General features: G+C 41.3%; 1 protein-coding gene and 1 long non-coding RNA gene across 2 annotated transcripts; both read left to right on the forward strand.

The window, feature by feature from the left end:
* The first annotated feature begins 42,863 nt into the window (after positions 1–42,863).
* Positions 42,864–78,110, forward strand: MYL3 (myosin light chain 3). The gene is made up of 7 exons (XM_042888127.1): positions 42,864–43,080; positions 65,491–65,518; positions 70,061–70,210; positions 71,363–71,536; positions 73,314–73,391; positions 74,765–74,800; positions 77,507–78,110. The coding sequence occupies exons 1-6, from the start codon at positions 42,955–42,957 to the stop codon at positions 74,791–74,793; spliced, it is 585 nt and encodes a 194-aa protein (XP_042744061.1). The 5' UTR covers positions 42,864–42,954; the 3' UTR covers positions 74,794–74,800; positions 77,507–78,110.
* Positions 78,111–94,644: 16,534 nt separating this feature from the next.
* LOC122189509 lies at positions 94,645–106,900 on the forward strand. The gene is made up of 2 exons (XR_006181840.1): positions 94,645–94,812; positions 105,509–106,900. It is a non-coding gene; the product is annotated as an uncharacterized LOC122189509 (long non-coding RNA).
* The last annotated feature ends 26,450 nt before the right edge of the window (positions 106,901–133,350 follow it).

The raw sequence follows: 133,350 nt of genomic DNA on the forward strand, positions 1-133,350 counted from the left end.
TTCCTTCCTTCCTTCCTTCCTTCCTTCCTTCCTTCCTTCCTTCCTTCTTTTTGCCTGCCTCTCTTTCTTTCACTCTTTCTTTCTCACATTCTCGCTTTCTCTCTCACTTTCTCTCTCTCTGTCTCTTTTTTCTTTCTCTGCTTCTCTCTTTCTCTCTTGCTCAATTTCTTCCATCTATTCTCTTTTATTTCCTTTTTGTACAGCCAAAAATTAATATTCTTGCTTGGTACCAAAAGATACCCCCAGCATGACTTTGACTTGAAACTCTCTAAATATGCAAGTGCAGTTTTTAATTTCCATTAAATAAATAAATTATAACAAGAAAGAGTGACCAAGGGTGTTCTAGGACATTTAATTTCATTATTCAGTTCTCTCCAATCAGGAAGTACATTCCCATCTGTTGGCCTCAAGTCCATTTTCCAATTGCATGTTTAATTGCTATTGGAGTGGTCTCCAGGGAGTCTAGATAAGATCAGGTGAAAATGTTAGGTTCTTTTTTTTTTTTTTTTCCAGAAATTTCCAAATCAAGGCTGTATTGCTTCCAGATTTGGCTCATGCCTGGAAGATAATGAATATTGTTAGCCATATAAGAATGACCTCAAGTGGCCCTTGTGCCTCATTCTGTAAATTTATACACGGGGGAGGAGATGGTCTGTGCACAGAAAGATTATGGACTGTGGAAAGATTATGGTGTGAACTCAGGGAAAACTACAGAAGGATGTTTTCCTCCTGCATCACTTCATAGAAGGCATTCCCAAGACCACCCAGAGGAACTGTGTCAGTGCTGGGTACCAGCTCCAAAGCTCCCAAGTTCTCCACCCTGTGTTTCTGTCTCATTTCCCCACTTAAGTCATTTGTGATTGGCTCACAACAGCGTACATGATTCTGGCAATAAGCAGCTTAGTTATGATTTGGAAGCAAAATATTTGGACAAAGGAGCTTCCAAGCAGAAAACTTTCCAGTGCAAAAACCCTTTTCATCCTTCTACGCCACTGCCCCAGTCAGGCTGGTTTGATGTCTCCCAGCTCCAGAGTACAGAAAGGTTGTGCTCCAGTCTTCCATTAGCCTTCTCAAGATGAGGCTCTCCTTAATTGGCCCTGGCTTCCGCTTCAAATTGGGTAACGTCTGGGCAATTAATATTAATGGAAAGAGGAGCTGCTTCTGTTTGTTTTATTTTAAAGTGGTTTCTGGAGGCCATCTCCCAGATAGCCTAGCTTAAAACCACAGTGTTCGAAACACAGACAGCCCAGGCAGCACTCACACCTGCTCAGCCATAGAGTTTTTCCAGATGCTGACTTCCCCATTGATGGCAATACCGTATTGCCTTTATTCCTGGACAGTCCTTACAGTTCTTTTTTAGTTGCCCAAACTGAAAGCTGTTACCAGACATAGCTACATCTGACTTTGCTGAAAAAGATCATCAGACATGTTTCCAGAGCTCTGGCTTGTGCTCTCTGGGATGGAGAGAGATTTTTGCAGGGACATTCCCAACTAAAAATATATGCTGTAAAATGAAATCCCTTCAGCCTAGCCGTAATCTCTGAAGATTTTACTTTCCTGGTTGCTGCTATTGCTGCTCGAGGGGCTCTTTCCCACCATTTATTTTATTTTATTTTACTTTATTTTATTTTATTTTATTTTGTTTCCTTTTGTTTTCATTTCGTTTCGTTTCGTTTCATTATTTCATTTCAAATTCATAGAATCACAGAATGGCCTGGGTTGAAAAGGACCGCAATGATCATCTAATTTCAACCCCCTTCTGTGTGCAGGATCACCAACCAGCAGACCAGGATGCCCAGAGCCACATCCAGCCTGGCCTTGAATGCCTGCAGGGATGAGGTTGTCGATGCAGCAGGCCCTTTTCAACCCAGGCCATTCTATGATTCTACACTGCACCCCGCTTCTCTTTGATTTCCAGCATACATATCTAAGATGAGATCTTCTGTCCTCAGGCAGTCCCCACAGGGCAGAGATGTTCCTATGGGTGAAACAACTTGCATTTCAGCAGCGTGGGATTTGGGCTGACTGCAAAACGCTCAGTGTCTCTGTCTATAAACCCCTCTCTGACTGGCCAAACAAACCAACAGAATGAAAGCACAGTGAAGAGAAGAAATTTGTCTAAGGCATTTGCTGAAAGCATCTGACATTATTCCCACACTTAGATAAAAGATGGGGTTTAGCTGCTCTCCAGAATAGAGGCATGGCTCAGTTAGGAACAGCACAGAGATTTGGGGTTGGGAGCCTTTCTCTTTTTCAATTATGCAGCACTCATTTATGTTGCAGCCGGAGCAGATGACATGCTTGTCTCTAATCTTTCCTCCTTGTTTCTCTCAACTGTGGCCCCTGACCCACAACATTCCCCCTGCCCCTGAGCTCTGTGGGGAGACAATGCAGTTTCTAGGAGTGTACTCCAGTTTGGGTAATTCAGGGCACCATCCTCTAACTTATTTATGGAAGGTGGAGGCTTAATTATTACATGAAATGATCCCTCTGGGTCATATCCATTAGCTATTTTTGACAAAAGAGGAAAATGGAAAAACTATATTAACTGAAGCTGGTTAGCTCAAATGACAATGAGGTTAAAGGACACAGGATCCAATCACTCAGTTACTTGCATCTGGTTAAAAAATGTCTTTGCATTGCTCACTTGTGGCACTGATGGAAAATGGGATTTTTGTCTGATTGATTAACAGGTCAAATACCTGAGGACACGCAAAAGCACAAATACCCACAAAGAAAGTTCTATTTCTCAATTAGTCGGGAAAAAAAATTAATCAGACTGTTAGGAAAGGAAAGTGAGGAAATATTTGACTATTTCACCCTGTTCAGAATTGAGAGTACTGGCAATGCCATTCAGTAGAGCTAAGAAGGCATCTTCAAATGTGTTCCAAGATCCTGATGTCTTTCGTGTCTTTGCATTCCCCAGTGATTTTCAAACAGAAAAAATACCAGAGCAAGTCTTGTGTCTTCACCATATTCTGCTTCTGATCACAGCCACCTACCTACTGGAACTCCTCTTGAATGAATTTGACATTTAAATTTCCATTATGGTTTCCTTCTGTGATAATTGTCTGTATTAGAAACACTCTACAAGTTCCTTTGAGCAACCTGGTCTAGAGGAAGGTGTCCCTGCCTATAACAGGGGCTTGGAACTGGATGATCTTAAAGGCCCCTTCCAACCCAAACCATTCCATAATTCTGTGATTCTATGACTCCTGCCTGGAGAAGGAAGTGTGAATATACAGTGAGCCCTTCAGACGTGATCTGAAAGATGGGAAGGTAAAACTAGGAAGGCTCAGACTGTGTGCTTGTGGTGTTGAGTTTTACTTTTTTAAATTCTTCCTCTTTTCTCTCTTCTTCCCCCCCTCCCTTGCCATCTGACTGTAGGCACTGCTGAAGGCAAAACATTGAGCTAGAGGCTTTGATCTTGCTCCACGATGCTGGTCATGCTGTTATGATCACCTCCTGCCAAGACCTAAGGCTACACCTCTAATCTAGTGCTCATCAAAGATCTTTCATGTGCTGTTCAGAAGGGGTTGTTCAGAAGGGGTGAATATTTTCTCACATACTTCACTCTGGTGTGAATTCTGGTTGCCTCTAAAACCAAGGGAGAGAATTAGGACTCACAAATCCTAATTTTCCCTTTGGTAGAAGCCACAAAAAGAGGAAGCACTGTCTGATTCTTCCACTCTGGTTCATCCTGGAAAATCCAGACAATAAAGCCTCTATGAAAGTGAGAGAATTTGAAAGAGGCACTAGAATGAAAGAAGTGCTTTTGGATTTTGAAATTTAAGTAGTCAGAAAATAACACAGTAGGCACCATGAGTACAGAGGAAAAGACATTGTCATGAGGACCTTGCATAACTTTTTCTCTCAGAGGGTGGTCAGGCACTGCAATGGCTGCCCAGGGTGGTGGTGGAGTCGCCGTCCCTGGCAGTGTTCAAGAGGCACCTGGATGAGGAGCTACGAGAGATGGTTTAGTAGCTTGTGGTACCGGGAATGGGAGGGTGGTTGGACTGGATGATCTTGCAGGTCGTTTCCAACCTTGTGATTCTATGATTCTATGATTCTACTCAGTCATTCGTTTCTTAATTTCATTTCAGTGGTTTCTGTTCAATACTTTCTACAAGAATTTGGGCAGCTTCTTGTCTGTTGATAGGCCGCATGCATGTCAGGTGGATTAAATGAATTTCCATGGTGGTAGAGAGCAAAACCATTAATTATCAGTATTAAGTATCAGACAACGTGCCATTTATATATAAGTCATAGAATCATTAAGATTGGACAAGACCACTAAGATCATCAAGTCCAACCCAACCCATCCCACCATCCCCACTGACCACGTTCCTCAGTGCCACATCTCCATGGCTCTGGAACACCTCCAAGGACGTTGACCCCACCACCTTCCTGGGCAGCCTGTGCCAATTATCACTCTTTTGGAGAAGGCAAAGAAACCACTTCCCACAAACACTTTTTCCTTTCTTTTCTGTCTGCAATTCCATGTTGATGCTTCTGCAAATTCTTCTGTGGGTCTTTTTGCCTGAGAACCTTGAGGATGGAAGAATTGTCAGATGCAAAACAAGGATTACACAAGCTGATGTGAGGAAAAAGCATCTGCTTGCTTAAAGCTGAGATATTGTAGAAAGAGAGGGTACCTTCAGCAAGAGGCAAGAAGAATATAAGGACAAAGTGATGGAGAGAGGAGGGGGAGGGAAATGGAAGAAAAAACGTATTCCTAGACAAGATAAAAATGTGTTTATGATGAAGCAGTTAAGAGCAATAAAGGAATCAGACGTATAATGAAAATAAATAAATGTTGTCTGGGAAAATCAAATGTGCCATTATTCTGTGAATGCTGTCAGCTCCTGGACAGACCACAGACAGACCTGGCCTTGCAGAGAGACGGATGCAGTGTGACAGCACCACGTCCCTGCCAGACAGTCACACAGGAGCACTCTGTGAATTCATGTTAGCAAAGGAATGTACTTGGAAAGAGGTCTGGCCACTCAACTCCATGCCGATCTATTTAAAAAGGCACTCAATGGCCTGGTTTTTCTTACCTTCGTTGTTCCTTGTGTTTTCTTTTCATGTCTGAGGTGTTTATTAGGTTTGAGGGCTGTACAAATGAAAACAGACAAACAGCCATCAGTTGGCAGCAGGGTTGTTTAGCCAAGCAGTCTATTTTGGAGATCCACCATTCTGTCATTCACCGCTGCCTGGAATACAGATGTGCAGGAGCTAAATTGCATGCTCCATATTTAACTTGTCCTCTCAGTCCTGGGGGTTGTTTGCACAGGTGAAACACTGAGGCTTTGGAGATCTGTTAGCAGAAGGGCTAACAGATATCATCCCTCCCTCTGACCACTGAGAAGGGCATCGGTAGGGCTGTGTATGAGGGGAGATGCTCTGTCTATTTCTGATTTCTGCTTCTAGAAAATGTGTTGGGGGTATTCTTGGGGCTTGTTCAGCCTGGAGAAAAGAAGGCTGCGGGGTGACCTCATTGCAGCCTTTCAATACCTAAAGGGAGACTACAGAAGGGAGGGGAATCAACTCTTTGAAAGGGTTGATATGTGTAGGACGAGGGGAAATGGATTTTAGTTGAGGGAGGGGAGATTTAGGTCAGACATCAGGGGGAAATTCTTTACCCAGAGAGTGGTGAGGTACTGGAACAGGCTGCCCAGAGAGGTTGTGGATGCCCCATCTTTGGAGGTGTTCAAGGCCAGGTTGGATGGGGCCCTGGGCAGCCTGTTTTAGCATTAAATGTGGAGGTTGGTGGCCCTGCATGTGGCAGAGGGCTTGGAGATTCATGATCCTTGAGGTCCCTTCCAACCCTGGCCATTCTGTGATTCTGTGATTCTGTGATTCTTAAGCCTTGTGGATCAGGGATAATATAGGGAAGCTGGTGATGGGGGTGGCCTGTTCTGGTCATACTGATCATGTATTGAGTTTGCTCAAGGAGTAGAGCTAAAGAAAATTCACAGAGTGAGATGGCATTGGGAATATCCATGCCTTTTTCTCCTTATTCCACTGTAATCTCTTAATCCTCTCAAGTTCCAGCTGATCTGCTCTGGTGAAAATTCTGTATTCAGAGGGTGGTGAGGCCCTTGCACTGCTGCTCAGAGTTGTGGATGCCCCATCCCTGGAGATGCCCAAAGCCTGGATGGCTCAAGAATATAGTATGCAATATTTAAGTTCAATATTTAGGTTGTGGATGCCTCTTTTCAAGGCCAGGCTGGATGAGGCCTTGTGCAACCTGATCTAGTGCTTGATCCAGCAGTTGGCAACACTGCCTGCAGCAGGGGAGCTGGAAATTGATGATCTTTGAGGTCCCTTACAATTCACACCATTCTATTATAAGAGCCCATTCTGTTATATTTCTGAGGGGTGCCACTTTCCACAACTACCTGCAGGGACACCTATGAGCCTCCTGGACATGCAACAGAGACTCCTGCTGCAGCAAGAGTCCCTGTTTGTGCACTCCTAAAAGTCCCTAGTTTGTGCAGAGCCACACCAAGAAATGTGATACTGGGACATTATTAGCTGAAAGTTTCTTCTCTTCTTGCTATTCTGTGCCACTTGTATGGAATATCTACACAAGCTCCACTTAAGAGGAGACCTCCAGTCTTTCTCTTCTCATTCAAGGAGTAATCACTCCTTTCTCACCACTGGGTGTCTGTTTGATGAGGGCTTTTTTGTTTTTACTGGAGTTAGTGAGAGCCCAATCAGACAACAGATGGAAGAGGGGAGAAATAGGAGACTGGCAGAGTCACAAGAAAGAGATCTTTCTCATGGCCCAGAACTCAGCTCAGTATGGCAGGAGATAAGAAAGCAACACAGATGCTCTAGGGCTTTACAAACCAATACTCCTTTGATGTACAAAAGATCAGAAAGGCAGCATGGGGGAAGTTCTGTAACATGCACTCAGCTCCAGGCTTGTCTTCACATCTCCTTGCCTCCTGAGGGACCATTCTTTGGTGTCACTTCTGCAGGGGCCTCTTGGTTGGGAGAAAGATCCAAGGAGCAGCTTGCTTGAAGGATATCAGACCTGAAGGCATGAATGGAGCTGACAGGGATGCAGAAGGGAAGAAGCAGAGAAGGGAACTCCAGTTTTCATTCCCATGTGCCTATTGGAGCAGAAACCATTTCTTGGTATGCTGGAGTGGGAAGCAAGCCCATAGTGGCTCATTCTTTCATTTTACACCTTTCTGATGACTTTAGTTAACTGCCTGATTCTTTCTTGCTTCCCTCAGCATTTCCTCAAGATGATTTCTAAAAAATTCTATGGATTTTTAAAGAGATGTGCCCAGAAGAGATGTGCTCTCTTCTCAAACCAGCTTAGACATAAATCTCTGATAATACAATAGATCTCATAAATAGTTGGCAAGGTACAAGAGCTCTAGCCATGGGCACTGCTCAGCACTTGTACCCAAGGGCAGAGCAATAAATATCTAAAATCTGGGGGATGTGAGCAGAGAGATGTGCTGAAATCTTGCGGATAGGCATAATGCATGCATATGCTCTGTGTGTCTGCATAGCTCTGGGGGATCTATATAAGAAATTCAAAAATTGGCTCATACAACATCTTCTTCATCCCTGAAGGAGCACAATTTCAGCTGGGGACACCTCTATTTGAAACCTGAGCCAGGCCAGGTAAAATACCTTTGAATTCACCTTTATGTGAGGTCGTTTTTAAGAGAGTCACCCTGCTGAGTGTAACCACAGGCTAAGGAGAAAGTTTACCCAGCCCAAAGAGGAGGGCTGGGCCCTTGCTGGCTGTGAAGAGCAGGTACTGTTCCACACTAATGCTATTTCTGGAAAGCCCTGTAAGCACCTTGGTTTGTGCTAAAATAGTGTGCAGGCCTTGAATTACATCATGTTGTGAAAAGAGTCGAGTGCTTTGGGGCCAGCCTTGAGAAAGGCTGGGGCAGGAGGCACACACAGCTCTTTTGATTCCCCAAAAATTAAATTAAGTGAGAAGATCCACAAGGATGAAAGTGGACAAATATGTGTGAATTGGTGCCTCTGCTCCAGGGGGAGGTCACCTGGATGAGAGGTTCTACAGTGTCAAAGTGGTGCAGGATAGCTGCTGGTGCCTCCTCGCACTGCATGGAGGAGTTAATGCTGCATGTCAGAGCTGTCCTGCTTCCCTTTGGACCAAGCTGGGTGATACCACCTAGAAATTAAAGCCTCATTTTTCTCTATCACTTTAGCTTACAGTCATACCTAGCATCAAGAAAGGATTAAAGCTAAAACCTTTACCCCAGATTCCATATCCCTCATCTTTGGATGAAAAATACCACTGTAGTATTCCAGATGCATTGATCTGGCCCACCTTGTCTCCTAGCACCATTTGGCAGTGCTTTGGATCATGGATTTGTGGCTCTCAAAGTCATCCACGGGACAAGGTCCATTCCCTCTCATGGTGCACTGGCTCAGTCTCTGCTGATATGAACTCTGAGGGGAATTTCCACATGAATAGCAGACAAAATTGAGGATGAGCTTCACAACAAGAAATATCAACTGCTCTTCTTTGAGTACTATGTATGTAAACAGCAATTTTATCTTCAGTCATTCTGTGAAAGTGACAAAAATAATCAAAATAATTTGATCAGCAAGGGAAATTGGTGTACCTATGCACCGTATGTCACTGCATATATAGAAATACACACCTGCCCTTCCTGGTGTGTTGAATGGTCCAGGATGCATCCATGGCATGTGTGATGCCAAAGGTAGGCTGAGGAGAATGTCACAGCTGCTCTCCTCAGGGTAAAATCCATCCTCAGTCTTTTTCAGTACTATTTTGCAGGATGCTTTTTAAAAATAAGTCTAAAAATCAGGCCAGCCTGTGGTGAGAAACTAATGCTCATTTTGCTTCAGAAGAAGAGGCGTTCAGTGGCTCTGCTGATATCTGGCTGGCATGTGGTGTCAATCAAAGAATCTCCCAGGCTTTACCCCAAGACACGACTCCTATTGTCCACAGTGCTGAGGGTTTTTCAGCTATTGCTCTATGGATCAGCCCTCCAGATACCTTCTCTCCCTCCCTCATCCTGTTCTCCCCTGCTCTCCATTAGCAAAGAAATTCAGCTGTTTTTGGGGGCTGTGCGAGGAAAGCAGGGGATGCCTTGATTAAAGATGCAACTTCAGTTGTTTAAGAATATATGGTGATGGGGCTGAAATAAAGGCTATTTTGGATAGCTTCACAGAGCCTTCATTCACTCTCTTTGACTGGACCACATAAAGGGCTACTGAGCAGATAAACTTCTAATGAATGTGAATTCCTCTCTTAATTAAATTACAGGAAATTTAAAAAGACGTGTTTCATGGACTGGGGAGAAAAACAGTGTTATTTGTCTCCTGAGAAGCAGTCAGGTTTTCAGTTTGTTTAGTTCTGGATGTCTCTCTCCTTCCTCCAGAGTGCGTAGGGGAAACACGCAGACAGCCATGCTTGCTTGGAGCTCAAGAGACAGGTCTGTTCTCTGAGGGACAGAAGCAATTCTCTCACCAGTGTGACATGTATATTCCCCCAATGACTGCATGTCAGGAAGGGCTACTGTATATTTGAATCCCTTTTGTATGGAAATCAGGGACCACCTCTACCAGAAAAACCTACAGTCTCAAAAGACAGCATTCATTTAAGGTCTCTACTGGAATTTTAGCTGTTTGCTGTAAAAACATTACTTAGCAAGGAAGGAGATGTGATCACTTCAAAGGCTTCGTGCTTCAGCAGAAGAGCATTCAAAGTTTGAAGGTGCTTCTCTGGATGCAGATGAGGCATCACCCTTCCCACTGTCACACAGCTGTCCTCTCCTATGCCCATAAGTGAAGTTGGCTGTTTTGAGGGATTGATCCCTCTCCAGGTTCAGCACACAAGATCTCTGGGAAGCAAGTAGGGACTCCTGGCAGAACCAGCTTGATCTCATCCAAAGTTTGCAGTGTATTGTGTCTTTCAGTACAGCTAATAGCTCTATTCTATGTGCTCTCACAGAATCATAGAATCCTTAGAGTTGGACTGGGAATGCATTCATGAAAGGGGGAACAGTAGGTGGGGGTATCAAAACCTCCTGAAGAATCAGTTTGTTTTGAAGCCTCCTGAGGTCAGGTTTGATCATCTCAAAGATACAACACTGTTTTTCTCTGCTAACTGAATGCCTTGATACTCAAAGTGAAATTGTCCTCTTCCAATGCCTGAGGTCAAGGACACACTTCATCTCTCCAGACCATGCCAGGATATTTGAACAGGGAGACAGAGCCATGGGCCACAGACAGGAGAGAGGATCTAATGTTGATATGACCATAAATAGGTCTCCATTATCTGATAGGAGATGCTTGCAAAAATCCCACTTCAAAGTGTCTGGTGCTCTGTCTAAAGAGACACATAAATATTTATCTGCAAGGAGGAAATCTTTTTAACTATGCTTCTTCCTTTTCCTTTGCTACTTACATAGGCTTTGATGGATATTTTTCAGACAGATATTCAATCATCGTTATTTTGGGAAGCATCCTCCCAACATGCATCAAATGACCCAGGAGGCCCAGCTGAAAGGAGGTCTCTTACATTGCCTGGACCACTTGTAGTAGAATCATAGAATCACAGAATCATTAAGGTTGGAAATGACCAGTGAATTCAACCCCAACCCATCTCACCATGCCCACTGACCATGTCCCTCAGTGCCACATTTCCACAGTTCTTGAACACCTCCAGGGAAAGTGACCCCACCACTTTCCTTTTCTCAAAGATGTTACTGAACGTAGCCTTAAGACTGCACCAGCAATGGGACCAGGTCTTCCTAAGACTGAGTTCATACTGCAAGCTGCTCAGCATACCAACCAAACTACCAGTGCAAGATGTCAGCCAAGGAGATCATTAAAAGTCCTGCTGCGACTACTCAGGATGATCCTTTTTCTTCTGGAAGTAGTTACCTTGCTACATGCTTTATCATTGAACACTCTGGATTCTCTTTCATTTCCCAGGAATGAAAAACATCTGGGATCCTTACATTTTTTTCACCTCCCCATAGGAACCTGCAACTAACACAGACTTGCAAGGTGGAAAAAATACCTGACTCCTAACTGCTCCAGTGCAAAGTTCAGCTTGATTGTAGGAATACTGACCAGAAATATCCTGCAATTGAGGATAAAACAGGAGAGTTTACAACTTATTTGAACCTCCAGTAGCTAAGTTCCATCTACCTTGATGTGTTCAGTGTTGGTTGTAAATGGTAACTGCAACCCTGAGCACATCATAAGCCACTCTGGCAGCAGTAACAATCCTATCAACTGTCTGGACAAGTCATTAGAGGGACATTAGTCCATGTGATTAAAAATTGAATGTCAGCTCTGCAATGCCACTGTGAAAGCCCTTGAAAGGTTTATTTCAAAGGAGGTTATGTGAACTCATTTTTCACTTAGGGGATATTATTATAATTTTATAAGATGGCATATATCTCACAATAACGTGCTGCAGTACTTGGTAAGTTGAGATGTAGACACATGAGCAAAACTCTGAGCAAAACTCTGCTTTTAAGTAATAATGAAGATAATAATTTTATGCTTTATATTTTTAAAGTATTTAATAGAGATGTGTGAATAATAAATGAACAAATGAAAGAACAATCACAGGCCAGAGGAAAACAAAAACCATTTGTTTGAAGGTCGTCTTGGTACAATACAAATGAAAACATGTTACACATTTTGAAGCTCTATGAACAGTTTCAATGCAACATGGGAGCTTTCAAACTTTTTCTTAATCCTTGAGGATTTTGGACTGAAAAGCTGAGGCTTCAGAAGGGAATCTGATGGACTTGTTTGAAACTGCGGCAGAAGTTCCTCAACACTAAGGCAATAAAGCCAAAATGGCCATGCCAACTAGCCATAGAGCACCCATAACGATGGCAAGGGATGGTAGGCAGGGATCTTATCTGTGTCTCGTAACCAGAGAAAGGTTTGATACAGCACAGTATATCAGTGTGGATGAAACTGCATTGGTTGTGCCTTCAGAAAAGAGAATCTGAAGGGAGCAGAAACCCACTGTCTGAAACTTTCTACCACTTTAGAGCCACACAAATAGAGACAAAAACTGGGAATGGTTTGGAGAGAGTGGCAAGGATTACCCAAACTAAGGAGGGAGGATTGTGTGAGTAAAGACATTTCCAAGCTTTTGGAATTCACTATCAGTACTGATGCATTAACTCATTCAAGATATCCTTGAAGAATCCCAAAGATGTAGCCAAGATAAATGGACACTTTGGACTTTGGACTCAGAACTCAATGTATGTGGATTGAAAGATGTTGCAAAGTACAACTTAGGCTTTCTCTGATTTTATGTAGCACATGCTGTTTTCTTAGGTAATCAGTGGACTGTGGGTTTGTTTTTCATGAGACAACTGTCTTCTGGTCAGCATTATTTGAATGCAGGGTCCTGCTAGATGACACCTTGCTGCTTTGGGGTGCAGCTTGTGGGATCATTCATTGCTCTGTGGGCCCTCCAGAGTAGGCATAAATGATGGAAAGAGCTGCAGGCTGATGTGTCATGTTCACAGAATGAGAACGCATCTGTGATGCTGCTCTCCAAACATGGAAGATGCTGGACTGCCTATAGAGGAGATGTGTGGTGCTGATCCTGGTGGCACAGAAGACAGTGGAGGGCAATGAAGGATCTGAGCTGCTCTTCTCATGGTCCCAGTAACTGGACTAGATGCAGATCCAAGCCCAGCTGCATGTTCACAATACTTCTTGTTTTCAAGAACACATTTGCTAAAGATTAGTGGCAAATATAGCTTCTGTGCAGCCCTGAAGGAAAGGAACAGAGGAAAGACTGAGGCCTGCGGGTCTTAAATAAAGGAAGGGGGAGAAAAATGTATTACAAATGGAAGAGGTTTTCTGCCTCCTCCTACCACTCCCTTGATGGGGGCAACCACAGATTACTTTGAAGTCCAGTCCTTGAGGCTCATTGCCACCATTTGTGCTCAGCCCTTCCAACAAAAGCACACTCTCTTGGTGGCAAGAGACTTGGCCCAGGAGCAGAATGCAGGCTTTTTGCATTAAGGAAAGTGCTGTGAATGATTTTGCCTTTATCACCACAAAAGGAACTGTAAATCCCTCAGAGTTATGGATTTTGGTCCTGCAACTTGATCCCCCAAAACCAGTCATTTAAGTTAGGATAAATCTTCTCATCATTATTATTACATGGTTTGTTGCTTTATTTTAAAAAAGAAAGAGGGAGAGAGAGGGAGAAATTGGCTCTAACATGACTCGAAAATAATATTTGCAGCCAGAGAGTTATTTTATGTATATTGCTTTGCCTAACTGTACTCCATAAGGATATGAAAGAACCAGAAGCCTCAAAACAGATTGCTCCACTAAGGCATGGAGTTTAGCCCACTTCTTGGCACTGATTAGAAAGTTAATATTTTCTCTTTCTTCTTTCCTGACTGAATTTGGTATAGCAGAAGGTCTAAATCCCAGCTGCAATTTAAGATCCAGGCTGGCAGGCATTTTACCCTACAAAATAATTCCCTGTACATTTTTGGTCCTGGCTGTTTCTAGCTCCTTTACACTCATTCATTTGATTCCCAACTCATTTTGCTCCACATTTGTAGAGTTTGAAAGTTTGTAGACTTGCTTCATCCCAGAAATCTAAGGTGCTGTTGCAGCTGTGCAGCCTGCTTTCACAGAGTACATGTTAGCTCATCAAGCTTGCAAAGAACACAAAACAGGGAATGTCTCATGTGCCAGAGGATCGTGCTGATGTCCCCAGGGACCTAGCATGTAGAAATGAGATGATGGGAAACTCTCAGAGTTCAACAAGGAGAATGGTAATATCTTGTTCCTCAGAAGAAACAACCCCAGGCACCAGGACGTGCTGGGGACTACCCAGATAGAAAGACAAAAAGGACTTGGGGATCCTGGTGGACACCAAATTGAATATTAGGCAGCAGTGCGCCCTTCCCATAAAGGAGGAGGATGCAAAGCATTAGTGTCTTGGTCAAGAGAAATGATCCAATCCCTCTGCTCAGCACTGGTGAGGCCACACCTGGAGTGCTGGGTCTATTTCTTGTTCCCCCAGCACAAGAGAGACCTGAACACACTGGAAAGAGTTTGGTAAAGAGCCACCAAGATGATGAAAGGACCAACTCTACTGGGAAAAGAGGGTGAGAAAGCTGGGGATGCTTCACATGAAGCAGAGGAAATTCAGGAGAATCCCACCCACCCATGTCCATAAATCCCTGCAGGTAGATGCAAGGGCATCTTTCCAGGCTCTGCTTAGTAGTATCTAGTTATTGGACAAGAGACACTGGGCACAAAACACAGAAGGTTCTCCATGCACACTGGGAAGCACTTCTGTGCTGTGCAGGTGCTGGAGAATTGGCAAAGAGAGGCTGTGGATGCCTCGTCCCTGCAGGTGTTCAAGCCCAGGTTGGATGGGGCCCTGGGCAGCCTGGTCTAGTATTAATTGTGGAGGTTGCTGACCCTGCCTGTGACAGGGGGGTTGAAGCTTGATGATCCTTGGAGTCCCTTCCAACCCAAGCCATTCTATGATTCTATGATCCAATGAAAGGGAACCAGAAAGGTTGCATTGTCTTTTCCTCGGAGAACTTCAAAAGCTGTACATTAACTGTACATTAACCTTGCCTTGCTGGCTCTGTTATAGTTGCCTGGATGAGGAAAGACAGCTAACTGAAATGTTAAAATGAGCCTACAGAATTTTAACATGACTGGATTAGGGAGGTTTATGCTGACAAGGTGAGGTCCTTACATAGAGCAAGGGGTACATTACATGTTTGGACTACCCTGCTCTCACACATCCTTACCCAAATAAGCAATACGACTCACTTAATAACTTGTCCGAAGTCTGTTGCACAGGTAAGAACTGAATCCAGATATTCTGGATCTTGAATTCCTGATGCCACATAGTCACACGTCCATAGCCTCAAGCAAAGCAAAGTGCAAGGATTTTCTGAATGACTGCCATTGGTTTATCTGCCTTTTTGGAGAAGCAGGAAGGATGAAGATCTGCATCAAACAGCTGGAGCTGCTCTTTCTGAACACTTGGACTGACCCAAAGCCAGAAATAACTAAAAGCAAAACTAATATCTTAATGTCCTCTCTTGGGTACTGGGAGGATCTCACTTAAAACAATGGCTCATGCTTTGCCAAAAATTAATAACGTTTTGAATTAACTTGTAGTGACCAAAATCTATCAGCAGATGATATGGGTATACAGTCAGCCTTTGATTATGCCACCATACCATGAATCAGAACCACAAAAGAAGACTTCATTTCCTAGAAGTACCATGTTGCAACCAGGCATGGATTTATGAATGAAATTAAGGAGGAATAAATTATTCCTTTTACCCTCTTCGGTCATCCAGCACAGTTCTTGCATCATGCCAGGGATGAGGAGATGACAGCCACAGCTGCATGGCCACAGGCACCTTGGCATCCACGATACTCATTAGGCACCGAGGTGCCTTTTTACTGGGAGCACTCTGCGAGGCTCTTCAGGTGGGTCCTACTTGGTTCTGTGGCTCCCTAATGCTGACCAATTTCAGCAAGGTCTTAGATTGCTGCAGCGCTGCAAGGATGGACAGGAGCCCAGCATTGCAGCTGAGTTATGGCATCCTTCAGGTATGGTTATAATGAACCCACTTCTGTGCTGTGACTGCAGTACTCATTTTCTGGACTGGTGATGGACAGGACATCAGAGCGTGAGTCTCTCTATACCCACTTGCACTGGTTCCTCATCACACATTCATCAGACCCACCCTAACACTCCTCGGAGCTAATAGTGAGGATCCTGCCCTCCACCAGAAATGTCAGCCACTTGCTTACCCAAATGCTTCCACCTTTTTGGAAAGGGTTTGCTTTATTCAATCCTATTTCCATTTTTTGAGGGGAAAGCAAGTCATGATTTTAGCTGGGAGAAAGAGCAAATGATGCCCAACGTGCTATAGCTTATCCTACTATCTAAAAGAGAAAATTAGAACCCATTAGGGTTTGAACCCCCATTAGGGTTTTAATTAGGGCCAACCACTAGGCACATCTTTGAAATGTCAGACAGTCAGGATGGGAATCTATTTCAGTAGCATCTCTCTATTCCCACAAAACAAACTTTTCCATAGATGTCATTATCTATCCATCCATCACTGTCACAGTAAACACAGCACACACATGCACACCCAGACATGTAGAATTCAGTACCCTTCAATCATTTTCAACTCGTTCAACATGTTCATTCTCATGTTCAATCATTTCCTACGTACACATTCACTAAATGGTGCTTTGCAGTAATGATATGTTTCTTCAAGAGAAGTCCTCTCTATTTATATTATTTACCTGGCAGTAAGCTCACTGCAATCATTGACAATGGAAAAAGTTATTGAGATGGATGTCTATACAGATGGTAAGAATACTCCCAAATCATTGTAGTGAATACTCGGTTCTTAAGACTCTTGGATGGGATGAAAACCCTCACACTCCAGGATATCTGCCAGCTGTAATAGATGAGGTCAAGAGGAGAGCAAAGGGAATAAGCTTTCTTCAGCTAGGTGGATGAAGAAAAATTAGGGGGGCAGGAAAAAGGGTTTCATCTTCACCTAAAATACAATATTTTGGCAATTTTCCTAGTTTAAGGGCATTTAGGAAAGGATGTCCTGGAAAGAATACTGGAAAATGTATGAGGTAAGTCTGAAGCAAAGCATTTCATTTAACACTCAAGATAGTTAACACTTCCCTTTATCATCACATTTCAGGAAGAAAAGGTCACACTACAGTTAACTATGAGCAAGTTTTACTTAAAATTTGGTCAGACAAGTGTATTTTTAACTTTCCTTAACATTTTAGTCTTTTCAATAGTTTAAAAAGCACTTTATCTTTTTTTTTTATCTTTTTTTTTTTTTTTCTTCATCTTCAATAGCCATTTGGATTTGAATAAATTTGGAAACCATTTTTATTCTTTTAAAAGCCTCTTCCTCAATAGAGGTGTTATTCTCATAGTATTTTCAGCCAAAATACATACTTCCTCCACTGACAAATTATCTCCTTACTGTTCAGCACAGCTTCAGGCGAGTTATTTCCAGAACAGCTGGCCATTACTAGAGAGAGTGCTGAAAAGTCATTGGAGATACACTAAACCCCTTGTTTTCTCATCTACAGACATTGTGTTTCTCTGCCTGAAAACTATAAGCACATTCAAATGTTTTCTTTGTTAGCAGAAACAACTTTGTGTATTCCAAGGGAACTTCCATTGATACATGTAGTTCTACTATCCAAACCATGTTGAACATTTATTATTCATTGTTCAGATTCATAATAGTGTTAATAGAATAAATATTTATTAAAAAGCCCCTGTTGTCTAGGACAGTAGTAAAGAAAGCAGAAAACAGCTTGAGTGAAAGACCACTCTCCATCACAAAAACTTGCCCTGATTGCAGTTAGATCCCATGTTCTCATCTCCTGGTGATGTGAAGAACATTATTACAACAGATTTACGTGGTAATTTGTAGTGAAAACAAAACTCTGGACTTCTTTATAAGCGACACTGGGGAAAAAAAAGACAAAATGAAGTGGAAAGTCTCTCTCTTGGAAATCTCTAACACGTTTCCTTCTCTGTTTAGAGATGGATTTACTGGGAATTGTAAGGAGCTGATGTCCCATCGTGGCCATAGGACAGAAAATGTACTGCCACCAGAAAAGCTGTTACCCACAGCTCCTTGCATGATGGGCAAAGGGCTGATGATCATGCTCAGGAACTCGTGTTCCTGACTGAGTCTGTCCACTACCCGTATCAGATTGATGCAGAGGCTGATGACCCTGAAAGGGCTGGAAAGTCCATCTGCTCAGCTGCCAAGGATGACTTTTATTCACACTTAGTAGCAGTGTTCTGAACCAAGAAGCACATAACTGAACATGAGACTGAGCATCACCATTCCAGAGGGAACATCCTCACGCATTGACCCACATCTGTCTTCAGGCTTGTTTACCTCTTTAGAATCACAGAATCAGTAAAATTTAGAAAGACCTCTCAGATCCCCCAGTTCAACCCCAACCCATCCCCACCATGCCCACTGACCACGTCCCTCAGTGCCACATCTCCACGATTCTGAAGCATCTCCAGGAACCGTGACTCTACCACTTCCCTGGACAACTTATATTTCTTTACAGTGACTTGTTTATGTTATAGGCCTGGTCCGATATTTCTTGGTGTTGGCAGAAAAGCTCTCAGTGATAGCAGTCAACTCAGGCTGTAGGATGCTTATGGAGGGCCCTGTATGTACTGTCTGTGCTAATCTTGCAGAGCAGTCAGCCCAACTGGGCTGCTGGAAATTGCCGAGTAGAAAGCAATGGTTTGCGCCTTTAAAGGAGCAAATCAGCCTTTTTAGACTTCAAACTGCCATAAACTTGTCTATGTCTTCTTTCTTTTGTCTAAAACTCTCTCTCTTGTGCTACGGTAAGAAAGGCCCAGTATTGCTCTCCATAGTGTTTGATGAACTCAGAGGGAACTGGATCTGTGCTCTCGTAACTGCTCTTGTTAGAGTCACCATGACAGGTTGGGAAAGGAGCCCAGAGCAGAGAGGTCCTTGCCAAGCAGGGCAGGACATCTCTTGGGCTGTGCTACACAGGAGCTCAAGTCTTTTCAGAAGCACTTGTTTATTTCCCCTTAGCTCTTTTGGCCTTTTGCTTTATTTTTATACTGTCTCCATCTGGTGTTGGTCTTTTCGCCTACATCAAGCTGCCAGGAGGAGGGCCTGTCTCCAAACCACATCCTTGCAGGCACAAGTGATGAGCTAAGGTGCAGGAACGCTAAAGGGATGGTAAATTTTGTGAAAGTCAAATGAATCACTCTGGGACCTGTGGGCTAAAGAAGAGGAAATAATTCTCTGTCCCAACTATAGTGATGTCTCCAGCTCTCCACCACTGCTCTAACTGCATCATCACCTCATCCTCTCCTTGCCCTCCATTATGGTGGATGCGACGTCCCTGGAGACATTCAGTCAGGCTGGATGAGGTTCTGAGCACCTGATGAAGCTGCAGGTGTTCCTGCTCATTGCAGGGGAGTTGGACCAGGTGGCCTTTAAGGGTCTCTTCCAACTCAAACTATTCTATGATTCTGCAGTTCTTTCTTTTTCAAGATACTTCACTGTTCCTCTGAATCGTCTAGCCTTGTCTTCCCACACATCACTCACATGCTGCCTTGGGACTGCTGCACAATGCTGGGCCTTTCTGCCCATCCCTCCCCTTCCCAATCCCTACACCTGGATCCAGCAGCTGAATAGTAGCTAAAGGACAGATGCTCAACAGACCAGTGTTAGGTAATCTGCTATTATGCAGCATAACTATCTTTCCTTCACAAAACCAAGTAAATTTGTATTAAACTACCAAGGGAAGCAAAATGTGTTTAGATGAAAACCACAGGCAAGGATAGACAGATGCACAAGGATGAATCCAGGCTTAAGTGACACCGAATACTTTCATTTACCCATCTTGATAGGTATGAAAGGTTGATAGGAAGAGAAGTAATGGCCTTACGTTGCACTAGGGGAGGTTCAGATATTAGGAAACATTTCTTCTCCAAATGAGTAGCGATGCATTGGCACAGGCTGTCCAAGGAGATGCTGGGATTACCATTCCTGGAGGTGTTTCAGAACCATGGAGATGTGGCATGAGGGATGTGGTCAAGGTGGTGGAGGTGGGTTGGAGTTGAACTTGGTGACTTTAGTGGTCTTTTCCAACCTTAACGGTTTTATGATCTAATAATGATGAAGACTCCAAATTTTTAAGGGTGGCCAATGTAAAGGCAAACGTGGGGTCACAGATGAGTTGTGTGCAAATGTCTGTTCCACTGATCTGTTCTGTACTGACTGACTCTGCCTCGGGGCAGGGAGCACAACCCTCTGCAGTCCCTACCCCATCTCCAAGCATGTGCTTGACTGCAGGAAGTGGAGAAACATCTGCCAAAATGCTCGAAGACATTGCTTTAAGCCAGATCACTGCTAAGAAGATTTGTCAGAAGTTATTTCTTGTGCAAATTCACTGAGAACAGCTGGAAAAGACATGTATATATACATGTATTAAAAAGAGGTAACTCAGGACAATATCCAGATCCAGTGCTCTTAGAGATGGGAACAAACTCAAATCTCAGTGGGGGCAGCCATGAAATACAGAGGTTATAACAGGGATATGGGTTTGGGCATGGGAAAGTGTCTAGAATTTATCCTGAGATCTTTACCAGCTCACATCCCTGATTTGTGAAATATTGCTTTGCACTTTAAGATTTGGTGAATCTTCTGAATTTTCCTTTTTTAATTTTTTGTGCATGTACAGATTATTTACATTTTTTGGCTCAGACACATTTGCCTTGAAACCACAAACATTCCACTCCTGTGGTATATGAGGTTGCAGGCCTTCAAATAGCCTTGGTTCACATCCCTCACTAGGTTCACCTATATTTGCATTCTGCTGATTGAGCCTTCATCTAAAATGCCACGTTTTCAGGGTTTTCCCACCAATATGGAGTAAGAAGCTTTTTTTTTCTTTTTTTTTTTTTCCCTGCTTTTTAATGAAGCACGATATTTTAAGTAGTCACAGGAATCCAGAAGCTGGAACTATTGGGGAAAAAAAGAGGCAGACTTGCAATAATAAATTGGCAGTTATAGAAAAGCAGGCCTGTGGTTTGCTATTTATACTTGCGTCTGATCTGTTTGGCTCTTGTCTGAACTAGATCATTGAGGGGATTGCTGCTTTATTTGTAATGCACCAAACATATCTTTGGTATGAAAATTATCATCGTACAGATGTGTTCCTTGGGTTGCATCCTGCGCACACATACCTCACAGTAAATCAAAAACAGCTTCAAGAAACGAAGCAGATTTACATGGAAGCAAAATTAGAGTCTATCTTCGTGCCCACTGTATATATTTCTATCAGACTCTGAGATTTGTTTGACTTCCTTTGATTGAACGCTGAGCTAATGTTGATATTAGCAGCCAGTGCAGGTGAAGCACTGCCAGAGCTGCTGTCAGCTTGCATTTAACCAAAGCTGATGGATTGTTCTTGGGATGGGATTCAGCTCAGGTAATTTCTGCATTTGAGTTATTCAAACCCAGACTCAGCAGAGGATCTGCACTCTGTGCAGTGATATGAAGCAAGGAACAGAAGTTTCCAGTTTAATTTTTCTTCTCCCCTTTATTCTCCTGTCATTTCTTTTGATGAACTGCAAAGTTTGATTGGGCTCTCAGAATTTTAGTGCTTTACTTTGAATGAGAACATGATCACAGTGAGAAAAAATAAATAAAAACAGAAATGCAAGGAATTCTATGTGCCCATTACTCCAGAATTAAGAGCTTTTTGTGCAGAAGAGTAACAGCAAATCTCACTCAATTCTGATGGTGGAAGCCATACCTTCACCACTAAGATCTGGGGAGTTTTTGCCTGTTTTCTTATTTCATTTTATTTTTTTTTCAGTCAAATGACTATCTGAAGAGCTCAATTTCTAAGATTAGGCAGAATACTACGTGACATAAAACAGAGATATTTATATTCTGAAGTGATCCTATGAAATGTCTTTTTATTCCAGAAATTGTGGGCATTTTCATGAGATGCTTCACAAGCTCTCACAATTACTTCCTCTTTTTGAGAAAGAAGTGGCCTTCCAATACTTGAAGAGACCATATAAATAGGAGGGAGAACGGCTGTTTATTAGGGTGGACAGTGATAGGATAAGGGGAATGGTCTTAAACTGAGACAGGGGAGGTTTAGGTTGGATATTAGGAGGAAGTTTTTCACTCAGAGGGTGGTGAGGCACTGGCACAGGTTGCCCAAGGAGGCTGTGGATGCTCCATCCCTGCAGGCATTCAAGGCCAGGCTGGATGTGGCTCTGGGCAGCCTGGGCTGCTGGTTGGTGACCTGCACACAGCAGGGGGTTGGAACTGGATGAGCACTGTGCTCCTTTGCAACCCAGGCCATTCCGTGATTCTATGATTCTAAGATAGAATGGAGAGCAAACTTTGGAAACTCCTCCCCCCCTTTATTTTTTTTCTTCTTAAGCAGTCCTAGAAATAAACAAACACTACATTTATTTTCAGAACTTTCTGCAGAATTCTCCTTGGTTTTCCCATAAATTCTGAAATACTTCATGAAATTAGACATTAGCACTACACTGTTTTGCTGTTCGAGATGCAGCAAAAAAAAAAAGCCAAGGACAGCTGCTTCTTAATACTCAGCAAAACTTCTTTTCTTAATCAAAGCACATTTTTGTGTTCGAATGGGGCTATATAACACTCTTCCTATTTGTGGGAAACTTCAAACGCTTGTTTCAACTTGAAACAAAGAATATATTTGTTAAAGCAAATTTCCCATAAAATGAAAATGTTGACTTTTGACCAGCTGGACTTGAAATAGTGAATGCTTATCTCCATGCATGGAGCTGCACATGTCAAGGGATCTACTGACTTCTCCAGCAGTTTAGCAGTGGTACTATGTTGTACCAGTATGATAATCTGTATCTCTTCAGGATGTACTTACACACTGATTTTTCTGCATTATGAGCCATGTATTTTCTTCAACATTGATCTTATTCCTAGAAGCTGTATGAGGCAGAAGAGAAAAAGCAGGGAGTACAGAACAGTTCAATAAAATCACTATTTTTGTAATAATGATACAAACATCGATCACTATTACTGCATAATGATCTGTCAGAGTGTCTCATTCACAATGCTATGGCAAGCCAGTTCAGCTGTTGTGTGGATCCTAACACTCTGGTGAGTAAATATATTTCACTTCCTTTAAGAAGACATCAGTGAACTGATTGACCAAAGAGAACGTAATCAACCTCTGACATAGCAAAAATAATATTGTTTCAATCTGACCATTCAGAACAATCTTATTAAAAAGATGAGTGAAATGTGGCAGGGGAAACTAGCATAACAGGAGAGGACTTTTAATCAGTCACTAGACAGCGTAATCCCAGGTATATTTTTTACTTTACAGCTGTTGAGACATATGGGATAGGATTTATCTTCTCTATACTTAGCAACCTAAGTGCTAGACAACTGGAATCTCAGCTATCTGAGGGATTAACTTAGACAAATTTTGCGTAATAGGCTTTTGATAGGCAAATTTTCCCAATAATACAGAGGGATCTGAAGGTTCAGAACTCTGTTTAGAATAAGTGAGTGAAGGAGTTGGACAGTATGGCATAAAGTTTCTTAGTGCTGGATTCAAGCCATTTAGATCTAGAAAATGAGTTTGCTTCATCAGTTTGGAAGATAAATCATAGAATCATAGAATGGGTTGGGTTGGAAGAGATTTTAAGGATAACCTAATTCCAGCCCCCCTGCCATGGGCTGGCTGTCCCCACTGGGTCAGGTTGCCCAGAGCCCCATTCAACCTGGCCTTGAGCACCTCCAGGGGTGGAACATCCAGGACTTTTCTGAACATCAGTTCCAGTTCCTCACCACTCTCTGAGTAAAGATTTTCTTCCTAATGTCTAACCTAATTCTCCCTTCCTTTAGTTTAAAGCCATTCCCCCTTGTCCAATCACTATTAGATTGCACAAGAAGTCAGTCTCCCTCCTGTTTAAGCACTAATATTGTTACCCACGTTCAGTCCCAGACAAGCAATCAAAACGTGTCAACCTATTCTCACATCTAATCACCTGCCAGACAAATAAATAAAGAGACAAAACCTCTGCACAACAGCAGCAAAGAAATACATTGACCAAAACGGTGGTTTTATTATTGTATATTTTTTCCTTAGAGGTTGAATGATTACAGTTAAGCAAAAACACTTGGACAAAGTTTGTCAGAGTGGGTCAGCTTCAACCAGCAATTTCACTGGCATAGAATCATAGAACCATAGAATTATTAAGGTTGGAAAAGACCTTTAAGACTCCCAACTCCAATGCCAACCCACCCCCACCATGTCCAATGACCATGTCCATCCGTACCACATTTCCACAGTTCTGGAGCACCTCCCTGGCAGCCTGTACCAGTGTATTACCGTTCTTCCTGAGAAGAAATTGTTCCTAACATCCAACTTGAACCTCCCCTGGTGCAACTTAAAGCTATTACTTCTCATCCTAATGAAATCTAATCAAGCTGCAATGTGTATGTTGTTGCTGACAATAAATTTGCAAGGCTCTATTGGTCTTTGAAATTTTATGCTTTTAATGTATTGCTGGACCAACATTGGAATGAGAAAAGAGAACCTCTGAACCTCCACCCTCCCGTGTAAAGTGCTCAGCATCGGAGATTCAGGTGTTATATTTGTGTCACCATATGCAAGCAACTGGTATCTCTTGGAGCTGGAAGAATCTCTAGAGCAGCAGTAGGACAGGCTTAGCAATCTCACTTGAAATGCTGCTCTAAGAGAGTACATCTGAAATACTGAGGGGCTTTACTGTCTGGGTCCTGCTTTAGTCAGTATGAATTAGGAACTCCATTAGGTTTAAGGGTGAAGGTCATAATGATTTTAAAAATGTTTAGGCTGAAGACAGCTTCAGTCCTGCAATGCTTTGAGAACTTTGGATTATCATATGGAAAAGTGATCACTGAATAAATCTCTCTTGCTTTCTCCCTGCTCTCATGGGAACACCAATTTTTATTCCAGTATTATGGACGGTCTTTCATGGTGCTTACGTAAAAGTAATAGTTTTAATTAAGATAGCTGTTATCTCTATTTCTGATAAGAAAAATAGATCCGCTGCTCATTAGTTTTTCTACATTTACAGGAAACACAGATAAAGGAAATTCTTCACCAACCCCTTGTGAACTTTGGATAGACTTAATTACATGTAGAAGAATCCTCTTTCTCTCATTAGCTCACAGTTTATTCAACTTGCAAACTGACATGAACATTCATAGCTTCAGCAATATGTTTTACCAACCTAGTTTTCATAACTTTTGACCTCTGTTCCCTTCCTCATCCTTCTGCTCCTTGCCACAGACTTCTTTTTGGGTTTATTTCAATGAGCAGCTACCCCCTCTGATCCTAATAACCCTAACCATGGACATTTGAGAAAGCAGGTGGCTGAGGGACCCCGAGAAAGAGAAGATGGGTTCAAAGTGAAAGCAGTGTCAGGTTCCAACTCCTTTGAAGACTTATTTTCTTAATTCTTTTCATGAGGGAAATTGCTCTAGGTTTGTTGTTTTCCACAAGCCTTCATCTTAGTGAACGCCCATCAACTTCTCCCATTGACCTGAGGCTCCACTAGGCTATGCTTCTTGAAATAACAAACTGGATTAAGCAGTGGCTAATCCCTAGAGATCCAGCAGCTTTGTGAACTGCAGTAGGAACAGAAGCACCACCACATTATCTACACAGTGGGTCAGCTATTCAGCAGCTGAAGAAGAAGGACACAATGTCAACATCCCCTTGTAAACAGTTCATTATGTTCTTTACATCTCAGCATTTACTTTTCCCACTGGCTTCTCTCAGACTAGCTAATTACTTTTATGCAGTCTAAGTATGCAGTCAAGAGGTTATAGTTGCCATCAGCTGTGCTTTCTAAGCCTTTGCAGCTGACATGCTGTGTTTAGATTCAGGCCTACTCACCCACATCCTTGGTGATACACTGGAACAGGTTGCCCAAGGAGGCTGTGGATGCCCCATCCCTGGCGGCATTCAAGGCCAGGCTGGATGTGGCTCTGGGCAGCCTGGGCTGCTGGTTGGTGACCCTGCACACAGCAGGGGGTTGGAACTGGATGATCATTGTGCTCCTTTACAACCCAGGCCATTCCATGATTCTATGATGACTTTGCATCACCTGTGTCAGGGAGGCAAAAGGAAGAGGAAGAAGCCCAGAAAAAAGACCAGTGGGGACACGGGATGGCTCCAATAGGGAGGGGAAAGTCATGAAAACTTAACTCTGGAGCTGCAGGAACTGAATTCAGCCTGGATTTGTCAATTAGAAGAAGGGAAGGAACGGGGTCTAAGAATTCTCTAACTAAAATTAGGAGAAGGACAGATGTAAGTTTCTATGTAAGAAATAACACACTTCTGGTCTTTTGCTCTTGTGCATGTATTCTACCACTCTGAATCTAACTCAGCCTCATGTTATATCAAAGCATCAGAACTGCCCTGTCTCTAAGCAAAAATCCTGAGCAGCAACCTGATACTTCCTCACACTTTCACATTCTCCCTGTTGTCCACCTAAAAGTTTATGGACTTACCTGTCCTTCTCTTTGCACTTTCTTGTGTTACTGCCAAGGTACTTTGCAGCACAAACATTCAAGCCCTTCTTCCTGAAGCAAACATATGCTGTTTGTTCCTCTTTCCCTCCTTGCAATATATTTGTTCAAGTTTTTCCAGAATGAATAATATTTTTCCTCAGATGTTCATTTTAGTGAAGTTCTCAACATATGCACATCATTGCATCCTAACTTCAGATGTAATTTCTCCCTACTTTGTTATGACACTGTGATACAACACAACTTCTGAGGGACGTGCAGTCTATTCAAAAATCCAAATCCAGCAATTTCTCCACAAAAGCCCATTAGTGTTCACTCTGTCTGCTTATTGCAACTTGCCTGAAATGAAGAACTGAGTTTTACATTCTAAAAGAAGAAATGGAAACACATCAAAGACTTCAAGATCGTAATAAAAACAAAGTGGTGAAGTAAAAAGTCAGTAGTGCCCGAATACAAGGTAGAATAAAACTACAGAATCATTAAGGTTGGAAAAATGCTCTCAGATCCCCAAGTCTAACCCTATCCCATCCCCAGCATGTCCACTGACATGTCCCCCAGTACCACAGGGCTCGACAGCACCTCCAGGGATGGAGACCCATCACCTCCCCAGGCAGCCTGTGCCACTGCATCACCACTCTTTTGGAGAAGAAATGTTTCCTAATACCCAACCTGAACCTCCCCTGGCACAACTTCAGGCCAATCTATTTAAAGTAACATACAGTCTTCTCAGGCACAACTGAGGCTGCTTGCAGCAGAAATAATGCACCTCGTAAAAGCTAAATGTCATTCAAATAAACACTTGCAAGATTACAGTAGCATCCATTGGAGGCTCATTTCCAAAAACTTCTAAAGAAAATGCTGAGGAACAAAAGAGCAAGAAACGTACTTGAAAAATGCTGCAATAAAAGTTGTTAAAGTTTATTTTTCGATTTTATTTTAATGGGGTAATGGTTGAAGATATTACACAGGTGAAACTGCACCAGCTAATTGCGTTTGCATCTTACCACGTCATTTTTTATCCTCTAGGATTTCCTTTCATTGGATTCTGGGGAACTTATGCTATGCTAAGTACTTCCTTGGTATAAAAAAAAAAGGAATCCTGAGGGAGCGTGTTTTGTAAACAGGCTTTGCCTGTAGGAACAAAGTGAGCAGATGAGCTCAATGATTTTCTGCGTGCAATAGACTTAGCACCTCTAGCATTCTTCCATGTGCAAATATGTGTGTTTCTGGGTGTTTGGGACTACTTAAGATGACAAGAACAATCTGAATGGATGACTTTTTTTTAAGTGAAACACACTACACAATAATAGCCCAGGGACATTTCATATGCAGCTGTTAACAGCAGAAAGCGGAACAAATGGATGCGATACTCCTGAACAGTTTGCAGGGGGGAAGGAACAGAGTTTCCATATCCCCTGGATTTTCTGGTCTGTAAGAGCATTTCCCACATGTTAGAGCATACTGAAGGTATCAGTAGTTGCTAAACTCCCTCCTTAGTTAACCTTAAAATAGGTACTTCTAGAAACAGCTTCACCCCACAACAGAAGACCAGTCACAGAAGGCCAGTCACCAAACCAGTTCTGGGCATTGATTATAGAGTCATAGATAATCCCAAATTGGAAGGGACCCATAAGATCATCAGTTCCATCATTTACTGCTCTAAGATACCTGCTTATACAGGGCAACTAAGTCACTTTTGCAAGGAATTCTTCTGCACACATTATTTTCTATTACACTTCCTAGACAGAAATACCTCTCTCCATCATCTACTGACCTTATCCACTTTCCAGTTATGAAAAACATAACTGTTATTTTCCTGATTGCAGGGGGTAGGATTCATGTAATTCCCAAATCAAGCATTTAGTCTATATGCAGGTCATCTAAGGTGCTTAGTAAGGCAGAATGCTCTCACCTGGATTAGACTCCTGAGTCAACACATTTGCTGATGCTAACTGTTTACATGGGTCCAAAATGGAAACAATTTAATGTCTGAAAACAAACTAAACAAAGTAGAAAATATTAAAATTTCATTATAAGGCATCCACTCTAGATCAGGAATCTCCTGAGTCTGAAATTTCTGGAATGTATTTTGAGGATGTAAACTTGTCTTTTAGACAACACTCCATCATGCTAAAGTCTTTTCTCTTTTGTAGACCCAACCCATTGTTCCTATATTGTTTCTATTACTTTCTCATATACTGAGGAGAACAACACATCTCATTTGAAATCTTTTCTCTTCTACAGATCAGACTCACCTTGGTTTCTAAGTTCCTATTTCTCCTTTATTTTTCCAACCACTGTTAGATGAGATAAATCTTAACCCATTCGCTTAGGTAGCTGAAGATAGTGGCTGTAGATCTCACCTTTCATGTCTCAGATCCAGATATAAGTAGCCTGTTTCATGCTTTTTCTCATAGAAAGAACTGATTGTGTTTTCTAAAGCATATGTGGTCTTCCTTTGAGTGGTAATGGGGTCCTCATGCTCAGCACACTTGCTCCATGTGATGCTCTTGGAGACTCTCCTCCAGGGATACACAGAAGGGCTCCTTTGTTCTTTGGACTGTTCAGACCACTGCTTCAATGCACCATTTTCCACACAGCTCCTATCCTGGTGGACAGGAAATGTTTTGCCATACTGACACAAGATGATCTCCATGGCATTTTATTAATCTGTGATGGCTCTTTTACCTCTGAAGCAAAGGTGAGAACACAGTAGAGAAAAAAGTTTTCCAGGGGGTGATGCTCAGGGTTGAATAACAATGAGAAATTTTATGTATTTCTTGCAGGAGATAGAGATGGCTTCCAGAAGGTCTTCATGCTTTTTTTTCCTGATTTTATCCCAGGAGAGCTAAAATACATGGTATCTCCCAGACTGCCTTCTTAACCACCAACCCTCAGAGCCATGGGTTTCTACTCATAGGAATTAATTTCTGCCCATAATTTGACAGAATGTAGAAAATTTATTTATTTATTTATTTGTTTGTTTGTTTTTAATCAGAAATATTGATTTCTTTATATGAAGCACTAAGGTCCCTCCTAGGCTCAAGATGAAGATGCCTCATCCACTGGTCATCCAGCAGAGGCAACAAGCCTGCCATGCTCAGGCTCCCTGCAGTATGTAGCTGTCACACTGCAATACAGCCGTCTTTGTTCATTCTGAGCAAATTTCTTTCAGTTACCCAACAGAATCTCCTATATAAGTGGGATGGTGGGACATGCTGTTAAATGTTTATTACAGAAAATTTGAGGGAAACCACATGGGCTTGCTAGACAAGACTTACAAAAACAAGTTGCGAGAAATACTTCATAGCATCTCCCCCAGCACCCAAACACAGACTTCCTTTTTGTTTATGAAACATTTGCACAAACTGATGGGCAGAATATGTCTCCCTGTCTACATGACAAATATCCATTTCTAGCTCTGCTCATATCCACCAGATGAAGAATTTTCCTGTTACCAGAGCAGATGAAAAATTAGCATTCAACACGCAGCAGAGATCGGCACTGCATGGAGCTCATTTGAAGCAGAAAGCAAAGAAAAACACTATGCTGCAAGTACAAATTCAAGTGTAAAATACAAGTATTTTATTTTACTTCTTTCTCCACCTACTTTGGGAACAGTTGCTTTTATTGGTTTATTGTTATTATTAGTATTTTTGTATTGTTTCAATACTGTATCAATGGAAGCATTTTTTTCATATGGCCTGGTGCTATTCAACCTTGAGGTAGCTGACAGTTCCCAAGAAGGATGGAGAGAATCTTCAGTGTAAAAATGACACAGTGACAAAAGGGTTAAAAGACACTTGCATCTTCTCAGCATCCAATTCCGTTAGGCCAAATAGTCAGAAGGATATACTGCAACAAGGATGGATTCGTTTAGGCATCTGTACAAAAATGAACAAAATTCACCAAAACTGTGTAATGGCTTAGGAGACCTTCTATGCATTACCTGGGAAGACAGAGAATTTCCTATCCTTGCAGATTTTTGGCTCACCTCTGCTGGAAATGACAGACTGAGACCTTTCTTGGCAGAGGAGATGTGAATGAGATATTTTCCCAAGATTTCAACCAACTCCACAATTGCAGAGCAAGGGTTAGTTTTGCAAATACTTTGTTAATTCTGCATTTGCTTTTCTTGGCGTAGGCAAGAAAATAAAGCCTTGTTAGGATGAAGATTTATAAATAAGATTAGGATCAGGCCTAATGGAGCAAAAGGGCACTCTAGTAGCTTTGCTGTTTGACAGGTCCCATGCAACTTTCTTCCATATGTCAAGTAATGGCAACAAAGAGTTTCCTGTTGGAAAAACACTCTCAGGAAGTGCTGCTTGAAATAAACCTAAACAGAATAAATTGATTTTGTCATTCTTTGGGGGAAGGATCTTATAAACACTTTCTAATCACAGGCGATCACTTTCACTTCTCTGTACACATGTGCAGCAATCTGCCTTTTACCTGATGTTAACCACCTCCTGTCCCTCTCTGTCTACTGTCTGCAGGTTCTTCAATGGAGTTAGCTGCCTTCACAGTTTGCTAAAGGATCAGTTCATTTATGGGTGTTACCTTGACCACATGCCTACCCGTCTTTATGCTCAAGCAGATTAAACAGGGTCCACCTGCCTGCATTCTGATCACCGTGAGTGACAGGGTTGAGTGGGCACAGTGGTGACAGATTGATGGCTGGACTAGGTGATCTTAGAGGTCATTTCCAACCTTAATGATTCTGTGATTCTATGATTTTGCTTGAGGTAAATAATGAATGTCAACATTATCCTGTATGCTAGTGGGCTGTAGATTGAGATAGACAGCTGAAAGCAGTAATATTTTTGTTCAAATGAACAAGGTCTGGACAAGATTGCCCAGTGAGAGCTGGTTTGTCCCCAGGACATAAGGGCTATCTGGTGTCCCTTCTCTCTATCAGTGGTGAACCCTCGCTGGCCATTTATGTAATGAAATATCAGCTGCATGCACAAAAAATTGTTCAGTATAGGAAGGACTGTGAGGAAATGTGATCTGACATGAGACTGCAGCCATTAGAGTATGGAAATATCTCAAATCCTTTTCAGAAAGACAGAGCTGTGGGACTTAAATGAAACAGCTGTTTACTTTCTGAGTTTGGCATTAAACACGTATAAAAATTTCTTTGACTTCAGCAGATTCTGGTTTGGCTCATCTCAGAAACCACCAGTAAAACCACTTCAAGTTAGAGCTGGAAGAAATCTTGAGGCTGCATGACATCCATCACCATACCTCAGCACAGAATGGGGCTGGCTCTAAGACGATCTTCCAGGACGATTTACTAGTGAAGGGGGTGGCAGAGCATTTCTCCTTCTACCATTTTTCCGGCTCATGAGCCTTGTCATGTTTTCATAACCTGCATAATTGTAGCAACCCTGGTCAAGAAGGCTGTTCAAGACAAAGTCATCTCCCATCTGTATGAAAGCTTCCTCTGAACTGCCATCAACTTACCTCATGCATAGCAGATACTATTCACCAACACACTGGATTTGATGATCTGCATCATGACCAAGGTGGTCAACAAATGGAAGAACTTGGAAGAGCCTTGAGACACATTACAAGTATGGTTCACTACCCCATGTGTAATTCCTATCAAGCATGCTGGAGGTCACCTTGAATATGGAACCCATCTAGATTTAACATGAGCCTGAGCTTCAGGATCAGATGACGGACAATCAATCCCACTGCATCCAAAACACTGCCTCTCAGCAGAGAAATATGCCTGGAATGCACTGTCATTGTATTACAGAGGGATGGGATTTTGCTGCAGGGCATACAATTAACCCCTCAAAGATTTTGGCTGATTGATAGATCATGCCATAGAACTTTACTCGGATTTCTTTTGGTGTGGCTGCATTGAGACAATTGTAAATAAAGCCAGCTGGCTCTAACTATATTTAGTGATATTTATTTGGGTTTTGTTCCTTCTTTTTTTTTTTCTTCTTCTGTTTAATCCATATGGCTGTAAATAATTTCTAATCTTGCAGGAATAAGCAACTGCTGATGCTTCTCAGTTAATAAGAACAAGAACAGAATGAAAAGGGTGGCAAACCTAAATGAAGGGCACAGTATACCAATGAACTGGCTGTATACACGATAGAGCTGTTAAGATTCATTTGTTGTAGGGCTGTGATTGGAAACCTAAGCAGCTAATTGTCTTGCCTATGTGAGAGAGTGGAATTAACACTGATTCCTAGAGGGAATCCCAGTGTCCTGGCAGATCCTGAACCACCATCCAGTCCCAAAACAGGAACAATTATGTGTATGCTCTTCCTGACAACCATTTATTTAAACTCATCCTAAAGCTTTCCAGCAGACAAGAGTTTTCCATAACACTGATTCCAGCATACTGGACATCTTGACACAGATTTTCTCTGAACATTTAAGCAGAAATATTGACTGTCCTGCAGTTTAAGTGGTTGTCACGGGCATTGAGTGTTTTTTTGTATGCGCTCAAGTATTTTTTGACGTGCTTAAAGGTTGTCAGGTTTTTGCATTGTCTTCCCCTATTTCACCCTTCTTTAGCCAAAACAACACCAGCTCATTCATTCTGTTCTCATTGCTCATATTTCCTGGATTTATGCTTTGTGACAGCTTGTAGAGAAATCTCCTCTTCCTTTCTGCAAACAAACAACAGACTTACTTCTGCATCTCTGTTGGTTTGCCTATAGGATTTGATAGGCTTGTCTACAAGATTTGATAGGCTGCCATGTGGGTGAGATGGATGTGCTGCACAGCACGTGGCCCTCCTCACTTCACAAAAAGAGAAGCTCTCCCTTTACCAACCAGTAATCATCAGATGATGATTTACACAGCTGGAAGCCCCTTCCCTTCCTCTCTCCCTTTAAATCAACTTCTGAGCTAGTGTAGCAACAGGTCAGGTGGTCCTATGGTTCCTGTTACTCTAGGGCCTGAGCAGCACCCATCACTTCATCTAACACATTGCAAGTGGTATCCAGGGACCGATGTTTTGTGAAACCACGTGCTTTGCAGCTGATGAACCAGAGGGAAAATCTGGTAGACTCTGTTTTGTGAGAATGGGTAGAACAATACTGTCGTCAGATTGCACTTAATCTTTCCCTCTTGGCAGACCAGATGTGAACGAGGGCGACGTGCTGCTTTATTTCAGCCTGTGCAGTGCTGTTGTGAATATGACCATTCTCTCTGCAGTTGTCATTCAGCATAACACAAGTGGGAAAAAAAAAACAAACTCAATGAGACTTGGAAAACTCACCTGGCAGGCATTCTATCTGACTAGTTTATCCTTCCCACAAGTTTTTCTCTGTTTTTTTTTTTTTTTTTCTATGCTATCTGTTGTGTACAGGGAAACACTCCCAGCTCTTATCCCATAAGCTGGAGTCAAGACCTGCTGGAGTTTTTAATCTTAGCATACACATTTCTTTGGAATCTTTGAAAGGGATACCCAACCTATCTTCAACTGCTGTCATGTGTTATCCACTGATTATCAAAAAGGTTGTTTACAACAGCAGAAGGCATTGTCTGCCTTTGTGCTGGATGTAGGATTTCCCATGGACAAAACATGTTGGCCATGACTCATTAGATGCTTTTGTAATAGAGACATGTCCTGTGGGTATCACAGAACAGAGAGGAACATACCCCACTGTCCTCTTGGAGGAGTTCAAGTTCACCTTCTCCCTATGACACCTTTCGTCCTTCTTCTGTACAACATCATCTCTGGAGGAATTCTCAGAACAAAAAATGGGCAGTATCAAGCTGATATCTATTTTATGTTTTTCATTTATTTATATCTTTTTTTTTTTTTTTTTTTTTTTCCAGAGATCTGGGATGTTCTCTGTGGAAGTGGGCTTGTATGTTTTCATTTTCAGATTTTGTTTTCCGCGTCACTAGAAACATTTTGAATATGCTGTGTTGTAGGGGGAAGGTTTGACAAGGCACTAGACACCCTTGGTATAGCTTTAAACAGAAAGTTAAAGGATTAAAAAATTTGAGACCACAACAACATTTTTGTTTCATAGGCAAAGTCAGATGGACAAGATTGGCAGACGTTTGGTAGGTTAACATACTCAAGTCACTTTGAACAAGTGTATGAGGGTTATGGGGAAAGGAGAAAAGAGTCTTGTGCATGTACTCCCCATGCAGAAGGGTATTCATTAATAGACCTTTTCCATGACCAACAGAGTCAAAGGAAAGATCTTCAGCCTAAACACTTCAGAGAATAGTGATATGTACTGGTCTACCCAAAAATACATATAAAGTAGAACTGACTCATGATACAGAGCTTTCTAGATCCCCAAATCTCTGACTCTCCTGTCTCATATGGTATTCAGTGACTTTTACCTTTCTATCAGCTGGTCAACCATAGAGCTCATGCAGTCTTTAGTCATTAGATGTTTGTACAGATAGTATTCCAGCTTCTTCAGTCTGTAGGTGGGGAATCTGTTAATTCAATTTGAAAAAAAAAAAAAAAAAAAAAGGAAGGAAGTGGAAGAGTACATGAAAAAAGGGAAAAAGAGTAATTTTTGAAAACCAATACAAATTCAATTAGATGTCAGTACCCATGCATGGTAGAAACCTGTATTAAAAATGTCTCAAGCTCCTTATGAAATGTGCCAACAAAGAAGTAATAAACAAGGGGATCAGAGGACAGCTAAGGCAGAGAAAGAAATGTTGCTAGAAATATACTTGAAGGCAAATCCTGGGTATGAATGCTGGAAGGTTACCATGGGATCATATTCCCTGTTCACAGGCTGAACTGCGCCTATATATCACAATGATTTAATTCCACAGTTCACACATAGTTCAGCTCTTTTCACACCTTCCGTGGCTTCTTCAGGCAAGCGAGGAGAGTTCTCAGGATTTTGAGAGCACAGAGCATAGCCAGCCCTTGAGTCCTTCATCCCAGGGCATTCCGGGCATTCCTCCTCCAGACCTCACTATGTGGCCATTGTTCCCAAGCTGTTGGTACAGATTGGGTTACAGCCCTTCATGGTGGGGGTTGAGTTTCACAGTCAGGCCAGAAATTCCAGGGCATGAAATAGAAAGCAGAGTATTTTGGGAAGTAGCATTAATGTTACACGTGTGACATCACAAGAAAAAAACTCCCTGTTCCCTTTGGGTACCCCATCTACTTTGTAAAACAAATGACAAGAAAAAAGAGTATTACCAGCAATGAAATTGCTTACTTTTAACACGTTACTGCACCAGAGAAAGAGTATGTCCCCATCACAGAGGATCTGTGCTATCTGCAGCAACTGCAAGCAGTTCCCAGGATGTAGGTTGAAGCATGGAAACTTCTTAAGAAATATATTTATGTTCTAGTTCTGGCTCAGATGTTTGACCATGGCCAAATCATCTATCTCTCCACTAAAATAAATGCATGGAATAACATTCCTTCTTTCTCTCCAATGTTGTGCTGGTATATTCTGAACTTTTATATTTTTATTTATATATTTTATATAATACTTCTACATACTTTCAGTATTGGTATATTGGTAACTGGAAGTCTGGGACTGTGGTTTTTGCTGGGACCATGAGACCTGTGACTCAAATGAAAAATCATAGACTATGTGACTCAAATTATAACCAAAAGTGATTATACGGTGTAAAATATTTTAATCATCGCTGCAAAAGTTTCCTTTTTTTGGTAATGGCCCAGAATTTAAGTTACTCTTGTAATAAAAAAAGAAATAGGAGAGTGAGTGGCAAGGCCTGATCATGAGTTTTTATGGTTCATTTGAAGTTGACAGTTCTCATCTCTAAGCAGAGTTTGGCCTATGGGAAATAGAATGAGAAAAGCTGAGTACATCTATTTTTGGTGCTGTACAGAAAGTTTCAGCAGAGGCTTGGCTTGCTGAAGGCTCTTTCCTGTGATGTGGGATTTCCATCTTCATCTCATCACATGAAGAGATAACAAAACTTAGAGCTTCTCAATGGCGTACTTAATTGCTATGGTTATGTATGTCCAGGATCCAGGATCCTTTGATGGAGTCTGTGTTTGGGTATTGATAATGACTGAAAGAAAAGAGAAAACTCTGTGCAAAATTAATGTGTATCGTTGGTGCAGTCACTATGAGAGCACTGGAACAGAGCTGTGGGGATCCAATGTGGGGATCTAATCAAAAGTAATAATAGTGTGTATTTAGAGGGAGGGAGAAGGGAGGGAAAGGTCACTTGTAGACACAGTGTGGAAGCAAGCTTGGCTTTCATAATAATGTACTATCATTTGTGTCCTCCTACAAGCAAACTGTTAATTTCAGGCCATGATGAGTTGTTTTTCTTTTTTTTATTTCTTTTTTTTTTAATGAGCTTGAATGAGGCTTAATTACTTCAGGTGGATAACAGTGGCCAGCTATCAGAAATGACCTGCCACGGTGGTTCTTCTGCTGTAGGACAACGGTGCAGAGAGGAGTGAGATGTTACAGATGAAGGGTGAATGATTATCTTCCATATGCAGTATGAGCTCAGAGAAGTCTCCTGAGATGTCCTTTCCTCAGAAGTTGTGGTTAAACTGGATAAATCCCTATGCTTCTTCTCTATCCAAAACAAGACTCGTTGGGGTCATTTCCCTAATACAGATCTAGGTCCTATGAATGCATTTCAGGCTTCTAGAAGCCTCAGCTTAATGGGCTCTGGGGTGGTTTTTCAGTCAGTCAAGGAAGAAATCCACCTTTGCCCATCCCTTGCCTTGCAGCTGTTGCTGGTAGTGGTTTAGGAACAACTTGAAACACTTGGCTTTGAAATTTACAGCAGCCACACTGCAGTACAAGTGGGGACAGTAAAGGCAGTAAAAATAGTTGCAGTGCCACATGAGCTGCTGATCTCATCCAGAGAGGGTGAAGGATCAGAAAGGAAGAGAGCAAAATGCCACAGCTCCACTGAATTCAGTTGTGCATATCTGATTCTCCTCATAACAGGTTTTGTAAAGTTGAAAACCCAAAGTGATGATGAAACGGTTGTGGTGGGTGGAATTTCTGGATAACTCAATTTCCATTTACCTCTTCTGCCCTCAGCATCCACTCTAGGATCTGCAAGGTCGCCCTGAAAAGAAGAATTTACTAAGTAACCAGTGATCAGAGCAGGGATGGAAACCTGCTGTCAACCTGTCAGTCTCTGAGGCTAATTATTTTACTTTGTCCCAGAGAAGATCATCAGTTGAATTGCTCATAGCCCATAAGTATCCCGAGTTCTCAAAATACTGATGGGCAGTCCCTGAGACAAAGGCAGGAAAGCCTGTGATGGATGGAAGCTGGTGCAAGCGTTTTCCTTTCAGATTACTTTTTAAGGACTGCATTATTATTGGTTTTTCTTTACCAGAAGAAAACTGAAAATAGCAATATCCCTGCGAATGAAATGGAATGGATAGTAAGAGTATGGAAATGTGGAATTTCCTCAGTTTAAACATCTGAAAGCTAAGCTTCCCTTCTGAACTGGTGTGACTTCCTTTGTTGATATACATAGAGATAGGTAAGTCATGAAGGATGTTCACACTACTTGTTTTAAAGAACAAAAGTTGGAAAGAATCAGCATCTGGAAGTATTTCTTCATTCTGAGGAAGAAAAGGTGCTCATCCAAAAGCTAGGGATGTATTTGGTGCTAAAATTAAATGACATCACTGTGCCCTAATGTTTCTAACAGAAACTCGGTGATCTTCTGAAGAAAAGATAACTATTGCTTAAAAAAAGCAATAGTAAAAAAGCTTAAAAAAGTGATCATGAAGCATGAAAAATAGCTGCTAATTTGACAGCTAACTTTTTTTTCCATTCATCAAACAACTGAAGGATGATGCTGATTTTTTGCAGCCTGTTACAGGCTTTGAATTATGCTTTTGCTGAAGGTATAATGCACGCAGCACTTCTGTTCTGTTCCAAGCCCTATGGTACTCAGATTGTCTCAAGATACCCTACATACCATTTTTCCACCAAATCCCACAGCTCTTCAGGAAGAAAAGCACATTCCCATTGAATCTGTTATCAGTGTTTCTCAGTATCTTCAGCATTACATAGATAGTGCTTTAGGTACTGTTTCTCTCCTCTCCTCTCCTCTCCTCTCCTCTCCTCTCCTCTCCTCTCCTCTCCTCTCCCTTTTTTATTATTTTTTTAAAAATGAACAGCAAACATGTGTTCTCCTGATCCTAAGAGTCAGAAAGTAAATGATGGTTACTGCCAGACAATCTACTATTCTGGTCCATATCCACAGCTGGTATAAATCAGCATAGTTTCCTTGAAGTCAGTGGAACTCACTGATTTATAGCAGCTGAAGAGTAGGTCCAAAGGCAGGCATCTGCTTGTCTCTCAAGCTGATGTTCCTATTGGGAACAACAGTAATATAGGTCAGATGATTCACCCAACAAGAAGTGAGAACAGCAGCAGTTATCTCAGGAAACAGTCTAATTTTACCTTAATTTCCACCCTTTTCCACCTTTGCCTGCATCAGCTTCCCATTGCATACACATCCTTTCATTGTCCCCTACATCCTTCTCTCTCCATACAGACCCACCCACTCTGCAGCATCTTCTTGTCTTGTTTTAACCACTCAGGTCTTAAGGCACAAGTGCAAAAACTGTCCTGCTCTATAATCAACCCAAAAAAACCCTATGTTTAAAATATCACTGCCATTTGAAATGATCTGACTTACTGTTTATAACTTGTTTGTATTAGAGCACAGATGTTGAGTAGCATATGAGGAGATGTGGTTTAGAGCTTTCTTTCTTTGTCCAACAGCTGACAACACATTTTCTGGGCCGGGGACTGAAGAAACAGAAAAAAAACATCTTTTTGGTTGCAAATATCCTCAAAACACGTATCGTTGGTTCTCTGGGGAAGGCACTCAAGCTGTGGCCATCATACATGTCTAAGGACAGCATTTTTTATTGGGAAAAGTTGCACAATCACTTTTGGTTGGAGAGAGAACATCCTTGACGTGCTCTCACTCAAAGAAGTCTGGAGGGTTTCCATCAATAGTTGTTTTTCAAGAGAGAATTTAAGGTTAAACTCAAAGATTTATTTTATTTTTATTTTGAATTGGGGGAAAAAAAAAAAAAAAAGCCTATATGAAGTTGAAGGGAAGTTGAGAAACCAAATGCCTGAGAGCTGATACTGTTTGGCCCTAAATAGTCCAGTTCTAACAGTCCACAAGAATATTTCATGAAAATTTAGGTTTTCTCAGGTTTTCTCTGAGAATTTTTCGCTGGAAGAAGAGATTCACATCATCTGTACAATGTCTTCCATTTGGTTTGAGGAGGAGTGTGGCAAATTGCTGTAAGTGTAGCAAGACCAGACAGATGGACTTATCAAGGACGAGAGAATCATAAGGTGATGTGGCAGCTTTCCCAAATTTAAATTATCCATATTTTAGCCAAAACATTTCATTTTCAATTATATATATATTTTTTTTTTCTTGTTCTAAATTTCTTTTCTTATTCTGTGGGAAATTTCCTGATGAGCTCTGTTCTCTTTGAAGATGATCCCAGTCCATCTCTCAAGAGCAACTTATCATATCCCAACGATCAAGAGACTTTTACAAATTCACAGCTAGCCCAGCCTCTCCTGTTGGACTCCAGGACAACTCTGAAACTGCTTTCTGGCACTGAGATCTGCCACTAACATCTGTTGTGAGCATGACTGAAAAACTGAAAAGCACACTCCCCTCTCTTCAAATCCTATTAATAGGAAAAAGAATTTTTGGCCAAGGATTTTTTTTTTTTTTAATTATATATATTTTTTTGCAGCTGCTAGGACTCTAGGGATCTTCATGGAAGAGATGGATGGGGAATTTAAGGCAAGATTAGTTGCTCTGATTTACAGAAGGATTTGCAGGGCATTGGAGTATATTTAATCTGCACAATTGATCCAAGACCTCCACCCAGCACTGGTTAGCCAAGCCTGTAGGTACTTAAAACTCATAAAATCTCCATGCTTTGCCTTAGCATTGTAGATGTCAACAAATATTTGCATACGTATGCGTAGAAAGCACATAGATGAGGGTGTTGCCTTCCATTTATGCTGCATTGTCATGACAAAGGAAAGGGAGGTCTTAGGGTGAGAGAAATACCCTGATCTGTAAGGGCACTCAGGTCATTGATAGGCCTGTTTGCAAAACAAAAGCCTGGACAGCAAAAAACCGTGGGTTCAGAAGAGGAACAGACAGGTCGGACAAAGACTACAAATCCAAACTACTTAACTGGGATTTCTGAGCCTTGCCAGAAGCCTCCCCTCCAAAAAAAACCAGACTGTTTATAGTAAGGGGCAATGTGCTGCGGCTGTTTTGACGTTAACAGAAGTGAAAAGGCTGCTTTTTTCTTTGCTTTTTTTTGCTTTTTTTTTTAATGAGAAATGCTGAGACAGCTATATCATGAATATATTTTCATAGAATCGCCAAGGTTGGAAAAGGCCATCCAGTCATCCAGTCCTACCTTCCACTTATCACCAATATTTCTTCACTAAACCACGGAAAAATCATTTTATCACGAATATAAACCAAACATATTCAGGTAATTCCTACAGCACTGTACAATTCCTTAATTTTACAAGATTCGGCTGAGGAGTCACCGACTCTGGTGATGCTTTCAGATGATTTTCTGGGTCTTTTTTACCATTATTATGACAAAATCCTAAGCTGTACCCCTGCAGGCTTGAATTATATATATATATTCCTGTGTCTGTGCTGCCTGCTGCAATGTCAAGAAAGAAATCTGTAGTGAGGGAGCATGGTGAAGCTCCTTCCTGGTGCTTCTTCCAGAGAAAAGCATGTACTGTCCTCCAGATATTATTCAATTCAATGCAGAAAAATAAGTAGAAAAGCCTTTCACAGGGCATGAAAACAACCCAGCATTTCATTTATGACTTTGCAGAAACATCTGCATCTTATAAAGTTTGCAGGGATCTCTTAGTCTGATCAATGGGGTACCTGGATATTTTCTGCACTTAATTCTTATTGTCTGTCTCATGGGCAGAACAGGAGCAGAATGTGAATGAGAAATATAAACTTAAAGGCAAACCCCTGCAATGTGAAGGAGATGTCAGAAGGTGGAGTTCAGCACAGGTAGGGATTTTCTTATCTAGTTTGGGTGTCTGCAGTGAAAATGTCTCTATGTGAGCTGGGTGGCTCTGCTTCACCCGTGGTTCTTCCATGGTCAACAGAGTCAGCAGGGAAGATGAACCACTCAGCTGGCTGAATGGATTGAGCATAGGTTGATAAATTGCAGTCAGACACTTCTTTCTCAGGTGATCATGCAAAAATACATTGGGACTGTTGGGCTCCATCAGAGAGGGGATGTGGCTGTGGTGAATTGAAATGAAGTGGCAGAACCAGCTCTCTGTACATCTTCTCATGGAAACAAATCCCTTCTCTACTAGCACCTCTAGGTAGGGATTGGCCTCTTCTCCCAGGTAATAACAGTGGATGAGAGAAGTAATGGCATTAAGTTGTGCCTGGGGAGGTTCTGAGGGTCGTGGTCAGTGGGGATGATGTGGGGGGGAAGGAGTTGGGGTTGGCATGGTGATCTTACAGCTCTTTTCCAACTTTAATGATTCTGTGATTCTATGTACCAGGACCTGGGGGCAGCTTGGCAGGATGAAGCCCAAGCAGATCCATACATAGAAATGAGGAGTGCCTAATACAGGCACTGGGGTTTCAAGCTCTCTGCGCTGCCAGAATAGACCTCCAAAGGGTCTGAATGGTAGATTATCAAGATGGCACAGCAACTCGGTAAAAGAGATCTATAATTCAACAGATATTTGTTTGAAACACCAGCATAGATCCCCATTTCAAACAGATTTGCAATTTGGAACGTAGCAATCATATTCTGTGGCTAAGAAATAAAAGTCTATGCAATGGGGAAATGACTGTGAAATGAATTATATAAGCATGAACTCTTGATTTAGAAAAATAATGTAAGTAAATACAAATCTGAAAATTGTTAATTCTGTTTGGCTTCGAAGGGGTTATTTAAACCAAAGTAAGGCTGAGATTAGAAAAAGCTTTGAATAGATACGCTTATCTTAGTTATTTTAATGGGAATTTGGCATTCAAGTCTTTAAAATGGTCTGGAAAATCTCAGCCAGGAGGCTGTACTTACAGACACCCAGTGCTATCCCAGAGCATGTGTGCATGTGTGTGTATGTATTCCTGCTTGGTAGATGCACTCTGCTGTGAGCAATGCTCACTCTTTTCTCCTTCTCAGGAGCTTTATGTGATCTGGGATATGAATTCTTCCCTGCACCAGCTGTTATGATGGTGGTTGACCTCCCATACCACTCCATCCTCATATCTAAATATAAGCCAGTGCTTGCTATTCAATGGGCCGTGTCACAACAAAGGCCAGGGGTGCCATCCAGCCTGAAAGAGAGACAGTCTGCAGCAGGTGAGCTGGGAAGAAGAGCCTTGGGAGGGTAAAACCCATCGTTGGGACCTGGGCTGTAACCCAACCTCCTCAGTGCATATACACATATATATGCAGTCCCCGACTAAAAAATGCTTGAGCCAGTGCCAGCTAGCCCTAAAACCCCCAATCTATTCTTCCATTTAAGTGCTAATTCATAACAATGCCGTATCGGATGGCTTTAAAATAGCCAGGCAAGTGTCTTGTCCTTTTATAGCAGTGGCCCCATTGTAAGCTCTGGCATGTGACAGGTCTGAGAGTGACACATTGTGACTTCAAGAGATTGGACAGGGATAAAGACCTGTGTGCACTGGTGACTTTTCCTGCAGCAGCCACCCCTCGCCTGTCTGTCTCTTTCTCTCCTTTCCAAAAGCAGCCCACCAGCAAGGCACCATGCCTCCAAAGAAGCCTGAACCTAAGAAGGCACCTGAACCCAAGAAGGAGGAACCCAAACCAGCACCTAAACCAGCAGAACCAGAGCCCAAAAAAGAAGTTGAATTTAACCCAGCTTCTATCAAAGTATGTATCTTTTAACACGGTAGGGGGAGGAAGCCACAAGGGCTGGTGGGACTTGGGTTGGTGGTGGTTCTGGTGCTGACATGGTATTTGGTAATTTGGGCAAAAAGCAGAAAAGATGATTGCCATAGATGGAGTCGATGCAAATTCATTAAGGAATCTGCTAAATAGAGAAGCTAAAAGCCAAATCTTGTTTGATCTAACAAGGTCCAGACCTGTTTGACCCTTTTAATAACCAAGGTAGCAAATTTAGCTGCTTCGAAGTTTCACTGGCCTTAATGGGCATAAAAGCTCCTCCGTAGGGAATATTATAGGAAGATGCCAAGAAGGATAGACAGTACTCAGGACTTGGCACTGATTAGTCAGTGACCAAGGCCACTTGGAGTGGGCTTAGATCATCCAGTGGACTCATTGCTGTCCTCCTGCAATGCACCATAGTAGACATCACCAGCGTGGAAATTCCTTAGAGTGAGCCAGCAGCAGTTCCTGCAGTTTTCCTGAAAAGCCCAACTGGATGATAAAGAAACACTGTGTTTGTGTGTGTGTGTATTTTGGAAGGCAGAGAGAAACTCCATCAAAAAGAAAAGGTTTTCCTGAATGATCTGCTATTTTGGCAGTCCGTCCCAATGATGCCTAACAGAACACGAGCCTGCTCCTCCTCTCTCTCCTTAGAGCAATCTCTGCTGATCTCAGTTGGGATTGCTGAAGTCTTGCTCATGTGTGCTGAGACAAAATTAATGACATTTTGAAGTAGGTTTTGAAAGAGAATTTGTGCCACTGGTCTTGCCCATGTAAATCAGTCTCTCAGCTGCCTGAAACCTGCCATCATCATTGTCCTTGCAGTAAACCACCCCTTTGATGGGGAACTACCAACATTTAGGAAATGCTACAGGTTATGAAGCTGTGAAGTAGGGAATTCCAGTATGATAAGGCTGGAGATCTGTTTTCTATTCAGATGCTTTTAACCATGATAATGGTCTGTTCAGCAGGTAAGTCAGTGTCACTATTTTTGTAGAAGAAATTTCCCTCAAAGTGTGATGGGGAATAAAGGAAAAAAAAAAAAGAAACACATTCCTTCAGAAATAATCATGAAATGAAGTGTCAAATACTGACATCTTAATACATAGAAGTGAAATAAGCAAAGAAAATTCTGAAAATAACTAGTTCTCCTTTGTTCCTTCCACATCATACACATTCACAGGGAATATCAGAAATCTCTGCACCGATCTTTGGGAATGGCTTTCCTATACGCTTTGCACAGTAAATACCACACAGTACATAGACTCTGCAAGGCATGGAAAGATTTTCTTTTGTAAAGCATTGTCCTTTAAGTTCCTTTAAGTCTCCTTTAAGGAGAAAAGAGAAGCTCTGCAGCACCTCACAGGTTTCCTTGTTGTGCCAGGTGATGACTGCATATCAGTGAGAAATATGTTGTTTATTAGTTTAAAACAACCAAAGAAATTCCTGTTTCCTGCAAGAAACTGGATAACTAACATCATAGAATCATAGAATAGCCTGGGTTGAAAAGGACCACAATGCTTATCCAGTTTCAACCCCCTGCTGTGTGCAGGTCACCAACCAGCAGCCCAGGCTGCCCAGAGCCACATCCAGCCTGGCCTTGAATGCCTGCAGGGATGGGGCATCCACAGCCTCCTTGGGCAACCTGTGCCAGTGCCTCACCACCCTCTGGGTGAAAAACTTCCTCCTAATATCCAACCTAAACCTCCCCTGTCTCAGTTTAAGACCATTCCCCCTTATCCTATCACTATCCATCCTTGTAAACAGCAGTTCCCCCTCCTGTTTATGAGGGAGACCAATAGCATGGGAGGCATGGTGATTGTTTGTATTTATGGTGAGCCAGGAGAGACAAAACAAGAGTAGATAATGACAAAGAAAAGAAATCACAAAGCCCCACTGCCATCCATAGACCAGCTCAGGGCTGAGGTGAGGGATGAATATCTCTGGGACCCTACTGTGTGTCTCTTCACTGATGAGGACCCCACATAAGATCTCATGGGTGGCTCATGAGCTGTGGGCTGCTGTAACTGCACTGTGTCCTATAGCTGGGAGTCCTAACCAATGATTTTCTGCCTTAAATCTTAACAACCTTCCAACCTGTCAGTTTAAATATGGGTGAAAAAAAACATACAAACAAAAAACCCCACAACCTATATCAAGAAAAATTCTCACTGCAAGGAATTCAGTTTTGGGCAGTGTTAGAGTCACAGCAGCAGTGCTGTGAGCAGGGCTTTGCTGTGACCTTGGGAAAACAGTACATGGAGGTATTCATATACCTCTGTTGCTGCCTCTGTACTTGACATTCCTGCAATGTAAAGGGAGGGGGGAGAAAACTGCAGTAACTTCTTTTAGAGGGCATTCATACCTTCAGTTGGGATACCATGACATTATGGTAATATTCAGCTGGGATACTGTGACACTGTGGTATGAAGGGCACCTAAGTCCAGTATAAAGTTGAGCTGCAGTAATAATAATAATAAAAAAAATAGCATCACTCAAAGAAACAGACATGCATCTTTGTAGTCAGAATGACTGAAAAGTCATCAAACACATTTTCAGCCAAGCAGGATTTGAAATCGATTCATGTCTGCATTTTTGTGAAACTACTCATCCTATACACTTACCCATCCAGATTATTATTTCTCCCTTCAGTGCAATTTGAAGTTATGAACTCTTCTAATGGTTTTTAAAGTACTAAAAAACATGTACTGAGTTTCTAAAAAACGAGTAAACCCCCTGATAATATCTCTTCATTTTTTTGCGGAGCGTATCCCATTATCTACTATACATGAACTAAGGAAAGCACTGACAGACAAACTATTTGGGTCTAGGGTAGTTTGTTTCCCAATACTCATAGCAATGGGAGATGATGTTCTCTAGAGATATTTTCCTGGGAATTTTTCAATTAAGTGTTTATAATCAAAAATATTTGTGTTAAAACTGAAGCCGTTCGCACGCAAGGGCTGGGTCTGGCAAATATACTGCTTCCTGTTCCATAAACCTAACTCTGGTGGAGCTCAGGCCATCTGGTGTAGATCAGAATACCTCCCTAGATCATTGTACAGCATTTGAAAAAATGTTTTAACGAGTTCTGAAATTCTCCATACGTCCCAGTTCTGCGTTTCAGGATGAAGATGGTTTCTTCTTTTTTTATGCTTCATGCATAAGATAATCTATAGCTGAAAGAACCAGACTTGTATCAAAACACAGTACTGAAAATGATCAAAATGTGTGCTTTAATTGGAACATCTCGAATTATCAATATCCATTACTCAATTTATTGTACAGTTGTATTTCTGGAATTTGATTTCACAGAGTGAAAAGTGTCAAAGCTGCAATGTTTCTGTGGAAGAATCTCATTCCTTTTTCTTTTCTGTTACAATACACGGCCATGATAACGGTCCACCAACATGATTCTGCAATCCACAATCACATCGAGGGGAGATTTAGGTTGGATGTCAGGAGGAAATTCTTTACAGAGAGAGTGGTGAGGTGCTGGAACAGCTGCCCAGAGAGGCTGTGGATGCCCCATCCCTGGAGGTGTTCAGGGCCAGGTTGGATGGGGCCCTGGGCAGCCTGGTCTGGTATTAAATGGGGAGGTTGGTGGCCCTGCATGTGGCAGGTGGGGTTGGAGCTTCATGATCCTTGAGGTCCCTTCCAAGTCTGGCCATTCTGTGATTCTGTGAAGTTTTCCTGCCATTTTTCTTACTGCTTCTTGGTCAAGAGCGGGGCCTGAACTGGGATCATCCTAACTGTGAGTTACATCCTTTTAAGTATGCAGAAATATTCCAGAGCTTTATTTTGAAGACTTTAACTTCTATACTTAAATGGCCCTATAAGATCAGACCCCAATGTTAAATTTTGTGAAGTAGACTGTGTGCAATTTAATGTTGCTAGAAACTCAGAGAAAAAAGGTTTTATTTGTTCAGTTGGTTGGATGGTTGGTGTGGGCTTTTTGTACTTTTTTCTTTCATCTATCATTTCATCCTGAAAAATGATGACTAAAGTCACTGGCACAGAAAAGGGGAATGACCATTAGAAAGTGGATTGTTGACCCTAAACAGATCATTGACAACCAGCAGAGAAAAGTTCTCTGGAGAGTTGTTCTTTGATGCCTATATTGGGATGGATTGAATCAGCTCATGGAGATGGCAATCCATGAAGGAGGGCATGAGGCAGGTATTTAGGTGCCAACATTTCAGCTGCTAAAATTAGCAGAGGTTGATGTGTACCCAATGTCCTGGGTACAAAAAGGTCACGCAGAGACAGCTGTGGGGACCTGGAAGGGACACGGCTTGCCATATGCAATTATCCCTAATAATCACATTTTCCTATGCTAGTACTTGATGTGCTTATCGTAGCAGCATGCACTGATATTGGTGCCTGGGGAAAAAACAGAACTTATTTTGGTGGAGCACTGTGATCTTGAGGCCCTGTGAAACCTGTTCTCCTTGAGAAGCCCTGAAGGCTTCAGAACATCTGCAGGGACACTCAAAAATAAAAGCTTCTTTTTCTGCATGAAGAGATGAAAGGGCTTCCTACAGGGGAAAAAAGCAGACACATCCCGCTTCAGCAATAAGCTGAGGTGAGATTGTGAGAGAACAGTTGTCTGAGGAATTTGTTTTGGGCTGAAGTAACTACACTGACTGTATTTCAGTAGCTTGTATGTGGGAGCTTGAATGTGGGAGAAATTTATGACTTAACAGTGGACGTAAGTGTGAGAAGTGCTTTGAGATGAGAGAAATTTAAAAAGCAGAAGCTACTTGTGTTTTATTACTGTGCATGAGGAAGAAAAAAAAAGACTTAAAAATGTTATTATTAAATAAATTCAGTTCATGGGGGGTAAAGGATGTCTGAGAGTAATTATGAGTGATGGCAAGTATTTTACCTGGATGTGTGATGGAAACAGCGTGAGATCTCAGGGGTGCACATTTATTTTGGCGTTTGGGTCTCAGCAGAGGGTGTTTGTAGCTGGTGGCAGGAGTGCAGGGTCCTTTGCAACACAGATGCTTGGAAAGCATGATGCAACAAGGCTTGCATAGGAAAGAGATGACTTTTTCTGTCTCATTTGTTGGGACAGATATGATTCAAATCTCAGCATGGTGATGTGACACAAAGCTGTCCCCACCATGTCCACCGACCACATCCCTCAGTGCCCCATCTCCACAGCTCCTGATCACCTCCTTGCATGGTGAACCCACCACTTCTCAGGGCAGCCTTTGTCACTGCATGAACACTCTTTCAGAGCAGAAATTTTTCCTAATATTCAACACGTGTGGGATGATTTCTTCTTGTCTCTAAGCAAATGATGCCCCCCAAGACATAGTGAAGGCATCCAGTTATTAAGAACATGTCTAATTCAGAAGAAAGTCTGTCTGGTTACCCCTTGCATTGTATCTGCAACACATCCAGCTTGAAATAATAAATAACGCTGTGTTTAGGTAAGATGATGGAGATGTAGGTCTTTGCCCACTTTACAACCTTCCAGGGTGTTAGAAGGCCTCAGTGAGAATTTGGACGAGTCTTCCTGGAGAACAAAGTGGGAGCTTTTTACACATATATGCTGGAGCTTCCAATATCAGACTTCCAGTCAGCTGTACTTGGCCACCACATAGATTCAACCATCCAACACCCTCTCATCTTTCTCTCTCTCCAACCTATGTTTCCCCTTGGTTTCACTCCTCACAGGTGTTACATGTTCCTATTGTCATCACCACTGTTGTTATTGGCCCACAGTGCATGTCAGTAGAAACACTTTTAGAAAGCAATTTCCCTCCTGTGCTCACATGTTTGGAAGTTTCTGAAGTGGGCAGTCACCTGCCAGGCTAAACTTAGTCCATGCTGGGCCTCTTCCACTCCCAGAGGTTTCTTCCTGTGCTTGAAAGCACAGGGAAATTTGAGCAGCAAGTCTTGAAGAGGCCCCAGGCAAAAACGACTGACAGTTTAGTAAAGACAAAAGACCCTATTGCAAACTCATGGAAGTCAGAGAGAATTTTTTACTTTTGAGTTATTATGGGATTTGCTTGTGGCTCGCCACTCTTGCTGTGAGCTGTTTCTCCTACAAGGTGTGACAACTTCAGTTAGTTTATCATGATTTATTTTTAATTTAGTGTGTTGCAAATGCCTCTCAGTGCTCAAAAAATTGCATTGGTATGGCACAGTATCTTCAGATGCAGATTATTGAACTCCTCTAACTCCAGAGGAAGATTTTAGATGGATGAACGAATGGACGGACGGACGGACGGACGGACGGATGGATGGATGGATGGGAAGAGAGGGAGGGAGGGAAGAAAGAAAAAGAAAGAAAAAGGAAGGAAGGAAGGAAGGAAGGAAGGAAGGAAGGAAGGAAGGAAGGAAGGAAGGAAGGAAGGAAGGAAGGGGGGAAGGGGAAGGGGAAGGGGAAGGGGAAATTCACTTGCTGCGTCTCACAGGTTAGATATAGAGACTCAGCAAGTATCTTCAGGCTCCAGGTAAAGATAAACAAGTACTTTCAAAAGTTCATTCATTTCACCCTAAGATGGGAGTCTTAGGTAGATTAAATAAGGTGGTGGTAGAGAATAGAGCCCGTTGAATTGCAGGGACACTTAAGCCATGGTCTGGTTGCAGCTGAAGAGCCCTACTGGCTTCTTTTCATGCTCCAGCTTACAATAACTGCAAACATTTAGTACTCACCAATAGAGCACTGCCAGAGCTGAGCTGTACCTGGATGCAAGCCAGTAAAGCTGTGTGGTGTGTATAACACTGTATGGCTCAAAAGATATGAGTTTCTACTAGTTTGGGGATTTTTCCATGATACAGGCATTGGCTGCTGAATGTTAGTACCCATGGCACTAGTCTAGAAGAAATGTTGGGCCTACTCCAAATTCTTGTCTCTGGACTGCCTGTGAAAGAGAACAGATCCTCAGGATCACAAATTTGAACTATTTTTATCATGTCTGAAAGAAAATCCCACATCCTTCCCATTCACCATCCCCATGAAACTGTGGGGAGTCAAACCTCAGTGGTCAACGGTCCTTCTTAGGGAAGATCTGAGCTGAGGATTGCAGCTTACGTTGGGCAGCAGTTCCTTCAGTCGGGAGCTGGAAGGGGATCATCCTCCTGGAGTGGTTCCTCTCCAAATTTGGGATGTCTGAGGTCCATGGCAGAGCACTTCCCTTAATAAATGGTGCCTTCTCCCACTCTGTCCTGATCCTGCTGTGTAGAGGGAAGCTCAAAGGTGTGATCTTGCACATTGCACACATGATCATATGCAAGGAAATAAAGCTTAAACAAAGGATGCTGTCAGGGCTGTCAGCACAGTATTTGTCCCTTTTCCTGAACTTCACCTGTGAGGCTCTGTTGGTTGCAGCTACCAAAGGTTTTTTCTCAAGAATTGGTGGCAAAGGTGCCCTGCTTTGGTGTTGGATATTAGAGATATTTTTTTTTTAAATCTTTTTTTTTTTCTTTCCAGAAAGAGTGCTTTGGCATAAGCTGCCAGGGACATGGTGGAGTCACCATCCCTGGAGGTGTTCAAGGAATGTGGAGATGTGGCACTGAGGGATGTGGTCAGTGGGAATGGTGGGGTTGGCTTGGGGTTGGACTTGGTGACCTGAGAGGGCTTTTCCAACCTGAACGATTCTATGATTCTACAAAATCTACTTATAATGTTCATATTTATAATGTTCCATTAGCAAATTGCTTAAGCACTCCTGGATGGATCCAAGGGGTAAGCATAGCTAGAATGTCATGCTGCCATAGCACACTTCTAAAGACAGCTCTGCTCTCTTATTCTCTTTATTTATCACAGTCGGTGTCACTATGAAAGCATGGGACATGCTCAGCCAGGCTGGCTGCTGTGAGGCAGTTTTTAATAGCAGAGAGAGCACCTTTCTCCCTCCTGTCCTTCCCTTTGGAGCAGCTGGTCTGGGTTGACGTGAATTTGGCAGCTTGTTCTGCAGAAGTGCATCAGTGTCTGAAAGGGTAAAGGGTATTTCAAGGTTAGGAAACAATTTATGGCCCTGACCTGGTGAAATGTGACATTGGATGCGGGGTGTGGGATGATTCCAGTTGCTGGGACTGGGAACACATTTCCAAAGGGGAAATGTAGGCGAGGATGCAGGACTGTGCAATGGTATACAGTGGGAAGACAAAGATAAGGGAATTGGATCAGGTGGAGAAAGAGACAACAAATGCTGAGGGATAGTGGTTTTGAGGAGAGAGACTTGGTTGACCTTCTTGTTTATTCTGGAGACCATGGCTGACCCATGTGATGGGTTAAGGGTTGGGTGATGGGTTGATGGTAGGACCAGATGATCTTAGTGGTCTTAAATGACCACGTAAATGACCTTAATGATTCTATGATTCTATGACTATGGTTTGTTCATCCAGTATCTGCTTTTGCCTTGACTCCTGTGTAATGAAACAGAGGATGATTATCACATCACATCACATCACAAGTTAGTCTCTTTTGATTGATCAGACTGCAAAAAGGAGACGTTCCCCACCAGCTGCTAGCACAATGCTGTCTCAAGCTAGAATGGGGTAGAAATAGAAAGATGTTGAGCAAACGTGCACTCAAACACAGCAAAAGGGATTCTTTGTAGTATATTCCACTCATTCTCAGGGCCAAAACCGAACAGCTTTGGAAATTGAAAGTGCTTTCCAGATGAATTTTCTGGGCCAGCAAAAGTCTGGCTATCTCTGTGTATCTGTCTTGTTCTCAGAGCTGGGCGATGTTTCTCATAAAAATGCTTCTCTAGGAGATTTGGCAAGTGCAGCTTGGTGGCACCGGAGTGTTTTGCAAGCACACAGAGATTTTTGCAAAGGGTTTTCAAAAAATATGAAAAGGATAATGAAAATTACCAGCTTCAGCTTCTGAAACAGCTTCTGATTTTGGAGAGTTCTCTCATTCTTCTATACAAAAAAAATACTCAGAGATCTTCAGTGATTGAAATTACTACAGTTTGGGCAAAAGGGAACATTTTGACCAATTTGGGATAATCTTTCTCTTCCATTTCCAACTAAAACTGTCATCAAGTAAAACACAAAACCCAAACCTGTTTTCGTTCATCATGAAAAAGACTTTTTCCTCCAAAAATCAGGAAATTGCTCAGTGGCACTCTAAAATATATAGTAGCATGATTTTCTGGTTGGTTTCCTCTTCCAAGTCTTTGTTGTGCAGCTGCCAAGCAATAACCTTTCTGCAGTGTCTGATGCCTGTGGCACAGGGATGTGCAAAGCCCAACATGTAAACAGCTCAGCCTGGGCTGAGGGATGTCTAGATGAAAACGTGTTAAACTTCATAAGTTTTTTTTTTTCTTCTTCTTTTTTCAATATTTGAAATAACTCAGTGTTGTGGCAAGGCTGAATCTTCAGGTGGAGCAGCAAAATGTGCAGCCTCTGTATGGACTGCAAATGAATTTTCTGCACGTGGCTTTGGTGGGTCGCTCATGGGATGGAGATGGTCTTTGTAGTGAGTCTGAAATTTAAAGTCAAATTTAAATAAGCACGCATAGAGATTGTTTTCCCCACCTCACTCTGCATTTCCCCCTGTGCCCCTGCATGCTTCACATCATTTATTTGTCTGCCCTCATCTCTCTGCACTATTTTTTCCCACTCTGCTTTTCACATCTGTGCAAGGCATGCAAATGGCCCTCGGAGTTGTGCAAAGTGGAACACTGGTTGGAAAGGATTCAAACTGACCTCAACAGGTCTGTTGGGATGCAGCTATTATTTTTCTGGTTCGTTTTCTCTTTGCAGTCATTATCTCAGACCATCTAGGACACGAGGCTTATTGATTTCTGCTTTGCCACCGAATGAACTTTGCAGTTTCTTGAAAAGATGGGTTGAGAAAATAATAAATCAGCCCTTTTTTGGACAGTTTCTGGGTTTTTCAAGTGTCTCTGTAGCAGGTCCTGACCTAGAAAGCCCTCACGGCAATATATCCTGCTGCAGAAATTTATCATCTGAGATCTCAGCCAGTTTGCTTGCCTGCTTCTCCAGCACGTGGTGTAGGTGAGGTCCCTATAGGCTTGTTTGCATGTCTATAGCTGTGCAGATCTCGTGCTACAGGTGCGTTGGCCTATGTTGGGAACAGAGTAATGGCCACCCGACCCCACAGCCCGACTGTTTTCCCTCCTGACCGTGCCTCCCAGCCTTCTGCTCTGTGCTCCTTTTCCTCTCCAGTCTGCCCCTGGATGTGTTATTAACAGCACAGTCTGGATAAGGAGCAGCTCTGTAATAAGATCTGCATTTCTCGCATAGCTGCTAAACCTCAATCAATATGGTTTTAATCGCCATTTGTGTAACGTGCAATAACTATTAAATTTAAATTAAATGCACAGCTCAGAGCATGCAGAAGGCCCTGGCCAAAGTGCTAACTTTTCCCAAGTTGCTGGAAAGCTGGACTGTAGAGAGAAATTATTTCTTTCTCTCATAAACTAGTTAAATCCTGACTTGGAGAAGGGAGGAGAGTGGCTCCTAATAGAAACAGAAGCTTCGGGTTAGGAATTTTTGCAAAGATGTTAGCATTTGGAAAGTCGTGTCCGGGTGGACTTTGCCCTGGTGCTGAGAGGATGGAAAACATCATTAGTGTATGTTCCCTGCTGGGAGTAGTGCCATACATGTCATGAGCTGGGCTGGGGACATGACTAAGTGCTGGGGTGACAATTTGCTGCTTTGCTCTTGGTCACACACCCCATTCCTTCCCAGGGGCACGTGGTGACCACACAGTTCCCACAGTGTCACCAAGTGTCACCATGCTGACTGAGGGCAATGCATCTCCAGAGGTGCCTACAGATGAGCCTCAGCCACACACGCTGTGATGTGGGTGGCTAAAGTGCAGCTTTCCAAATAAAAGAGCCCTTTGGCTTTGCTGTGTAGGTCGCAGAGGTGACCTTGGGAGCAGTCACTTTGAGTGAAGAGCTTGCATTCTCCAGCAACAACATGCAGATAGTGATAATTATAGCTCCAAGCTGGACTTCTGTGAAGGATTTGAAGGTGTTAGAAGAGTGAAGCTGATATAAATACCTATAAGCTACTACAAAGCACTTCCCCATGGCAGTAGAATGAGGCAGAGCGAATCTCAGAGGAGGTTCCAGTTTGCTATTCAGAAATATTTCTTCTCAGAAACAGTGGTAATGCATTGGTACAGGCTGTCCTGGGAGGTGCTGGGGTCACCATTCCTGGAGGTGTTTCAGAGCCATGGAGATGTGGCACTGAGGGATGTTGTTAGAGGTCATGGTGGTGTGGGCTGGGGTTGGACGTGGTGACCTTAGTGATCTTTTCCAACCTTGACGATTCTGTGATTCTATGATACACCGATTCTCAGGCAGGGGTATGTTGGTTGGGTACCTGATCTGGACTGGACCAAAGTGAGGGGAACCAGTTAACTCTGCACCAAAATCAGAAGAATGAGAAATGCTGCTCCTCCATGCATAGGGCTTCAGCTGGAGAGACCTGCCAACACACTGCACACACACTGGCAGATTGTGTCCCAAAGCATTCCAGCCCCTCCTGAAGCTGTAGTGGTTCTGAATGGCTTCAAACTACAGAGCTTTCTGGTGTTAGACTCGCAGTGAGCTCCTCCACATCCTTCCTCTTTCCTTCCCCAGCCCATGGATTAACTTGTTTGCTTAGACTAAGTTGTAAGGTTTCCAAGTGGCAAAAGGATTGGTTAAAGCTCAGGTATTAATAAAAACAGGAATAACAAAGCAATTTCAAAGCATATTTCCTAACAATATTTCATTATAAATCTATACGTATAAAATTATCATATGCTGGCAGTGTAAAGAAGTGGAAAGAAATATGGGAAAGAAAATGGATATAATATTAGTAGAGGGGTGATGCCAATATAATCTCTAAATTTTATTTTTTTTTTCCAAGAAAATTTCCTTCTTGAATTTAATTTCACATCTCACTATATGCATTCATCTTATATGGCATTGTTCCTTCCCCCATCCAATCTGCAGTCTGAATCCTAAAAAAGCAGACCCGGAGAAGAGAGACTCAACTAAATTTGAACTGAAAGCATCATGCTGTGCTGAGGGTGTGCGGTCAGTTTCCAGCCCAGCTCCCTTTGATGAGATAGCTGCTTCCCAGAACCCCTGCCATAGCTGGGAATGGGGCTTTATTGCCACTAATAACAGGGTTTGGGAGAGCGTTAGTGGCTTTTGCTTGTGAGTGCTGTTCCCATTTATGGGTTGATTCCCAGTGGGGTCAATCAGCATAGTCCCCTCCAGCAAGACATACCCTCCACACTGATTTCAATAGTTGGGTTCTACTTTGTGAAAGATTTCTGTTGGCTTCCACCAGCTGCGAGCTTGAGCATGGTTCTTTTTAAGCACAACTGAAACAGAACTCAGCAAGGGAGATCCTCACCTCTGGATTTAAAAGAATCAGTGCAGATTTATGGTGGTCCCTTAGAAATTATCAACTCTCACTTCTAGTTTGTCTGGCTGCCTTTGGAGTTAATGTGTGTGTACGGTTGTGAAAGTGAATTGTACATTCTCTCTCTCTGTAATATAATATAGTTATATATGCATACACACATACTATGCATATATAGTCTATATGTTTATATATACATAGAAATATACATGGAACGTGTGCGTTGACATAGGAGAGATTAGTGTGTGTAGATGCCCCTGTGTATATTCACATGGACAGACAAATGAACAAGCACATATATGCAAACATTGGTGTGGAAGAGCCAGTCTTTACACCCACGTATGCTCCTGTGCAATTCTTTATCAGAAGGCTTACACACATGCTATACCCACATGAGATGCTTGGTTGGCCAATTTGGTGGCCACTGCCCCTTCCCCAGATCTGAACTCTGAGACCCACTTCAACTTTGTGAAAGCAGCTCTGCTGCAGCAAACCAAAGCGTGCATCCAAAGCCCAGAATAGAAACGGCAGCAATCCATCGATTGCGTTTTCTGGGAAGTGACAGAACATCTCCACTGCTGGGCAGACACGGCTGAAAGATCAGCGAGAAGTCCGCTCCTGCAAACAGCCTTAGAAAAACAAACCAGTTAACGAACCACCCACCCTTAACAAAACAACAGCGGGGAGCACGGAGATTAAAAAAAGGCTCAAAGAGAACCCAGCTATGGTTAAGAGCAGCCTGACTATAACCACTGAATACTTGGAAGAAAAAAAAAAGAGAGAAAAAATGTCAGTAGGGAAAAGAGCTTTCCACAACCTGTGGCTGCTGTTGACTTATAGGTACACCAACATGGGGCAAAAAAAACGTTCTTTCTCTTTGATGTAAGGATTGCAAAAATAAACTGCCCCAAGCTCACCCCCCTCTATCTGGAGATGGACTGTCATCACGTGCCGTGCTGCTTGGTGACAGCTCTTTACAAACACTGCCTCTTGCTTCAGCCTGCTTCCAACGTCATTGCGTACGGAGGACAGCAGGCAGGGGTTGACTTTAATGAGTCTGAAAGGGCATTTGGGAGTGATGTACGCAGATCTCATGAGTTTTGAGTGAAACTTGATGCAAAGCCTCAAGAAAACAGTCATAGTTCAAAGCACTTGCTAATTGTGATCAAGTTTTGGACCTTGACGCTGTTGCAAGTGGACCAAGAAATAAGGAAAACAAAATTCTTAAAGCATCAGCTCCAATCGTGGTTGTCAGAAAGTTCACATTTTACTTCTTTCTGCATAGACTAATAAGCCTCTAAATCAAGTAAAGAAACCTAGCAGACTGTAGTGAATTGAAAGGATAACGACTTATGGTGAGAGGGAGAGGGAAAAGATTTGTCCTTCTTCCTTTTCTTCTTTCAATCAGGATTTGATGGAAGGGCAGGATTCAGTATTTCCATCCTCTTGACCAGCCCCCAGCTGGAGCTTGGCTTTTGGGTCTTGATCTCACTGGCAGTGTTGGAGACAGGCAGGAACACCCAGTACAGCTGTGGTTGCACTGCAAGATCATAATACTATTATTATTATTATTATTATTACTTCAGCTCACAATGAATAACATCCTCCCTAGGAAAATAATTGCAAAAAGAAAAGAAAAAGAAAACCAGCCTCCCTCCACTCCAAGCCTGAAGCCAAGTGGATCGAAATGATGGATTAGATTGTGTTCATTGATTTGCTAAAGGAAAGTTTGGGCCCATTTGAATGTGGGTCTGACTTACAATGTGGTTGCTTTGGGAGCATTATGTGCACCACTCCTGTCAGATTTGAGAAACAAAAGCCGAGCTCTCTCCATTGCCAGCGTGTTATCACAGTGACCCTCTGGCAGAGGTGGCTTAGCCCTGTTCTTAGTTGTCTCTGGACAGTTGCAAGGTGAAGGGTTGTTTTTGGATTTGAATGGACTCCAGCTGTTGTTTGGCTTTACAGGAGCTGCAACTGCATGGAGATGGAGTGCATTTCTAGGGGCTGGAGTTTGGTGCCATCCCAACCCTGGAAAGGTTTGGGGGTGGTGATGACTACATTGCCAACGATGGGGAAAAAAATAAACACCTTGATGTCCAGCGATGTTTGCATCGTGTGTTGCCCTATGCTCTGGAGCATTTGTGTGGGTGGTTTCAGGCTACATCTGGGGAAACCATAACATTTTCTACTCAAGAAACAAAAGGTTTTCTGAGTGCACCATCAGGCTGCAAAATCTTGTCAGACTATATCTCAGAGGAAGAAAAACATGGCAGATGGTTGTGGTGGACACTGCTGTTGGTGAAGGTACTTTGCTCAAAGAATTTTGTTTCCAGGGGTACCTTGCTGAGTAAGAGCAAGAGTTTCAGCTACCACATCCAAAACTGACTCCGGTGCATCCAGGCGTTGCCTTAGGTGCCTTTCTGCTACATCTTGCCTGAGACCCATCAAGCTCATGTCAGTGAGGCCAAGTGAATGCCTCACATGGTCTCATTCACCATAAGCATGACTGGCATGTCAATCAGCAGCCCAGAGGGTTACACAACCGTGTCATCTGAGAAGAAAATTAGTCCAGAAAAGAGTAGTTGTTTTCAGGCTTGGTGGGGGAATTAAAATATAAGAAGAAAACAGCTTGGATTTTCAGGAGGAGGTTTCAGGGACACAAGAAAACCACAAAAATTCTTATTTGGCAACCTGAAATGGGTTTGTTCAGTTTGAAAGGAATTGCTTTGGTAGAGTTTAGAGTAATCTAGTGTGGAGGAGTGAGATTCTTTAAGTCAATTTTGCATGAAATATGCCACTTCAATATCAAAATTCTTGAATTAAAAAAGAATAAGAAAACACCTGCCAGCATTTACAAGAGAAGAATATTTGATTTGAAAATGAAAATCAAAGAGCAAGGCTTTAAGTTGAAATAGTAAAAGCGACAATAATGGCAATGATAATAATACTGATTTTTTTCTTACTAAAGGTATTTACAAAATTAAATACAGAAGCTTTTCACTCTTCCTGGACTTTTTGCCAGCACATCATATCCACCAAATGTATAATCTGCTGACTGCTTCTCTCTGCCCTATTTGAGGCCTTTCATCTTACGATGATATGACTGCAAGGGGCACAAATGCCATGCTGACTCTCACTTCAATGTGGAATGGTAGACTCCATCAGTCTCCATGCATGTTGGGTTGGGAGATGAGCTTTTCTCTCACTGCCAGAAGGTTTGAAGGTCTGAAGCTCCAGGAAATGTTTCAGTGATGTCCACATTCTTGGGGATCTTCTCTTCCCCATCAGACGCCCAACTCATGGGCTGCTGTCTCAACCCAAGAGCAGACAGTACAGGCGATGTCTCATCCTTACACCCAAGGCTCCCCTCCAGGATTTAACAGAGTGTATTTTTGAGGTTTTATAATTTCTTCCACAGTTATAAACATCTGAACAAACATCTGCTGTTGAGGCTGGTGAAGGGGGGCTGCAGAGAAGGAGGGAAGCCAGCCATCAGTAAATTGTTGGAGAATCTAAAACTATCAAGCTACAGGCAGAACAGTCAGTTTACAAAATATTTTATATTTCTGGTGATGCTTTTGCCAGAAGTTGTCTCCATTCTTCAGAACAGCTGTTTCACTCTCTTGACAAAGCTCTGGAATTTCTCCTTGTGCTCTGGAAAACTGTGGCAAAGCATTCCCCATTTGAAAAAAGAGAGCTATTGATTTATAGGCTACTGCCAGAATTGGAAAAGAACAGTGATTGAAAAATGCACTGCTACTTTGCCACATTTGGACTCACTGATCTTTATGGGTCTCTTCCAATTTGGGACATTCTTCTCTTCCTCTCCTCTCCTCTCCTCTCCTCTCCTCTCCTCTCCTCTCCTCTCCTCTCCTCTCCTCCCTTCCCCTCCCTTCCTGCTCTGCTTTTTTTTCCTCACAGAGAAACCTCATGGGTTCCCCAAATCCACTTCTCAGTATGGCTGCAAAACTCATCACTTACCTTGAAACCATAAAGTCTGCTGAAGGTATAATGGCAGAAGTGGTGACATATTGTTATTCAACTCTTAGGAGATCCAGATAAACAAAACATTCAAGGTGACCATTTTCCATTAGGTAAGGGTTTGTGCTGGAAACAAAATGTTTTTGTTTTTCTTTATGTGGCAGCATCTTCTCCATGATCTTGTCTAAGGTTTTTCCCCATTTTTCTGATATAAAGCATATACTATATTTTTCTTTTTTTTTTTTTTCTTTTTAAAGAAAACTTACTGAGTTACAAATAATTGTCTGTTTCTATCTTTCATTATCAGTAAAAGGTCAACAATTCTGTTTTCAGACTCTGAAACAATATGTTTTCTGCCATTAAAGCAAACAAACAGAAAAAAGCCCCACAGATCTAAATGGCCAAACTGAAAGCCAACCAACTCTCATTTCCAGTCAATTTGAACTCAGCTCATGTTCTAGTCTAGTGTCCATACTGTACAGTTCCTCCTGACTCATCCTTAGCACAACCCTGGGAACTAAATGTAGATGTACCATAAGAATTTCAGAAGCCAGAGATGATGAGAACTCAGGAATGACTACAAATAGTCAAGGAATGAGACTTGACTGTGTGCCAAGGTTTGCCCATGGGCAGTGGAGGAGTTTGTGTACAGCCTAATTGCTCTACGCAGAAAGGGACAGGAGAAAGGACAATGGAGATGATGACTATTATTAGATTTTAAAAGGACTTAGTGGAAAAAAGAAAACATGTTTGTGAAATACAAATGCAATCTCAACGCAGTTACACTGATCTTTATGGCATTTTGGGCTCCTTTCCATCTGCTGCATGTCTGCTTCCTAAATTGTCCCCTAAGAGCAAAATAGAAAAGATCCTTTTCCTTCTCTAGAACTAGTTCTGTCACAGCTAAGTGAAAAACCTTGCTGTTTGTATTAGTATTCTTCAGAGAATACTATGAAACAAAAAGAAAATGATATTATTTTTTTTCTGGAGGGGCTCCTTTCTTGCGTTGTCTAAATACTTCTCCCCATATAACCTCCTGGATGCTGGTTAGTGACAGTTTTATTAATAGGACTTCTTTCAGGCTTAGCTATGACTGACTCAGCATGTGTAGAATTACGGGTTTGATTGAGATACTGTGGGTTCACAACTAAAGTGCCTGAGATAAGAAGCTGTGAATGACGTTCAAAGCACAAAAGGATGCGTATGTCTTTCCTGGTCTCTCTGGGACAAAAATAGCTTAATGCCATCCTTACGCAGAGAGGACAGTCACATTCGGACCACAGTTTGTGCCATGGGTAACCAGGTAATTAAGACAAGATTGCTAAAACTTCATGGAAGCTGGCATTACATTTGGTGGGAAAAGGATTTAATTAAGATGCCTGGTATCTACAAGGAATATACAGCACAGTCCACATATCGGGGCAGGGGACAAGAGGAAAGTGATTAGCAGTCAGCAGCTCTGTCTCATACGAATTTGTACCAAGTAACAGCACCGTAAGCCTTGGTGTTGTGGGTCCTTGGCATTCATAGGAATGTCCTTGAGTTGAAACCACATTGGCCAACAGAAAAAAAAAATGCCAGGGTAAACTTAAATCTTCTGAAGTGTCAGCATTTTGAAAGCAAACAAACAAATAAAACCCCAAGGGAAATTATACGAGTTAACCCAAGGAACTGGAGAATGTAAAGCCTATCTGGGAAAGCAAAGTCACATTAAGCCTGTAAGCGTACGCTCTGCAGCTTTGGGTGATGAAGGATGCTCTGCTGACTGAGTTCAACAAAATGTGGAGTGATGCTGTTGGGAAGCTGGGTAATTGCCTGTGCATCGGGGTGTGTCTGGGCATCAGAATTGCTGCTGGGGGCTTTCATTCCCTTGGAAGCCTAATGCAGTAGATCTGGAGAAGTATGGGTATGGAGCCACTGTATGTAGGTGCAAGCACTGGGACTCCTTTGTCTGCTGCTTGCCTGACCTCATTTTTACAGCCAGTCCTCTGGAACCCTTCAGCCTAGAGTCCTGCTGTCATCATGGATAGCTGCACCTTTCCTCTTACTACATGGAGATGGTGTTGGTCTTGAGTGTTCCATACCACTCTGAGAGAGAGAGGAGGGAAAACAAAACCCCAACCATCTTCAATCTAAATATAGCCTAAATTTGTTCCATTCATTTTCAGTGATACCTTGTGGTTGGGTAAATGATGGCTTGCCTTTCCCTTCAACTCCATGGTGGCATGTGCTGAGAGAGGAGAAAATAGCAGTAGACACCACCCACACATCTCTGAAGCTTTCCTGAGAGGAAGCCATGCCTGGGTGGTAGGTCTGGTCAAACTGTCTGCCACAGCCTTGTCAGCTGTCATGCACAGCCATCCAGCTCTGGGTAGTGTTTTTATAGGGCCGTGATTAGAGGTGATGCGTGCTCAGCCTTTCAGCCCAGTCCTTCCCTTTGATCTGGCCGTGGGAATTTGCAGTCATCCTTTTTTTGTTCTGGCACAGTTTCTCCTGGCCCACAGTCTGCCAGGAGGGCCAGCTCAGGCTTTCTGGGTGGGATTCACCAGATCAAGAAAAGGCATCTACATCTATCTGTGTGAGTCAGCCAGGCTCTTTATATCATCATTGTAAAATTGATTGATCCACTCCATGGAAATCAGTGCAAAATTAATCTCTTCTTCAAGCACAGAACTAAACAAAGTCAAATCACACCCTAGAAGTGTCCCTTCCACTCTACTGGTTACATGGAATGAGAGATGGTTGACTACATCTGGCTGCCTACATCTACGTGTAGCTGAGATTAATTCTTTCCCAAGAACAATCCATCAAAGTGATTTAAGTAAGAGTTGCAAGCAGCTCTGGCCTTATTTCACCACAGTTGCTGTTGATGCCTAAATAAACTCAATAGACAATTAGTTTCAGTCAAATTCACAAAGCTTTATATATTTAGACAGACTGAGTGTAAGGCTGTCTGCTGACAATGCACCTGTATACATGCGTTCCCCGATGGATATTTACCTGTAATTTAGATGAAATATGCAAATTTGGGATAGAACCTAATCCAGATGATTATAATCTTCATGACAAAGATATGTTTGGATCTGTCTCTGTTAGAAAGGAAAGAACATTGCTATTCTTGTGTTGGTTCCTTAACTTATGTTCTCTACATACTTCCTGCCAGACAGTCTCCTGGCTGCCACTTAGGCAACTATTTTATTAATTGGACTTTGTTCAAGATAAACTATGACCGAGAATCACAAACAAAGTGATAATCCCCCAAATGAACTGATTTAGATAAGGGCTGAGGAGGGTGGACACAAAAACAGTGGCCTGGTTTTCAGCAGCTGCAGGATTAGTTGTGATTCTTCTTTTCCAAGTCCATCAGATGTTTTCTTGTTTCTCCTTCTGCTAAGCCAGAAGATGCTCAGAAATAGTATGGTAGGAAGAAAAAGACAGGGCACTGGTAGGATGCATATGTAGGGGAAGGATTCATCCATAGGATTAGGGCTGATTAAATGAGGTACCTAAATAAAATATGGTCTTTTGATGTTTTCTACCAAGAGAGATTAAACCAGTAATTCCCTCTGCACCAAATACAGTGCTTTCAAGAATGGCCAACTTCAGCTATTTCAGCATATCCTGCAAGAGGGATCTCATCATTCTCTCAAGAACTTCTCAGCAACCAATGATGGATAATTAGAGCTTCCTGCAAGGAGTTCTCTGTCTTTGCAGTGTTAATAGCTGCAAATGATGCGCATGGATAGAGTGCATTTGGGGCTGTCTGCAGCTGCCCCATAGGCACTCATGGTGAGCTACAAATGCTGGAGCTCCTTGTGCAGCTGAGGGTATCTGGAGGCAGAAAACCAGCTGGGAGGTGTCCATGGAGCCCTGAGTGGAAGGAAGAAGATACTGGTGCTGTCATGCCATGTCACGTGTTCTGGCTGCAGGTTTAGGGACTCAGTATGGCTCCAACCCTCAAGAGCATGAAAATCTCAACTAGGTGGTAAGGGTTGTGTCATGCTGCATTTCACTTTGAAGGAATTATGGAGTTTGTGTGGAAGGCATTAACTATGTCTTATCTCCACTCAGCTGCTTTGCTGCCAAAGAATACAATATAATCTTAAGCAATGAGAGATGATCAGCTTTATAAGGAAAGTTTGACCCAAAATATGCAGGGTTGTGCTCATGCTGGGGAGAGAAGAGAGAAAAGAGAAGGTGCATATGTATGTTTGTGTTGTATGTATGTATGTCTGTTAGGTCTGTATCAACATGTATATTTACATGCAAATTTATGCTCAACAAAAGAGGGCTTCTCTTTATTTATGTGTTCACTGACAATTTATGTGTTCTGACTGACAATCTTCCTGCTTTACAGGAATGTCCCCATGAGCAAATATGCCATTTATTATTATTATTATTATTATTATTATTATTATTATTATGCTGTATTAGTATTCCTTGAGAGGCAGGTGTAGCTGCCTCCCTCACTGAAGGTAGAGAACAAAACTATTTAATGGGGTGAAAACTATTTGCTCTTGGTGTATCTTGGGACATCAGCCTCCCTGCTTATCTGACAAATGCTTTTGAAAGGAGCTAAAGACTACACCAGAGGAGACTGTAAAATGAAGTTAAGCTTACACCCACAAGCAAGGAACTGGATAAAGGAGGTACTCACAAGGACTGGATATATTCTGTGGGCAAATCTCCCCATCCTTACTCTTAGGGTGCTAATGTCTGGATCTTCTTAAACAAACAAATAAAACAAAATGAAAAAGAAATAAATAATAAGCATTTTCCAGCCCTCTTGGTATGCAGTTTCCTGCAAGTATATGTGGTAAGCTGTGTTGTGTCTCGTCTGTCAGCAGCATACTGGTTATAGCAATGGATTACTAATCCAGCACGCTTTGAATCTGTGGGTTTGTATCCCATTTTCAATGTAGACCATCATGCTTTCTCTCAAAACAAGCCCAATAGAAGCCTGTGAGGCAGTCTGCAATCTGGTGTGCAGTCACGTTGCTGATCTATGCCTATTCATTCAGAAGCTTGGATGTCACATTCTCACACTGTGTTTTCTTCTTCTGTGTTCAAGATCAACATCATCCCAGAGGCTTCACAGAATGGAATCCAGAGTGGCAAAAAGGGCATTGTCATGTAAAAGCAGAGAGCAGAATAACCCCAGAAGTTAGGGAGTGGTGAGAAATAGAAGGTGATGCATAAGAGGCATAAGAACAAGGTCCTGAGAGATGTCCATACAGTCCAGCAGTGGTTTTCAGAGGATGCTTTAGGAAAAGATATAAAAACAGGTCAAAACACCCTTAAACTCTCTCCTAAACCTCTGAGGCTTCCTGAGTTAAGTATTTCTGTGTATCTGGTAAACCTCAATGGCTCTCACCTCCACGAAGTGGTCCAGTGACTCTTTACACACACATAGATTGTGAGCTTCCACAGTATCTCAGATTTTCATGATTAAACTGCAAGAGCAAAGAATCATAGAATGGCCTGGGTTGAAAAGGACCACAATGCTCATCTGGTTCCAACCCCCTGCTATGTGCAGGGTCACCAACCAGCAGACAAGGCTGCCCAGAGCCACATCCAGCCTGGCCTTGAATGCCTGCAGGGATGGGGCATCCACATCCTCCTTGGGCAACCTTTCTTTGCTTTGCTCTGAGCCCATTTAGTGCCAGTCTCACTTGATCCCACTAGCTCTGAAACTATGGATAGTATATCCCTAACAGCCTATAGATGAAACCCTTTTAGCACAGAGGTGTGGGATTGTCCACAGTGCTGCCATAATCATCTGGAGGGCGTCAGTGGTAGGGGAGAACTTGGGATACACAAAAGACACTACAGGAGGAACACAGGAGCAGCAGAAGAACAAAGGGCATTTGCAGCCTATTGGTGCTAAAGGTGGGACTGACTGATAATGGACAATGGAGGATGTAAGAAGAAACATCTACAGTCTGTATGAAATTTATTGGATGTTTGGGTCAGTTGACTTTCATGGACCTCAAAGGCACCTGTGGCATGGTTTTCTTGTTTTAATCTGGCTGTTCTCATCTCTTTCAGGTTGAATTCACCCCTGATCAGATTGAAGGTGAGGAAGATGTGTTTCTTTTCTGTGCACAGTAAATACCATCACTGGGAGGCAAGTGCTAGGGTAAAAACAAGTGTGGGTATTGGAGTTCCCTTGAGAGAACCTTGTGTTCATGGTTCTACTTCTGCCTCATCCCTCCTCCAAATCCTCCATTGAGTTTGTCAAGGGAAAAGGGGGAAAGTCATGCACCATGCAGATTAGGCATATATTTGGTCAAAGAAAACATCATTTCCTCTGCCTATGAAGCAAAAACAAAGAACCACTGCTCCAAACCACAGTTCAAAAATATGAAAACCCACCAATAAAAAATCAATCCTTTCAAGAGAAAATCTCCCGACCCCACTTTTGAGAGCTTTTCCCTGTATTTAATCAGAATTTAATTTATTACAGTTTTGTGACATCTCTCCAGAAACCATCAAATAATGACAGCAATGATGGTTTTTTCTTTCAAAGGAAAACATCAGCATTAGTTTTGGAACCTTTTGTCCCAGCCTAAGAAAATGATACTGAAACCTCACGTACAAAGTCTTGGGAACAGTATCTCCTGCAGCTGTCCACTGTTTCCTCAACTAATATCTGCTTTGTACTTAAAGGATAATTGATAGATGGAACTGAACATCTGGCAGAGCTTTGCTTTGGTCTCTAAGCCTTTGGAAGATCTTGATGGAGCCTAAGAAAAATTTATAAAATGAATTAATAAATGCAGATGAAAAAATCATGGGCCATACAGCTGGAGTGATTCAGAGAGATATAGAAGGAAGGATTTTCTGAACTGGTACCAAATGCCATAATGCCTCAGAAATCAAGGCTTTGCTACAAACTTCCAGAATTACGTTCAGATTTTTCAAGCTGCCCTTCACAGCTCTAGTTTCTGTATTCTAAAAGCAGGTCAAAAACAACTTGTGAATGGAGGAAACTGTCAGTTTCTAGGAAAGTGCCCCTTTTCTAGTCCCAAAGCTATGGGAGGTTCACTGAAGAGGCCTAGTTCTGGACTACAAATCTTAAAGCTATTCCAGAAACACAAGACAGCTGAATCACTCATCAGTTAATGCCTTGTGGATTGGATAGTACCCCAATAGTTTATATGCATTGTTTCTGTGTTCCTAAAGAGAATAAGCTCTGGAGACCCTATCAGAGAATGGGAGAAGCACTGTTTAAAAATAAACATAAAAATTGTGTGCTTATCTGACTACCAGCCTGTTGCAATGGCAATTAAAAAGCAAATCTGGAGCAACACCATGGCTGCCATAAAAGGTACCAGGTCTGGAACAGATGTAGACCATATCTAGAAAGCGAATTTTCTCTCTTTACTGCAGCCTCTGCTGCCTTCTGGTCTATGTGTGCACTCTGTGCAAAGCTGGGGATCTGGGACTTGTGAAATAGGATATCTTTGAAGCATCAAAGGAAAAGCCATGGGGCAGGAAGCAGATAACAGTCTCTGTGAGAAAAGCTATGAGAGCTGTATGTAAGGCACAGCATGATAATGGAAAGTCATCTGTGGTTCTGTGGTTCTGTGATTCTGTGGATGTTTTACTGTATACCAGCATCAGGAAAAACAATAAATGCACCTATCATTAATCTCACATCTGGTTCACCAGTTCTATCATGAATGGCTGGAAAGAGAGCCTAACAGCCTGAATGTCACTCGGGGAAAAGCAGAAAAGCTCTGCTTTACAGAATCACAGAATCATAGAGTGGCTTGGGTTAGAAAGAACATCAAAGATCATCCACTTCTAAACATGATGCCAAAGGCTGGTTGCCACTCATTAGATCAGGCTGCCCAGGGCCTTGTTCAACCAAGCTGTGAGTATCTCAAAGGATCCACAATTTCTCTGGGCAGCAATGCCAGCACCTTACCAACCTCTCAGTGAAAAACATCACCCTGACATCTAGTCTAAATCTCCCTTCTTTTAGGTTAAACTGCTCCCTCTCAATGCCTTTCCTAATGGCCTCTTCTTGATCTTTTTCTGCTCTCTCTCCTTCACTTGATCTTTAGAAGGTTCTTGGGTTCATAGACAAGCAGACAGACAGGCTTGTATTCACTCCCAGCTAGAACTTAGATGCTTTAGGTGTAGAATTATAGAACCATAGAATCAGAAAATGGTTTAGGTTGGAAGAGACCTTAAAGATCATCCAATACCAAACTCAATGCCAAGGGCAAGGTTGTCATCCACTAGATCAAGCTGCACAGGGCCCTATTCCAGCCTGGGCTTGAATGCCTCCAACAATGGAGCACTGTATCTGTGGCCTGGTCCATAACTATCCCTGGATTGCCCCTAGCATACACTGTCCTCAGTACCAGTGTGCAGACATGAAAACCTTGCCAAGAAGTGTGCTACCAGTTCAATAACGTGGACAGTTGGTTCTCCAGGGCTTTAGACTCTTTTATTTTGTGTTAAAAACACAGGTCAGGAAACAAACAACACTTGACATAACTTACAGCTGTTATACTGGCAGGACTTGAGAGCTGGGATTCATAGAAGCTCTCAGTCAACCTATTATCACTGACCCCAGCTGTCTTTCTGACAGCTTATTTTGTGTTGAGGTGATGGGGGAAAAGCAAAGTTTCTCAAAATTTTTCAAGCCGGATCTTCCAGGATATTGTGATATTAGCAAATTTCCCTTTGCTAAGGAAAAGCTGTTGCTGTAGCAGACTTACTTCCTTGCAAAGAGTCACCTGTTATGGTAGCCCCCAAAATATTACTCTCACAGGAGGAAGAATGTTCTATGGTTGAAGCCCTGTGTTATACATCCATCCTCACATGTCCTCCTGCTACACTGCCAGCAAAATTCAGTGGCTGTGGCAATGTGTCATTATGAAATGGGATTCCTGGCCTATTCACAGACGAGAAGAATATGAGCTATCCAGCATGAGAAGATAGGTAGCAATTAGGCATATGAAAATATAAACTGCTCCTGCCAGTGATTTAATGGCTAGCAAGGGGACAAAGGAGACCATAGCCACTCTGGTTTCATTGCTTTGATGGAAACTTGCATTAAGCCAGCAAATGTAAAAGCAAATAAGCAAATAATAACCTCCCTCCCCCCCCCCCCCCCCCAAAAAAAAAAAAAAGGCTTCTGTATGTTGACAGAATGGTGCTTCCAAACCCACAGGCCAATGCTCTGATCAGAGGTGATTACATCTGAATTTGATTTAAGAGAGATGTGAGTTGTTGGCAACTGATGGATTGTGGGCCTTTAGGAGGTGGTGCAAAGGCTGTTCCTGAAAGAGGTCTCGGGCAGGGAGATAAGCAGCTCAGGGATGCAGCTTGTTTCCCATCCACCTTGGCTGCTGAGACCCCCCCCAGGAAAGGACAGAGCTTGGAATGGGGCTTTGACCCCCTTCTCCTGTCAGCAAGGAGTCCACGAAAATCCACCATTGCCCTCTGCTGGAGTGAGGGATGCTGGTGGGATCCGGGCTTCAGCTGGCGACCGAGGTAAAGATTGGAGAGAGGAGGGGAGGGAAAGTAAGGGAAAGCAAAGGGGAGAATGCAGAGAGGAAAACGGGAGTGTTAATTAGTTCAAAGTAAGAAAAAGGCACCACTGTTTGAAAGTACTGGATGAGGAAGGAAATGAGTAAGATAGGAGTGGAATGATAGAAAAAAGGAAAGGGAAAGAGAAAGGAGGAGAGGAAAAACAGCAGCATTGGAAGAAGACAGGAGAAAGAGAAATAATAAGAAAAAGAAAAGTAAAGTAAAGAAAAAAGGAGGGGAGGGGGAGGGGGAACTCACTCTTTGGTCAGAAGAAGTGAGGATATGGTCACAAAGATGTGAGAGGAGTGGAGGAGAGTTGGCTGCTCATGGGGAAGGGCTCTGCCTGGGGAAGCAGACAGATATGACGTCACTGGAGTGAGTGGTTGCATCTCCACATATGTGATCTGGTCTGGCCTCAGGAGCTGACAGCATAGCAAATCTGACTCCTACAGACACAACTGGATCAACTGCTAGAAAACAGAAAAATCAAAGGATTCTTTTAGATATGTCCATTGACACCATTAAACATAGCAACTGATTAATGATAAGGTTTTTCTCATATACTCACCATCCCCCAGCACCTGGATGTTGTGTGATTATTTCAGTGGGTTATCACAGTGTATCTCATTACCTGCTAATGTAGATGATTTTCCATCTGTGGGCTGTTGGTGCTCTCTAAAAGTATAATACTGAATACAGCTTCCAGTTAGCTAATGAGCAGAATGGCTACTGAATTCCGTGCTGCTCTGAGCATTCCTGCTCAGCAGGAAAGATCTCAAGGCCAACCATTCCTGAGGGGTTTTCCACACTTTCTGATGGTAGTTGAGCCAGAAATACCATAAGAAAAGCATTTGACCTCTTTAATTCCATCCCCTGATTGAACCAGGAAATGCAGCAGGAGGAACACAAACATTTCAGATAACACCACTAACAGAGCCCATCAAATTTGTTCCCAGACTGCAAAATATAAAACGGTCATGCTGAGTTAATTAGGGGGAAGGGCTGGGCTGGCTTTGACTTTATCCGAGGGAGCATGGCATGCATTTCTTTCTATCTTTTTGTCTTCCAGAATTTAAGGAAGCATTCTCACTTTTTGACCGTACTCCCAAATCTGAGATGAAGATCACATATGCGCAATGCGGAGATGTCTTGAGGGCTTTGGGGCAGAATCCAACCCAAGCTGAGGTCATGAAGGTGCTTGGCAGACCCAAACAAGAAGGTTGGTGTCCTCCTCAACGTTCATTTTGTAAAAGATCCGTTGAAGAATTAGGGATGAAGTAGATGAGGTCTCCTTTTTCTGGTGGAAAGACTAATTATGAAACACCAAAGGGTACAAAACAGTCTCTGCAAATCTCTAGCAGAAAAGTAACCAAGGATGAAACCGATCTGAATGCCAATATCACTGTCTCATATTTAGGAGACTGATTTAATGGCCACACGTGTCAGTATGTTTACAGTGAAAGGATGTTACCTTTTAAAATTGCTTTGATGGCAGGCATTCACTTGTGTTTACTAAAAGCTCAGACATTTGAAGTCAACAAAAGGACAGACTGAAAGAAAAGCCACAACTTGTTCTATAAGAGTGCATGTTAGATGCTCTGTAATAACTGCAGTTGTATCAGCCTTCAACATGCACTGCACACAGAATATTGTTCATAACAAAGGAAATCTCATCTGGACAGCATATACAATTCAGGGACTTTCCAGGTGACTTCTCTGTCTCTTCCTTTTGCTGAGGTTAATGGAAACAGACCATTGGGCCCTCATTCAACAGATGTGATATCTTTTGATATGGCAAAGACACAGTGCTGGATGGGACAAGTAGTCCTAAGGGACTGTAATGTCCAGTGATGCTTTTGAAAGACAAAGAATCAGGAAAATGAGATGCACTACTCTCGTTCTCTCAGCCCCCTATTCACACTGAAGCTCCTCTCCCCTTGTGGTTTTAGATAGCTCTGTGTTATAGGGCTGCAAGGCAAAACTGACTTCATATCAGGAACAGGCTTCTTTTCTATTGCCTTCTGCTTAGTTTTGTATTTTTATTGCATCAGAAACCTTGGGATTCCAAGTGTGCTTGCTTTCCATGCTATTTGCATATGACAGACAGATGATATCTGACGTGGTATGTAGGTGATATCTGTCTATTTATTGATCTGCTAAAAGCACACTTTTCTTTCTGACAGACCTCTTTTTCCAACTTTGACTATCCATTCCTCTACCTGCACTTACCACATTCCTGCATACTTCTTGCCTCTTTAACCAGGACTTATTGCCACGGTCAACTCTCACCACTTCCCCTTGCTCCATGCCCCAGCACAAGTCCTCAGCTCAGAATTCACTAAAACTTTCAGTTTTATCTGTGTCTTTGCAGACATGAACTCCAAGATGATTGACTTTGAGACCTTCCTGCCCATGCTCCAGCATATTGCCAAGACAAAAGACACAGGCACCTATGAGGACTTTGTGGAGGGTCTACGTGTGTTTGACAAGGAAGGAAATGGAACAGTGATGGGGGCTGAACTCCGCCACGTTTTGGCTACACTGGGTAAGGTGAACCTGTCCTTATACAGTTTCGTCACTGAGGTTGGGTGATTTTATGGAGAAAATAACCATGCAAGTCTTCAGTCATCACACTGTCCTCAGATATAAGGACAAAAAAAAAAAAAAAACTTCTTACTAATGAAGCATAAGATCACTGACTTGCAACTTGAACACTTTGTTTTCTTTTTTTCCTCCCCTTCCGTTCTTTCCTCCTTCTTTGTGGTAGCGTCATATTTCTCCTATAAATATTTTGTTTGTATGAAAAACTGTCAAAAAAAGCTCTGAAAACTCATATATTCCTACAATATTTGCATACTTTTTTTCTTCACCTCCGAGAAAAGTTCTAGGATGAAGTACTTGTTAATCAGTCATCTGCGTAACAGAATTGTTTCTGAAATGGAAAAGCTCTTTTTAAAGCAGGAATCAATGTTTCTCTGTCCTCTCAAATCTTGACTTCAGTAGCTCAGTTATTCACAAAGAGAGACAACATCAGCACAAGTAACATGTACTACTTTTAGAAGAAGGATGAGCAATTGCAAGAAAGATTTGATTTAGATTAAAGAAGTCCAATCATGGGTTTTGAGCTGTGATATTGATTAAAAAAATATATGTTTTTTAATGATGCTCATGTGCTTCCATTCAATGACACATCCATTTCTATTCGTGATTCAGGGAATAATAATAATAAAAAAGCAATGTTAGTTTTATTTGCATCATGGATACTAATGGATAAGTTTGGGAACCAAGCTCGGTGATGAAAAAGAAACTACTACTACCACCACCAAAAACTCCCAACACACAAAGGCAATACTAATGTCCTATCTAACCTTCCTCTGAACAATGTAAACAGTCTGGGTAGTTTTGTCAATTTTACTGAACTGCAAGAAATTATTTTGGACTTACCCTTCTGTTTCCAGAAATCAAAAGTAATGTAGCAAAATACCTGATTTTCAAACAGTGATAGGATGTATTTCAATTTGGAGAGCAGTTCTGTTTCTTAATACTGGTCAAATTCTAGGCACAACCAAGTGTTCTATAAATTAGAACATTTTTTCTGTTTAATTTGTTGAATTTTCATCAGCTCATATCAGCTGAGGACTTGTTCCTTTGTGTCAGAGATCAGCGATGTGTAAGTAGAACAACATAAGTAGCGGGGCAAATCCAATGTATTTTATTTTAACTTCTACAATTTCAGCTCATATCATCCTAAAATTTATCCCACGCATTTCTGGAAGATGTATGATCTCGTCCTCAAACCAGTGCCTAATACTACACTGGGAAGTCCTACTGAATGGATTCATCTGTTTGTCCAGAATGAAGCCTTATGGGCACATATGAGCCCAATATTTGGATAATTACATAAACAGAATGGATCACTGGTTCAGTTCAGTTCAGAGATCTCCAAAATGATATTGGAATCTCCCTGAACCTCAAAGCAATAGGCACAACAGAGAGTGAAATTTCTGACAGTTTGTCCAGTGAGGACTTGGTTAAGGACTAAGACCTTCAAGATTTGGCACTTAGAGAAAGCTTATCCTTTAAAGAATGAGGATGTGAACAGGATGCCATGTAGGTTTCCATATTTATTCTGTCTCCTTCGTTTTCAGATCAAATTTTCTGTTTGCAAGGGTAAAACCTAGCTTTCCTAGCAGTCAGCAACACAGATTTGTGGAAGAGAAAATCTCTCCCTTTTCTCTCATTCTCATTCTAGGATTTTTGAACTGATCTTCATAAATTCTTAAGAATTGCTCAGCTAATTAAATACTTTGCTTTCCACTCAGGTGAAAGGTTGACTGAAGAGGAAGTTGATAAGCTAATGGCTGGCCAGGAAGATGCCAATGGTTGTATCAACTATGAAGGTAGGTATGACCACTCCATTCTGAGCAGTGGTCATGTACTTGAAGGCTTTCATGCAATTTTCCTGTGAAGGCTTAAATACAAGGAAGATCTTACTCCCAAAAATCAGAATGTTATTTTCCAAATTTGAAACCAATCAAATTAATTTTACATAACCAATAAAATAAACTTATTTTACTCTTTTTTTTTTCCTACCTGTACCCATCTCTTTGTCCTCTAAAAACAAGATAAAGATCTCTTTTGAGAGTTCCTTACAGAAAATCACTAGATTTTCTTTCAAAAATCTTACAAAATATGTTTACCTTAGGATCCTCTTTCATCCTTTGACCTGAGAATTCTACAAGATTTTCCAAATACCTTCCAATTTATTCCATTGTTGGTAGACAGCCAGAAAAGAGATTTGGCCCTGAGTAAACGGACCATGCATCTCACGCATCTTGCCAGCCTATATGCTTCAATCTTCAGTAGAACACAGTATTCTAGCAGACAGATATGCTATTAGACACACCTGAGTCCTTTTTTGAAGGTTAAGTGGTGGCTGTTGTATTATTTTGGTGACTTAGCTGGTCTATAATCTTCACTGAATCTTTTATGAATATATTGGTTGGTAGACTTCTTTGACTTAAAGATGCTTGTGATCTGACCTCAGGGAAATCCTTCTTGTAAGGAGCCAATAAACAGAAATCTGTGGATTTAGACAACCCAAATGTCTTATGAACTTAAAGGAAACTCAGAGAAATTATTAGGAAGGAAAAAAATATTTTCGTGCTACAATGCATTTCTCCTTTCTGTTTTGAATTTCAGAATCATGAACGCTTCTTGATGATGGATGATTTTTTTTAATGGAGAAAAATGAAACCTAAAGCCTTCTATAAAACAAACAAACAAACAAAAAACTCACAATAACTTCTATGTAATATAATATAATAATGTTTTGGATTTGACACATTTTGTTCGTTTTTTAAATCCAAATTCACCAAAGAGATGCAGTCATGACACCTGACTAGGTGACCTGCTGTGGATCCTGGAGGTTTACTCCAGAGGTTCTTTCAGTGTATACTTTGGAAAGGCAGTTTCATTTGGTAGCCAGGGGTAAGGGATTAAACAAGCTATAGACTGACTAATATTTGTGTTCATTTCCACTGGCTAGCCAGACTCCTGACTACCTTGCACTGTAATATATATTATCTTAAGGATTTACAACTCATTTAGCACCAGGGTATCTGGAATCTCAATTACGAAGTGATGCAGCATTCTTTACATCAGAGTATGCAAGAGGAATTAATTTTAATATAATTAAGATGAAACATGTGGGACCTTACTGAGTTTAATGTAGGAGAACTGAGAAATGATCCTGTTTTTCTCTTCTTTACAGCTTTTGTGAAACATATCATGGCTAACTGAACACCAGGTAAGTCTCTTCTGTCCTCTTAGAATATCTTATTATTTTGGTTAGAACATCTGAGATAGGCATGGCTTGGGGAATACATACATAGACTTGGGGAATTAATTAGGGAATTAATTCAGGACAGTATTTTTGGCATGCAATATAAGGAATTAGATCAAGAATAAGATAAAATTTTTCTTCATCCTATCAAATGCACAACAAATCGGCACAACTTTTTGGTGTATCTTGTTTGGTGAATTGCCTGCTGACATCTAAACTCCTAAAAGCATTTGACATCCAAGGAAGTCATTCTTTTATGTTGAACTGGAAACTTCAAATGATTCAGATTTTTGATGTCCACTTCCAAGGTGCTGCTCCTAAACTTCTCCCAAGAGTCAATGAGAAAGAACTGAGTTCACTAGAAAAAAAGTGGATAAAAAATACAAGTAGATAAGGACTAATGTGTACCTGTTTAGGAGCCTACATTTGGAAGATAACTATTGGACTTCCAAAAACCTGGCTTCCAGATTCTTCTGGCAAATCGATTGGTTTTCCAGGAAAAGAGCTTTGTCCAGCAGATCTTCTGACTTTATTCAGTAATGCTCTCCAAACCGCAGTGCCTTTTAGGGAATCTCAGTCTCGCCATTGCAAATGGGTTGAACTTCATTTCCAGTATTGCCTCGTCATCTTTTTTTTTTTCAGTATTCCTGTAAAATGTGCCAGCTGGTTAGAACTGGCATTTGCCACTATTTACCTTGGTTCAGCTCTTGAGGAAGGTCTGACCTGATAGTTAACCAACTCTATCTATTTTGCAAAGTATCTGATAGATTGGGAAAGGCAGTGGCTTCCTTCAGATTCGTTCTGGGTTATTTTTCTTCTTCTTTGGTTTATTTTTCTACTCAGTCTTGACCAGGCCTGGCTTTGTTTTGCTTTTGGGGCTGACATTATCCCAGCCCACTGAGACCTGTCTGCCATGTGATGACTTTTGATTATGCACACTGGCACTCAGGGGAGTGAGTTAAGTAGGAGTCAAATCCAGGACTTTGGGACTTCTATTCCAAAACATGATTGACCAAAATATAAGCTGTCTTAAAAGCTGACCACTTTTTTCTTATTGTGGTCCATGTGCCTTACTTGCAGGCATTTATCTTCTCTGAACATGCACACATTTTTCCAACACTGGCTCCTAGTTTTGAATTCCGAACGTCTGGACTGGGCCCACAGCCATATTGGGTATTCCTACAGTTAGCATTATCCACGCTTGTTGTTTAGAGATGTTTTCAATCCTTATTCCTTCCCTAAATCCACTGCCATGGGAAATTCCCATTCTATTGCCTGAAGTCCTTCTAATCACCTAAGACAGGGTTAGCCACTGAAGAAGACGAGTGTGGGTAAGCTGTAAAGCCGGCAAGAGGCTGGGACCTGCAGCATAGGGGACAGCACATGTTTCTTGACTTCTGATGGGTTTGGAAAGGGAGCTGAGAGCTCCCTGTTTCACAGAGAACCAATTGATTTGCCAGTGATGGGTGTCTTTCAGGGGTGGCATCTGCAATTTCTTGCAGTGTTGCTGTTGGCATGTTTAGGGGAAAACAGCTGCAGTCTTTACTCTTGAAAGGCTGGTGGACCTTTGCCATAGAGCATATAACAAACAAACTCCCAAACACTGGATTTGAATTCAATGGGAATCTGGATCACATTCCACAAATAAAGTAGTGCCTCGTGTTTCTAGGTTCTAGGTTCTATATACTGGTGGAAGGCTAGATCTGTATCCTAATATAGGAACATTATGGGAGTAGTATTATGTTTTTTCCTTTTTTTTCTGAGCGTAGCAATTGTGACAACACAATTTACTTCTGCACAATCAACAAAAGTACCCTAGTTTAAACATGTAATCTCAAGTAGCAGAGCAGTACAGCTGGAGGGACAGTAGACATTATGTTCACAGGGGCTCAGTTCAGTATCCCACACGGAAGATCCTGGTGGTGCTTGAGATGTTCCTAGTGTCTCAAATATGGTCTCATAGATACGAAGCAGAGCCTATAGCAGCCCTGTGTCTGGGGTACTCAGGAATATCTCGAGTGTCTTTAGTTGCCAATGTGTCAGGAAGTGGATTTTACCCCACGGCTTGAACTTGTGTGACTATAGGAGAAATGCTAGAGTGCATCAGTGTTTGGCTGACATAATATTCCTTGGCTCCCATCAGATTAAGATGCTTACATGAAAGCTGGGTATCTCAGTTTCCAAATGTAAAGGAGATCAAGTCATTTGGAGCATGCAAAGTGATTCATTTCACTCAAAGAGACATAGATACAGAGTCCAACTGCCAGTGCAGAGGAGGAGAAATCTCCATGAACACCGTATTTGCTGTCTGCAGAGGGATGTTCTCAACAGAAGGAGAAGCAGTGGCTCAACAACTGGAGATTTTATTTTATTTTTTGTAAAGCTAGGCCTTTACACTAGCCTTATATATGGCATGGCTCTATCACTTTTCTATATCACTGCTTACCACATTTTATCAACCATTTATATGTTAAATGTAAGATTTCAGGGTTGAAATGGAATCTAAGGATTTTTTTTTTTGTCTTCTTGCATGAAATCTGATGTCCATTGGGATCTTCATAGGGCCTCACTGCCCCTAAAATGAGTACGCTATTTGGATAACTGAGGTTGATTCTTGATGGTGTTGTTTATTTCTGCCTTCTTCCTCTAATGCTTAAAAATTATTTTTAGGACAAGACAGGTGTGGAGAAGCCCAGATTCTGGCCTTGGATTTTGATTTATTGGAATGTCTTCTCATTTTCCATCCCAGATTCCTACTACAGAGCTATAAAACGTATTGTCCCTGAAGTTATTTGGATAAATGTTTATTGTTTGTTTTGTCTTGTTTCCTCATGGGAAGAAAACAGGAAATTGAACAAACAGAACCAGAACCATGAATACCTGGGCATTTGTAAATGCAATAAGAGAAAAAAAAACGAAGCCAACTGCATAAGTCTCATGTGTGCAAGGAGTATTTTTAGTCTTTGATGAAAAACAGCAAAAAAAGAATTCCCAGCAATCAGCAACAAATGCAAAATTTTTTTATATGTTTCTCAGCTTTGGAAGACACTACCTTTAACACTTAAGGTGTAAAGGATGAACAACACAAAATAAAGGTGTGTGCTGTATTGCTAGAATGCATCCCTTCTTTCTGTTCTCCACAAGGATATGTTCCCATTATAACAGTCCAGTCTATGAAACAAATGAAATGTTTTTCCCAATGAAAACTTGAAATTGTTTCACTGTGCATTTCTTGGTCCTGTTTTTCTTGCAGTAAAACATGGGATTCGTTGTCTCTTGAGTTCATCATTTCTGTGTCTGTGTAAGTGAAGGGGAGATGGGAAATAAAAGCTTTACGTTAGAATTGGCTAAGGAAAGCTGACAAGGATGAAAAAGCACACAGATTAAGCTGCCTCATTTTCTGAGGAAAAGTTGTTAGAAAAGAAAAAAGATCATTCAAGCACTACATTCTTTGTGGGGAAAAAGAAGACAGAAGCTGATACAGCTCATTAGGTAATACAAAATGAAATCTAAGTGAACAGTACTCGATTTAAGCAAGGGATATTGTGGGGGGAAAAAAAAGACAACTTGGAAACTTAGTGGAGAAAGGATTGTCAATGGAACACTGTTATACCAGAGCACTCGTATTCTGTAGATTGATATTACAGTGATATTATACTGCTTAGAAATTACAGTATTGGTCATGTCTATGAAGAAGAGCTGTTATGAATGAGAGAACGTAGAAGAATCAAACTCACCAATATAACAGCTGTAACAAAATGTACCATTGATTAATCACAAGAGCAAGTCATCAGTTATAGAAATAATGTAAGCTGATAGCAATAACAATTAAATGCTAAAGGAAATTTAGAAAGATAACGGAGATGGAGGAAAAGAAAGATGTTAATAAGCGCAAAAACATCTTATACCCAGCCTGGCTTAACTGTGCATGAAGATGCAAGAAAAATAACACCACTGTGAATGATTGATTATGGAGAATCTACCTCTGGAGCATCAGTCATGAACAGAGAAATGCACTGAACAGGCCACTTAGGAGAGTAGTAACTAGATCTGCACTAGTGTGTAGAGATCAGACACCAGAGATAGCCACCACCAATGGGCCATCTCCTCAGGGCAGCCCTTCTTTTCTCACTGTTGGCTCCTGGGAGTTCCTAAGTCCTAGTTTGTCCTTGGGCAAACACTATTTCAAAAGCACCTTGCCTTTACTCTCATAGTAGACTCTAATGATAGCTTAATTTTGTTTTAAATTAAAGGAATACAGCAGTTGAAATATATAAGTCTGCCTTTCCTGCTGGCATAGCGTATCACCTGGAAATGTCTCCTACCTCCTCAAGGGATATATCCAGTCTGAAAAACACTTGAGCTCAGGACTTGTGTGCATTATGAGAGCTTAGTGAAAACACTCTGCTACCAGGTACCATCATAAATTTATTGGCTCGTTGTGACTTTCTCCTCTTGTTCCTCCATACCTTGTTTTATAGTCACTAAAACTCAACTCCAAACTGGGCTATTTTCATTAGACAGAGTCCCACATCACCTATTCCAGGCCCAGACCTGTGAAAAGGTGTCAATGTCAAAACATGGGTGTTTGTTCTGAATTCTCTACAGAGAGATGAAATTACTACACCAGGTGCAGTTCAGGTGTGGTAGAAATCCTAATTTCTCCAGTGAGCCATCAGCTGCTTTATTTCTCATCTGCTAAACACAATGCAACCGCCTTATCTGCCTCTCAGACCCCAGGAGACAGTCACCTTGAGGTACTACACTGAAACCTTGCAGAATGTATCAACTCACACTCCCAAAATAACATCTGTTCATGTTCACAGATGAAAGTGAGCTTTTTGTCAGGGCAAAGGGGTGACTTTCATCCATACAAGTGACAATACTCACTGAGTTGGTGCATCTGTCTGTCCTGTGCTTGTGTTGTATTCAGTGCTTATCTTAGCAGCATGGGGGGTATCTGTACTGCAAGGTTTACACATTATTAGATAATATTGCTTTGTATTGATCCACATGGTGACTGAATCCAGCTGCTTGGAGTATATGAGACTCACAGGTATTCCAGGAAGACTTCAAGGGCTGGTAGTGCTGAAAATGGGTGAACAAGTCCTGTGATAGAGCAATAGGAGAGGCAAAGATCACCAAGCTAAGCATCCATTTGAGTTAAAGTGCACCATGCAAGCACACTAGGGAAGAGAACTGCCAAGTGCAGCACTGGAGGCAAGCAAGGCTTACTAGCAGCAGCACAGAGTAAAATAACAGCTGATGTTTCACCCCAAGAGCATTGGCAGGGCTCCTCATGGAAGGATACAGAGGTCAGTCCAAGGTGCATAAGCAAAGCTGTGTGTGGGCGAAGGCTGGAGCAGTGCCTATTGCCCTTTGTGTCTCAGGACATGCCATCACTGGATTTTGTTTTCAGAAGCATGAGATTCACACACAAGCTAACCGGAATAAATAAGCAATTTTTCTTTCCCCTTCCCTTCTACTTCTTCTCTCCCCAACCCCTAACCCTGAATTTAAAAAAATAGCCTATCCAGAGAATTTTTTTTTAAAAATGTGGCCAGGAGACATGCCAAGTTTCTTGAAGATCTTTTTATAGCAGTAGCATCTGGCTCTTTGGGAGTCTCCGTAGGGAGTTCTGTTGGTGACTTTACATCTGCTGTGGTTAAGCTGCTAATGGACTGGCTGTCTGGGCTGCTCCCTGCTCTACTGATTTCTTAGCACCATGCTTTGGTTATTTGAGGAGCTTGAGCCTATTGACTTCTTGCCAGAATTACATCGTACATTCCTGCAGCAACTTGCATTGCAACACCCAGTTCATGCAGAAGGGGTTTCAGATGGAGTAAGGATATTGGCTGGCATTTCATCACTCTCTCCTTGAACTCACCCAAGCCAGGATCAGAGCACTGTACAAAGCGTGGGGGTTTTTGATACGGAAGCCAAAGAGAAAGCAAATCCTTTTTCAGTGATGCTAACAAGCAAATAAACAATGCATCAGAAGTTTTATTTGGGAACTCAATCAAAAATACTTTGCCCTCTAATGATGTGATGCAGCTCAATTTTTTTGTCATATTTAACATTCTCCAAATTATTTTTAACATAGCGAATTACAGCTTTGTAGTGGAAAATCAAAATGCTCCATCTGTATCATCCTAAGGTGTAACAGTTTTACATTTTCAACATTTTTCAACATTCTCAACCCAGATTTTTTCTTTGGCCAAACATGGTGTGAAAACTACACCCAATTCTAAGCATGAATTTCTTGCATAATGTCACTGTCCAAAGAAAGTGCAGTTTTTTTCTGGCACTGTATTTGGGGTTCAATTTTCACAGTTGATCTGTTTGATTTTTCATTTGATTTGTCATTTGCAATGCTCTAGATCATTCCCCCTGGTTCTAGCTGTTGCTTAGATATATGCTTATCTTCTGAATATTCTGGTTTGAGCTATTATAGATGAGACTCATTTCATTCAATTTGCAAGCCTCATTGATTTGCTCACAGAGATAAATTATTTCTTCACAGACCTTTTATAGCACTGCCTTCATACCACTTCATCCCCTTCTCACTCAAGTTAGGACAATAGGTTTCTGTATCTGATTGTTGTAGCAGCACTTTTTGTAAGAGTAACGATGTGAAAATATCTGCAGTTTCAAATTTACAGGTAGATTTAATATCCAACATCATACTACTGATCTTAAATATACGTCCATGTATGCATGGGCACGTAACTACATAGCTCAATGTAGGCCACATGACCTTTAAATTCACCAAATGCCTGGTGAACAACATATTTCTTTTCTTCCAGTTTCATTTAACATGGAAAATTCCTTGGATTCCCTGAAGTTTGTTATGTAGCCTGTGTTCATCTATCCTTCTTCTCACACTTATCCAGCAATGTCGCTGAAATATGTCAAAAGTCCAGCAGAGCAGTAAAATGAATGTTTTCATTTATAAACCCAAAAGTGCCGGTTTTCTCTACTAGCAGCTCTGTGAATTCCTTCACTTTCCTGTAATAAAAGTGTCATGGGAGAGTTATGATGTATGCCAAACATAAAAGACAGGAGAAATGAAGAAAGAAAAGTACAGATGTGTATAGGTAGATCTATATTGAACTGAGGTCAGTGTCATTTGGGGCAGCACTAGCATTTGAAGCTGGATTTCTGCTCCCATCAGATGGAACCGATGGGTGTACGAGGAGTATGTGCAAAAAACAACGGTCTCTCAAGATGTGGTTTGACATTTCTGGAAAGAAGTTTTTTGTTTGATGATATTAGGCTTTTGGGAGCTTAGTAACAGATAAAAAATAACATAAAAGAATACAACAGTCATGCAACATGAAGTACTCCAGTGTAAACTCCTTGTGTGTCTTCAAATCTGCTCAAAACTTCTGAAAAGGTTCATAGAATCATAAAGTTGGAAGGGGCCCATAAGGATCATTGAGTCCAACCCTTGACTCCACACAGAACCACCCAAAAATCAGACCACATGACTGAGAATGTTGTCCAAATGCTTCTTGAAGTCCACTAAGCTCATTGACATGACCTTTTTTTAACCTTTGTTCCAGAAGGCACCTTTTGTTCATAGGGAATCTCTCTTCACGTTTTGACCTGTCTGTCAAACCTTCAGTCTGCTTGAGGATTCACTTGTGCACAGACCAAATTCAGTATTAATACCTTAACAGGGACAGATCAGACATAGTGGAAGCACCAGCTAGGAGAAAAAAGAATTTTTGTTTCATACATTCTCATTGTAGAGAAATTGAAAAAGGTAAATTTAGGATGAAAAGGAGCCAGTCTTAAGTCTGTGGTGCAGTCTGGAGGTTTCTATCCTGATCTATAGACATATCTGAACCCATCCCTGTTGCCATCAAAGAGCGAAAAATCACAGATGTGGTACAAAAGATGTATCAAATTCTCTATGCTCAACAATTGAAAGCTTAGAGAGTGATGCCGATTATTTTGACGTGGAGGAGCTAATTATCTGATGATGTTTAGTCATGTCTTCTTCCTACTGAACTGCCAGTATTTTAGCACATAACCCAGCAATGAACCCTTTTGGAAAGAAGAAAAGACAAACAAAACCCACCTTTTTCAAGTCTATTCAGCCAGAGAAAACATTCTGCAGAAGCACTGAGCTCACGAGCAGTTCTTCTGCACTGCTATTTGTAAATGTTGAGTGTCGGTAAACAAGAGGAACAAAGATATTTGGGAAGTGCCAGTGAATTTCAAGAATCCATAAACATTCACAGAGTTAAGTTCATGCAAAACCTATCTCTGAGAATCAAGCATTTCTTGAATGGAAATGCTCATGGTGCAGGAAACAATAGATTTATCTTTTGAACTTCCTCAGTCCATCTCATGTCTCTGTGCTGTTAGTGGGGTTCTGACATGCTAGTGCTGATTTTAATTGCAGTGTGTTGTGTTCACAGCCATCTCCCCAGGAAACACATATGCATATGTTTTTAAAGTGCATGAACAGTTTGGGATCCTAAATCCCCCAAAAGAATTTACAGCACAGGTGTCTGGACTTTTCTTCCTGTAGATGCCCACAACTGACTTGATGGTTTTTATTCTGGTTACCTCCATCTGAAAAGACAGGTCCTTGAGAACATGGCATGTGTTCACCATTTTTCTGTTTCTTCCAAAACAGTAAACAAAATTTGGCTTCTGTAATTGTCCAAAACATTATTCTTTTGCTGAACTGAAAGCCTGAAGTTTCTTGGGATCTAATAAGTTACCTTTGTCCAGCACTGTAGTGTTATGAATGAAAATGGAAGGAAAAAGAGGACTTTCAAGTAGCGCACTCAGAAACCGAAATTCAGGTTTAGTCTGTACAGTACTGCCTCCAGAACACAGCTACCCAAAGCAACCTTCTGCCTAGATCCTGACCTTAAACACATTTTATAAAATGTCTCGCAGATCCCAGATATATAACATCTCCCATATTTCCACTAGCAAAAGCCCTGGAGGTTGCTAAGATGTTCTGCTGACTTTTTGGCCTTGTGAACCTGGTACAAGGTTATTTGATATGGATGGACTGGCCTAATGTGGTGTTTCCTGCTGAGGGGAAACTGGGTCTTGGAAGTGTGTCTACTTACGTCAGTGTGTGTGTGGCCCAAGTTTAAAAGGCAAATTTTACAGCAGTGTTGTAATTATTTGCATAAAAGTAGATCTTGGGATAAGTGGAATAGCTCTGGGACAACACAGTAAGACTGTATTCAATCTGTTGCCTGTGGGAATTTCTGGACTGAAAGCAGTAGGAATATGAGGTTAACAAAAGGTAGGCAAACATCTACAGAAACAGCATGGCAGCAGGCTGCAGAGATCTCTGCCTTCCTCCAGCCTTCTTGAAAGATTTATTTATCTTCTTCGGTTTACCAGTCTTCTCCAAAAGACCAAAAGGGATCCCTTTTCTTGTCTAAAAAAAAAGGAGTTTCATGCATGTTAGAAAAAAAAGAACATAGAAAAGAATGATGAAAGCAACTAGTAAAAGATAAAACATTTCATTGATAATTTCCAGTACCACACGCACGATGGGCAAATCCCACAATGAACAAAAGTGCAATTAGTAACTACTGACCATCATTAATTTCTACTAATCTTTAGATTCCTAATAATCATAATTCTTGGCAAGGATTGCAGCCATTGACTGGAAATACAGTGTACTTGATGCTAGACTGACACACAACAAAAAGACAGTTTCTTCATTGCGATATTTACAGTTTAGTTTCTTTCAAAACTATTATTTTCATCTGAATGCATGTTTATGGTTTTTATCCAGTGATTCATGGTACTGTCACACAGAAAAGTGAGCAGAGTGAGTGGCAGAGCCATTTCACATTGCTGTTTTGGAGAACGTGGATGAATTCTAGTGTGAGAAAAGTTGTCAAAGGCCCCCATAAGCTGGAGTTTTGCTTTCTGGCACTTCTCATTGCATCTCTTCTGCACTCACATTGCAGCTGACTTATGCTGTCACGTCCTGCTCTGCAGCAAAGTGTGGAGTCATGCAAGAACTACATCACTCAAGGAAACATTGCATGAAAGGCTGGAAACTGCACAGTCTTCAAACAGATGCTCAAAGTCCTTGTTTAGAAGCATTCCCAAGGGACAATGGTCCTTCTCCTAAGCACTCTGATGCCAACCCACAGATTGGAATGCCATCTCTTAGAGGATTGGAGCCTGTTATTTCTCAGTGCCAAGACTGCGGTGGTTTTCAGGCTTGGTTCAGGTGAAAGAAATATTGGAGAATTTCACCCTCCAGAATAAGCATGACCACTGGGCTAAAGGGATTTGCTTTATACTCAGAATTGGTGAAATAAATTGCTTCACTTTTCTCCCTTTATATAAGCTGCTTGATAGCACAAATAGGTGTGACCATTGCTTGGTGCAGCTGAGCCAGCAGGAGCTGTGAGAGTAATCACACAAGCAAAACTGATTTGTATTTTTCTAAATTGGTAAGGCCTGTGCAAAGAGATGAAGCATTCTGCTCAAAGTTCCCTCTTTTTCCCACTGCAATCATGCCTTGACTGAGAGATGCAGCATTTCAGACTTGAATGAAATCTAGATTAAACATCAAGCTAATGAAGCTTGCTCTTTGACCATGTGCACAGAGGGGATGATGCATCTGGCATCACGTCTAGATGATCTTAGCTCCCTCTGCTAATGTAAATAGCAGGTGCTTATTCACAGCAGTGTCAATGCAGATAGCGCTGAGCGCAGGGCTGGAGCAGAGATGTGTATAATGATACCACATTGGTTGTCCTCCTCCTGAAGGGTCAGACTTCTTGAGCTCAGAATCTCTTCCTCCACAGCTAGAAAGATAGTGCTTATAAATGATTTTGAGAGCCAGCAGACGTGCTATGGGACACTGACACATCACACATGAGCCAATTTCCAATTGCTGCTATTTAGAGAGGGGCGGGGGGGGTGCATTAATGTGATTCTTTCCATGATCAAAGTTGGAGCATGTTTCAGGGCCAAGGTAAAGATTTAAGAAATATTGCCTGCTTAAACTACCTGAGGTTTTTGTACACAAAAATTGAAATGAAAAAGGAAAAGGAACAGCCATAAAAGAAAAGATTTGAAATGTAAATACATGGAAGAAGACAGAAAATCTGTGCCACAGGGGACTGGTTTGTATTTCTAGTATTAATCAACAATTAAGCACTGTCTTAAGAAGTTGCAAGGGTAGATTTGGTTCAGGGCATGTTGATCCATGGGTGGCAGAGCATGTGCCCCAGACCGAGGTAAAATTTCATGCTGCTCCCAGCCAATCCTAAAATACAGCAACCATCTAGGAAGCTAAATAATGTTCTCTCAGGATGAAAATACCACCACAATTTATTTGAATACATCAGAACAATGTGAGTCAAGTAGTTTTGTAGTGCAGCTTTAACTAGGAGTAGACATCTAATGGGCTGCTCCTGTTCATGAGCCCTATGGGGAGAAGGTGCAGGATAAAAGAGGAAATCCAGATCAGAGGATGCTTTATTCCCATTAATTATATCACAGGTAACCAGGATGGCATTGCATTCCTCCCACTGTAGGGAGTAGGAAGGGTTTGCATTAGGTGCCCTGTTATTACAAGGCAGACCTTTCCAACACTAATTCAGTGACGACTTCACTAGCTGGCTTCATTTACTGCCTGAAAACCTGTGATGGGTGAATAGGAAATGGATCACCAGTGGGCTGTTTTAGGGCGTACCAATAAGATGAAGTGAAGTAGAAGGTAGAAACACCTATTATAGTATTCACACACTCATCTTGTGCTTAGCTGAATGTGATGACAGTGATTCACATGAATATAGATTACTAGAATCAAAGAGCCATTTGAGTTGGAAGGGACCCTAACATCTACCTAGTCCAGCTCCCCTGCAGTGAACAGGGATACCTGCGGCTCCATCAGGTGGTCAAAGCCTCATCCAGCCTGACCTTGAGTGTCCTCAGGGATGAAGCACCCACGATCTCTCTGGGCAACCTGTGCCAGTGCCTCACTGCCTTTATTGTAAAAAAGTGACTACATGTAGCTTTGCAGCCAGTTTTGCATGTGTCTGGGTGTGGTGTACATCTGTGGGTAAGATATGTTTTGGAACACAAGGGATGTGACGTATCTCTGTCTGTGTTGTGGTCTGTGCCTCTCTTCACACTAAGACATGCAGGAATGAGAGTTTGTTGATAACTACTACAAGCATGCTTACAGGGCACAAATCAACATCTGACCATATGTGTGTGTACTCCTTTAGTCTATCTGTCATTCTGGTGAGAGATGGTAAAGCCAACATAGGTATATGATGCCCAATGTACCTTCTGAACAAGATGTGCTTTCTGAAACCCAGCATGGCAAAACAGGTTATAGGAAGCAATCAGCCAGCCACGGTGTTCAGCAAAGCAAGAGCTCCATCTCAGGCCTCTTTTCCCATTTCATACAGTGGATCTGCATTGCCACAGGGTGGTCCCAGGACCTCCCTTCTTCAAAAGAGAAGGTGTTTGGCCAAAAGAAGGCAGCTGGGTCTCAGGGAAGGCTACATATTCAGGGTTGGAAAACTTTAAAAAAAAAAAAAAAAAAAAGAAAAGACAGATAGAAATAATTTTTCTGTAATCTGTAAGGGATCATCGGTTCCAAAAACTGCTCTGGGGAAAGACTGCTCTGGAGGTCTCACACAGCGGTGGTTAGCTGGGATAAGGAGCCTCAGATTCTCTTTTTCTTCATTCTTTTCTCTTTTGCTGACTGTTGCAAGAACAGATTTCCCAGGTGGGAAGGAAGTGTAAGACTCAAATCAGACACAGATACTCCATAAACTAACAAAACCTCAGAAAGACAAGAAGTGTCTAGAGATGGGGCTGCACCGCCAAACACTACAGATCTGAAGACATCCAAAAATGTTCCACCACCTCCTTTCAGTGCCACCATAAAACATATCTTGGCTCCATTTTGACTGAGTTTTTTTTAAACAGTGCAAGATGTTCAGATTGCCCCCAGCCTGCCTGGACCGGACACTGCATGAATAAAAGGCAGCCACTCCTTTTCCTCCCCAGGGTGTGAGCTCTCTCATAAATCCCTCCAGGAGCAAAAGGAGCAAACAAAAGAGAATCATAGAATCATAGGATCATCATAGAATGGCTTGGGTTGGAAAGGGTTATCATGATCCCTGGTTGGGATCAAGGATCATCAATTTCTAACCCCCCTGCCAAAGGCAGGGCCACCAACCTCCACATTTAATACTAGACAAGAAAAGAAAAGGAAAGGAAAAGAAAAGGAAAAAGAAAACTTCCTCGCCTTGCTTTGCATTGCCTTGCCTCACCTCCCCTTCCTTTCCTTCCATTCCCTCTCCTTTCCTTTTAGAATTGAGCACATATTGAATGGTTGTCTGAACATTGCATAGTTATCTGGACTGTGATTAAGAATCAGATGCCATTAGAGTCCCTTCCTACCTATGAAGTCTTCTGAAGGCTAATATAAATAAAAATCCAAATATACACCATTACTGACTGCAAGTGTAAATTAGTACCATCAAAACTTCTGACTTCTTACTGGTTTTCACATAGGACCTATGTTGATAAAGGTCTGAGGGAATGTGACACTGATATTTCATACTGGAAGCCAGTTTGTATTCATGTTCTTCCTTGCCATGTCCTTTCCAGGTATGCTTCTTTCTTCACCGCACATCTCTGAGTTTCAGTAGATGTCGGTTCATTTAAGGGTTTGATAATTTTTCAGTAATTCCCAATTATCTGCCTCTGGGCAATGAAAGATGCAGACAGGAATTGTAATCAGCACCTTGTGAACAATTGTGTGAACAAGAAATGTAATGAGAATCACTGAAGGACTGCTCTGCCTTCTGAACCTGCAGCAATGAATCTCCCCCAGCACAAATGTGGCAATTTCTGAGAATAATATCCCTTAATACTCCACAGATCTCATTTGTCAGATCTGATGCAGGATTGCAAAATACAGAATAAATGTCCTTGGACAGAATCCTGTAGGACAGAAGGACATAATATCTTCCTTGAAGTATTTGCTGGGGGATTTCCGTGGCTAAGTGTCAACATTTCCACCTGAGCAGATAGCTTGAATGTTTTTTTATTGTTGCCTGAGAGGTGGTCAATACAGTTAATAAACTGGAGTCTGATTCTTCTCATCCTAAAGTCCATGCTGAAGGTAGAGCTTATTAATTATTCCCTCCAATTCTTACTTTTCTCTGCTGGCTATTGAGAAGAGAGACTAGCTCAGTTGTGTGTATTGACACTGCAGGCATGAGGGCTCTGTTCACCATCTGCTGCTATTTGAGGGCTTAATATGGACAAGTTAATCCCCCAAAAGCCAGACGGGTTTGGCCACTGGCATAGGTCTGCATTGCAGAAAGCTGTGGGTAGCAGCGAGAAGTTATTTACAGCTAGCTGATGCTGACCTCTTAGATTGCTTTCTCCCTAATGTTTTTGTGGTTCTGCACACCGGGTCATATCCCTGGTAGGACTTGGGATGATGAAATTCCTTTCTGCTGCTGCTGTACCATGTTGTCACAGCTTCTCTCAGCTCTGTGACCCTACAAGCAAGGCAGAGCAGTGTGGTTATGTATAAATCACAGAACTGATTTGCTGAATCTCTCCAAACTGCTGAGACATTTCCACTGCCTTTGGCCACCCAGTGCTTACCTAGTTGACCTCTGAAAAACCCCTGTGTCTGAGCATGCCAGTACTTTCTCAGTCTTATTTGGCTTGTTTCCAGAAATAACTCTGCTATTTTACTCTGCTTTTTTTAAAGCATGAACCCAAGGCTAAAATTGTTTTAGGTACACACTCGTATACATCCACATTAATACACATATTCAGTACAATCTGTAAAAAGGCCAATTTGTCAATAGGAAGAAAGTCATTCAGAAATGTGAGAGATGTACAAATCCTCCATTATTTAGCTCTGAATGAAATAACCAGCTCTTTCATGAGTTCAAATGTACAGTGTGTTGCTTTGGTGGAGTTCACCTCCTTTCCTCATTGAAATTTTCTGCTTTCTCCAAAAGGAATTGAGAAGGAAAGCGTGGAAAGGAGTGAGGTTGGCAGACATGAATCTGAATGCATATTTGAGAGCCCATGCAGTTTAATGTAATTGGCATATAAGTGTATTTTTCTCCAGATCCCCAGACTTTTCAGTTTGCCATAGGATTGCAGGGTAGCATTATCTATGGACAGTGTCGTTATTTCTAGAGCATTTATTGCAGCAATGCACCGCCCTCTCCTTGTTCCTTAGTATTTATAGATGGTTGGGATGCTGTAAAAAAGGTTTATAGTTAGTAACTTTGGACTGCTAAATGCAATCTGCCTTTATCTGATTCACTTTATCCTAAGAGATATCCAGATACAGTTCAGATAAATCACTAGAAGGGAGACTGGAGGGTAAGGACTGGTAGTAAAGGCCAGTGAAGGAAAGCTTTGTCACTGTCTCCAGAGAACAGAAATCTGTGCCTGCCTCTCCACTTCCCTGTGAGGAGCTGCAGGCCGCTATGAGGAACTACAGGCTGCCATGACAAGATGAAGGGCCATGCAGAGCTGCAGGCCATCATGAGGAGCTGTGTCTGTCTATTTCAACAGCCTCCTCAGCAGTTGATATACCCCTTGTCCTCAGACCCTTCCTCATCTCTGCAACCCTCCTTTGGGCATCCTCTAACAGCTTTATGTCCTACACTGTGGCACCAAATTTGCACCCAGTGCTTGAGGTGAGGCCACAGCACAGAGCAGAGGGAACGGTCTCTACCCTCACCCAGCAGTGCTGAGCTTGGTGCATCCCAGGGGACGGGAGCCCTTTTGGCTCCAGGGCACACTGCTGGCATCCAATGTATTCTCAACTGGAATCATAGAATCACCAAGGTTGTAAAAGACCTCCAAGATCATCCAGCCCAACCACCCACCTATACCCCAGTTGCATTTCTGTGGGGCTGCTCTCCAGCCTATCATACCTCTGCATGCAAAGCTAGGGCTGCCCTATCCCAGATTGCAAAACCCAGCACTTCCTCTTGTTAAACTTCATGCAGTTGGTGATTGCTCAGCCCTCCAGTCTGTCAGGATGCCTTTGCAAGACCTTTCTCTCTCAGTTTAGTGTTGAAGGCAACAACTGCTGAGAGACAGCAGTGAATTGGATGGTTGAGACTGGCTCTAAGGAGGAATTTTTTACTGTAATGAGTATAGCCAAGTGGTGGAACAAGTTACACGAGAAGGTTGTGCAATCTCTATCTTTTACTGTTTTCAAGATCAAACTGAATAAAACGACCTGTCTAATTTGAGAGCTGACCCTGCCTTGAGCTGGAGGCTGAGTCCTCCTGAGATGAAGTAGGGTCACAAACAACCTTGGTGTTTGTGCTTTCACTGTAGAAGTCTTGAGTGATATCTTCTGGGGTCTGATGAACCCTTTCAGTTGTCTTTTTCTCACTTGATCTTCCTTTGATGTGGCTCCTTGCCCTTTGGAATAGATAGGGCACTCAAGGCTCAGCATGGGTAGCTCCTTCTCAAAGAGGCCATTGCTGTCCTCTTAACCTCTGCCATCTGCTCTGGTTTAGAGTCTGTGGTACTGATGTCTGCAGAGAGGTGTATTTGTGGAGAAGAGCTGTGCTTTGGATTTCACAGCTGCACCAGTTAGTGAGTGGGGAGGATGAGGGGAAATGTCATTCAGATTTCTTGTGGTTTGCTAATTTGGGTTTTGCAGGAAAAAAAATAGAGAAGAAAAAAAAAAAGGAGAAAACCTCACAGTTGTATATTTATCCTGAAACCACTAAATTCAAGCTTGAAAGTATATTAGGCCATTTCAATGCACACAGGAAAACTATTGTTGAGCAAAATTGTTCCTCGGTTTTACTACTGTAATATAGGGGCATGTGTTGGAGTTTAGAGACTCCCTAAAGAGCAACTGTTGGCCTGTAGCAATTTAACTGAGAATGTAGCTATGGCAAGCTGATTATATTTCTAAATCTGACTTTGGCTATCTTCCCCTTTATCTTTGATCTTGTAGGCCTCATCCAACAGCCACCTCAATCAAGACGTATGTGCCTTAGAGATTGATGAGGTTTGGATCAGTCTTGGATAGCACAGAGGTTACAGCCAAACATGTACTTAGTTTTATACCTCATCCTTGCAGTGGGTGGGAACAAACCTAAAATAAGAACAGAACTTTCCATTCCCCAGGGAGGGAAGCTGGTAGAGGCTTTCCTAAGCACGTATGCATCAACTTGGATATGTACCACTACAGCTGTAATGCCACAAAAGTCAGGCACCTAAATTGGAGTAGCACTAGGAGCCTAGATACCCTGTGGTCAATGGAGGTGTATAGGTTCTACTGAAATGTGATTTAAAGGAAGGATCCAATTTGCTGTTCTAAACTGTCCTTTCATGGAAATTTTTAGCTGTCAATTAAAGAAGGAGCTCAGAAAGGTTAAATTCCTAATGTAAATACCTGGGTCATATTTAGATCCATATCTAGACACTCGCCCACCCAGTCTGTGCACTGGGTGTTCTACCTCCCCTCACAGCACAAGAAAAATCTCATGCCAGTTCAGTTTCCTCACTGCAGGTATGTGATGTCTTCCAAGATTCCCTAGGCTAAGTATCTTACCTTCTAGGATACAAATGACAGGGAACAAAGGAAAAATCTAGGTAACCCACTGGTTTTACTGCTGGAAATGGCAGTAAGTACCTCTACTTCGGCAGTTGATTTTATCCCCAGGTTTACTTAAACTATAATAAGATTCAAGGCACTCCATTAATGTACAGACTGCATACAGACAATTGAATTGAGAATGACTGAAATCTTTGTGGTAGGGTTAATACTCCACTCCAGCCCATGGAACTGTCAAAGTCCCAGAATATTAACTGTTGACCTAAGAATGAGAAAAAAAGAGACCCTATCTGGATGCCTAATGATGATCAACACTGTAACTGACCAAAGAAGAAAATGGAGCAGCACGATGCTGAGCCTTATTGCTGATTTCATTTAAATCTAGTTATCAGGCATGTCATTAGCATAAAGATTGCCTGAAGTGACTCAAATTCACATCGATACTGTGCGGAGCTCTGAGGAGATAATGATCTGCATCCCCAAACGCTGCAGTTATATTATCTCAGAATTCTTTACAAACTAGTAACCCTGGATTTCATAAAAACGGACAGGGCTTTTAAGTGTAAACCCAGTACTTGTCTTTATTTTTAAGGCAGATTTCCTTAGGCTCTTCTGACTACAGCCTCCAGTAGAGGCATTTTCATTTATCCAAATGAAACCACACTCGCACTCCAAATCAAAGACCTTCTGGGTAGCTGGTAGGATATTCTATTCTTTAGTTGGGAAGTCAGCACTGTTGCCCTGGAGTAAGTTTAAGACTGATGGGAGAGGAGGAGGAACAGTGTGTTCATATGATGGCTACTGATATTATTTGAGAACAGCCCTGATTGAGACTTTATTGTCAAGAAGCATTTGAAATATATATATACATTTTATGCTCAGTTTATTGTGTTCTCTAGTGCACCATATCTCTTCGTTCTTACATCTATTAAAACCACAGATGCTAAATAGAAAATAAGTCACAATAACACCTCGTTCCTCATAAGTAGTGTTTATTTGGGTGGTTAATGCCTTATCTAATTATTGTGCAGATACCCCAAGAAATTTGTGTTAAGAACCGAGTCTCATCAAGGTAAACAAATCAACTTTTAATGACTGACTCCTTGCTATAGCATTTAATAAGAAAAAGGTCAGGAAAGAGAGGCGAGGCAGCAAGCAAACCATTTAAAACAGTTCTCTTTATAAAGAACATGAGAAAACATAGGTCTGCGTGCCAAAATCAGCAACAGGGGAAAGTTTTACACAGTGGTCCCTATTAAAATGTCTACAGATGCCTTTGCAATTACCCTCGCAACACTGTTTCCAGATATTTCTGAAGCTAAACATGTATTTGATACTAATTGCAGAGGACAGCATAAGGAAAGTTAATTGCTAACCCCAAAATCATAGTGACCCACATGAACTTTACCATAAAGGGGATAATCAAGATTTATGTAGGTTATTTTAGGCAAGCTGTGAGCAGTAATACATTTCCAGACCGCTTACCATGGTACTGAAGGTAAATTTAGGCACCTGTCTTACTATCTCAGATTTTTGGCTTTATCTCATGATCAATTTCCCTCACTCTGATCCCTGCACAACCAACAGGGGAAACAATGGTGAAGCACAAGGCACTTACAGAACCGGACTGAACATGAACCTTTTTTCTTAGTAGAAATGAAGTTCTGTTGCCAGTGACCCGAGCACAGATTTTTGTGTTTGGGATACACAATTCAGCTTCAAAACCTTGGCCAAACCACAGCTGAGAGACTCCAATGCTCTGTTTTTGACACCTGACTTTACCAGAAAATTCATTACTTGTGCTGGATGTGGCATTTCCCTTGGCCTTTCCTCTCCATCTACAAAACAAAGCTATAATAATTTCTTCATCTACTCAGAAATGACTCATCTGTCTTGTCACAGAAATCTAATTACATTTTAGATGACTGAAGTTATCCCACTAGATCTCCAGTTATAAAGTTAGATGATCATGTGTTGGTCTCGTGTCACATCTTTCAGTCCTGTGCAGATGACCCTGCGTGCCTGTCATTATAGAAATGTGTGCAGCACAAAATGGGCTTTGAACTTAGTTTGAATCTCTTGAGAAAGTCACCAGAAAGCACATCTGCTGTTACCTTAAACAGAAAAAAGATTTGGTTAAGAAATAAAGGCATGAATATACACGTTTCATCAGATCTAACAATAAACTTGGCATAAATCTTCTAGGAATCTGGTGTTCCTGTCCCTGTTCGTTGCAGAGGAGTTGGACTGGATGGCCTTTTAAGTTCACTTTCAAATTAAAATACAGTATGATTCACTGAACCCAGTAGAGGAAGGAAAAGAAGTTATTGGCTTTCTTACAGTAAAGAAAACTATGGTCTTCAGTACTGAGATGCAGGTAAGCAGAAGTCCAACCTACTTAAAGATGTCATGGATTCTCTTCTGATGAAATCACTAGAGAATTCTTAGGGAAATACCAGGAAAATATGAATCTCCTCAGTCAATTATGTGAGTTATTCTCCAATACATTCATTGCTGGAACTTCTTTAGTTACATATCAAATACCTCAGGGATGTTCAAATGACTTTTTCTTGCAAAAACACAGCTTGTTTGGCTCTGTTCAGTCAATACTCCAGCTCTGTATATTCTTCTATCTTTGCAGGTGCCGATCCCCGCCTGCTCATGAGTTGCAAGTCCTTTTAGGTGATGGCCTTGTGTTTGAATTAGTGGCTATGAAGGCTTTCAATTGCAGCTCAGAAAGTCCTCTCATTAGTGACAGTAGACAAGAATCTCTGAAAGGGAAAGAAATCTTTGAGAATTTGGGAAGGGATAACCTTAATGGTTATTGCTGCCTTACTCAATGCTTAGCACTGGCTTTAAACATCATTTCATTCAAGCTGGGCTGTCAGACATGGCACAGGATCCAGAGGAGAGCTATGCGTTTCTCATACTTCAGATGGAGATCAGATAAGAGAACCTATGGTATTTTCAGTTTCGTTAAACGCTTTGTGTTAAGGGACTTATTCCTTCAGGTATGAATTCATTTTGAAGATGTGTGCCCATACACAGGGAGCAACATGTGGGACAAGTGCGAGAACTGATGTCATTGTTTGTGGAAATCTTGAGATTCAACGTGCAGAAACTTCATTTGAAATGCTGAGGAAGGTCCCATCATTTCCCATTGCCCTTTTGTTTCCCTAGTAGCTTCTGAGATGAACAGTACTCTAAATTTCACTGACTATGTTGCCTGGTTTCCTGCTAACTGAAACGAGATCTTTCACAACAACCATTTCACATGCAGACATTTGCATGTGTTCCCGTAACACTTGAGTTTGAATCTGCAAGCTGAAACTACCTCGAGTTCTGCATTACTCAGTTAATCATTTGGTGAATGTGGTTAACATTTCTCAGAAGTTCTGCAGTATCTCACAGGAAACACACTTCTAAGCTGTACCTCCCTAACACTGAGTAACTTGCCTTAAGCAATTGCCTAGCATTAAAATAGACACTGATGGAGAGTCTCAGACGACATTTTGTTTCAGAGCTGGGACAGGTTAAGAGAACGCATGGATTTTACCAAGGATCACTGAGAAGGGAGAAGTGGATAAGATGTAATCTGATGAAGAACTTGAGCACTTGCAGTTCAGAAATCTTTCTCAGTGCATCATTTTGTTCCTTCTACTGCAAACTTAAAGCTGAGTGCAACACAGTGCTGCAGCTCTTGGTTTTGAGCGTGTGATAAGGTAAACCCTGTGAACCCACTCACAGCCTGATGAGCTTTATGTTGTCTTCCAGCATTTTGTTTCCACTTTTTACTTACTTGTTTTTGTGGTGGAAAACAACTCTGGAAGCACTTTTCAAGAAAGCAACATCAATGAAAAACCCAACTGTTTCCAACTTGACAGTCTTTAATTTGAAGGGGGATCCAGTAACAGCTAAACTCAAAACTGCTTCATCCTTAACAGGGGCCATTAAAGGCAGTGTTAAAAAACAAAGGGCATCATCCATTTATGAAAGTTAATGGAGCAGAATGTTCATTTTAGCTCCGAGTTATATTCACGTCTGGTTCTGGAATGCTTACTTGCAGAGCTTGAGTTTTTAACACAGAGCAGGTGCTGGAAGGAGAAAATCAAGAACAAATTGGCCAGACACATGTCTTGTCAGGAACCAAAATAGGCCATCAAAGCAGGAGGTGGAGGAGATCAGGTTGCAAGATGCATCTCATCTAGGGGAAGATCGATGCTATTGTTTGTGTATGATTGAGAGAATGTGTGTTTATGACTTCCTGAGCAGATTCTGAGGTTTATAACCAACTGGTTTCAGACTCTTTTTGGACATGACTATCAGCCACCGGAATTAATGTGTTTTTCCTCCCTACAAACAACTGTAAAAATGAAAATGCCCTTCTTTTTAAAGTGCAGCATTTCAGCATCTTTTTAGTCACATCCTTCTTAGTTTCTTTTTTTGATCTCAAGCACAAATACAGTCTTTCTTCTCTGTTTGTTTTTTTCTATTTTCCTTTTTTTTTTTTTTTTGGTGAAAGCAAAGGAAAATAGTGGCAGCAAAATCTGGGAAAAAAGAGACTGAGAAATACAGAGGGAAAATATATATATTTTCAAAGCATTAAGAAGTTTTATTATTTTCAATACAAATTTTGGTAACTTTCTTTGAAAGGCAGAAGAAGGACTGCTGTGCTAGAAAAAAATCACTGCATTAAAAATTCCAACCAACAAATCAAGTAAAATAGTCTTGGAAGACTATTGTAGTAGCTTTCCATTGTTTCTGTCAGTGCTTCAGCACTGTCAGCATTGCAGGTGCCATATCATAGTCGCACTGAATACTTTTCCAGCATTTGCAATGGAATTACGTGTAATTTGGAGGAAGCCAAGTCTGAGATGCACGTTCTGGCACATTTCCAAGTCTGAGTATCCCAAAGCAATTAATAGTTAACAGATTCACTACAGAAGTTTAAGCACGCGCTTCTGATGACAAAGCCGTGGATAACCCAAGTCGAGAGTATTGCACAGATCCTGATGTACTAAATGATCCTTTTGTTTTAAAAAGATCTTCAGATATAGGCATTTGTGTTCAGTCTGACTTACTGGTTGAATAATTAGCTTGAATATAAAGTTATTTACAATAAGGGTGATCAGGCACTGGCACAGGGTGCCCAGAAATGGTGATGCCCCATCTCTGGAGACACTCAAGGTCAGCCCGGACGGGGCTCTGAGCACCTGATGGAGCTGTGGGTTTCCCTGTTCATTGCAGGGGTGTTGGACCAGATGGCCTTTCAGGGTCCCTTCCAACTCAAAAGATTCTGGTTCTATGATTCTGATTTGTGTTTCTTTTACCGCAGTCTCTAGATAGAGACATATTGACTTCGTTAACCTCTTTCTTTATCCTTCTTAACCCTTTTCTTCCTTGTGAATGCAGCTCTTTGCCGCGCTCCTCGAACTTATGACACTAATATGGTAAAAGAATCTCACTTCAGAGCCTTTGCCAATGGGTTGAACTAATTCTATTTTAAGTTGTAAATGGTTCCTGTTGCCAGAGATTAAGCTAGTTTCCATCTCCAATGAAGGCAGAACTAAAGGTCCTGGACCATAACTGCCATTAGGGAGATTTAGTTGGATGCCATGATGAAAATACTAAGGATGATGAAGTACTAAAAGTACTCTATTGGGGTTGGAGAAAAGCCTCCAGTTTTGAGGGTATGCAAGAGAAAGGTAGATGTCCATCCTTTATACACATTTAGGTAGTCCACTTCTCTAGTGATAAGAAACAAGAGCCATTCTATATTTTTGAAACCAAAATCAAGAAATTCTAAGCTTTGGGAAAAAAAAAAAAAAAAAAGAAAAAAAAATGCCAACACCTTAGAGATCATTGTACAACAATTCTTATGCCAAAATCCAGATTTCTTTTAAGCTGAGAATGACTTCTGGAAAGACACAAGATTATTCAGAATGCCCCACTACTGTACCCTTGGTTATGAAGTGGTCTGAGGGTCTTGAGCTAGGCAAGTCTGCAGCTGTAGCAGATTCAGTCTTATAGAACTCCTCCAAACATTGATTCATACTTCATCCATTGCCAGCTAACAGTTAAGAAACCAGAACTCGCACAGGTCCTTATCATATGAATGCAATTGGATTGGCTTCGGTGAAGAAATTCAGGAGATGATTTCCAGCTGTACATCTGATACAGAAGGAGGCTTTTCCCACAAGCCTCAAATTTTGTGTTTCAGCCCTTTTGTGCATTCAGATCAGCACTGGCCCACAATGTATTTGATGATCTACCTCAGCTGGAAGTTCAGCAAGCCAGCTCTGTAAAACCTCGTTTGGAGGTTCACTCCCCTTCACAAGGTTCACTTCTCTCTCCCTGCACAAGAAACCTGATGTTCAGACCCAACAACACATACAGATTTTCATGATTTTTGCAAAAAAGAATTCAGTATGCTCTTGTTCTGCGAGATGTGAATCTTTATGTCTTCCTCATAGGTTTTTCTATATCAAAGTCAGAGTGACTTCAGTGTAGCTATTCCCCAGCCTCAGCCAAATTCATTAAAACCAAGAGGATAATCTCTGCTTAGAAATGAGCAAGGGCTTCACAATATGAAGCTGGGAACTGATCTGGAAGTTATGGAATGGCAGCAAATCACTGTATTGTACCTACTTAAATAGAAAGGACAGCTTATAGTGCCAAAGCTTTTCAAATGGCTTGAGACATACCAGAAAATCTGGAAGAAGTAAATTCTTTAAGTAAATGTGTTTTGTGACTCCATATTTAAGAGTATTACCGATCTATTAGCACAAAATGCATGAAGAAAGCCTACATTTTAAAAGCTATTTTTGTCCCTTAAATTGTATAAACACTTATATTTATGAAAAATACTCATATGAAAAGAAAAAAAAACAAGTTCTCTAGGACTCCTACTTGCCTGATAGTTGAACTGTAGCTGGATACTGCATAGATTATTCTTGTGCAGCTAGATTTTAATTTTGCTGAAGTCAGGAGGCCCATATAGAAAATTAAACAGAGCCAAACCATGGATGTGGGCAACTTCCAACAGTTGCCACACCATTATATTGTTAGCATAGCCCCTGACATAGCTTTGACTTGTGTTCAAGATCAAATGCTCAAACAATGCTTGAGAACAGCTGAAGAAGAGCACAGAGTAGCTTGCTCCCAATAGAAAGATCACTTGTGGCCACTTATTTTAGGGTCTGTGGTAAAGAAATCATCTATTTGTATAGCCAGCATCCAAGAATAGGTTAATATTGTTTACTAGCATAGACAGAGTCCTGTGTGTTGGCCTTAATGGGGTTAAATTCGCAACATTCAGCTTTTTCCAGAGAATAACTAGACAGCTCAGTGTCATTATGGAGAATGACCAGAGCTTAGCAGTTCTTCAGTCATTGAACCTATACACACACATAGCTGCATGCACACACTCCCTCCCAGATGGAGAAACATAGCCAGTGACTCAACAAGGTCCCCAGTGGAAATCCTCCTCATGGGACTTGCAAACAATGCAGTGGTTAGGCACTGGGTCATGCAAAAGACAGAGCATGGATTAGTGGTGAGGAAACTGGAGAAGGAATAAAATATGCAAAATAGAACAAAATACAGTTTCTTTCTACTGCTTCTATAATTTCAGTGTCTGCTCACCTTGCTTCAACACGCTGGCATTTACAACTATGGAATTACATTAGTAAGAAAGGGAGCAAAAGGAAAAACACAGTGGGCAAGCAGTGCCCAGATGTGAGATAAATGTAAGAGATTTTCCTTCTGCTAACAAGGACAGCTGTGGCTGAAAAAAATAACAGGACTTAAAGATTAAAAGTATTATCTTTTATGATAAGGAAAGATAACCCCTAATAGTGCATTTTCTTTTTTTTTTGGAATGAATTCATGTCAAAGAAGAGATTCCCACAGGCAACACACAGAAACCTTTTCTGGAATGCAGGGCTCCAACACACAGAAAAATTCCTTTCACAAGTGAACTTTAAATTCCAAATTTGGATCTTTTACTTTCTTTGATCTTCCATCTCCAGTTTCCTGGCTGTAAATTAATATGTGTTCAACTGTGATGCCATGAGAGTGCATTATGCACAGGTCTTGATGTATTCACAGTGCAACTTTAATATTAACAAACAAACCAGCCAATAAATAAACATAGCTTTTTTTAAAGCTATGTGTACCAGAGCCTGTTTTCCAAGGGTGGACCTCCTGCATGGTTTTTGTACTCTGAATGTTCTGCAGAGACTTTTTATGGATCGTGCTGGACATCATGTTTTAGTACTCCGGCCCCATTAATATCCAGCAAGATTCTAGAGGGATCCTTTACATGTAAGACTCTCTATAGTCTTCCATGTCCCATTGGTGTACTTCCACTCACAGCACATTCTCACCTTCAAAGGACAAAGCATCTTAGAAAATGATTCTAATCTGGTTTAATTTCCTTTTATCTAAATAACATACAGCCGAGCAGCTCAGCCATGATGTTAAATCCTGAAGAACTGTAAACAGCATGCAGAGGAGTTCACTACAGGGTGACTTTTTGTGATTTAAAGTTATCATTAGGGAATAAATTCAAAAAGTTCTCAGAGCTGTGGAAGCTAAAGGAGAGAGCAAAGTGTTATTTGGCTATGTGCTTTTTTTTTTGCTTTTTTTTTTTTTCCCCCTTATTTCTTTGTGTTATGTTAAAGATGTGGCAGACAAGAGGCTATAGATGTCACTATGAAAATACGAGAACAGGTTCCTTTTCTTCTACTATGTGTTTTCCATCTCCTGTTCTCAATGAGTAAGGTGTTCACATAGAAACAACTTCCTTTAGGGTGAGTGCTCTGAACCCCTGTACCTCTACATCTCATAGGGATTAGTTGCTCAGCTACAGAGATAACATTGCTTTTCAAGACTCCATGTCCAGATGTCAATCTGTATGTCATGCACCAGCAGGTAATTCAGAGCATGCACGTAGGAAATACAGGCTTGTCTGCAGACATTTTCATGCTCTGGTCCTTTTGGTATGGATAAAGAAGTGGCTTGCTTTGTAAGGAAATGTAATAGGTGCAGAGAAAGAAGAGAGATGGGATTTTTCAGCTTATCCATCTTTTCTCGTGGGATTCAATGTTTTTCTACAATCTGGAAAGCATAGCAATGGTTTGGGGGAATATGCTGTTGACAAACATAAAAAGTGAACCATATGAAATCAAGATCAACTCATCTGCATACTGAACTCACTGGCTACAGGACACATACTTGAAGACCATTTGGAAGATGATTTCAGTTGATGTTTTAGGCGCCTCAGTTGCACTAGGGCATCTCAGATAGGTCTAGATACCTCTTTTGGCACTTTGCTATCAGATGACAAAAGTCCTGGCCTTCCTTTCTGATTCCTTCATTGTAGTTGAAACAAAACAAGAAAATCACTCCTCAGATTAGTAGATTGTTGGAAGCAAGTGCAGATTATTTAATTAAACAGTAAACTACATTCTTCATGCTTTTGCTGATCTCAGTGTAGGCAAAGTAATATAGGTCAGCCAAGCACACTTTCCTCACATGGATGAGAGCCCAATTAGAATTAGAATGATGACTTCCCAGGACTCTGATGTGCAGTCACGTAAGTAGGTTCTGTGTATGTGAACAGACCAACTACTTTCTCTTGAACTTTCCAGCCTACATAACCCACAGACCAGTTGAGTGGAGTTAGGCTGGCCTTCAGTATGCATCCAGAACAAGAATTGAATTGATTTGCTTGGGATCATAGCAAAATAACTGATGTTTTTTGGCCACAACACATCCCCATCTTGCATAAGCATTACTGTAGCATGTAGTCTGCATTGATCTGGAGGATTGAGATAGGTTTCTACCAGGAATCTAGAGAACAAAGGTCAGAGCACTTCTTGGAAATGTTTTTTTTTCCACTCACAGTTCGCAAATGTATTTGTGATGGTAAAAGGACAGGCAAGAGAGTTTTGGCAATGCAAATCATTATAGATTATTTGTGAACTTCTTTGAACTTAGTCCTTTCATTAAATATTGTTAAGTTCAAAGTATTGTGCCATTTGGAATTAAAACAACAATTTGAAAAAGAAATACAAAATAAAACGATACAGACAGGCACAAAACTTAAAGCCCACAACTAAACCAAATGACAACACCAAAAACCTATTAAAAAATCACTTTAATTTTCCAAAATTTGAGAGTTCTTCCAGGCTCAGGAAATTCTTTCTATCCCCTTTCACTAATTAGCTAAATGAATATCACTGCTAGATCGGTTGATTGCCTTCTTTCTGCAGTCTTACAGATGCATGTTCTGCCTTTCTAGTCTTCTGCTTCCTCAAGAAAACTCTTTAGTGTGTGTGTATTGTGTATGAAGTACTGTCTAGTTGTAGTATTGCTTACCTACACCCAAGTTAAGCATCCAAAAAATACAACAGATGACAACTTTCCAACTTTGGAAAGGAGGAGCTCTGTACGCACTGTCTGTGATGCAGCCTAATAAATTACAGCTTGGGAAATAAACAAGACTAATTTCTTTAGCTCATCCTGTCCCTTCAAAATATCAAGAGTCAATGGATGACGTCAAGTCTGCGTGCTAGCTTTTAGCTTGGCTCACTGAACTGCTGTGGTCAGTCATACCTTGGCTCCTCCAGGAGCTTTCACACCTTTATGCACTTGACCTTTTTCTTTGTAAGACTTTGCCTCAACATTTTTATTTTATTTTATTTTTTTTACACTCTGCTCATTGTATGAAAATAAGCCCTAGTGCCAAGAAGCTGCCACAGAAAGATTTGGGTAGAATATAGTCTGTATAAAAAAAGATACTTCTTACAAGCTCTGAGCATTCTTGGGATCTTTGGAAGTTCCCTCTGTGTTGGGAAGCAGATGTTTCAGAACATCTGCTGCACACAAATGCTACAGTACTGTCAATGGCTCTGCTGCTATATCCTGCAAAAGCAGAGTAAGATCACAGATAAACAAGAAAAGGATTGCATAAAAAGCTGTTGTTCATCTGAAAGCTTCCAGTGTGGTTCAGGAACTGTGCAGGAGATCACAGTTTCTCTGCATCCAGCTTGATGATGGATGGTTATTTGCTATGAGGGATCTGAGATAATTTGATCAGGAGCAAGCCACATCCTTGCCATGCATTCTGCTGGCACTGCAATTCAGCATTCCTTGGCCCTTGTAGCCCATCTGGCTGGTTGCTTCCTTCAGACTTTTGACTAAGCTAAATGGTCTTGCTAGGACCAGTCAAGAAGGAAGTAATATCCTGAAATTGCACGTTAGCCAAATGAGCATTTTTGTCTTCTTTTTTTCTTTCTTTCTTCCTTTCTAAAATTGAAAGCAAGTATTTATTTAGAAATTTCAATTGTTTTCATTCATGTTCATTTCCTGGATGATCTTTGCTTAAAAAAAAGAAAAGAAAAGAAGAGGAAAAAAAAAAAAAAAGTAATAGTAATAATAACCCCTCTTCCACATGCATAACATACAAAACTGACAGACTACATTTTGCTTTGGGTTTGCCTTTTTTGAAACTCAAGACAAAGCTTGGAATGCAGTTCTACATTTTTACTAGTTATTTTAACACCAAGAAATAACAGCTGAAATAAAGACCCCACTGAGAGATGCTTTGAACATAAAGTGTAACACGCTTTGTGTGGCTCTGACAGTGTCACTAAGGATTATGATCTTTTGTTCAACATGAAAACACTGCATAAGTGGATCCTGTGATCTGTACTGTAACTTGCTGTGGGTGACATCCCAACTTGCTTTCAATCTACCAAATACTCCCATTGCGGCAGTGAATTTTTGTAACTTCTGACAGAAGTAGGGCTTCACAGATGACAAAATGCTCATAAACTGTGCATCTGGGACCACCAGCTTCAACTATGAATAGAGACTACCAATGGACTGGTTAAAAAAACAAAGGCACTTTGACTGGGAATGGTGGGGAAAAGGGTGTTGCAGTTTGAAAGCTTTCTTCCTGAGATGAACAGAACAGCCGAGAACCAGTTGCACTTGATCCTTTGCTCATCAGCCCTATTTCACATACTTGGTGGCCAGAGTTAGTCTTCAACTGACTTCCTTCTGAAAGCTCCTGAGTGCCATCAAAATGAAAATAACAGCATTAAAAACACTGAAGAATTCCCTGAAGTTTTTCTCCACAATTATTCTTGCAATTGTCATATTTTACAGTTGAAAGACACAGCTTTGTAACAGCCTCCAGGAAGAGAAAATTCATGTGAAAGTGAACTTTCAAGGCCCACAGCCTTCAACCCTAGTAGAACGTTTATAACATTTTCAAGGATTCCCATGGCTAAAAACACATCTGGAGAAGTTTATTTGTTTACAAATCAGTTTTAAGTCATTGTAATTATACCAACACGTATGACATGACAATTATTGATATTTTTTAAAGCTCAAGTAAAGGTCAGATCCAAACTCTGTGGCCAAATGAAAAGCTCTTGATTGATCTCAGTGAACTCTCAGGTTTGTTTGGGTCAAATTCTTTCAGTGATTTCACTGCAGTTAGGATAGGAATCTGACTTCCCCAATTTCTGTGGAGCAGTGCAGCCTTGCAAGGGTTGAAAATCTTACCTGATGTCTTCTCTATCAAATCTCTTAATGATTGTAACATGTCTAGGCATAAAATGAGAGAGGTTTCCAAGTTTGACCAATGAATTGTAGGCATGGTCATCTAGTCAAGCTGAGATGCAGGGAATAATTCTTCACTTCTCCTACAGCACTGAAGCAAAAGGAGCAAAATTTTCCAAAGGGTTGAGACAACTTTTGTGGCTTGCAAACGTGTCTCACTTGGTGAGCAACAAAGAGGTTCCTGTTTTCCCAGTGAAGACCTCCAGCTTCTGTTTGTCCAAGCACTGGTGACATTGCTGCAGCCACTGCCACGTCTTCTGACAAATTGGGTGGAATTTGCTCAAATCTTTGTATGTAAATGTCTCCACATGTGCTGATCACTGAGAACATCTTCTATAGTCTGTGTCAATTCAGTCAAGAAGTGATTGATTTATAAAGTGTGTGTCTAAAATGTGCCACGTGGAATCCACCTACATTTCTTTCCTTTTATTTTTAAGATTGCAAGCACCAGTCGTCTTCTTTGAAGAGAAATGGGAACTGAAATCAAGGTTAAAGGATGCTGAATAACATCTTTTGTGCTGAGCAGAGAGACTAAAGGGAAGTTATTTTCTTTCTTTATGTTTTGGTATCAATTAACTCAGCTGCTTTCCATGTCTGCGTTTCCTTTTCAGGCCTCTCTAACCTTTCTCCTCTCCTTAATATAAGGGCTATATTTCTGTCTCCTAATGAATAGCTGCAGCAACAGCAGGTGGCCCGATGATGTGGTTTGGGCTCTGTTCTTGAGGATCCACTGTGTGCTTTGGAAACAGCTGAATTTTGAGCCATTTGGACACCATGGTCTGAGGGAACCAGTGAACCATATAAAAGCACAGCATCCCCTAATTTAGCAGTTAAAATAGAGGGAAAGGAGAACACTGCTGAAATAGCAACCGGAGATAAAGATATGCAGGAAATACCCCACTGGAGGGTACATTCTTGGCAATTTTTTTTTTTCTTTGCCACCACCACAGCTCAGGAAGGCAGGATCAGATGAAATAGTCTGCCCTAGGGAAGCTTGAGCAGCTCTTGATGTGGCATGCTTTCAGTTGTGTTGACATGGCATCTAATGCGGAAATAATTGCACGTATCCTGATGTCCAGAAGTAGTCTCTGATGCAGTTGTCATGTGGCAAAGCAGCCTGTAGCTGCTAGGACATCAGTCCAGATGTGAAGAAGCTCTGTTGGTTCCAGCAGCTAACTTTACAAATGTAGTAAAAATAGTCTTGGGAGGACAAGGTTTTTGTTGGCTCTGCTAAGACTAAAGGCATCCCTGTAGGCAAAATCAGGCTTAGCCATCATTATGGGTCAGACCCAAGGTCTGTGAAGTCAAAGAGAATCTATCCAGTGATTCCAGCAAGGCTTGGATCTGTCTCACTGGGGACAGAACAACAAAACATTGCTTCCCCCAGTTCTCCCCTGTAAAACAATTTTAGAGCTCTTGCATCTGTCATTTTTCTCTTTCCAGACCCTCTCTCTCTCTTGCCCTCTAATATTATTTCTCTCTCTCTTCTTTGGCAGCAAACTGCTCTGGAAAAGTCAGAGGAGAAACATAATCAGGCTGTTTTCTTCACTCGCGCGCCGCCCTCGGCATTGTCTCGGGTAACCAGGCTGCTGTTTGTTAACCATCATTGCCTGTTTCAAGTGGAATTGTTATCTGGAGCTCCAGGTTCATCAGGCAAACTGGTTCAGTGCAGCAAGAATACTGTTTTTTATTTGTTTATTCTGTTTTTTATTGCTCTTTTACAGGCATATCTTGGGATGAGGGACTTGTGCTTCTAAGCAACGCCACTGACTCCTTGTCCTTCCAATGCTTTCCTCTGCATCCAATAAACAGAGTTGCATCTGAAACTATTTGCTGGGGCTCAGCTATTTTCTCATTGTGCTGTGCCACAGCTCAAATCTCGTAATAGTTCTTGTGCTTCCTTTCTGAATGCCACTGAACCTCACCTGTGTTTTGCTCATGTATTACCATGGTTTCTACCTGGATAAAGGAACAGGGAATCTGCCAGTAGGTCTAGCACAGGAATCCCTCCTGTGGATGAGTGACTCAGAGTCATTGTCTTTAGCATCCCTGCAGCAAGCCCTCCACCAGTGTTTCCTGCTCCTTACCTACCTATAGGAAAGATAAGACAAGAAATGCAAAAAGTAGGGGCTCAACTACCTATACAAAGGAATCTAGTGTTATTGAAAATGGCTTAGACACAACGTAGTATGGGAAATATGACACAAGTCTTGCAAGAGATCTGCCTCCTCCCAGAGCAGTACTGGGCACCCGCATAATGTATCCAAAGGTATTGGATGACCTGTGTGTAGGCAGCTGAGTTATCTCAAGGCTGCACATAGATCCTGTGCTAGTGCAGGAAACTGCACCTCGATATTGTAAGTTACAGCTCTTTGTTATCATTTTTACATGGCTTCATGCAGCCAAATCAGAGTTGTTCTTGAGAACAACCAGAATGTCCTTTATCCAAATCTAGATATCCTATTTTGTTTATGATACCAAATTCAATTGACTTGACACATGATAACTGGTTTCCTTCCTTTTGTAGCCATGTTTTGGTCTCTCTGAAGGATTAATTTCATTCTGTCAGGATATTTTTGCTTTAAGAATGAAGCTGCACTCTAAAATGAAAAGTTTTTTTCCACTTAAAAGGAAATGAACACTAGTTCTGGTGGAGACGCCTATTTTTGGAACAGGAGTCCCAGGAAACATCAGGAGCCCAAATTTGTACAGCTTTCCTATTGCAGGTTACATAACACAGACCTACACTGAAGTAATCCCATATCTGAGTGTATGCTAAGCCTTGCAGGGCTGCCTAAAACATTTACCTCTATCCCCAGGCCATGAGAAATTATGGAGGCAGTCCAGTGGCCTCATTTCCTTCTTTACATTGGATCCTCAGGAAACAGTTCTAGAAGTATCTCCATCGAATTTACAGTCCTTCATGGATCCAGCCTCTAGTCCTCCTGCTGAGCCAAGCTTGAGCTGAATGAAACATGTCCTCTGGCTCTTTTTTTTCTACTCTTGAGTGCATACAGAACAGCTTTTAGCAACTGCAGCCAGTCACCCCTGACCTCTGCATCACTTGCAACACGAGGTCTGAGGTCTGAACAATGTAGAAACTAATTAATTCAATGCATGAATCCTTTGGTTTGATAAATGGCATGGCTGAGCAACTGCAATGACATAGCAAGGTCTCTGTATTGTACCATCCTGTAATAGATGGGTCAATCATGTAGTTGTTTTTGGGACATCCACGCTCTTGGGAATCCTGGAAACTTCAAAGGTTTTGGTCTGTAGAGTCTGATGGGTGGAGAATTAACAGAGAATGAAGGACCATGATTCACATTCCCATCTTGTCATCTGTTTTTTGCTGATCTGCAGCTGTATGATGCCTCTCCACTGAGTGCTGTGCCTAAGATAAAATAGCTTTTTTAGAGGTCTCCTCGCTACCCGTGCTTGGCCAAGAAACAAGGCACAAGAAACTCTTCATGAGGCTGAGTCCTATGCAGCAATCCCTATGAATAGCTTGGAAGGGGCTCTTTCCATAGCATACTTATGCTCAGTCCCTGGAGGTATTCAAGAAACAAATAAATGTGGCACTAATGGACACAGATAATGGGCTTGATGGTGATGGGCTGGCTGTTGGAGTAGATTGTCTCAGTGGCCTTTCCGAACTTTATGATTCTGTGATACAGATGATCTCTAGGATAGGCTGGGCTGTTTTTGTAAGATCTATTTCCCTCAGTTCTGCTGTTTATTTACATAAATTTGTAGTATTCTATTCATTTGTCCTCTCCCACTTTTCCTTATATACCTCCTATACTTTCCAGGACAGGTCAGCAGCATTGCTCTTCCCTCTGATGAATGAATAACACACAAAAATTGCAATCACTTAAATGTAAAGGCAGAGATGGAGAACAAAGGAAGGGAAAACAAAACAAAACAAAACAAATTTATGCTCAAAACAAGTCACAAAGTTCTGATTCTGATTCATTTCAGACTCTTCTTTTTATAAAGTCTCTGTGCATGATTTGCTGTAATAAACTGTACTAAAGGAGCTTCCATCAGTGAGCAGGTTTGCTTTCTTTGTTCTTTTCCTGAAAAAGCTGTTGGCAGTTCCTTCTACATTGAGCTTGCAAGCTCAGGCTGATCCTGTCAGAATTCCTTTTTCATGCAGAGTTCCTTTGAAAGACTGGATTTAGACAGTTCACTGCATCATATTCAAGTGCACCCAGTTTGCAACTGAAACTCTTTGGAACAAAGAATATCCAAACTAGTGGTGAGGCTCCTGAAAATACATATCTAATTCTCTGTACCAGAGATAAAACAGTGATTAGCAGAGATAAAACAGTGATTTAAACACTTTCTGCCACCTGAGTGATGTACCTGGTGCAGAGTAAGGGAGCATGCAATCAGTCTCCCCTTCTTTGCTGTGGATACTGCCTATGGACATAAAGATGTTTATAGACACAGAACAGCCACTGGAGGCATTCAAGAACCATGGAGATGTGGCACTTGGGGACATGGTTTAGTGGGCATGATGGGGGTGGGTTAATGGTTGGGCTTGAAGACCTTAGTGGTCTTTTCCAACCTTAACGATTCTGTGCTTTGTAAAGCAGAGCTGAGAATCCAAGCTGAATGGGCTCACCAGCAGCTTACAGAGTCCTTTCTTTGACCTCTTGACTCATGAATATTTATTATTTGATGGATTTTTCCCAGAACTGCTACCTGAGAAGACAAATACCTGCACACAGGTGGCTTTTGGTGGCTGTCAACTATTTGGTGTGCCTGATCAGACATACCCATTAACTCTGCTGGGGACCTGCTCTGGGCTGGTGGCATTTCCCCTTTAGGAGAGAACCACAGTAATATCAGTGCATTCAGTTCAGTTCTTTTCTGTTCATGTTTGTGTTGGACTACACCAGGCTCAAGTTTGAATCAAGATGCCAGCTGTGATAGATCATAGCTGATCTGTTTTAGTGCAAACTCAATCCTACCTATTCCCTCAGTAGATCCTATAATGGTTCTGATTTAGAAACAGAATTTAGCTTGCAAAAGTTCTGATATACTTGAAAGGTACATAGAACAGAATGCTCTCTAAAAAAGGATCAATGCAGGTGAACGATGGCTGGAAGAAGTCTGAGATAATCAAGCACCAGGTCTGATCCCCCCTGAGGTTCAGCAGCTGGATTTCTACATTTGTTACAAGAAACAGAGTGCTATTCCCCTGCAGTCACAACAACAGCAGGACAACCATATGAGATTGATTATGTTACAATGAGCTCTGCAATGAAAGATATTTCACTTCATCTTTGGCTCCAGAACAGACTTTCTGGATGGAATGAGAAAGCTATCATGGTCTGGAAACCAAGACAATGAACTGGGACTCAGGGGACTAGAATGGATATCTGGCTCATAAGAGTTTTAAGACGAGAAGGGACAATTAAATCTTATTATCTGATATGGAAATCATGGCTTAAAAGTTTAAATGGTCGCCCTTCTCCTGAATCCAATAACAGGTGTTTGCCTTGGGAACTTTTGTCGTAAAGTCGCTCAGTCCCAAAACAGGGGAGCCTCATAGATTGTTCCAGTGGTAAATCAGCATCACTTCTCAATTCTCAGTTGAATTAATTTAGCTTCATATTCCAAAGTTTGGATTTATTTGATGCTTTTCTGCTAGGTAGAATATGCTAGAATATCTGAAACAGCTGCATAGCTCTGGCATATATGACACAGGACCTACAAACCACAGGTCTTCTGGGCTGGCAGCTGCAATCCAAGCAGGGTGCCCTGGGTCCTTTCAGATGGCACCAGGCACCTCTGTTTAAGTGACAGAACCTCCTTTCTTAACTCACTTTGCAGACACAGACATTGTGGCTACTTTTTTTTTATATATATTTTAAATAATTTATTTAAAATATGAGAATCTGGAGTTTAATGCAGCCTGAGGTGTCACTACAAAAATCTTAGCATTGACTCTGTGCCCTTACTTGATCTCTGTCTTGTTCCTTGTGTGCTTCTAGAAGGGATGCCAAGCAGTAAGCAAGTGTTCTAAAGTAATACTCCTACCTATCAAAAGCAGCACTTCTGAGATGTCATTTTAAATACTAAGGGGTTCTTGAAATGAAAAAGTTCATGTCTTCCTGAATAAAATCAACAACCAGAACAACTCTGTCACAAGAGACCCATGAGTGAAGCTTTCTTTCACTCTGGATTTTAAAGTCTGTGAATTTATGGTTGTACTTCACTACAACAGAACATTAGAAGAATATTGCATTTGTTCTGGCCCAGTGCTGAAGCATGATGTCACTTTAATAAAATCATGGTTTGCTGGTGTCCTGGAATCTCTAAGATTGTTTATAGTTCCCAGATGATATTCACTGCAAAGGTGTTTTCTGTTTCATTTTGGTTTGGTTTTGTTTTCAGTTTGGACTTCTCACATTCTAAAGGCATACTTGTTAAAACGAAAAAGGTATTATTTTCTCAAACTCAGAAGAAACCCTTTGTTTAGCAAATACCCCTTGATCAGGACCTTGCATAACGTTGAACATGTTGAGTGGATCCGTAGGAAACCACACAAATCTGAGACTAAATAAATCCACACTGAAATAAATAACACTTGATGATTGTTTGGGCTCATTAGCAGGCAGAAGAGTAACCCAATGGGAAATTCTTTTCTAGCATTGTTTTCCTCATCAGGTGCTACATTCTGGATATGATAAAGCCCTTGGAGTATGTAGTAGAAGTTTAAAAAATATATTAAAACAATATTTTTTCTTAGTTATAATATTAATGCTAAGTCCAGTTATGTTCTGACAGTACTCTAAACATTTTCCTGGTACTGTTTAGAGACAGGTCACAGGCACATCTGTTGGAAATAACCATCCTGCCTCAGAGAACAGCTGGATAAAATGATTTTACAAGGTCCATTCCAACTCCAAACCTCTGTGATTATTTTATTCCTGTCCTCCTGAGATGTCATTTAGAGTCTGTTACTGGAGAATGACTTAACCTACTATTTGTGGGCTTCGTAAGTTGTATCTTAACTAACATCATAATATCTCAGTTCTTCAACTTCTTTTTATGTATCAGAAAGTTCCATGCACTGTTGCCTGGGCAGTCTAATCCCAGATCTCTTACTATTTACAGCTGTCTCTTCTATGCCTCCTTTTACTCTCAATTCAATACAGGCCAAGTGGTTATCGTTTAAAGCTAGAATAAGATTTTTTTTTCTTTACCTTCAAAAGTAAATTCCCACTCTTTAGGCTGCAATTTTGGCTTTTACAAGTTTAGCCAGGAAAAGTCAAAATTCTCTTATGATGTTCCAGTTTTTCTCTAACAGATTGGACAAAGCACTAAGCACTGGATGGAGCTGTAGGTGTCTCTGTTCATTGCAGGGGAGTTGGACCAGATGGCCATCAGAGGTCCCAGCTCTAAGGATTCTATGATTCTACGAATCTCAAAAAGGTGTGTAATAATTGACTTAGGATTCAGTGTTTAACGGCTAGCAGCAGATCTCAGAGGAGATAGTGCCTGTTTTATTTTTCATGGACACTTTCCCCTAGAATAAATTAATGAGTTTGGATAGACAGATTTTTGATCTTTCAAGCATGTCATGAGTCAGAGCTCTGAAATACTTAGCTCATTACAGTGTCATTTTCAGGAGCTGATGGATGGTTTTGGCCCAAATGTCCACAGCACAGAAATGCTTACATGAAGGTTTAACAGGTGAACTGTTTTCTCCTCTGTCAGCTGGAATTGGGAAGAAGTTAATCATCCAAATAAGTGAAACCAAGAGAGAATTTCATTGGCTAAAGACTAGACTAGTGCACAGTCTGTTGGTTTTGGGAGGAGCGGGCACTATGAAGTCCTATATTTTGTCAATAATTGCTGGTCCTAGAAGCCTATGTCAGAGCTGACAAGTGGTCTACTGCAAATCTTATCACCTTTGGCTATTATAGAGATATTTTTATGACACACTGTATACCAGAACCTCATTTTTGTAGTCTTCTGGGTCTAGCCTGCGGTTATACTTTTGGTTATACTTTCTTCTGAGAATACTGCCTTTCAGTCCAGAAAGCTTTCCTCCTCCTAGTCTATGTGTTTTTGTTGTTGTTCGTTTGTTTGGGTTGGTTGGTTTGTTTTTATGTGTGTTTACTGCGTGTGTTTGTGTGCATGTTTGCGTTACTTTATTTTTTAATTTTGCCTGTTTGTTTTGTTTCTTCTGTAGTACACACACAGGGAGCAGTTACATCCTGCTTCAGCTTTCCTCTGCTGAACTAAACAAACCATTTCTCTTTCATTCTTCTATGGAAGATTTCCTTTTTCCCAGTTACTAAAAGTGAGGGTAGCAGAAAAAGCTTAACTGTTCCTAATATCTTCCAGGTGGTCTTTGAGAAAATGAGGAATCTGCCATAGAGGTGCAAATCTATTTGTGTACGAACATTTCCATATCCATGTAGCATTGCAAAGTGTGTGGTACAGATATGAATACCCAGTACAACCTGATCTCCATTATTTGCCTGCTGGAGGCCAAAGGGCTGATGTTGTGCCAGGATGCACATTCCTTCTGAACTGAGCTGTCTAGAAATAAACCTGGGAGGTAAAGCCAGTTCTCAAGACATCTACATGGGACTTTCTAGTACAAAAGGATCTTAGCAGCTGTAGCATAGCCATTACTTATTACTTGCAGGCATTGTCCATACCTGACACTTTTAATGGCAATCTGCTCTCATGAACCCACTCATCAAAGTCAGCAGATGTCATGAGAAAACTCACTGATAACAGTGAGGACTTTGTTAACAAATTTCAAAGTAAAAGCCAGGCTTTCTGCAAACCTTCTTCTGTTTTTAGATAGCAGGTTCCTATTCTACTGAGCTAAAGAGCTTTTAACAAGTTTAAAACAGGTTTTAGTTGCCAAAGTTTAAATAAATGCTCCAGACTCCATCTCCTCACCCATCATTGATCTCAGCTCAATTCTGCCATTTGTAGTTTGAATGTTTCTTCAGTCCTTGCCATTTTCCTTGGCTGGGATAGCTGAAAGTCTATCTCCCACCTACATGCCATCAACAAAAGCAGGGAAGATGTTCCTGTGTTCCTGAGGTGAGGAGTGAAGTAAGTAGACTTGGAGAAAGCTCAAGATAACTCAGCAGCAATAACTGCAGCAGAAAAGTGATAACTACCTTAATTCACAGGATATTAGAGAGGCTTTCAAGGGTGGCCTAGACATCTGAACTACCTCTATGGAATTGCAGAACACTGTTCTTAACAGACTTAGATTCTCCATTTCAATTACACTATTATCATGAAAAATTCTAGGAGGTATTGTAATTGGAATGAATGCAAACTTCTGGTGGTCCTTAGAGTACTCACTGAAAAACTGGGTCTCTGGGGTACAAGCACATCCTTCAGGAGAAGATACTCAAGCCTCTTGATTTTTATGGAATTTAACTTTCCAAGCTCTATACCCTTCTGCATAGTAGTGCAATCTTCTCTACATGCTGAGACAATTCATGAAGGATGAAGGGGAATGAGTATGAGGAAGCAGGATATTAATTTAGTTGGTAAAACACTCATCGTAGTAACGGGTCTCCTGCTGAAAGCTCTGACTGTGATGACTATGACAATGCTGACTGTGCAGAGCATTACTAAAACTGCAAGTTTTAGATGCCATCTCTTAAGAGAGATCCCTGGCTCAAGTGCTTAAGAAACAAAAAATGATAATATTTTAGGTAAGGCTTCTGTATTACTTTTCTTTGTCCTTCTCCTCGATGCATGGTTGGTCATGCAAGCAACTCAACTTCAAGTATATCTATAAACTCAGACAGTAAAAATCTCCGTATCTCTAGGTATTATATCAACACAACAGTGAAGGGACAATTCCTACTTCCAAATGGCTAAAGTCACTTACACCCGGCATGGAAAGACATGTCTTCAGTGCAAATCAACTTCCTTCCACCTAAGGTTGGCAGCCTGAAAAGCCAACTGATTCTCTCCAGGCCAGAGTCAGGGAGTAAGCCAACAGATAGGCCACATGCATGGCCAGGGAACTTGGAGTTTAATACAAGTTTTGTCCTCGATATAATATGCTTCATCACTTCCAAAAAAAAAAAAAAAAGTATCTGGGAGAAACTTCACAAAAAAGACACAACTTTTACATTGTTATTAAAGAATCAAGTACATCTTGTTTGCCTCTGTCTTGTGAAATCTGCAGGGGGAGAGCCAATCTTCTACAGATGTGTGACTGGAATGCTCACATACTGCATTGAGAACTGCATCTTGCGCTGGTCTCCTGGGTCAGGAGAAGGCCAGATTAATGGGTGGAGTTAGAGAATTTCATGCCTCAGTTCTATAACTGGTAATTAACTAAAGCTTGTCTTCAGATGTATTTCTGGAGCCACCCAAAATTTGATCTCTGCTTTTACACAAACAGCAAATTCTGAGTGTACTGAATATGGACTCAGGATATGTGGTCGTCTTTGCATTCCTCCTCAGCAATGACTTCTTATCCTTTTATTTCAAAGTCCCCATTTATAAAGGGAGGATAATGAGAATGAACTCCCTTGTAAAGTGGTTTGAATGTTACTGATGAAAAGCCAGGTATTATTAAGGGCTAACATCACTACAGCATAAAGTTTTCAAAAAAATGTCCACAGATTTATGTCTACTTAGTCTTTATTAGCTTTAATTCTAGACTAGCCAACACATACTGTGATTTCTCTAATACTATAATTCAGACTCCTCTTGTCCTTTTAAACCAGTGAGTTATTTTCAAACCTGCACCATAAACCCATACCTGGAAAGCTTCCATGCCAGCATCTTTTTTTTTTTAGAAGAATCATTGTCACTTCATCAGCTGCTATTGATCTCAAGCTGGTGACGTATTTGTTTTTCTCTTTCTTGAGGATATTATTTATGCCATCCAGTTCATTAAATAAATTGAATAGCCTGTACTGGGAGACCATTACCCTGTCAGTTCTGAGAATGTGTTCTGTGTTCCTTCTCTGTCCCAGAAACCACTGACCAGAGGGCAGAAACCCAGAACATGTGTATTAAATTATTCTCCTACTTCACATAATCCCAGTAAGCACTGTTCTTCTTTGTTCAGCATAGTTCATCCTGCCAAAGCATAAAAGACTTAATTTAGATTAATGATTATTAATATTAGTAGTAATTATATTTGTTGTTATTCTCTTGGATAAGTGTCACTGATCACTGAACTGATTTGTTAAGGTAACTGTGTACTGCGGGCATCAGGACATCCTCTTGCTACAGAGAGGACTGTAATCCATCTGTAACTGACCTTTGCAAATCCACATCTCCATTTCTGGAGTCCAGACACTTTCTTCTTGTAAATTAGAAGGGTTCAGGAAAACTAATCACAATTAAGGAGATCTTGGATGCAGTGTACCTCAGTATCTCAGTCTGACTTTGAAGATACAAAGGACTCATTGGAGGATGGATATCAGGAGGTTGGCCATTTTCAACTGACCCAGTCTTGTAGGTGCACACGAACACACTATTTGGTTATAAGTGTTATTTGCAAGCAGAACTGATCCCCAGATTGTAATATCCTTCCCATGTTCTCAGCCAGAATACTTACCTCAGATGTTAACAAATTTGCAGTCAATTGTAAGTCCTATATGACATGCATTGTAAAAGGTTTTAGACATAAAAGAAATGATGTATGTAATGAACCAGATTCTGGCTAAAGGACTTTGAAGACATTGACTGTTTTTCTTCTGATCCACTTACTTTATGATTTTTTTTTTTTAAGCAAATGCTGTCTGGAATAGGCTGTAATGGGCCTAGCACTTCAAACCACAAGAATTAATTTGACAAGTTGAAGTTTTGACGATAATTTTTCTTTGTGTAAGGATGATGGACTGTTTTTCTGCTTGCCAAGGTCCATTTTGCTTCCAGGAGGCTGTGTGCCACCTACTAATGAGGCATACTCAGGTGCTAAAACCACAGGTCCAATTGCCATAGCAGCTGCTGACATAGAAATGGGTCCGGCCTCCAAGTGAAATGCTGCATTGTGTGGGCAGAAAGTTTGAGTATTATTAAAATGGAGTATGACTAATTTACAAAAAGGATGGGTGCTGCAGTGCCTGTCAGTATAGGGTCTAGCCTGAGCAGCAATTCTTCTTGATTGTCACACATGCTTATACAGCAACTCTATATAGATGAGCTTGATGCAACTTCAGTATACAATGCTTCAGCTTGGAAGCAGGTGGGAAAATGAGAAATGCATCACTCAGGATTAATGTCTAGGCTTAGAAACCCAAATACGTACGTCTGCATATCATCACATGAGAATGGTGCCCGAGTACATCTCTTCCACTGATTAAATAAACTGAATTTTATCTCTTAAATTTAGAGGAGAGAGGAAAAAAAATAAAATAAAATAAAATACGATTATCTTACGATCCCTGGACATGTCAACCAATAATAAATATTAGGAAACTCCTACATAATAAGTTGTCTACCTCTTCTTTGCAGTAATTCAAATGCAAAATGATGAGTGGGCTGCAAAAGCTGTTCTCTTCCTTATGGTTTTCTATACCTGTTACTTCCCAGTTCTTCCAAGGTGTCGTGCTGAAGTTCACCTTGACTCAGATGAGAAAGCACAATGCTTCATTCCCAGGAGACTTGCATGAATGCTACTCATTCTCCCACAGAAGACATCTTGACCTTTACAGTGATAGGAACAATGGTGACCTTGCTTTTGTGGTTGAAGCCAAGTGCTATGTGGCACAAACCAGCTCATTCCTAACAAGCAAGGAAGGACAAATGTTTATTCTCCTCCTTATTTCAGTCACTCATAACATGTTGGGGCAGGTTGTATGCATGGCTCTTCCCCTGTGTAATTAATCAGTGCTGGTGTTCAATTGAAACTGTTGAGAAATGTGCAATCACAGCCCCCTGATGGTGCTAGAAGCAATGACCCCTTTAGTGTTTGTTCAATGGAGCACATGGATCTCCACTGCATTCATGCCACCTCAAAAAAACAGTGTGAAACGTGACAACCTGCCCAGGTACCTGGCAGCAAAGTGAATTCTGATGAAGGTACTTTCTTTCCACATCAGGATTCAGCTCCACAGCTAGATCGTTGGGTCTTGTTTTGAAAACACTCATGATTCCCAGATGAAATGATGACATTGGACCCACTGACCCCTGTGTTAAACCATCAGAAAGGTTGAAACTGGAAATTAGGTTTGCAGCTACTAGCAGTGTGAAGTAGTAGAGAATAACAGGGGCAAGCTGCCTGCAGTGTGTTAGAAAAGGAGTTTGAAAAGTCTATGGAAGGCACAGAATGCTATTTGATATCTGTGGTAAAACTTCTTAACCATCTGATTTGGTGTAGACTTTGAAGAGTGATCGCATTGGTTTTTGTTAACCTTATTTATTTGTCACATAGACTGTCATATTAATTTTATTGTCCCAGGATTCCACTTGTTCCCTTTAGGAGTCCGAAAGGGACCAACCTCCTCTCCATAGGCTCTTGACTGAAGAAAGACTTCAGTTTTAACTCCCTTGAAGCACTGAAGAACTGCTACAGATAACCATGGGATGCACTTAGTAGTGTTAACACCTTGCAGTCACCTGATGAACAGAATTTGCTTACACGTTCCTCATCATGCCAATAAGCAATCTGAAATCAAGAAGGCATTTTCTTTCCAATTCAGATTGGCAGTAAAAGTCTTTTTTTCTTCTTCTTCTATTAGTTTGCTTGTATTTATTTGCATTCATTTGCCTTCATCTTGCCTTCCTCTGAGATGTAGTCAAGCACCTTTTGACCACGTTATATGTTCCAGAGACCCTACACCTTGCAGAAGGCCATGACCAGGGCTTACAACTCTCTAGCTCTCTTTCTACATCAGAGGAATTAATTATAGGCCTACCATTAAAAAGAAACAAACAATCAAACGAAAAGAACAACAAAAAATAAGGCCTTTTAGGGGCTCATCTCCCTGCAGATCAAGGGAGACCCAGAGGGAGATCAGCTGCATTTTGGATGCTGGTCAGCAAATTGTTAATGCACCTGTTTGAGCTGTGAGGCTAAGTGCAGATTTCAATCTCTATTGTATTTCTAGGAAATTATTAGACTGCCTTGCCTTTTACAGCCTCTAGTACTTAATGGAACAAGGAAATTAGTTTAAGGCAATTAGACAATGTCCACAGCCTAATCACTCTAAAATTGCCCATACATGTTTATTGCAAGGCAGAGCCTCTTCTTTGCCAGGTTATTTTTTATCACAGTGGACAAATATCCTAGAGTAGAATAATACTTTTACTTCCCTATCAAATATTTGCAAATTGCTTGTTATCGTTCATCTAAGAGAGGCTCCTAAACTTTCTGCTCTACAAAGAGGAAAGCTGGTATTTTTCAGGATTCATTTCTTCTGTTTTCTCTCGTTTTCTGGCATTTCAAAGTGGAGGATCCTCTTTACCGAGGGCAAGCACTTCTCTTTAGGCAGTTTAAGATGCTAATTGGTTTGTTAATTGGAAATCTTCCATACAAAACTCTAAACAATATTAGGGACACCAGCTTGTAAATAAGTGGGCATCTGATAAAAGTAATCAATGAATACTAAGAGCATAAGGAAGCAAAAAGGGATTATATTTCCTCTTAAGTTTCAGCATGGTTTTCTTTCCAATTCCATTCTGCTTAGAAACAAATAATAAGAAAGGATAATTATGTTTAGGCTACAAACCTTAATGGGGAAAACAAACAAAACAAACTTTCCAACTGAATTCACAGTTTTAACAGCATGGTTTGCAGTCATTCTATAGGGTGTTTGATGGTCATCATGGGGAGACAGCATCTTTTCTGTCAAAATAGACAACAAAAATTGTACTTCCATTGTTTGGTGGTGAATCACCAGTGATGAAGCCATTCAAGCACGTGAATTATTTTACATGAAAGATCTATTCTCATTTATTGAATCCTCAAATTGAAATTTGGAGATTTCCATTCACTATTTGCTTTGAGCCATTATTAAGAGAAGAAACTGAGGTTTTTTCTTTTTTCTTTTTTTCTTTCTTTTTTTTTTTTTTTGTCACAGAAGCTATTAGAAATTTCAATGAAAAATATAGGACTGTTTTGCCTCAAGAATTTAACTAGGAGTAATATTTTAACTTTGCCCCATTTGAAATGTTCTAGTTGGACTTGCTGAAATGAACCTTTGTTGTAGGCTTTTTCATCATTGAGCTGTGTTTCTGTGATGTGGTGTGTTAGGGATATAGTCTCTGAAATGGTTTGAATCTTTTTCCCTTTGTAGGAGGAAAGCTGTATGGTCAGATTACATCTCTTGTCATGTACCAAGTAAAACTCTGAAAAGAATGCATGCCTTATAGTAAGCACGTGGTGAGCAAAGTCTTCCAGGCTATTCATTTCACAAGACTGATGAGATTTTGAACTACAGTTCCTGTAAATCATTGCCTCGATAGGACAATACTATTGAACTGATTGGAAACAAAGCACATCAGATCGGCAAAACAAGAATGTTCCAATATGGTTTACCTCAAAAACATTCATCATCACTTTCATCATCTTCTTCAAGATGCACTAATTTTGAAGGACTGCATTTTCTGCCCAGAAATCTTCTATCTAGAAAATACCCTCACCCTTCCCATTCATTTCAGCTTTTTCTAGGTTAAGCTACTAGGAAAGAAAATCATGTCTGTAGGAGGTATATCTAGCTATCTGTGGATCTGTTTGTGCTAGCTTTACATACGTACATACATCCATATAAATGTACACATAATGTTTTATAAATGCTCTATTTATATATTGGTATTGCATCTGGCAATACCAATTCAGAATTCTGAATGGGAGCCATAAACATCTCAGTAAAATAATAAAGAAATACTTCAAGTCAAACATTTTCCTCTTTACTGCCAACAAGTTGATCTTTATTCAATGAATTTGTCTTTGCACCAGTTTTGGGGTTACTCGGACAGGACAAGGATTGAAACTTGGCCCCATATTCTGTGGCTTGGACCCTGGGCTCTGAGCCTTGAAGGAGTTTTGAAAGCAGATAACCTATGATGACAGGAAATAGCTTTGGACACATCAGACAGCTCCTGGAATACAGCATCCAGCTACAGACATGAGTTTTAGGAACATGGCACAGCTGGGAACAGTCGCCAGACACCATGTCCCAGTCTAACTCGAGCCACTGTAAATCTGCCATGCACTCAGAGAGAGGGAAAATAGCATCACCAGGCGAGTTCTTCTCAGGTCACTTCATGCAAAAAATTAAAAAAAAAAAGAAAAAAAGGCAGACTGGGCAGGTGTACAAGGGGATCCTGGTTACAGCAGAGTGTCTGAAGTGTTTCTACTTGAGCCCTGCCAGCAGCAGGAGATAGTGTTCTGTTTTGTTCCTACGCACAGAAGTGAAAACGCAGTAGGGCTTGGATTCCACACTTTAAGCACATAAGGGTTCTTGAGAAAAAGCACATGCACACACAGTGCTGGCTGGCCCCTTTTTTCTAGGTACTGGAAGTCAGACTGTCATCTGTGTCAGATTTCCTCTTGGCACTGGGACTGGCTGGCTCTCCCATCCAAGTCTGCTAGCCAATGGCAACAGAAAATTTATCATGACTTGACTTCTAATTGAGCTTGCCTCTTCTTTCTGCTGCAGCCACAGGAGGCTTGGTCTGCTGGATGTGAGAGGATTTGTGAACGACACCCAAAATGTTCCAGGACAGCAGAGCTGTACAAATAGGGCATAATTTCTTCTGTTTTTTCAACCTCAGGAATAATAATAATAATACCCTGCCTGATTTATAAATAGCAACTAGAGAACCCCTTTTGAATTGATTTCATATCCGCTCTGACTGGATGGATGCAGTGTTTATTCCTGCTGGAAGATAAAAATCTAGGAATATACCAGAAGCTGCAATAAGGAAGAAGAAGACAGGAGGAAGAAAGGGTCCTGGATGAGGGAAGATATTTTTTATTTCTGCCAGTTTCTGCTCGTGCCTGGAAAGAGGCATCGTATCTTCCCAAGAGGAAGAAAGGAGAACGTCATTTCCAAATATCATCCTACACCTCTGTGTGTGCTTTCCTATAACAGCGGGAAGCCCTACAGGAGAGGATCATAGAATCATAGAATCATATAATGACCTGGGTTGAAAAGGACCATAATGATCATCTAGTTTCAACCCCCTGCTATGTGCAGGGTCACCAACCAGCAGACCAGGCTGCCCAGAGCCACATCCAGCCTGGCCTTGAATGCCTGCAGGGATGGAGCAGCCACAGCCTCCTTGGGCAACCTGTGCCATTGTGTCACCACCCTCTGTATGAAAAACTTCCTCCTAGATGATGAGACAAGCAAGTGTGCATTGGAGAGTGTTTGCATCCAAAGCAAAGAACAACCAATCTGGAAAATAATTTTGTTTTTATATGCGTGGAGTAGAGTGATGTGTGGAGATTTGTGAGTGCAGGGGATGAGAGGAAGAAGAGTCAAAATGGGACTGGGAAACAATACACAGTTTCAGAGTGTCTTCCATCGCTGTGCACCTTCACAAGCCATTCTGGTAGGAAAGGAGAGCACGGGAGTTATTGGATGTAAATAGAAGCAGGAGGCTCTTAGACTCAGCTGCTAAATGTCCAGCTTTTCTTCTCTGAGACAGGCAAGACATGGGATGGACAAAGTGCAGAAGGAGGAATGTAGACATAAGCTGTTGTCACAGGAAAGGTCAGTGAAACAGAGCAGTATGCAATCACACCATCATTGTAATGTAAGGCCATGGAATTCAGTTCTCATGCATGACCCACTCTCCTTCCCTTTGCCACTTCATTATGCAGTAAATTAAAACATGTCAGGCCCTACTCCCTGAGGCCAAGTAACACAGGATGATTCATGTTCACACAGAAACTTTCCCTCATCTCCATCTTATAAAGAAAAAGGCCACATCCAAGCTGTCCTTTGGGAATTGCTCCTGGCTCCTGCTACCTTTTGAGCAAGGGATTTCCATAAGTTCACAAAATCATCTCTGTGCCTATGTCTGGGTCCTGTTTTATTTGCTAGTCGATGTGTAAGCACTGTATATTCTTTTCTGGGCTAGGAGGAGACAGCTGTATTTGTCGTCTCGCTGAGACAGTAACCCAACTATTTAATTTGAAAGGTCTTCCAATATTTTGCAACAATGCATGAATGAATATCATTGTCTTAATTTTATGGGTGAAAGTAGTCAAGGGTAAAAGTATTAAGAGACCCAACAAACTTTATAAGCTGTGATTGATGGAGCAATAGCAAGCACCACATCCTCAGACTCTAAGACTAGTCTTTTACCAGCTGTGTGTTTCTCTCCCAACTTCATATCCTCCAAATAACAAAGAATCTATATTCACAAGCTTTATATATGATTGAGAAACCTCCACAAGTTGTGCATTATCTCACGAGAAGCAGCTCACTGGGATGTTCTCCCAAGCTTTAGTGTGCGCAGTCCAAACACAGAATATTTAAAATATAATTAAATATAATGGACCTTGCGTTATGCTTGCAACAGATGAAGAAGATGCACAGTCTGTTTCTTAGGGCTTAGCTGACACTCTGTAACCCAGCACACAATAGTGGCAAAATGGTCGATAATAGAGAAAACATGTCTAAAGCCAGCATGGAGTAAATAAATCATGGTGCGCCAAAGCAATCTGCAGGAAGCCACATTTTGGAATGTCTAAGATAGAGAAGAAGTACGAATCCAAGAGTTTTCTGGAGTTTATGTGAATTGTGAGAGATGAGAGCAGGAATGCAACTCTAAAATAAGTATTGAAAGATGAGTTTAGTTGCAAGAATGTACACTGATTTTTATCTATGTCTATTTTACTTCCCCCTAGATTATTCATGGCCTCTGTTTGACAGTTTTCCCTGAACATGTGTTATACTGACAAGCCAACTGCATAGATACATGTGGGCACAAAAATACAGGAAATATCAAGAGAAGAGCAAGTTTTCTATAACCACTTGTGATACCATCATTTGTCTGATTATTAAGGTCTTAATGTTATTTAAGTGAATCCATTAAAAAGAGTGGGATTGGTTGTATGTCATCTGGCCTGTGCCTGTCAAATCCAGCTGAGGAAGTTATCTTGTTTCCTCGGTAGTTGTCAAACATTTTCTGCCCCTCATCGTGTATTAGTGTTGTATTATTTTCTGTCTTTGCCTCCATACTTCAAGGTTATGTTGATAACCCCTGAAGAGGAGCTATTAAAAGGGAGCAGAGGCACAGTGCAGAACTTCAATGAAAGCACATCTTGACTTTTCAGCAGAGGCAGAAGTGGGAAAAAGTGCTCTCTGGATCCTAACATGGTGTTCCATTCAGTGCCTGTATGTTTGGCACACCATCTAGCTCAGAATCATTTTGAGAACGTTCTTCCAAGAATCCTCTGAAGCTACTTAAAGAGGATAAGTTAAAGAAATGAGGAAAACCAAGAAAATGAATATTATTTCACTGAATGTACATAGTGTAGGAGAACATCAATTCCTTGCTGTCCATCACTCCAATGTAGTGACCTTTGGGTCTTCATATCCCCTCCCTGAAGTGAAGCATCTGGACAATGGCTCCTCTCTCTCAGAAGTTTAGCAAAGGCCTTTCTGTTGCACTTGTATGTTCTTTTATGCCTTGATACCTCAGATAGACCACATACTGGATAGGAAAGGCACACTGCCCATTTCTTCTTGTTCTCCACAGATTGCTCATCAGGTTGCAGTGGCCACTTACATGGCATGTTCCCTGCTGGCATCTCACTCTTTCTCTGGATAGATTTGTTGATTGTTCTGGACATCTTCCCATTCTTTGGCCTGACATGATACTGCATGAAAGGATGACAGAAAAGCAGAAGGTGGTTGCTTTACTCTAAACGCATGGGAAAAAGCCAGGCCCAAATTTCTGTTGATGTGATGTTCTGTGTACTTGTGTACTTTATTAGGGTCTCCACTAAGCGTGACCTCAACTCAAAAATGTATACAGTACCGACTCTCATTCTGCAACTAAAAAACAGCACAGCCTGGAAAATTATCTGACGCTTCCAGCATGGATTAGTCACCCTTCTGGTAAGGCTTTGGCAACTTTCCTTGATGGTCAGTCCAACAGGTGGGGCTGACATACCAGGGGCCTTAGTTCATCCCACTGCTCTGCCAGTACCAGGACTGATCCTTCCTGAGAATTACGGGTGCAAATCACACCAGCTTTCAGAGAACAGGGCTTGTTCAGCACATTCTTATATTCACTGTGTGAAAACGCACGCAGAACACAGCACCACCATCTCGCTGCTTTTCTGATGATGTGAAATGATCCTTTCTGCTGTTTATTTGTGACTCTTATTGATTGCTTGGCTTTTCTTTTAAATTATCATCCATTCAATGGTAATTTAAACGTTCTGGTTGAATTCCAGATTGCTCTTTCTCCTTTTCTCTCCTGTCATTTCCATTTGGTCTACTCTTTTATTTCCTTAGAATTCACTTCTGAAGATTTAATAGGAACTGCAAGAACTCCATCATATTAGTCTGCAGAAATATACCATTTCAGTACAATGACAATTTTTAAAAGCATAAGCAATGAAAGATGAGAACACTAAGTTGAGCATTTAGCTTAAGACCACATTGCCATGCTCATGTGACTGGATGGAGCATCAAACTTCTGCAAGTCCGGAAATACCACAGAAAAAAACCCTTTTTATGTTATGATTCCATCTTCATCCACAAGATCCCAATTTTATCTGGGACCTCAGCCAACACTGTAGGCATGTGTGTGACCATATACAATGTTCACCCAGATACTGGCATGCTGAGATAGCTTCCTGGTATGACCCTGGATCTTGCAGCTATAGACTTGCTTGACACTCACTGCTGTGGTTATGCACCTCTCCCCCAGCTCCTTTGTTCAGTGTCAACCAGTTGGTCATCTCCATCCTTGCTGCTGCTTTCAGCTCTCTGCTGAGATTATTTAACTCACTAACAAGGCACAGTAATTATCACCTCTTCCATTCCTGTTTAATTTTCTGACTTTTTTTTCTGTGTGTTATCTAGAGGAATCTGATAAAGGCAAGATTGGTGCAAGGTAAGAGGCATGAATGTGTGGCCAGTAGTGTGGGTGGGTGGTGGGGGGTTGTAGGAGCAAAAAGTTGTACCTCACCCATCTAGAAACAGAGAATTGATATGTTGACTTGCTCTACCTCAAGAAACTGTGCTCCAAGCCAGATGTGACCAATTGCTTTTTCTTGTTTCACTCCCCAGCTGTAAAGGAAACATCAGACTCATGATATCTAAAGTACTTCATTAGCATTAACTGGTGGATAAAGAAAAGGATGCATTATTAAATGTTGGATACGTGGAGACTGCAGCATGCACAGAAAATGTTGACAATTTCCCAAGATAAGGGGAAGTGGAAGAGAAGAATGTTTGATGTGAAATGTTTATGATGTGCTTTTTTTTTTTTTTTTTTTCAGCACATTGGGCCTCTGCAACATTTGCTTTTGCACAGAATACAGGTCCCAGATGAAAGCTGCATTTTTTCAGTTTCCTTTCTGTTTTAGAGCCCAATTCTTGGTTTACTGCTGTGGTTGTCAGGTTGAAGTACAGCTCTATACAGTTTAAACTGAGAAAGTTAACAGATCCAAGTGAAAAATCTGTTTACCTTGGAGTTTTTTAAATGTCATCCAGTCATTTCCATTGCTTGTGGCTCTCAAGTTATTATTTTGAATAGTAATAGCACTGTGGCATAAAAGTGTTCAGCTTTATAACAGAGGCTCATTATCTTAAATTCTCACAATGCTGTCATCCATCAGCTCTGGGAAATAAGTAATGTGAATGTAAAAAATAAAATGTTACATTTTTGTGTTATTGGGGGGGGGCCCCCCCGTGAGGGTGGTTTGCGGTCATTTTTGCTTTTATTTTTGCTTCTAGATTTTGAGTTTCAAAAAGTCATATTGCCAGGCAGCATTGGTTACACCTAAAAATTAATTTTAGATCCAAGAAAGCACTTAGTCTCCTTAATAAAGCAAGTGTTAGGAGCCAAGGTGTTAATTTCGTTCTGTATGCTCCACTGTATTGACACGGAGTCTGAGTTTCTTTTCCAACCATCTGAGTCCAGAAGACAGGGTTTTAAATTTCATCATAAATGGTGAGACTGAAAAAATTGAATGTTCACTACAAAAATACACTGCATTGAAATGCACTCCAAGGCTGGGAAAGGAAGTGTTGTTTCTGGGATTTTTATGTATGGATTATCTCTAATGGCTCAGCCTTCATAAAGACCTTTTCAAGGTATTTTCGTGCCTCAAGGATCATCTTCAATTTTGCTTTACGAAGTAACTTCTCTGGAGAAGCTGAAAAATGAAGAATGATAGCCACAAACCTAGAATTTCAAAAGATTTGAGAGTGTTTTTCCCTTCTGCTCCCATTGTATGCCTTCCTTCCTGTGTTGATTGCAAGCAACAGGAGTCAAGCACTTGAAAGCTGAGACAGAAATAATGAGGTAGATACGTGACGTGTTAGAAATAGATGGATTTTTCCTCCTCTCTGAGAAGTTTTGCTGTTTCTCTCTTGCCTCTGCAAGGCAAGAGGACCGTCTGTGAAGTTACTCCTTTCACAAAGGTCAGACTGTTTTCAGCAAAGTAGTCTTTATTTACAGGAAGGGCTTTTGACCTGTCTATCAGGAGCTATCAGAAAGAGATGGCACCAGATTAGACACTGCCCTTCATTGCAGGTTCAGGCTGCTTTCCCTGCTGTACCCTTGTGCTCACTCAGGGCTGCTGATCTTTGAGTGTTCACGTTGTTCCAAACTCACCCCATTATCAAAGTTCATAGAGAAAAAAAACAGTGACAGAAGATGTGAAGGCTCCAGCAGAAAGAAAAAAGGAAGACAGATTTTCTTCTTTATGCTGCAACTTCTTTTGTGTCTTAGGTCCTTGTTTCAGTGAATTAAGTTGGTGAAAAATGCTTATTATTAGCAGTTGGAGCCTGGAAACCATTCAGCTCACAGTGAGCTTTCACTTGACAGAAACAGTGTTCCACTGAAATCCATCAGCCATTCCAACTCATTTCCAGCATAATACATTAATGAGATGTAGCAGGATGTGAGCAGAGTAGTAGAACTTATTCAAGCAAAAACAAAGAGCTCTGTTGCAATATCACAGACAGGGTTGACAGAGTATGTTTACCTAAACAAAGATATCCTGAACTAATTGAAAAGTTTTAGGACATCTGTCAGATCTCCAGCTTCCTTTTGGTAGGGTGTGGTGTCATGTGTACATACTCAGTGTGACATCTCAGGTACATTGATGCATTTCTAGTATCATCAAATATCTGTGTGTATGAAATTGTGTGGCCTCAATGCCAAGTCGTGAATGAACTGAATCACTGCTGGCTCTGCTCGTGGTATTATTTGGATCTGAAATCTAATTGAACCTCATATATCACTGGTACATGAAGACATCTTAACTACAGTTCCTTAATCAAAAAGTAACTCCAGCATATGCCTTTTTCCTTTCGTCATCTTTCTCTGAAATGTTCTTGAAGATATAATCTGTAAAATATTCTGCATTTTTAGTTTTGCAGTCAGATCTGCCACTTGAAAACATACCCAGAAGCTCCTCTGGTATTTAAACCAGTGATTTCAGAGTCATTAGCACTCCAATTAAGCTACTTTGATTTGCTTTAGATACATTTCTCATGAGAGTTAATTTTGATGTAGCACAAATAATCCAAAAATGCTGCTTAACTTATATCTATTTCTATTTCAGGCACTGCATGAGTTTTCCTGCTTAGAAGAACACAGCCAGGACTCATAGCAGGTGCCACAATCACAAAAATTGCATCAATACCAGCAACACAGCACTGGGCAACATGGGAAAAGCAACAAAAGCTTACTGTAACTTGATAACTGTTCTGTGCTTTAAATACCAGCTTGGTTTTCCAAATCCATCAGTGTTTTCTGCTTATCAGGATGATTTCTCAGAACAAAAACATACAGGATGATTTCTCAAGTTTGAAAACATACTGTAAAGTTTCCAAAAAATGCTGTTGTCAGTCTAAGCTGGATCCCTGAACTTTTTGAAGCTTACCAATCTCTTTGGGTTTAGAAGGGAGCAGAGATTTATATCCATGGAAAGAACATGTAAAGGTGATTGAATTCAATGCTGAAACACACACTCAAAAAGAAAGTACAATAAATCCCAATTTACAAGCTGTGCCAGATTTTCCAGAAGCTTCTTAGATTTAAATGTGAATTTAAGTTTTGTTATAAAGCCTGGCCAATGTTACAAATATGTTTTTAATTTTGAAGAGCCATTGATTTAGTCACTGCTTGCTGAGTTTTGCAGGTGTTTCATTGCTGACAAACGTTTGTAGAGGGATGTATGAACATGTCTGTATGCTGTATCCCCTCAATTTGGTGGGGGAAGAAACATTACCTGACGGTGGCCTACACGAAAGATGGGGAGGGACTTTTTACAAGGGCATGTAGCAACAGGACAAGAGGAAATGGTTTTAAGCTGAAAGAGGTAGGTTTAGACTACAGAAGGAAGTTCTTTACTGTGAAGGTGGTGAGATGCTGTAACAGGTTGCCAGGGAGGCTGTGAGCAACCTGGTCTAGTGGGAGCTGTGCCTGCCTATAGCAGGGAGTTGGAAGTGGGTGATCTTAAAGGTCCCTTCCAACCCACACTATTCTATGATTCCGATCCTATGATTACCCACTCTGCAAGGATTCATCTCACACTTCAGTATTCTACTCAAGCAATCCAAATTTTCCACCTCTTCTGTTGGGACTTGAGAAGTTTTTATTGTGTGAAGATTCAAGGCTGTCAGTTGTTATAAATCTACGTGGGATTCCTGCTGATTTGGATCAGAACCAACCTCCTTGCAATAAGATGTTGAGCAAAAGCCTTTCCCACTCACTCCATTGCCCATTGCTGATGACATATGATGGCAATTCTAATCAGGCTGTCAGAGGACAAAAAATAGTAGTCACTTCATAGAAAATCATTTGATACGAATAACAAATGAGCACATTTGACATCAGGCCTAATCCTCTCTCTACGCTCTCTCAGCTTTTGCCAGTCATTTAAAATACTCCAAAAATGTCAGTGTAGATGTGAAGAATTTGTAGGCTTTGAATCGTTAAAATGCAAATATGAAATTATTTGGGATAATATTAGGATACTGAGCACTCTGAAGCCTGTTAGCCAGTATAAATGAAATAACTGGAAAGAATGGAATTTGGTTCAATATACAGGCTGTGTGAAGTTCACTCAGTGAACGCGGGGTAAGGTCAGGTAACTGGACAACATGAGGCAATGCCATTTTTTCATATTCATATAGAATTATTTTCCAAGAAGCTTAAAAAGAAACCAGGAATTGTTGAAAATGCAGGCAGATGTACGTGATTTTCTATTTTTCTTTTTTCTTTTTTTCTTTCCTTTGGAGAAGGGATATTTGTTATGTAAAAAGTGCTGTTCTGTAATGCTTTGTGTGTGGAAAGCTGAATGTGGAAATGATGAAGGAGAATTTTGGCTGCCTGGCCTTCCATGTGTGAAAAGACTTAAGAGGCTTGGATGTCATCTTGTTTTTCCTTTGCTGAGTGAGGAATCTGATCCAATCTCTTTAGTGATGCTTTTTCCGTTTTAGATTGGCTATGGAAAAAAAATAATAATAATCTTCTGAAGCATTTGAAATTGTTTTGCTAATGATTGTCCCATCAGTGAAGGGGATTTTGTACCCCTAAATAGGACTGGCAGACTAACACAGCAGCATTCCTGCTGGCATACACGGACATATCAGACTATTAAAATGTGGATTATGAGCACAAAAATAACAGCCTGCTATGGCTGTTATTCTCTGAAATGAACCCTTAAAGTGGCAGAGGCTTATGTTTCCTTTCTGAGGGTCTCAGATCTTTATTTGATAAATCCTATCCTGAGGAAGCTGCAAGTCTTGCTTTGGCCATTAAACCTTACCCTACCCTTGGGATTATAGTCTTCCATGTAGCAACATCCTCCTAAAAATGCCTTGATGCAGTTATAAGCAACATGCTGATAAGTGGGGATTTCTTTTATCTTGCAGTTAAGTCTCCACCTCTACATCCAAAAATGTCGTCTTCTTCCACTCCTTGGCTTCCAGGAGAAAAATATCACTTAAAACTTCTATGGCCTTAAATAGTTTTCAATTCCAATATAAAAACTGTGTCACCTGTAGCATCACCTTGCAGTCATAGAATCATCACATCATTGAATGTTAGAGTATCCCAAGTTGGATGGCACTCACAAGGGTCATCAAGTCCCACCATAAACCTACCAAATGAGTCCCACATCCAGGGCTGGGGACTCCTCCACTTCCCCAGGCAGTTCACTCAAATGCTTGACCAAAATCTCTTCCTAACATGTAGTCTAAACCTCCCCAGCTACAACTTGAGGCCATTTCCTTGCATCCTATCAGTTTTCAATCTGGGATCGACTGCTCTAAAATACGAACTAGCAGCAATCATCACATTCATAGCCATATGCTTTGGAAGGGGATCAAGTCCCTGCTACTAAAAACAGGGAAATGCTAGATTTCCTTGGCACCTTACCTCAGATTTCTCCATGAAATGTCCCTCTGCTTGAGGAGCTTTTGGAGGCGACCAAGGCTTGAAAAACTCTGCATCATACCCTGAGGAAATGACAAATGCTCCTTGTGATGGGAGGGCACGTCAGGTGGCACTGTTTGATCCAGAGCAAAAGACAATTCTGTTTTAAGGCAGATAGTACTTACATACTTTCTTCACTGCTTATAGTAGCATCTCTGTGCAGAGTACTTTGTACACTTTTCAGCTATATTGTCTGCTTGTTCACACAAAACACAAGATGAACATTACCTGTCATGCAGTACTTCAATTTTTTTTCCAGTTTCCTAGGAATAAGTGCCCATTTACACTGTTTGATTGTGTCTGCTTATCTGTTTGCATGTCTCTTCATCTTACCTCCAGATCCTTCTGCGCAACAACTTCCTAAAAACAACAGAAACTGACAACTGAATTTGATAGATGTAATCTCAAAGATACCGTCTGCCCAGAGGTCCCCAGAAAGTGGAGAGAAATATCACTAATAACTTCCCTAGTGTAAAGTAGAATAATCTTAACCTTTATAAGCATTGGAGGATCTACACAGGAAAGAGCCACTGTAAGCCAGACTTCCTTAGTTTCACTGCTACTTGAAGTAGAGTGAAGTAGAGCGTTTCCAAATTACAACAGGGCCCCATTGTTAATCCCAATCCTGGATGTCATCAGCACACTCTCACTGGGCTAATTTTTCAACACATTCCACCACCTCCTCATACATAATTTTCCTCTTAAAGACCTTATAAGTGCAGTAATTTAAGATCCAACCCACTCCTTCTTCCTCTGATGAAGCTCTTTGGGCAAACTCCTCACACATTAATGTTACAGTGCAGCCCCTGAGAAGCTTGAACTTCTGGAAATAACTTTGGCAGCCAACTGGCAGTTAATGAAAATTTGACTTAATACTGTAGAAACATATCCAAGAAAACAAGCACAGTCTTATGAACATTTGTTTTTGTTACAATTGGCAGTTAAATCAAAACCCTTCACTGAGGATTTTTAGCTTTCTCTACTTCTATTTGGACAATGTCTGACCTTTTCTTTTTTTCTTGTTTCTTTCTTTTTCAGCATTTTATTAAAAGAAAGTTTTTTGTGTTTTTTGAAGAATGCATGAGTCTGGAGACCTGTTATTATTGTGTTCCTTCTTCAGATCAAGACATTGAGAAAACAGTGCTTAATTTTGATAAAGAGTAAATATACCAGGTGAAGCTTTCAAGTGATTACTTTATGCAATGAATAGGAATAATTCATTTAATTCTCCAGAAACAGAAAATGAAGGCACATTGCAAGGAGAAGCTGAGGACCCTTGGGTGATCTTGTCTGGAGATATGAAGGCTCAGGGGTGACCTCATTGCTCTCTGCAACTTCCTGAGGAAGGAAAGTGGAGATGGAGATTTCAGTCTCTTCTTCCTGGAAACCAGTGACAAGGAGACAGGGGAATGGCACAAAGCTTTGCCAGGGAATATTAGGTAAATTTTCTTTGAGAATGTTCCTTGCACTGGACCTTGAGAATGTTCAAGCACTGGAATAGGCTTCCTAATGAGGTGGATAATGCTCTCAGTAACATACTTCTACTTTTGACTAGCCATGAAATGCTCAGGCAGCTGGATTTGATGATCTTTGAAGGTCCTTCCAAATGCACTGTTCTCTCCTCTCCTCTCCTCTCCTCTCCTCTCCTCTCCTCTCCTCTCCT

The sequence above is a fragment of the Lagopus leucura genome, unplaced genomic scaffold (genome assembly GCF_019238085.1).
Source record: "Lagopus leucura isolate 7727_CA_CO unplaced genomic scaffold, USGS_WTPT01 Super-Scaffold_100157, whole genome shotgun sequence".
Classification (NCBI taxonomy): Eukaryota; Metazoa; Chordata; class Aves; order Galliformes; family Phasianidae; genus Lagopus; species Lagopus leucura.

Coding starts and splice junctions, on each gene's coding strand:
- MYL3 (XM_042888127.1), top strand. CDS start 42,955: ATGCCTCCAAAGAAGCCTGAACCTAAGAAGGCACCTGAACCCAAGAAG. Junction 70,211..71,362: donor TGGCAGACCCAAACAAGAAG/GTTGGTGTCCTC, acceptor GTGTCTTTGCAG/ACATGAACTCCAAGATGATT. Junction 73,392..74,764: donor TGGTTGTATCAACTATGAAG/GTAGGTATGACC, acceptor TCTTCTTTACAG/CTTTTGTGAAACATATCATG.